The following is a 143,788-nucleotide window of genomic DNA, read 5'->3' on the forward strand; positions in this document are numbered from 1 at the left end:
ACTCTGTCATTGTTAGATTTAGATGCCCTTGACCTAAGATCAAGAAGCATTTTGTGTGTCTCTGTATTATGACTCTTACCTGCTCTCAAAGCTGGACTGAGATGTACGGTCACCATACGTCAGCACATAGCCTGCCCTTCCATCAGCTACTTGGGGTGGGTGATGGGGGAAAATGGGAAGGAGGTTGGACCTCTGCTGGCAGCCTGCAGCCTCAGCTCCAATCTCCAGCTCCATCATGTCAGCCCAAACTGACATGCTTCACCCAGTAAAATTCCCACCCTTCTTAGAGAGCAATCTAGTGTTTCTAAATCCATGTTTCCTGGGCTTGACCCTTGGAGGAAGTGCTAGAAGCTTCTTTCTTCAGAGGTGGTTTCCACTTCCCCAGTATTCATAAAATCTCCCCTAAAGAACTCAATGCCCACCTTTTCTTTCTGATTGGGGGACTGGATGGGGACGGATGCTAAAGCCAGTCAGATTTTTCTTTATTCTCTTTGCTACAAATGTTTGTCCACCTAGAACAAGTGCTTAGCTGGGTCGGTTCCTAAATCTGGTGGAACACTAGTCACCGCCTGGTTACCTGGGGAGAGGGCCCAGGGCTCTGTATCCCAGTTCCTAGCATACATTAGATATTCAATATTTTTGGAAGAAGAACTCCTATGAAAAAACAATGGTTAATGAAGAGGAAGCTCTCAAGAATGAAAACCTAAAATATCTGATTCTTGCTCAGGCCTAAGTCTTTCATTCAAGCGTTCTTATTCATCAAACCAGTCTTTCCTCTTTATATCTTCTCTCGCTTCCACCCAATAATGAAATGGTTTTGTTTTATAATCTGGCACCAGGGAATGACACGAACCACAGACCTCCCAAATGAACACCTGCTCCCTATATTTTGTTGGGGAAAGAACTGGCGGACTCTCTGGAGGGGCTGAGAATACACTCATTTAACAACCTCTGAGCGAAGAGAATAGTGGTTTTTATATATTTTCTTTTTACTACCAACAGGTTAACGAATAAAAAGGCTGTGCAGCTTGTGCTTTCCTCGCGGGACCCTTTCTCAGGCCCCGAGGGCCTCTAGCCATTTGTGTGTGTGGCGATTGGGTTCAGATTTAATTTGTCGACTCTTTTGATGTCTCACTTTTGTTCTTGGCAATCTCTGGAGTTCTTCCTGGAGCCACCTGGCTCACCAGGTGATGTGGCTTCAGTTATAAACTTTGGTTTATTGAGGTTTGGGGGTCTGCAGATTGTGGGGTAGGCCAGAAGTCCTAGCAGGTGCCTGGTTTGTCCCTCACAATATTTAAAAATTTAGAAATAAAAAGTTAGGAGATTTTACATTAAAAAAAATCTCAATTTTGGACGGCCTGGCAATATTGGGTCCACTGCCCCAATTTCCAGAGCCTGGCTGGTGGGAGGGTGGCTGCCACCACCTTCAGATGGCTGTGATTCCCCATCGCCCACAGACACGTTCCGCCCTCTCTGTTTAAAACCTTTCAGGCCTCTCATTGCTTTTAAGATACAGACCAACATTCTTTCCGTGGCCACAAGGCCTGCACAGCCTGCCTCTCCCATCTTGTCCCAGGAATAGTAACAGCAGACACACGACAGAGCTGAACCCGTGCCAGGCTCTTTCAGTGCTCAGGCCAGCTCTGGGAGAGAGGTACCATCGTTATTCTCTTTACAGGTGAGGAAAACGAGGCACAGAGAAGTCAAGCAACTGGTCCAATAACACACAGCTAGGAAGAGTTGGGGCTGGGATTCAAATCCCCTTGCTCTTAACCACTCCCTCTCTTTGCATTCCAGTCGCATGGGTCCCTCCCACTACAAGCCATCTAGTGTGTTTTCCTGCCCTTCCCCAACTGGGTTTCTCTCCACCGCGGACTGGGTTTTCCCTCATCCTTCAGTTCCAGCTCAAATGCCACTTCCTCGGGGAAACCTCTTAGTGTCTGGACCCCCCAGAGCTCATAGTTCTGGTTCCTTTTCTCTGAAGCAATCCTTCAATAGAAGATTCTGTGATGATGGAAATGGACTATGTTTGTGCTGAGCGGCAAGGTAGCCACAGGCCACATTGGTTGTTGGGCACTTGGATCATGTGATTGAAGAACTAAATGATCCATTTTGTTGAATTTTAATAAATTCAAAGTTGAATTAAAATAGCCTCGTGTATCCCTAGCCGGTTTGGCTCAGTGGATAGAGCGTTGGCCTGCGGACTGAAGGGTCCCAGGTTCAATTCCAGTCAAGGGCATGTACCTTGGTTGCGGGCACATCCCCAGTGGGGAGTGTGCAGGAGGCAGCTGACCGATGTTTCTCTCTCATCTGGCTCTCTATCCCTCCCCCTTCCTCTCTGTAAAAAATCAATAAAATATACACTGAGTGGCCAGATTATTATGATCTCTGAACGCATAATAATCTGGCCATTCAGTGTGTGTGTGTGTGTGTGTGTGTATTAGAGGCCCAGTGCATGAATTCGTGCATGGGTGGGGTCCAGCCAGCCTGGCCAAGGGGAGGGGACATGGGTGGTTGGCCAGCCTGCCTGCTGGTTGAACTCCTGGTCGAGGGGACAATTTGCATATTAGCCTTTTATTATATAGGATATACACTGAGTGGCCAGATTATTATGCGTTCAGAGATAATAATAATCTGGCCACTCAGTGTATATATAAAAAAAATAGCCTCGTGTGGCCAGTGGCTACCTTATTGAATGGCACAACTTGAGAGCATTTGTCTCACGTTGGAATTAGGCCCCCTCGCTCCTGCTGATTTGATCTCTGTGTCTCAGTCATAGACCATAAGCCCCAAGAGGGCAGACATGGTGTCTTCCCACTGTATCCCTGACCCTGAGTGAGTGCCTGCCACATCCCAGATACTGGCTGAATGGACAAACTTTATAACTTCTGTCTCCACCAAAAAAGAGACAGGAATGCGCTAGAGATGGGGAATCTGAAACCCCAGGGCAGGGGTGACACTGTAACCGTGTGGACATTGGGGGCAGAGCTGCATTTGAGCCCAGGCTCCAACTTACCAAGCTCTGTGAGCCTCAGAAAAGTGGAAATGGCAATAATTTCTATCTCAGAGGACTGTTGTGAGAAATAAAAGAATAATAGTAGATAATACTAATAAGGATTTATTGTGAGTTTACCATGTCTTCTAAGAGTTTTCCATCTATTATTTCATTCGATCCTCTCAGTGAGCTGAGGTATGGAGGGGCTCGGTGACATGGGGACATGCTGGGTGGCACAATGGTGTGGTCATATTTGAGCTCACCTGTTTCCCTTCTCATTGTGTGGAGAGTCCGGCTCATGGCACAAATCCTAGCGTGTTTGACTATTGCCCTCACTCCTAACTTTGCTCCCTCCTCCCCCCGCCAGCTCCCTCGGGGTCCAGATGCAACAATGAAACCCTGTTGTGTGAGCCCTTTTTGGAGGCAGCTCTGTGTAGCCAGGGCTTTTGTGGGGATTAATAGATATTACTTGACAAAAGTTTTTATGACCAAATAAGTGTAGAAAATGCTTAGTAAAGCAAGGGACACAGATTTCTTTCTGCAGGACTTCTCAGTGCCTTTAGTTGATTTCTAATCCAACTTCATCTCCAGTCATGTTTCTTAGGATTACCAATTCTGATTTTTTTTAAAACAATAGTTTATTGATTTTTAGAGAGAGAAGAGAGGAGAAGAGAAAAATAGCCATGTGAGAGTGTAACATCATTTGGCTGCCTCCTGCACGCTTCCCACCAGGGATTGAGCCTGCAACCTGGGCATGTGTCCTGACCAGGAATCGAACCAGCAATCTTTTGGTGCATGGAACGACACCCAACCAACTGAGCCACACCAGCCAGGGCCCAATGCTGACTTATTTAAAAAGGGAAAACTACTTTTCTAGTTGCTTTTGCATAACTATTTCCCCTTGGTGTCCCCCAAGTCTTAAAGTATCTTTAATCTTTTGTGGTACTTTGAATGTTAACTAACCAAGTATTCTGAGCCACATGATATATGTGTCACACAAGGTGTCCTGCAGGTTGAAACCAGCATTTAAGGATTGAATGCTTACTATATGCTGGTGACTCTACCCATATAATCCTATTTATTTCTCATAAAAGTCACATGTAATTTGATTGACTGGGAAACGGAGGCTCAGAGAGATCAAATATTGAAGCCTACCCAGGTAATGAGGGCTCTTTTTGGGCTTCACACCCATTTTCAGGCTGACTCCAAACTCCACACCTTGCAGTGGCAGGATGAGCATGAACTTTAAGGATGTCAGAAAAGGAAAAGTAGAGACATGAGCAGCAACGTGGGCAATAAAATGAAAATAAAGGAGCCCCATGTGAGTTAGCTGGGCCACAGGCTTACCTCTGGCTGGAGTGCCAGGGTTGGGGAGATAATTGAATAAGCGAAGAACAGAGTTAAGTTTCCTAAAAATTGACAAGCCAATAAAATGACAGTCTTCATCTAGATTAGAGGATGGAAAATGGGGGTAATTGGAAGAAATGGGCTATTTCTGCCTCCTTTGGCTGAGCCCTGGCAGACATTACATGTGTTCCATTTGGATCAATTGTGATTTTCCTGCCCTGGTTCTAGTCTTTGTCTTTTTTTTTTTTCTTTTCTTTTCTTCTAATTTCTGAAAAATGACTTTGAAGCCAGTTTCTGAGAAATGACTTTTTCTTTTATATGGGGCTGCTTATTGTCATTTGCAACAATTCCTTGAATATTAGAAATAAAATCTTTCGGGGACAAAAAAGCTTGCCTCTCTCCCATTTGGGACTAATGATTCTTTTGCATAAAAGAATGACATGGAACTTGGGAGCTCTAAGCGTAAAGAGGGAAGAATGGAAAGTGGGCTTGAAGTCAAAGCATTTGGGTTCCAGTTTTAGTAGAATTAGGAGCACAGGCAGCAAGCTGTGTGACCTTGGGCAAGTTTCTTAATTTCCTCATTTGTCAAATGAGGGGTTTGAACCAGGTCATCTCTCAGATGTCTTCCAACTAATATTCCATAACTGTGAGCTTACTGTCTGGGCACAGGGTAAATAAATATACAATAAAAATAGGACTGCTGGTGAGGTTTGGGGTGCTGGTCTTGGGGAGTATCGAGGGGGGTCTTTGGGCAGGCTAGATCTCCTTCATGACATCAACCTTGAGGATTAGAGGGGCTCCCCCAAACCCTGGATCCTATGCCATAGCTGGCAAAGTGGCTATATGAAGGTTTTCACCTCAGTCTGGCCACTTTACTAGCTCAGGGGCCTGGCCAAATGACATTACCATACTGTAACAAGTGTCCCAGAGTTTGTAATACACTGTTGGTTCTGGAAATCTCTGGTATCGATCAACTCACAGGTGTTTTCCACCTCTAAAATGGTTTCAAATCAGTTATTTTCTTGACCTGTAAAATTGAAATAATATAATGTACAGACTCACAACAAGGGTTCAGTGACATCATATGTGAATAGTGCCTGAACATAGAAAACGGTAAGTAGGTGCGCAATAAATGCCCGTCCGCTGACTCGGTGTGTGGTACTGTGGCTGCCCGCTCCTATCTAATCCTAGGTCCTTTCTGTACCCTCCACCCCCCAAAACATCCTTCTCCCTTGCAGATGTCCTTGTTGTCCACCCTGCTTTCTCCTTTGTCCCTTTCCCTGCCACCTGCCTGATGGGTTGGCCATTTGGCAGGGTTTGTTTTCCAGTTTTCCCTGCATGTTCCTGTTCCATGTCCTCCTTGCCGGAGGATGGAATTCTCAAAGTCAAGGTTCCTTTTAAATACAATAAAGTGTTTCCTTTTTAAAAAATTTTAAGTGATCCATACTTCTAACTACAAATCTGAAAAAGAGGGGAAGGAAAAAATTAAACTCATAGTAGTCTAAAACTAACAGCCAAATACAGTAGTGAATGCTCTTGTGTCATATTTTCTTTCTTTGTTTTTAAAAAATATATTTTTATTGATTTCAGAGAGGAAGGGAGAGGGAGAGAGAGATAGAAACATCAATGATGAGAATCATTGATCGGCTGCCTCCTGCACGCCCCCTATTGGGGATCAAGTCAGCAACTCAGGCATATGCCCTGACTGGGAATCGAACCGTGACCTGATTCATAGATAGATGCCCAACCACCGAGCCACACCGATAGGGCAGGTCACATTTTCTTGCATTCTTTTTGTTCAGATGTAATGTACTTGAACATAATTGCGATCCTATAATATACATAATTGTGCCCTTGGAATTTTCCTATAACATTATATATAGCAATCACTTAAGATATTATCACAAACTCTTCTTAAGTGTACTTAGTAAAGGGCATTTAATACCCCATCAAGTCAGGTAGCCCATCATTCCTTTAACTATTACCTTTTGTTCATCTGAAATATGTTTGTTGAGGGCCCAGGCTGGGTCAGGTGTTATGCGAACCATTGGACACTTAAGTAAGCTATGTCCATTTTCTAATAGTACACATAGTCCTAGGGCAAATAATTTTGTATATAACAAAATTTTTTTCCAAGTTTGAGATTATCTTCTTAGGCTAGACTCCTAGAAGTTGGAGGCAGTTGACTATGGTTAGTGGAAAAACCATAGGTCTCTGAGTTAGACAACCAGCTCCACCTTTCTGTAGTGGGATGATCCTGGACAAGTCACGCTCCCTCTCACCTTTTCTTTCCCATCTCTAAAATTTAGGTTCAGAAGCCTCCTCCCAGGGTTTTGGTAAGGCTTCCGTGGCAAGTGCTGGAATGAGGCCTGGCACATAGTTAGCCATGAACAGCAACCACCACAAAAATGTATATCAGGCGTCCTCAAACTACGGCCCGTGGGCCACATGCGGGTGTTTTTGCCGTTTTGTTTTTTTACTTCAAAATAAGATATGTGCAGTGTGCATAGGAATTTGTTCATAATTTTTTTAAAAACTATAGTCAGGCCCTCCAATGGTCTGAGGGACAGTGAACTGGCCCCCTGTTTAAAAAGTTTGAGGACCCCTGATGTATATTATTGAGTCTGAGTGTACGAACACTTTGGACAGTCTACAGACTTTTTCTCAATAATAGGTTGAGGCGTGTCTTGATTACCCTTCTTAGCTTCCATCTCATTTCAGCTCCCTGAGGGCCTCAGAAAGTCTCAACTAGCCTCTTCTCTCTCTTCATTTTCCCAGGAACCTCTCCAGGAGGCCACAGGGAAGAGAGTAGGCTATGAGGTATAAAGAGAACCAGCGATCCGCCCCCCTAAACTGCCTCCCGACTGGCCTTGGTCCCCAATATCTTCACCATGAGGGGGTCTTCTCTGGCCTGGACAGGAGCTCTGGACTTGTTATTGGAGGGTGCAGTTTGAAATCTGTCTCCGCCCTGCAAGACCCTGGCATGGAACCTCTCTGACTCCAGGCTTCTCTGCCTGGTGGAGCCAGTATGCCCTTCCCTGCAAAGTTGAGAGCATTTAAAGGGGCATGTGCCTGGTCGGTGTGGCTCAGAGGTTGAGCATCCACCTCTGAACCAGGAGTTCACAGTTCAATTACCAGTCAGGGCACATGCTCGGGTTGCAGGCTCAATCCCCAGTGACAGGAGAGCGTGCAGGAGGCAGCCGATCAATGATTCTCTCTCATCATTGATATTTCTCTCTCTCTCGTCCTCTCCATTCTTCTCTGAAATAAATACAAATGTATTAAAACAAACAAACAAATAAAAACCCATCTGAAGGCCCCAGCCCACATGGTGTCAGTTGAAACTGATGAAGTTTGGCAGCGGGGCCCCTTCACCTTACACTTTTTCTTCTGCTCAGGCACACAGCCCTCCGCGGAGGTCCCGCTCATTTTCTCCTATGGGACTCGTCCCCAGGATTGCCAGATCTTCTGATTTTTGAAAGATAAGCCACCACATCTGGATTTTAAAAAAAGACAAAGTAATCTCCCAAGTTTTATATGTTAGCAAACTCTCACTTTTCCTTCCAGACTTTTTCCTGCCATCACCTTTTCTGGGGAGTTGTCCCTGCCCCTCCCCCCCCCAATCTCCTCGGTGCCCCCCCCACACCTTCTGCTTTTCCCCATCATCGCACCTCATCACCTTGCATAACCTCTCATGGCTGCTTACCTGTTCATCTCCCCCACTTGTCCCTCAGTTACGTGAGGGTGGTCACCTGGCCCAAGTCATGTACCTCGCACAGGGCCAGGTACATAAGGGTGCTCAACAGACATCTGGAATGAATGGATAAATCAATGACTGATGAGCTAAAGCAGGAAGACGTTATGTGATGATGCAGAACTTGCAAACTCAAGGACCAGACTGTTGAAAAAGAGCATCCCTCAAGCTGGCCATATTTGAGATAACAGGTGCCAGACTGCTTGTAATGCGAACAGTCTAATTTCTGCCCTATGCTTGGCAAAACACCGCTGGGGCTGGTATGCGGCCATCCTTGGATATCCCTAATTGGGAACGGATTACACACGTACTCTGGAAAATAGCTATGCTCATGTGTGAACACAAGAAAAAGAAACAGGATGTCAATGACATCAATTGTTAGGGTAGCAGGATATGGGGAGGTTCTTTCCATTAAACATTTTATTATGGTTATAATGAATAATTTGCTCAGTTGGAAATAATTTGGTAGTGAAAAATGCAGAAAGGTACAAAGAATACCATAACAAACATCCCTGTACCCACCATTTTGAATATTTGTCCCTCAAATATCTCTATATGAATGGAAATTTAAAATTACAGATGAAGTTGAAATTCTCTTTTTTCATTCTTACTCAGTCCACTTCCCCCTACCACCTTCTTCTCTCCATGTTACCCACCTCACACGCTACAGGCACTGGTACCCTGTGTTGAGTGGGGTTCCTTCCCATCTTTCTTTTACACTTGGCAATGTTTTTTGAACATAAAAAATGAGAAAACAACAAAAAATTATCTTTCTATATACAATCCCTATTCTTTTAGATGTCAAAATGAGATGTCAAAACATCTCATGTTAAAACATCTCAGTTTTAGATGTCAAAACATCTCAGTTTGGACGACTAGAATATTCTAGAAGGCAACATTGGGAAGAGAGTACCTCTAAGACCCAGATGCTGCTTAACAGGGCATGTTATATGCTCAATGGGATCAGATGTGTCCAGTGCAACCACAGAAATGACAATATATCTAAAGTTTACTTGCCCTAGCCAGTTTGGCTCAGTGGATACAGCGTCGGCCTGAGGACTCAAGGGTCCCACGTTCGATTCCGGTCAAGGGCATGTACCTTGGTTGCAGGCACATCCCCAGTAGGGGGTGTGCAGGAGGCAGCTGATCAATGTTTCTCTCTCATCGATGTTTCTAACTCTCTGTAAAAAAATCAATAAAAATATATTTAAAAAAAATAAAGTTTACAGCATGGTGGGTACTTTAAATATATACCTCATTTAAGCTTTCCAGAAGTGTGTGAGGAAAGTATTTTGTCCCCATTTTGCAGATGAGGAAAATGAGTTCTAAAAAGGTGACAAGATATCCCAGGCTATTCAGAGAAGAGTCATGGCTGAATTTGAACTCATGTCTGTCTTCAATGCTCATGCAGATGAGAGACAGCTTAGTGACAGCGGCTGCAAATGGATTGAGGCCTAACGGCCAGGGTTCTTGTTCTCATTAATAGGGCTTCTACTCAATGTTCTGTTTTGTTGGTTTGTTTTTTTTCACTCACTCATAATTTTTCTGAAAATTTCTCTCCTTAGGGCAACATTTTTCCATCACCAAAGGTGATTTGTTTTGGAAAAGTTTGAGTAAAAACAGCTCTATATTTCTTGCTTTCCAGAGAATGGAAAAACACGTGCTATTCAGTTGTGTTTTTAATAGCTCCTTTAAGACGCAACACACAGGCACGCACATAAATTATTTCTTATTTGTTCATCATTTCAAATGCCATCCACTGTTTTAAAAAACAGTTGGGAACGTGAGTTAAGAAATTGAGTAACTTTTTTTATTTTTGTATTTTTTACATTATATACTTTTATTTATTTACTAGAGGCCCGGTGCACGATTGGGCTGGGCCGGCTAGGGGGAGGGGCCACGGGCAGTTGGCCCGACGGCCCTGCCCCCTGGTTGAACTCCTGGTGGAGAGGACAATTTGCATATTAGCCTTTTATTATATAGGATTTTTTTGGGGGGTGCTCATTCTCTTATTTCACTACAAACATGATAGAAAGAAGATAAGTTGAGAATTTGCTCTAAAATACAATGGGAGGTGTAGTATACACCAGCACTCCTCACTCCTCCGCTGCCATTCTTAGCAAGTACTCCTTGTCGATCTTGAAGAGTCTCCATCCCTCCTCGTTGGACAGATCAGAGGCACCTCATTTTTTTGTAGGAGTTGATAGATGGTTTATTCCATTCTGCCACCAGGAAGTGCATGCTGCTGCAGCGACATTTCATCGCAACCTGGCTTAGATTCTTCAGAATTTCTGATCCTACCCCAAAGCCTCTAAAATCACTCATTATGAAGAAGTCCTCAAGATACAAGAGTTTTCCAATCCATGGGTCATAGGTAAAATAGTACATGGCGAAACGGACAATGCTGTGTCCTTCCGGAGTGATGTGCTCCTTGGATACTTCTGCCATCAGGCAGTGGTAGAAGGGATGCGCTCCGAAACCATCCTCCAGCAGATCTTTTTCAGTTATTGTTACTTGTTCTTCCATATCTTCACATTTAGCCAGGTCCTTGATCAGGCGCAGGATGTCACTGCAGTTGGCGGCGGTGGCAGGGCTGACCACGAAGTTAGCCATTTTCGTCTTTTGCTTTTCTTCCCTTTGCGGACTAAGCCTCTGTACTTGAACAGGAGAAAGTGGTTCTTCATTCGTTTCCCGGGAGCGGCCTCTTCTCAGTCAGGCTGGCACCATGACCCGGGAAGCCTCGGTGAGCAGCTGCAAGACGTGACCAGAGCCGGTGGGGAACTGCCTATATAGGACTTTTTAATCTTTATTGTTGAAAGTATTACATAGGTTCTATTTCCCCCCCAGAAATTGAGTAACTTCTTAAAACGTATTTACTTTCCTTATAAAACCTGTATCCTCTGCTTTAGAGAAATGAATGTGCGTGTGGTCTCTCAACTTGGAGTGATTTAACATTTTCCAAGGACCAGCAGACTTCCAGGTGCTTTTTGGGCATTCAAGGAGACTCCGTCCTTTTCTATGGGATTTTCACGTGAAAAATCTCCTAAGATGAGCAAAGATATATAAATGCATAATGGCTAGTATTTGTACAGTGTTTTACAATTAAAAAGTGTTTTCACATAGAGAATTTCATCAATGACCCTGGAGGGTAGGGGAAGAGACATTGTTATTCCCATTTTACAGAATAGGCAAGTGGGGGCATTCAAGCAATTCAGTGACTGGACTAAGTCACGTGGCTGGTGAGTGGCAGAACTACCCCTCCTTCTCAGGCCTTCTGGCTCCTAGGTCCATGCTCATTCCTCAGGGAGGCAGATTGGTCTGAGTTTTGACTCTGGGGCTTACCAGATGTGTGCCCTTGATGAGACACTCAACCTCTCCAAACTTCATGTCTTCATCTGTCAAAGGAGGAACCGGGATACATATGACTGAGGGATAGGAGAGGAATCAGTGAGCTGAAGAGACACCTGAAAGAATGATGTCTTAGATCAGGCTCACCAAGTAGTTTCAGCAAAAAGGGGGATGCAATGGAAGGATCCTGGGGTTTCCTTTAATTTTTTTTGCATTGGTTCTTTTAATTTTATTTAAAAAAATTTTCAATTACAATTAATGTTATTTTGTATTAATTTCTGGTGTACAGCATAGTGGTTAGATAATTATATACTTTATAAAGTGATCTCCCTGATATTTCTAGTACCTAATTGACATCATACACAGTTATTACAATACCAGAGGCCCAGTGCACGAATTCATGCACAGGTGGGGTCCCTCGGCCTGGCCGGTCAGTGATTGGGGCCAATCAGGGCCATGTCCCCCAGTTTGGGGGGACGGTGCGGGGTGGGGGGGGGGGAGGGAGAAGGACCACAGGAGGTTGGCTGGCCGGCCGGGGTGAAGGTGTGAAGCTATGGCCTGCATGGCCTTGGGTTCAAAGACTTGGGGAAAGGGCTGATGCACAAATTAATACACAAGACAAGAAATATAAATTTGGAAATTATGGGGGAAGCCAGTTGTGATATGGGTACAAGGGACCAAGTTCCACTGAATCTCCGTTCCCATCTGCTTTTATTTATTAGAATACACAATTGCCTTTCAGGAATGCAAACAGACATATCAAAGGTGATTGTTTAGTAAACAGTAAGATTATCAGGTTGGGGACTTTGCTTTAGGCCATTGAGTCATCAGCAGTAGGTAATAAAATGCTGATATTCACCCTGTGAATATCAAAGAGCCCCATTCAGCCTTCTGACCCGGAGTTCTCAAATTTATATTAATTACTGTTGATCTTGGTTCTCAGCAGGGAGGGACTGTGGGAGGTTGGCTGGCCAGGGGAGGTTGACTGTGGGAGCGCACTAACCACCAGGAGGCAGCTCCTGCATTGAGCGTCTGCCCCCTGGTGGTCAGTGCACGTCATAGTGAGTGGTCATTCTGCCATTTGGACAATTTGCATATTAGCCTTTTATTATATAGGATTCCCTATGCTATACTTTACATGCCCATGACTTCTCACATCTCCTTCCCACTCTGCCTGTCTGTTTTCTTCTTTCCCTCCTCCCACAGCCTTCCATACTTCTCTGGATATAGGACATATAATGGCCACCTCAGCTCTAACCTATCAACTGTGTTCAAGCACCAACAGAGAAGAAACAGAATTTCTGAGTACTAATTACACATTTTATTTTTATTAAAAGAAATTATTTATTTACTTATTTATTTATTTTTGTTGTTAATCCTCACCCAAGGATATTTTCCCATTGATTTTTAGGGAGAGTGGAAGAGAGAAGGAAAGATACAGAGAAATGTCGATGTGAGAGAAACACATCAATTGGTTGTCTCCTGCATGTGCCCAGATCAGGGCCCGGGCTGGGGAGGAGCCTGCAACCAAGGTAAGTGCCCTTGACCGGAATCGAACCTGGGACCCTTTGATCAGCAGGCCAACACTCTATCCGCTGAGCCAAACCGACTAGAGCTAACTACACACTTTAGAAAGAGTTCAGGCGGACTGAAGTCCAAGTTCCTTCTGAGGGCTGTGGGGAGAATCTCCCGTGCCTGTCTTCTCACTTCTGGTGGCTTGCTGGCAATCTTTGGCATTCCTTGGCTTGTAGCAGTGTCACCCATTCTATGCCTTAATGGCATTCTCTGTGTGCATTTCCAGGCCAAATTTGTCCTTTGCATAAGGCCACCGATCACATTGGATTAGGGTCCCACCCTATTCCAGTATGACCTCATCTAAATATAACTAATTACATCTGCAACTATCATCCTATTTCCAAATAAGGTCACATTCTGAGGTATTGGGGGTTAGAACTTCCACCTATGAATTTGGGGGAAGACACAATTCAACCCCTAACAGCCTGATAGTGGATGCTGTGCTGTACCTCTCAGATTAGTTTTCAGGACCAAAGGATTTATGCCCACAGCCCTCAGCTAAAGGCCCTTGCTGAGAATTGCTCTCAGTGGAAGAGAGTTTTCTAGTCCAAGGTCACACCCCTTCCTGGGGGCAGCCAATATCCAATGACCAGTCTCTCTGGGTGTGTATAAGGCCTCGCCTCAACTTGGACAACTCTGAAAGGCCATGACAGATTCAGGGCTCCCTTAGGGATGGCTGAGGCATTGTCTGTGATCACATCACAGCCCAACTCCTCCCTGTGCTCAACCAGCAGGTACCCACCCTTTTCCAGAGGTGTGGACTCTGCATGCCAACCTCCATCTCAGAGTCTGCCTTCTGGGAGGCCCAAACTGCAATACATCCTAAAGAACCCAGAGCAGAGAGGAGTCCTGTGACCCCGATCCCAAGGAACTTCCCTATCAGCCCTGTACCCTTTACCCCCAGATTGTGATATGAGAAAGAAATAGACTGCCCTTCATTCAAGGTGTTACTATTTGCGTTCTCTGTCATTACAGCAGGACCTATATCCCAAGCCCTAGGGAGGTTCAGAGTGGTGGTTTGCACTGAGCAGGTGATTATACTCAATGAGCTCAGGTGGTCCTTCTGACCTGGAGTTCCTAGGACTCCCAGATACTGTGAACGCAGCATAGGGGTAGTGGCCTCCAAGCGTGTGCATCACTAGGGAAACTAACAAACACTTGTTTGGGGTTACATCCAAGACTTCTAACATCAATGTAGTGGTTGTGATGGTTTTGATGGTTGTGAGGCAGCTGGCTGGGCAGCATCTGCAGATGGTGTTTGCGATGCCCTGGTATGGGGGAGGGGAGGGTGAGGGCGGGACCTTGCTGAACTCTGCTTAGGGGGACTTAGTTCCAGTTCTTGAATGTCTCTCTTCCCACCACTGCTGTTTAACAGGACTAAGTTATTTGAACGTCCCTTGCTCCTCCTACTTCAGAAAGTTGCACAAGGCCAGACTGAGCCCAGATAAAGGGCTTTGAAAGGTCAGCGGCACTGTCTCAATACGCGAGGTGCAGTTATCATGATTGGTATTGACATTAAAAGGCTGTTTTGGTCACAGGTTGTGCGAAGCGATGCTTGACAGATGGTATTCCCATAATGCTCCCAGCGGCCTTGTTACTGGGGGATTTTCCAGTGAATGCAGTTCTCTTTCAAAGTTTTGTTTTGAAACCGGAGAGCCAGTGAGGAACCTTGGTTAATCCTGGATGCGGGCTGAGCAACTCGACCAGCTGAGCCTGGGGCAGGCCTTTTATCTAGACCTGGACCTTTGGTTGACCTGGGAAGAAAAGCTCTTTCAGTCCCAAAGTCAGCCGGCCACGGCGGACCAAACGTGAGCTCCGGGCCTATTGCAGTTCCCAGAAGCCTCCGGACGGAGTTGAGCCAAACTCTCTGCCTTTGTCTTGATATGCATTCTTTGGGGCGAGGGTATGTGTGTGTGAGGGAGTGGGAGAAGGGGAGGGGATCATAGCGTACTGGAGCTGGAGGGAAACTTAGAGCCATCTAATCCAATCTCTTCATATTGCCAGTGATCACATCACAGATGTGATGACACAAGGCTCAGAGAGGTTTAGTATCTTGCCTAACATCACACAGTAAATTAGGAGACAGCTGGGTGCAGAGCACAGGATTTTTTAAACTTCTAGGCCAGGGGCTGTTCTCCATACCCCCATCCCTCTTCTCCCCGCTATGGAGGCTGTGTAGACATAGCACAGCTGGGAAGTTGGGTGGAAGGATTGGACGCATTTGCTTGGACCCAATTTCACTTCGGAATAACTGGTTCCTCCCTCTGGTGTTGCTAGATCTTGTTAGACTAGCCACTGCTCCAAAGCAGCCAAGGGCACTGACCCCGCTAAACCCTGGTTGACCCTCCTTTGAAACGCAGTAGCGAGTTGATTGTGGTCTGATGCAAGGGCCACACCACACCCTCTGCTTCTCAACAGACTGCGCCAAGCACTGCTGGAATCCCTCCATTCAAGGCCTTCCTGGGGTTGCCTCTCTATGATCCCTCCATTTGAGATGTAAATACCCTGGGAGCGGCCACACTTTTCCATCTGACCTGCTATTGTTGCCTGAGCTTGGCTGGGTCTCAGGGCAGGTCCTGAGAGAGAACTGGACTGAGCCCATGTGGAGTGGGGTGGGTGGCAGGGAGAGTATGGAGTAAGGCCTGGGTCGTGGGAAACACTTTTTTCTCATGCACAACTGCAGTGAGGGCTGGTGGGCGCTGTGGGCCCAGCCCCTGCCTGGGTGAGGGGCATTTGACCTTCTTGCCTGATTATCTTGACCTGATCCTAACTTCATATAGGCCGTCTGGGAAGTCCAGGCTGTCCTTAGACATGGCTCCTCCCCCATGGGGGCAAGGGGGCGGTGAGTGCTTCACACCTGAGAGCAGAGGCTACAGCGGGGGTTGGGGGGTGGGGGGGTGGGGAGTAGGGGGCAAGGGCCCAGGCGTATGACTAGCTGACACTTTTGGCCATTTGTGGGGCATGGAAGGACCTTTCTGATGTGCAAGGCCTCAAGGTGGCCTTGGCGAGAGAGCTGAAGGCAGGCTCAGTGCTCAGTGATGGCCGAGGCGGGCTTGGGCAGGGGCCTATGCAAAGGCTGGGGAGGCTCCTCTCCTCCTGCTAGGATCTCAGGGGAAAGGAGAGGAACCTGCCGACCTCTAAGTATATCCTCTCCCACATCCCCATTGGCTCGGCCTTCTCACCAAGGGATCAGCATTTCTTTGGGGGGCGAGGAGAATGTTACAAAAACAAAGTCATAGAAAATAGAGAAACAGATAAAGAAAAGAACAAAATCACCTATAATCCTATTGCCCAGAGAAACTCAAGCACATATATGTGCATGCACATATGTATATCAGCATATGCACGTGTATATGTATGTGCACATGTTTATATGTGCACACATGTGCATGTGTGTATGCATATATGTGTATATATAAGTGTGCATGTGTGCATGTATATAAGCATGTGCATATGTATATATGTACACACTTGTATATATGCACACATGCATGTGTATGTGTGCATGTAGGTGTATATGTGTATGCATGTGCATAACGTGTGTGTGTGTGTGTGTGTGTGTGTGTGTGTGTGTGTGTGTGTGTGTAGGGTCCAACAAAAACAGCCCTGTTCCCATCTGATGTCTGAACCTCTTGAGAGAGTCTGAAGAGCCGGCAGGGAAGATCTAAAGGAAGAGAAGGGAGCATTACAGAGTGCGGGCAGGGTTAAGGAACAAACACGCAATGGTGTGGCACTAAGGCTAGCTAGCAACTGGAAGGACTTACCTCCCTAAGGATGCCAGGGAGGCGGAGGTTTTCAATTTGGAGAAGCTGTAACCATGGAGGGGGCCACAGGGCAGGATCCATGGCCGGGGAAGGAAGGGTCAGAAACTGCCAGCAGTAGGACACTTCTCACCTTCTGACCCTTGCTGCTGCCTACCATTGAAAGCCAAAGGTCAAGGGGGCCCTGGTGTGGCCCACAGGGGTCAGCCTCCCTGAGCCAGAGAAAGAAGAGAATGCATTGATGTTGGGGGGTAGGGGAAGGGCAAACAGACAACAGAAACTTCTTTCCCTGGGGAGGAGTGAGTGAGGAGCCAGAGAGAGGCTGATTTTGATGGTGGCCCTACTCCACCAAGGAAGCAAAATCAGGCAGGATGGAGAAAAAGCCCCTCTCCTGCCTTCCCCCATCTGGTAGCTTATCTATCTATTATCTATGTATCATCTATATCTATCTGTCTATCTATCTATCTATCTATCTATCTATCTATCTATCTATCTATCTACCTATCTATCATCAAGTATCCCTGTCTCTAAATTCTCCCAGGAGAAAATCGGAGGCAGTGTGTAGTAGCAGCGAAGTGTAGGCTCCGGAGCAGACTCTTGAGTTGGACTGCTGGCTGGACCACTTATTTCACCTCTGGGAGGAATCAGTTTCCTCATCTCTCAGTGGGCCCCGTGGTGGTTGGGAGGATTAGATGAGTGAATACCTATGTGTAAAGTGTTTCGAACAGTCCCTGGCACATAGTAGCTGCTCAGTTACTTTATAGCTAAGCCAACAGCTCATTGGTGTAGGAACTAGGGAGTAGTTGGGTAACACTCTCTGGTCACCAGGTCGCTTGCCCTCCCTCTTCTCTGATCTGTTCACCTCAGGTTAGAGTTAGTTTTCCCAGTCAGGGCCCCAGGGGTGACCCCCCAGAAGATCTTTCTGGCATTTTCCTTCTAGTTCATGCCTTTGAAAATGAAAATCCTCCTGGGGAGGGAGCCGTTCTCACTGAGGTGCTAAGAATTTATCAGATTTTGGCAGGAAGGGAGGAGACATTTAGTGGCTCAGACCTGAAAGGAGAGAAGAGAAAAGGGAAGGAAGAAAGAGGAGAAGCCAAGTGTTGCAAAAGGCACAAATGGAATGTGTGAGGCACAAAGACCAGCTCCTCCCCACCCCCACAGGTATGCACTCCTGGCTGTCTTCCCTCAGGTCTCCGCCTCCTGCAATGCCATGAGGCCGGTGAGGTCAGCCAGGCCAGCCTCAGATCCCTCTGGGCCCTTCCTAGGTGGCAAGTCAGGAGAGGAGCCTCAGTTTCCTCACCTGTAAAATGGGAATAAGAATCGCTCAATCCAGGGTATTAAATGCAATACAATAATGTACCTGTGGAGCTTGCTAGAGTGCCTGGCACAAAACATGAAAGCAGCATACGGTCAGGAAAACAAACCCAAGGGACCTGAATAGACATTCCTCCGAAGAAGACATATAAGTGGTCAATAAACACATGAGAAAATGATCAACATCACTGATCATTAGGAAAATGCAAATCGAAACCGCAATATCACCACACACCCATTAGGATGGCTATTATTAAACAAACAAACAAAAAACCCCCCAGAAAATAATAAGTGTTAGTGAGAAAGTGGAGAAAATGGATCCCTTGTGCATTGCTGATGGGAATGTAAAATGGTACAGCCACTGTGGAAAACAGAATGGCAGTTCTTAAAAAAAATTAAACATAAAATTAGCATATGATCTAGCAATTCAATTTCTGGGTACCTGCTGAAAAGAAATGAAAAGCAGAAACATGAAGAGAAATTTGCACACGCATGCTCACAGTGGCATTATTCACAGTAGCCAAAAGGTGGAAGCAGCCCAGTACCCGCCGATGGATGATGGATGAACACAATGTGGTACATACACATCATAGAACATTAGTAAGCCCTACAGAGGAGTGATACTCTGACAAAAGCTATAATAGGGATGAACCTTGAAGACATTATGCAAATGAAATAAGCCAGTCAAAATCATAAAAGTAGAATGGAGGCTGTCATGGGCTTTGGGGAGTGGGGGGTTAGTGTTTAATGGGTACAGAGTTTCAGTTGGAGAAGATGAAAGAATTCTGGAGTTGGGTTGCAGAACCATGTGAGTGCACTTTAACGCCCTTGAACTGAACACTTAAAAATGATTAAAATGGTAAATGTTATAGTCTGTATATTCAGTCACACAAAAGGAACAAAACAAAATGAAACCAAGGAAGCTATAATAGCGATATTATTATTTACCATAGGACTATTGTGTTTATTTTCTTAACACTCTTTTTTTTTTCTCAAGCCCAGGCTCTCAATACATGAAAGCGTCAAACAAAACAAACCAAAAATCACTAACTGGAGAGACAAAACCCATGCCGGTTATAAGATCTCCTCGTCTTTGTCTTCCTTTTCCTTTTCCTTCTTCCTCTGGAAGGCAGGTCCTGTGTCTTTTCACCCTTTTATTTCCAGGACCCAGCACAGTGCCAGCTTACTAGATTCCCCCCCCCCCCCCCCCCCAATGACTAAATGACAAAGGCTATTCCTAGGAAAAGCTTGTCTCTGTCCTCCTCCTCATGCTCCTAGAAATGCATCCTGAGGCTTCGACTTGGGTTATATTAACTCAGCAGAGCAATTAAGAAGCTAATCGAAAAGACAGCGCCTCTCTCCCAGGGGCACCGGAGCCATCTTCGTTTATTGAGATAGAGCCCATTAGGCGAAAATCGAAAATCACCAGCTCTGGGGTGGAGGAACCAGGACTTGGTGAGAGAGCAGCAAGGTTCTCATCCCTTTCTAGAAATGCTGAGTCCTTCTCCACTAACCAGAAAAACAGACCAGTGTCCTCTCCAAGATCCAAGTCACCTCCAAAGGGACTGATTTCATTTCCTTTGAGTTACATAAGAGGCTTTCCTGGCACTTTGTTTTGTTCATTGAACATTCCTTTGGAATGTTCTAATTCTGGGATGCACAATAGTCACTTCTCGGTAGAGCAAGATCTATGTCAGGGTTTGAGAGTTGGTATGTTAAAACCCTTGGGGACTGGAATGAAAGACCTGTTTGCCTGTTTGGCTTATTTTCAGAGTATTTGGAACCTCTGTGGTTCGTTCTCATTTTGCAGATCATGTGACTTGTCTTTGGAGTGAGAGCAAAGAGGAAGAGGTACAGCTTCCATCTTTGACCTAATTGACCAGGGCAGCAGGTGGGCTGGTTGTTGCCTCCTTCATCCTTAAGAGGGTCTGTGCATAGTCACTGCAACTCTCACTGACTCTCACTACGATCCTGTGCATACCAGATTGCCAATCGTATTAGTTAGCTTTCGCTGTGTGACAAAGGACTCCAGAAATCGGTGGATTAAAACAACAGCCATTTTTGTTGTTGTTGTTGATCCTCACCCGAAGATATTTTTCCATTGATTTTTAGAGAGAGTAGAGGGGAAGAGACAGAGAGAGAGAAACACCAATGTCACATTGATTGGTTGCCTCCTGCACAGGGATCAAGCCTGAAACCAAGTTACGTGCCCTTGACTGGAATCAAACCCGGGACCCTTCAGTCAGAGGGCTGACGCTTTATCCACTGAGTCAAACCAGATAGGGCAACAATAACCATTTATTTAGCTCTTAAGACTCTGTGTAACTGATTATTTCTCTTATCTGGGCTAGGTGAGATTTTTGCTGTTGGGTTCATACATTTGTAGTCAGCTGCTAGATGGATTGTGGACTGGCTGGTGTAGGCCTCAGCTAGGTTGGCTCACCTCTGGTCCGTGTGGTCTCCCATCCTCCAAAAGACTGGCCTAATTCAGGCTTTTTCCTGTAGTAGTGACTCAAGGCTGAGAGAGAGAGAGAGAGAGAGAGAGAGAGAGAGAGAGAGAGAGAGATGAACAATTTTAAAAAATATATTATTTTATTGATTTTTTTTAAAAGAGAGGAAGGGAGAGGGAGAGAGAGTTAGAAACATCGATGAGAGAGAAACATCAGTCAGCTGCCTCCTGCACACTCCCTACTGGGTATGTGCCCGCAACCAAGGTACATGCCCTTGATCCGAATCAAACCTGGGGCCCTTGAGTCCGCAGGCTGACGCTCTATCCACTGAGCCAAACCGGTTAGGGCTGAACAAGGTGTTTTGAGGTCCAGGCTTCGAACTGGTCAGACATCACATCCATTGCATTTTATTGGTCAAGCAAGTCATAAAGCCAGCCCAGATTCAAGGAGTGGGGTAGTTGATTCAAGGAGGAGAAAGACTCACATTGCTCATATGTAAATTGGACATAGTAATGCAATAGCATGACTCTTCTAGACATTATCAAACAGCTCTTGCATTTGCCAGTTCATTCATTCACTTATTAAGTCACCATTAGCAAGAGTCTTAGCTGTTCTGACTTGAGGGATAAAGGACTACCAAAACGCCTAAGGAGAAATTGCTGCCCCCAACAGTAAAAAATAACAAGATCCCCTTTTAATTGGGCCCTTGTATGTGTCAGACACAGGCTACCTTAATATAATCCTCACCAAATTATATTTGCTAGGTTTTGTTCCCATTTTGTAGATGCAGAAACTGAGGCCCAGAGAAATTGAGCAATTTGCACAAATGTTACATAGCTAGCAACGGAGGGAGTGGGATTTGACCCAGAACAGGCTTCAGAGCTTCCATTCTCAATACCCATGGCCTCACCTATATTGGACTTCCTCTGTGTTTTATTCCTTTTAGCGTTGGCTGGGCTTGTTCTGGGCAGATGCAGCTGATGCTAAGGAACCACACAGTCAAATGGAGATCTGAAACAGCAGGTAGGCCCATGACCCAAGCGATATGGTGAGAGCTCCTGGGAAATTTTAGGTAAAAGAATCGGGGTCCTAGACTCTGTGGATAATGGCTGTGTCTTGCTGTGGCCGAATCAGGCAGAGTGGGCTGACCATTGTCTCTGCCTCAGCAGCAGATCCTTGTCTCCCTTCAGGGACTGCCTGGGTGACTGTCCCGGTCCATTCTTTGTCAGTGTAGGGATCTTGTCCCTCCGGCCAGAACCCACTCATCACCTGTCGTCTGCCAGATGGTAACCCGAGAAGGCCAGAGGTGAGAAGCAGAGAGCAAGGCTGGAAGGGGACTGCTGGCTGGAAATACCCCAAGAACACATTAATTTCCCTAACTGTCCTTCTGGCATAATGAAGGCGCCCATAATCCAATCAGCTGCCCTTTGAAAGGACACTGAAGCGGCTGCTCTTTTTGAAAGAGCAGGAGGCCAAGCCGAAGCCAGGCTGGGGTTCTTTGTCCTGTCCTTTTTCTGGCTCTTTGTTTTGGCTCGAAGGACTCTTCTAATCTGGAGGCTGAAAACCCCAGGCATTCCATTATGAAAAGGGGACCCTATAACTAACAACGTCCAAAGATTTTACAAGTGGCTTTCACATACATACCCTTTTTATTATTATTATTTTAAAATATATTTTTATTGATTTCAGAGAGGAAGGGAGAGGGAGAGAGGGAGAGAGAAATATCAATGACGAGAAAGAATCATTGATCATCTGCCTCCTGCACACCCCCCCTCCTGGGGATGGAGCCTGCAAACCAGGCATATGCCTTGACCGGATCGGGAATCCAACCGTGACCTCCTGGTTCATGGGTTGATGCTCAACCACTGAGACACACTGGCCAGGCACATACATGCCCTTTTAAAAATTTATTTTGACAATATCCCTATGATGAAGGGTATTATTATCTTCATTTTATGCCTGGGAAAACCAAAGCCCAGAGAGACTGTATGATGGGGGTGGGGGAGTGTGCAGTATGAGGGATTGGGAGATCAGGACCCTAACATCAATTTCCCCCTCTATAATAGGGAAGGGTTGGGATCGGAGTGGGGCTGGGAGACTGGGTGAAAAAGATGAAGGGATTGAGAAGGACAGATTGGTAGTTACAAAATAGTTACAGGGATGTAAAACACAGCATAGGGGATGTAGTCAATGATATTGCGATAACGATGTATGGTGCCAGGTGGGCACTGGAAATATGTCTAACCACCATGCTGTACGCCGGAAACGAATATAAAATGAGATTGAATGTAAACTGTAATTAAAATTAAAAAAAATTTTTTTAAAGGGAAGGATTGGCCAGTGGTAACCCTGATAGTCAATACATTTCTGCCAAATTGCTTCTTGATAAACAGATTTGGCTGCTTGCCTTCTGCCTGTCCATACCTCCTAAATCTCCCCTAAATTTCTCCACCCCACCTCCACGTTGCCAAGTTCCTTTTCTTGGTATTTTGTGCCTTGGCTCGCCCTGAAGTGAGCTGGACTTCTTTGGACTCCCGTTTCCTGGCGTTGTTTAGCAGGCAGACACTCAGCCGCTTGGTGGTGCTGTTGGGAAGATGTTTGTTCTCATCAAGACACCTGGAAGTTCCTCCCGGAGAATTCAGGTTTACAGGCAGTGGCACCAGAACGGTGCTTGCGGGGGAACGCGGTGTGGTTCATGCCTGTGCGCGTGTTTCCAGCATTTGTCCACATCCTATTAATATGGCCAGTTGGGCCTCTGAGTTCCGCGGTTCCAGGAATCCCGAGTGAGGTGCTTGTATTGGAGGGGCCAGGGAAAGACAGATCTGGCCCAGCATCCCATTCATCCAAATTCCTGGAAGTTTCTGTCCCGCTGGGGAGAGTCCCCAGGTATAACTCGCAGATTTTTTTTTTTTTTTTTGGAGGCATTGGTACAGAGTCAAATGGCCTTTATCTTTCAGAGAGCTGACTTCCTGTGACTTTTAAAGGGCAGCTGTTTGTGAGATGTGGTGTCGCTTGGATATAAGCTGTGGTGTAGCTGAAAAACCCGAGTTTGAGTCCTGACCCCCCACTTGGGAGCTACAAGACCTCAGGTAAGGCACTCAGTCTCTTAGCACCTCAAGCGAAATGGGGGGAACACACCAGCATCTAATCTCAAGTAAGATATCACGGAGAATGAAAAGAGACTACTTGTGTGGAAGTGTTTTGTAAACTGTCGAGCATGATACCGACGGAAGGTGCTGGAAACTGCCACAGTCCTTGCATAATAGCTGCTTCTCATAGATGCTCAGGTGACACTGGTTGGATGAATGAATGAACAGGTGGACACAGAGGTCGTAAAGTGAAGGGCAGATTGAAAATGTGCCTGTTCAATGAAGGGGTTCAAAGGATAAGGCTGGAGAGGGAGCAGGAGAAGCAGGCCCTGGAGAGGAATGTGGGGCACGTGCCTCATCTGCCAGGAAGGCAGCTCACTGTCCCCCACCAGCTGGCTGCCTGGGCAGCCTGGCTCCATTTGTGCCCAGCTGCCAGGCCCTGGGCCACTCAAGGCCCATGTGACTGTTCCAGAGCAGGCGGGCCAAGAGCTTCTGCCGCCAGGGACAGGCTGGTGATGCGCCTGGAATGCTCACCCTCCTGTGCCTGCTTTCAGAGCCCAAGTCCCTGGTGACAGTAAACACGGGGGAGGAGGGGCCCGTATCCCATGGTTAGAGATACAAATAAAAGCAGGACAGGTAAATATAGGCAATTATGTAGGAAATTTAGATCTCAAGACTAGTTTTCCCTGACCTAGCTTTCTTGTTTGGGACAGAATAACTAGGGAAATTGTATTTGCTTTGTAAAGTTATTGATCTGATATTGTTTATGTGTTATAGACCTGATAGATTAAGTCAAATAGTATTATTATTTAAAAAGTAATGATAGCAGCTACCATTGTCAGTGCTTACCACATGCCTAAGGAGGTACTATGCTAAACACTTCATAGCCATTATCTTATTTAGTTCTAGAAGGTAAGCATTAACCCTGTAGGGTCATATCATGCAACTCTATAAGGTAAGTATGGTACCCATTTTATAGATGAAGAAACTGAGGCCTAATCCTTAATTACTTACTTACTGGGGTTTTAGAGTTAGTAGATAAAAGAGCTGGAACTCAAACTGTTTGTTCACCCATTTATTCATTCACAAGTAATTATTGAGAATCTATTATATACCAGGTACCGAGGATTCAGGAGTGAATGATATAGATAAAAACCTCTGCTTTGTCCAGACAAATACAACAAATTAGTAGATTATATAATATATTACATGCTGGTGGATGCTACAGTAAAGAATAAAGCAGGGAGCCCAGCCAGTGTGGCTCAGTGGTTGAGTGTTGACTCATGAACCAGGAGGTCATGGTTTGATTCAGGGCACGTGCCTGGGTTGCGGGCTCAATCCCCAGTATGGGGTGTGCAGGAGGCAGCTGATCAATGATTCTCTCATCGTTGATGTTTCTATCTCTCTCTCCCTCTCCCTTTCTCTCTCTGAAATCAATAAAAACATATTTAAAAAAAGAATAAAGCAGGGAAAGGGGGTTAGGAGCACCAGCAGTGAGAACAGGGAGGAGAAGGAGGGCTGCAACGTTACACCGGATGGTCAGGAAAGACCCCGCTGACAAGGTGACATCTGAACAGAGAGCTGATGGTGTTGGGTTGCTGAGCTGCCTGGGTTAGAGAGTAGAACTTTGCTGCATTTGAACTTTTCCCAGTGGGGCAAATTGGAGAATTAGGAGGATAAGGAGAATTTCTATGGATTCACCTTTCCCTTAAGTTTATTCTCTCTTTCCTGGACTATGCAAATCCTGAGTAAGAAATAAGAAAGTAAACTAAGGAGGAAGTCAAGGTAGAAAAATTCATGCTTTGAGCATTACATGCAGGGAAAGGGGAACGAACAATACTTAGTAAGAGAAAGTCACATTTGCTGGGTGCCTGTGTGCCAGCCCCTAATCCCAATGCTTTCCGTCCGTCCATCCATCCATCCATCCATCTATCCTCCATCATCCATCCATCCATTTAATGTTTATATGGCACCCATTACAAACCAGATCTATACTTCCTTTAGAGAAAAGAATAAGATCTAGACCTGTACTATTGGATACAGTAGTCACTATTGAGCACTTAAAATGTGACTGGGGCATTAAAATTTTATGCAATTAACTAAAATCTAAATTAAGAAACCTTGGAGCAATGCAAAATATTTTTCTGTTAACTACAACTTTACTGTTTTACTAGGGTTACATTTCAGTTTAACCAGGAAAACCTCAACTCTGAATTGAGATTTAAGGGTAAAATACACAACAGATTTTGAAAACTACAAGAAGAAGAATGTAAAATATACGTTCAATTGATTTTTATATTAATACTTATTGCATATTGAAATGGTAATATTTTGGATATACTAGGTTAAACAAAATACATTATTAAAATTAACTTATGTTTTATTCTTGTTCTAATGTGGCTGTAGGAAAGTTAAAGTGATATATGTAGCTCACATTATATTTTTATTAGACAGCTTTGTTCTAGGCATGACCATTCTGGAGCTCTCGGGCAGCTGGGCAGAGCTGGGCACATGGTGGAATAATTGTAATACCGTGAGGCAAGTGCTATAATAGACCCAGGAACTGGGTGCGCTGGGGACAGAGAACTGAGCCTTCAGCTGTGAGATTAGAGGAGAGGTGACATCTTAAGCTACGTCTCCACAATGAGTAGGAGTTTGTCATCTGGAGGACAGGAAATGGGCATGCCAGGCATAGGGCACAGTGCGTGAAACAGTGAGAAATGACCCTGGCACGCAGGGTCTTGGTGGGAGGAGGTGGTGTTGACATGAATCAGGACTCTCACCATGCAGGGAAAGGGCCACGGGCATTACTGAGCAAGAGCAAGTCACATTCGTTGGGCACCTGCGTGCCAGCCACTATGCTCGATACTTTCTCCTACATTAGCTCGTTCATTGGCTCCACACATACTTGTTGAGTGCCTACTATGTGCTAGGCATTGTTTTGGGTGCTGAATAGGCAGCGGAGAACAAGACCAAGTCCCTGCCCTCACGGAGCTGACAAGTAGGTCAGGACAAGTAGGAGAGAACAGACCCAGGTCTAAGAGGTCCAGTGACTTGGGCAAAGTCACCCAGCCGGTAAGGGTCAGGGCGGGACTCAAATCCGGGTCTTTCTAATGCTAAAGTCAATGCTCTCATTACTCTGTCAAGCTGTGGCAGGCTAAGGGGTTTGGACTTTGTCCTGAAGGCTATGGAAAATCAGCAGAATCTTGGGGGCAGGAGACACAGGGTGGGATGTGTGTTTTAGGAACCAACTACGGTGACGGCATGAAGGACGGCACTGAGGAGACTGACTAAAAGTGTTGTGGTTCTTGCTTTATAGTTCCTGTAGGTGTCTCTCCTTAGCATTGGTCACAGCCCCTCCTCCTGCCCCCAAATCTCATCCTTCTCTCCCCAAGTCTATATTCAGTACAGTGGCTAGAGGGAGACTTCAAGCTCAAGTCTGATTATGTCACTGCTCTAATCAGAATTGGCTAGTGGCTCCTGCCTGACTCAAAATAAAACCCAAAGTTCTTACACCATTACACACAGCCCTGCAGGATTTGGTCTTTTGTTAACTCTGGCTTCCACTCCTACTGCACTTTTATTTCATGCCACTCTTTTATTATGAGCTCCTCACTGTTTCAAGAACATGCCAAGGACATTCCTGCCTCAGGGCCTTTGCACTTACTGTGTCCTATGCCTGGTAGGCTCCTCCCCAGGTATCCATTCTGTCCCCCAGACATCCAGATTGTACACTCCCTTGCTTCCTTGGGGACCTCTGCTCAAGTGTCACCTTATCATCAGAAAGTCTTCTTACCACCATCATCATTCCCTACCTCTTTAATCCTGATTTGTTCTTCTTATCAGCCCTTACCATTATCTAACACTTAAAAAATATATTTTTATTGATTTCAGAGAGGAAGGGATGGGGAGAAAGAGATAGAAACATCAATGATGAGAGAAAAATCATTGATCGGCTGCCTCCTGCAGGCCCCACACTGAGGATTGAACCCGCAACCTGGGCATGTGCCCTGGTTCCTAGGTGGATGTTCAACCACTGAGCCATGCCAGCCTGACATTTAATACATTTATTTGTCCATCTGTAAATTGTCTACCTGCATACCTAATGAAGGCAGGGACTTCGTGTTTGTTCACTTGTGTCCCCAGTACCTAAGTCAGGCGTCCTCAAACTATGGCCCGTGGGCCACATGCGGGTGTTTTTTGCCATGTTGTCTTTTTACTTCAAAATAAGATATGTGCAGTGTACATAGGAATTTGTTCATAGTTTTTTTTTTAAACTATAGTCCGGCCCTCCAATGGTCTGAAGAACAGTGAACTGGCCACCTGTTTAAAAAGTTTGAGGACCCCTGACCTAGGTTCAGGATGGGCCCATGGTAAAGCTAAGTGCTTTATGGTTGAATGCATCTGCCCATTCGGGTAGCAAATGCAGAGCTGATGTCTTTGTATCTCCCCAGCCTGCCCAGAGCCCCTCATTTAACCTCAGTGGAACCTGAAGGCTCCCCCATGGTCGCCAATCAGAGGTTTCCCCCACCTGCTCTAGCACATTCCTGCATGTGACACATTGGCTTTCTGGCGGCTGCTCTTCCCAGGGTGGCATGGTGTTGTTTTCAGCTTCTGGAATGCTTTCCCTGTTGCCGGGGAATTTCTCACATTTCAGTTTCTGTTCTCTATAATAGAACCTTCCAATGAATCCCGCTGGTTTTTCCCCTCAGGAAGAAGCTATCTTATTTTTCAGTGTAAAGTTCATGACAGAGAAAACAAAGCAAATGGAACTGTTGCCAGTTGTCCTCTTGCCCCATCCTCTGCCCTCGGGCACAGAGGAGGGAGGGAGAAAAATAAGGAATGTGCGAGAAACGTAAAACCGAAATCTGCACAAGGGCCCCAATGGTCAGCAGTAGCTTACCTCACCTGCTGACATCATTCCACAGAGGGGCAGAGACACCTGCCCGAGGCGGCGCCGCGGTGTGCAGCAGGGGTAGAAGCCCTGGCCTTGTCCCCATACCATGGTGGCTACTCAAACTGGTGTTCTTCCCACACAGTAGCCTTCTGCCCTCTTCATCACCAAGTGGATGAGAAAAACGAAAAGGAAGCTCTCAGTCTGGACTGTTTCAGTTGAATCCTTGTAACATCCGCTGGTTCTATTAATAATTCTGTTTCCTGATGTCATCTGTCCACTCCCATGAAGAGGCCTTCTCTTGTATCCTTTTAAACACAAAATATAATACCCGTGGGAAGGTGGCAAATAATATTAATGGCAACATACACCTCAGGCTGTTTTTAGTCCTTTTTTTTTTTTTTTGCATTAACTCAATTGGTCCTCAACAAAAACCCTTTGAGCTAGGTATTATTAATGTCCCCATTTTAAAGATGAGGAAACTGAGAAACAAGAAGTTGTCCAAGATTGCTCAGCTTAAAGGTGGTCACGTCAGGGTTTGAATTCAGTGGTTTTGATTCTGGATTCTATGCTCTCAACCACCATTCTTACTGCTTCTTTAGTCACTTAGCAGAGGAAGAAGCATAGCTTTCTATTTTTTAAAAAAATGTATTTTTTTTTATTGATTTCAGAGGAAGTGAGAGGGAGAGAGAGGTGAAACAGGGAATGATGAGAGAGAATCATCGATCGACCGCCTCCTGCACACCCCACACTGGGGATCAAGCCTGCAACCTGGCATCTGCCCTGATGGGGAATTGAACCATGACCTCTTAGTTCATAGGTTGACACTCAACCACTGAGCCACACCAGCTGGGCAACATAGCTTTCTGTTTTGATTTGTGAGTAAATTTTAGTTTTTATTTTAGGTATCTATTTCACATTCAAATAGCCTCAGTGCTCCCAAGACGTTTGGCGGCCAGAGGTCAGATGACTGCTGTAAATTGTGCTGAATACCCACAGACTGGGAGCTTCACGAAGATGAGACCATTCCCGTGTTGACCCAGGACATCCTCAGCCCCAGATACCTGGCATGCGGTAAGAAAATAAGACATATAGTTGAATGAGTAAATTTATTGCTTACTGTCTTATGACCACTCTATACTCCTCTTTGGTTTCTGATACATGTAACTGAGGGGAAAAAAATTAAAGGAAAACCTGGCTCCATAGACTCTGCTTTCTCCTTATAGAAGTAGACAGGAAATAAAAAAGTGGCATTTTTGGTTTCACCTATTCAGTTGGTTGTTATAATCTTCAATTTTGCTTTTTATATGTAAATATGACTTAGTATAAGCTGTATGTATTAGTGAGGGCAATACTTGCTGCTATAACAAGAACACCCTCTAATGTCTGGGGCTTAACAGAATACAGGTTTATTTTCTACTCATGTACCAGTCCAATGCCCTGATCAGAGGATGGCTTCATTCCTCAAGGTGATGCAGGGACCCAGGCTCCTTTTCTCTAGTGAGTCCACCATCTACTGGAGCCTTGGCATCCTTTGCTTCCAGCAAGGCAAAGTGGGGAAGGCACACCCAGTTCTTAAACATCCTGGCCTGGAAGTAATGACCATTATTTTTGCTCATATTCCATTAGAGAGAACTAGTCACGTGACCATGCTTGGGTGCAAGGGAGGCTGGGAAATATAGCCCCAGCTGAGCAGCAGTTCATCAACTCCCCTATAAAAGGAGAAGCATGAATTTTTTTAAAAATATATTTTATTGATTTTTTACAGAGAGGAAGAGAGAGGTATAGAGAGTTAGAAACATCGATGAGAGAGAAACATCGATCAGCTGCCTCCTGCACACCCCCTACTGGGGATGTGCCCGCAACCAAGGTACATGCCCTTGACCGGAATCGAACCTGGGACCCTTGAGTCCGCAGGCCGATGCTCTATCCACTGAGCCAAACCGGTTTTGGCAGAAGCATGAATTTTTGGTGGGTAGCTAGCAATCTCTGCCCCAGTGAAGAATGAGCAGCTTCTTTAATTCAAGATGTCTACCAGGTAACATACTGAAGTTGGAAATGTCACAATCTTCGGTAACTTTCCAAAACCTCATCTAGAAAATCGGAAGACTAGTGTCAACCAAAGCACAGCTACTCACTGATGTGAGCTGGGATGTCAGGCAGCTTGGAATAGGGGCCTGGGCAAAATCTTAGTCAGAGACTTGGGTTCAAACCCTGATTCAGGTAGCTACCAGCTGTCCGATCACCAGCAATTTAACTTCTTTGAGACTCAATGTTCTCAACAGCCAAATGGGGATCATAACACCCAAATGGCAGCTTTATGGTGATTAGAAGTAATACATATAAAGGTCCTGGAAGATGGTAGATACATGATAATTGGTATTACCGTTTTCTGAACAAAGATGTCTCAAGAAAGCACACATACCTTCTTTCTTTTAAGTGGTTTGGAAAGGAAGTGTAATAAAAAACAAGCAATGAGCCTTATGAAATCTAAGTTATAGGACCGTGTGGATGTAATACTTCCAACTACAGATGTTACAACAACTATCCTGTATCCGGGATGATCCCAGAAATCAGTCTATACAAGCAGTAGGATTAAACTGCTTGGAATTGTCTGCATTCTAGTAGGAGCCACGGAAGATGAAAAGGAAGTCTATTAATAGCCATGATTTATTGAATGTATATATTATATCCCTTAATCCCCACACCAATCCCATGGGACATATTATTGTTACCACCGCCAATATCACCTATGTTATTACCATCACCATTTTGCAGAGGAGAGAACCGAGGCATAGAGAGGGCAAAGAGTTGCCCAAGATTGTCAATTGCGGGTGGTGGAACAGGGATTTGAACCCAGGCAGTCTGACTCCAGAATGCAAGCTCTATCTAAATCCAGGAGTCGGGGGTCTTGTTGGAGGAAAAGCTTTATCTATGGAAAACACGGGATACAATGCGTGATAACATTGTGCTGAAGTGTGGTTCCAATTATAAATGCTATAGGAATTCAGTCTGGAGAGGAACTCCCAGTGCTTGGGTAGGACTGTGTGCCAGGCATTGTACTGGGTGTTTCCATCCTGCCCATTTAAGGAGAGGCAGCACGGCATCTGTGGAAGAGGAGGAGTACAAGGTTGGGGACTGGACAGGTAGGGTTGAAATCCAGGTGCTGCTATTTACGACCTGTGTAATCTCAGGCAAATGACTTACGTTTTCTGATACGGTTTCCTCAATGAAAAATACGGATTTACAACAACCACCCTAAAGGGCTTACTGTCATGAAATGGTACCAGCCTGTGGTAGGAGCTAGTCACTCCACAAATACGGATGACGTCCCAGGCACTTGGGAGCAAACGATCAGCTAGAATAAGCTGGGTTATGCTGCTGTAACACCCCCCTAGCCCCTGAAATCTCGCTCACATTACTTTTCCAACTCAGGTTCCCTGGGACTGCTTTGCCATCTTTACAGAGACCCAGGCTGGCTGGGGGAGGCTCTATCTAGAGGTACTTCCATGGTTGTCAAGATAGGATTGCCAAGACTATACTTTCAGAATTGTCACAAGACATGAGGATTTGCCCACTGGATCTGTGAAGTTTCTACATGAAAACAGTGCTCTCATCCCATTGCCCTAAAAGCAAGGCATATGGCCCACATCTCATTTCAAGAGGTTGGGGTAGTGGGTTCCTACCACATCCCCAGGAAGGGAAAGAACCAGAAGAGAGCTGGTGAACAGTTTTAATTACCACTGCAGACATAATCTGTTTACCTGTAAAACGGGTGGGTAATCCATATTTTAAGAAGAGGAAACTGCAGCCTTGAGAGGTTAAGTCATTTGACCAAGGTCACACGTCCTATTCCCTGGGGAGCCTGGCTCAACCCTTCCCGTTACTCATTCTGACACTTTATTCTACATGCACGCTGTCTGCAGACTTGGTCTGAAAGCAGAATACAGTCTCAGGATGGGGACGGGGAGGCACTGCAAGCGTGGAGGACAGAATAGGGATGAAGTCAACATGGCCTTGTGTTTGTCTTATGCAATCACTAGTGAGCTCCTGGGGAAGGCAGGACGGGGCAGAGGGGTCATGTGGAGCCGCACTAGAGGAGAAGTGTGGACAGATAATACCTAGCACTGGACGTGGCAGAGGGGCAGGCCTGGAGGATGGGATGACTGCCTTGATTTAGGCCATGACTCTGGCAGAAGGGAGGGGGCTCGCGAAGAGGACATGCTATTGCAGGAGTCCAGGCTAAGGCGATAGGGGGTAGACGGCTGTGAAGACAGCAGGAACGCAGGAGGGATGAACCTGAGAGCTGCCGAGGAGGGTCGAGCCCGGCTCACTGGTGACAAAAAGTCCAGAACCACCCTGCGATCTGCAGATCGCACCAGACATTCTTCATGCCTCACCCTTCCTATCGCCGTCTGGTGTGCTGCACCATTTTTAAACATTTCCCTGAGGCCCCTTTCCCTCTTGCCGGCTTCCTTATTTTTCTTTGCCTCTTTAAGAAGGGGCTGGGGGAGGTTGCGGCTTTGCTGCGGTCGGAGGCCTTCCCTGCCTGACTCCCAGCTTGGGGTGTAAGGTCGCTGTTACCACCTCCAGGATCTGGTCCTTCCTTCCAGTTGAAGGATAAATTCCGAGGCCGAAGGGGCCAAGAGGCCTGCAAGTGGCCTCCCGCTCTGCAGGCCGCGGGCCCTGCTCCATCCGAGGTCCCTGGCTCGCCCACCTCCGAAGGCGGCCTCGGCGGGAAGGGTGGGCGCCCAGCTCTGCCCTGTCGCCTCGAGCGCCCCGTCTCTTCCACGTCCCCAGCTCTCCTCCTCTCCCGGGCCTGGACGGGGACGGAAGACCCGCGGGCCGGCGGCGGGCCCCAGGTTCCGCCTCCGAGTCTCCCTTCCTCCGTTCTTCGGGGAGGGCCCGGGTCAAAGCGCTCCTTTTGGGGTTCTCAGGGTCGCGCACAGTCCCCGGCGGGCAGCCGTCCCTCGGGCCCGCGGGGCGGGAGGGGTGCGCATGCGGCGGGAGGGGGCCGTGACTCACCGCCTGAAACCCAACACCCGCCGGCTCCCCTCCCCCAGCCTCTCCCCCAGCTCCGGCGGGCGGGGCGGCCGCGGCGACACCTAAAAGAATGAAGGGGCGCCCGGGCCCGGGGCGCCCCCGGCCGGATCGCGAGCGGGCCCCGGCGGCCCCCGGCACGGAGCGCTCTCGGTGGCTCGGGCCCTGGGCTCGGCGAGCAGCGGCCGCCGCCCGGGCGCGAGCCAGAAGGGAGGCCCGGAGGCCGGAGCTGGAGGCGGCGGCGGCGGCGGAGGGCCCGGGCCCGCGGTAGCTGCGGCGAGCGAGTCCGGGGAGGGGGCGCCCGGCCAGGCGAGGACAAAGCCCCCGGCCACTGCTGCGGCCTGCGCCGCGCCGCACAAAGGGCGAGTCGCGACACGCTCCCCTCCCCCTCCGGCCCGGGGTGGCCGGGGCCGGGGGCGGCGGGGAGGTGGGGAAGCCCCGGCCGCCCCGCCTCTCGCCCCCCTCCCCCGGGACCCGCCGACGCGCCGCCCCGCCCCGCCCCCGCCCGTCTGCCCGTCCTCCCGGGGAGGGGTCGGGGGGCGCGGCGCCCACATAACACTCCCCTCCCGCGCTCGGAGCCACCCCCTCTCCCCTCCCTCCTGCAAACACCACCGCCTCCCCGGCCACCGCCGCCACCTCGCCCGCCGCTCCTCAGTGCGCGCGGCCGGTGGGCGGTGCGCGGACCGTGCGCGCCGGGGGCGCCAGATGTGCAGTCCCCGCCGCCGCCAGTGACCCCGCCGCAGCCCCCGTTGGATCCGGCCGCCTCCTCCATGCCGCGGGGGCGACGTTGAGCGCACCCCGACGTCCCTCGGCGGGGGACCCAGACACCCCGAGTGCTGTGCCGGGTCCTGCCCTGTCCATCCACTCGTCCCGGAGTTTGGACATGGAGGGGGCCGCTGCGCCCGCGGCCCGGGACGGCCCCGACTTGGGGCCGGGGGCGCCGGGTTCTCCCCCGGAGGCGGTGGCGGGGGCGACCGCAGCCCCCGCAGCGGCGGCCCCGGAGCCCAGGAAGCCGCACGGGGTGAAGCGGCATCACCACAAGCACAACTTGAAGCACCGCTACGAGCTGCAGGAGACGCTGGGCAAAGGCACCTACGGCAAAGTCAAGAGGGCCACCGAGCGGTTCTCGGGCCGAGTGGTGAGTGCGGGAACCCCCCGGGGGCGGGGGGGGGGGGGGGGGCTCTGGGGACCGAGGGCGCCAGGGGCGGGGGCTTTGGGTGCTGAGCCTCTCTGGTCTGAGAGGGGGCTTTCCGGGAACCCCCAGACAGCTCCACTCTCCCCCCCAGCTCCCCGTGACTCGGGCGTGTTTCTCTCCTGAAACACTTGTTACATCCTGTCTGCGCATATTTTGGGGGTTTTTATCCCAACAGCCAAGTAGTGTTTATGATTTGCAAACACTTTGCAAGGTTGGGACCGTCGGGGTCTCCCCTCAAGGGCGCGCGTTCAGACCATGCCCTGGAATGCCTTATTGCTCCATCTCCAAACCGGTTCCAAGCTCTCAGCTCAGAGCTGGTCCCGCAAATCCCGTGTCCTGCAGATGAATGCGACCCCCCCCTCCTCCCACCTTCCCACTCATCCTCCCTATCACCTTGATGCTGCTGTCCCTGCAAGGGAGGGCGCAGTCCTGCCTGTTTGTCAGAGACAAGGTTAGGGAGCAAAAGGGAAAGGCTGCTGCAGGCATGAGGGCTGTGACAGCTTGGCCCGGCCTCTGGGAGGACTGAGATGCCCGGGGCATGAGTAGCCACACAGATGCTGAGTTGCAGCCAAAGCAATTACACTTCAGGTCCCGGCTGCAGGGGTCCGGCCCAGCCGCCCCACTCTTTGTGACAGCTGCAACCCTGCCGGCGTCCCCGCATCCTCTGCACAGCCCCAAAGAGCGCCTTGAGTGCCTTGGGGTCCCTAGATTGTCGCCAACGTGGTTTGTTGTCATTTTCCTTTCTGCAGAACAGGCCCCAGTAATCCACACGGCTTGTGGCTGGAGGATTGGGTTCAGAGTGACTGACGGCTGCAGAAAGATTTTGTGTGGTGTGCGGCAGAAAATTAACAGGGTTCTTTGATTTGAAGCATATCTGATGCATTTTAATCGATTTAGCGCCAGACTAATTTTGGGACTCCTTGTGTGCACATTTTGGGGTGTTTCGTGGCCCAGGGTGGGTTACAAACTTAACAAATGAGGGGGGGCTGGGGGGGGGAAGGGAGGAAGCAAAATGGATCGTTGAATGAATTGGTAGGTTGATGTTGGTATTTTTCTTTTGCATCTGTGCAGAGATTGTTCTGTGAAAACAAAAAAAGGGGGGCACCAATCAGAAAGTTCAGCCCCCCCCCCCTTCTCAAATATTTGGATTCCTGGATAACTCCCTCATTCTAAGCATCACTGTTTGGGTTGATAGAACTTTATCCTATAGCTTAAAAAAAAAGTCTGTTGTAGGTTAATTGGAAATTTGAGACTTTGTACATTATGTATTTTAAGCTGTCTCCAATTTAAAAATTCTATAGCAAGCAAAAGTAGTGGAGAATTCACTCTGGGCAGGTGCCATTTTTGAAGGCTGAAAAATTTAAATAGGACGTGTTTGTAACGATGCCCTTTGAGGAACACCTTTCCAGGTTTGTGGAAGAAGAGGCTGAGAAACGTGCACTTCATTCATGCTTTTCTTCTGAGGTGATATTCCCCAGGCTGGATGTTGAATAAGCAAAAACTAAGCTTAGCTCCTTGCTCGTGTTGTCTTAATAGCTGTTGAAGAATCGCGCTGGGAAGTTGGAAAGTGGGATAATGAAAAACAGACGCGGTTGGAGCTGCAGGTTGAGGATGTGAGCTTGTGAGGGGCTGAGCGGTAAGGGTGTGTCTGGGGGGATCTGTGAGGTGGCACAGAAGCCTGAATGCTGGGGAGCTGCCGCAAACTGAAAGAATGAAACCTTGTGTTATGGCAGGTACCTCTCTGAGTTTCACTGGAGCTTCCTGTCAGGCATTCGTCTGGCTGTCGGATCCACAGAGTAAGTCAGAGTGGAAGGGATTGCATCAGTAGAGGGGAGCCTGCCCTTCTCCTTCCGTGGGTGTCTCCCTTTATTTGCAGAAACTCTGAGCATTCCGTCGGGATTTAATTGAATGCCCACTAGGGGGAGCCCTGAGAACGGAAGAGGCTCATTTCTCAGCGGCAGGACTTCAGTCCCGATGTTATTGTCCAGCCCTAGTTCAGTTTCCCATTGTGCTGTTTATTTTAGCTCAATCTCTTGTTTTACTCAAAAATTAATGTAGAGATTTTGAATCTGGTAGCAGACCCAGACCCAGAAACTGGCAATCTCCAAACTGCTTTCAACTGGATAGATGCGCTTACAGTGTGAGCAAAATCATCTGGTGAAAACCTCGCATTAAATAGGTGGGAAAACTAGGGGGTGAGGTGGGATGAATGGGAGGCCTCCTTGGCCTTGAGTCCTACCCCCCGCTGAGCACCCTGCTCACAGACGGTGTAAGAACTTAAGTCAGAAGCAGGAATTGTCAGGTGGAAAATTCCCAGTGCCTGGCTGAACAGAAAATAAAACAAACACAAAAACAATTTGGTCAACGAGTTGTTCTTGCCATACAGCGCTTGGTGACTCAGAATCTGTCAAGAGCAGCAAGACATTTTCATTTAAACTGACAGTTTTCTTCTGGTTCCTAGGATGCACTAAACAGCTACAATTTACTTGTAAGGTACCATTGAGGAGACTTGACAAGCACTGTCTCAATTCTGCCTTTTCAATCTTCAGGGAGAATTCTGCAGTGATTTGTTTTCATTTGTAGCCTTGCCTTTTTAAATTTTTTAAAAAAAAGTATATTTTATTGATTTTTTTACAGAGAGGAAGGGGGAGGGATAGAGAGTTAGAAACGTGGATGAGAGAGAAACATCAGCTGCCTCCCTTCTGGGGATGTGGCCGCAACCAAGGTACATGCCCCTGACTGGAATCGAACCTGGGACCCTTCGGTCCGCAGGCCGACGCTCCATCCACTGAGCCAAGCTGGTGAGGGCTGTAGCCTTGCCTTTTAGAGCACTTCTCATGAGGTGTGGTGGTTTTAAGCGACTTTGCCAATGCGAGTGGCTGGAGTCGGGTGTTGGGTGTCAGGCTGCATGAGATGCTGTGCAATCAGTACTCCTGAGACAGAGAAGTGTTTAAAAACAAGAATGTTGTGGCTTTTAATTGCATGTCTGGAGGGCCTTCTGAATCAAACAAAACACCACACAGCATCATCTTCTGTGAAAGGCAGTTCCAAAAAGTGTTGCAGAATCAGGAAATTGGATCAGCTAGTCCAGCCCTCCGCATGGTCCAGGCATCTTCCCTTCTTCAATCCCAAATGTGGTCTTGAGGCCACTGCCCGAGCCTGTCCGTCAGACAGGGACTCAAAGTGGCTTCTTCCAGAAGTTGACAAGCCCAACAATGAGGTGCTCTTAGAGAAGGGCTAAGAGCCCTGGCTTGCATTCAAATCCTTGCTAGCCTTGTGACCTTGTGCAAGCGATATAGCAGTTTGAAACCTCAGTTTTCTCATTTGTAAAACGGGCAAATAATGGTACTAAGTTCATGGGCTTATTGTGAGAATTGAGTAAAATTATCTATAGAAAGCCTCAAATGGGGACATAAGCCAGTTTCAGTTGCCTCTTTTAGCAAGTTCTCCCTCTTCCCCCTTATTTTACTTACACTTCCATTTAGATTTTAAGACCATCAGAAAGGCATGATGCTCTGGACAGCCTTGTATCATTCAGAGAGAGAGAGAGAAGAAATAATCAACTTTTTAGGTTAAAGAATGCTGGGGAAGTGTGCCCATAGCAAGCCAAGGCAGCCATATTCCAGTAGGCTCTGGAAGCATTTCTAAAGCCTTGAATTTAGGCTTTGTTTATTGCAGAATTCTTGTTTTGCTACAATTTTGGCCACGCTGCCGAGTGAGCCCCCGTGTCGAAACACGGCATGCATTTTCTTTGAGCCAAACTCCCTAGACCTTCAGGCAGCACAAAATATTGACAAAAAATACCAAAACCAAAAACAACATTTTGGGGAGAGGTGTCATGTGATCACCTCACTGCCAAGAGCCAAATTCAACTTTCCCTGGGCACCAGGTTATCTCTTGTACGTGGTGTTGTGTAAGCAGGAGGAAAGGTTTGTGGGAGGGGTCTGGTGGGGGGGTGGGGGGTGGGTAGGACTGGTGGGCAGAGTGTGCCCCCAGGTCCTAGAGCACCAGGACCATCCTCACTTGGCAAAGCTATTGATTTGACCCAAAAATGGGTGTTGTAAGCATTGGCCCTGTTATTGATAGCCTGGTGCTGGAATATTTGCAGATCAAGGGAGTAAATTAGCAGGCTGGCCTGCTGAGCCAGGGCAGGGCGTGTGTGGCTGTCATATGCACGTGTCATGTTGCAGCTAAGACCCGGCTCCAGTTTCAGGGATTGAGGGACCTCGGCAAACATGTGGTCCAAACTTCTTATCCTGGAGGTGGGAAAAGTAAGGCACAGAGCGCTAGGTGACTTTTCTGAGGTTGCACAGCTCATAAGTGACTGGGCTGGGTCTAAGAAACCTGATTCTTGATTTGGTATTTTTCCATCACTCATTTAATAAATCTTTCCTAGAGCAAGACATGATCCTCACTCTTAAAGAGCTTATAATCTGGTAGCAGAGATGAAATGTACTTACAAATATTGAACTAATTCAGCTCAGTTCAACAGATTTATTACCGTCTGCCATATGCTTCCCGCCATGTTAAATGCTGGGACGTAGACAAAGAACTTACCGTCTGGCGGGAGAGATAGGATTAAGCAGTGGCTAGGCCATGGGTTCCTCTTCTATGCAGGACTTGATGATTTCAGGTGATTTTCAAGTCGGAATATAGTTCATTGAAGCTTAGTTCACGACATTGAGTTTGATCCTGGAGAGGAACACCCCTTCCTAGGATTAGCCCTGCTGCTGTTATTACTACCAGCTGATATCTTGGAGAGCCTGGGGTGTGTCGACTTTACAGACATTTTCTCTGATCCTCTCGTCAGTGCTGAGAGGTATGTACTCTAGTTAGACCCATTTAATAGATAGGGACAGTGAGGCTTTAGGGAGGTTTAGTAACTTGCCCAGGGTTTATTACAGTTAGACAGTGTCAAATGCATCTATCTGATTTGAAACCTGTTGCTTTTAGAGAAATGGAGAACCTTCCTTATGTTGTCCAGCTGGTCACTTCTGGATTTGGGCGTGGTTGCTCCGCTCATGGTGCCAGAAGACCAGCCATGGGGTGATTATTTTCCTGGGGGGCGTTTCTCGCTGATGTTTAGCAGGGGATCTAGAGAAGAGGCCATGGAATACTGTACGATTAGGGACAACAAGTGCTGTTGAAGATGACCTTTGTTTTGAGTTTCAGAAGGCTGAAATATGGGGGGTTTCAGCTAGGGGGCAGATTCTAGGGTGAGCTGGGACCCAGAGGGAGGCAAGATGGGTAAAATGGGGTGGGGGTAATAATAATAATATATCATAAGAACAACAACTAATACTTCTTGAGTGAGTATAACATGCCAGGCACATGTAAACTGATTCAGTCCTCCTAATAATTCTGCAATGATCTCATTTTCCAGATGAAGAAACTGAGTCACAGAGAGGTTCACTCGCCTGCTAAGGTCACAGGTCGTGTGAATGCAGAGACCTTGGCCATCTCCCCTCCTCTAGGGGGCTGGGCTAGGTTCTGACCGCAGGGGGGCCCTGAACCCATCTGACGGGTGGGCTGGCTCGGAGCAGGGAGGCCAGCCCGGAGGTTTTCGCAAGAGTTAAGGTATGAGAAGATAAGAATCGGACTGCGCTGGGAGAGAAAGATCTGTCTGCTGGCGAACTATCTGCCCTTGAGCCACAAGTATGTCTTAATGAATCAGGTCAAAGAGCTCTTTACCTGGACACACACTGAGTTTTTTGTTGCCTAAGAATCCTCAGATTCTAGAAGCCCTTAGGGGGCCTCGGGAGGTCAGCCCGTTCACTTCTTTGCTTGGAGACAGAAATGCACACACACCACGCGCCAGGTCCTCATGGCGTCATTTCCTCCTGGGAAGCATCAGGAGATAAGGGTTGAGTCAGGTATCTTGTCTGTTTTGTTGGTAAGCCCTGTCTAACTGTCTTGAACTCACTGTCCATGCCTCGCATCATGCCAAGCACGTAGTAGGTCCTCAACAGAGGCTTATAGAATGGGACTGAGAGGAACACATTGAGCCGGGGGAATATTTTAGGAGGTGTAGAGGTTGGAGGTCATCACCTCTGACCTCGCGCAGTGTTTTGACGTGCTGGGAAGAAAAGACAATGGCTGGAAATGAATGGCCGATACGTAGCATAGTTTGCAAAGCCAGGCAGACCCTCCCCTGCACAAATGCCCTTTCTGTTACATGTGTTCGTGCACTCGTTAGAGAGAGAGAGAGAGAGAGAGAGAGAGAGAGAGAGAGAGGTCTATCCAGGGCTTGTCAGCTTCCTGGCCACGGCTTCCTGTCCTCAGTGGCTCCGGAGTCAGACAGCATAAGTCTCATTTGTCTTTCCCACATGAAAGTCCTGGAGCATCTGTAAGTTATGATTTGTGAAGTATCTGCTTTAAAGCAGAATGCATTTATCATCACGCTGGCCCAGACGACACTGTGCAGTGCAGGAATGAGAAGATCCCAGGCCCCAGCACAGGAGGGGCCGGGCCAGATGACCCACCCATGAGCGGTGTCTGGCTGTATTGATAAAATTCTCTGGAAACGGCCCAGAAGCAGCCAGATGTTGACTTCACGGCGAAGCTCTTCAGTAAGCTTTCCACCGCATGTGAAACCCGGGCTGGGCAGTTCCACTCCTAGGTCTGCCCGGGAGAAGTGCAAACACATGTCCACACAGAAACTTGCGCATGAATGTTCCCAGCAGCATTATTCATAAGGGCCCCAAATATTCATAGAAGCAACCCAAGTATCCACCGGCTGATGGATGGGTCAAATAGCGTATGTTCATTTTAGTTATGAATATTATTTATGATCAGTTCCATTCTTTTATTTATGGAATACCTCTGGAATAGCATTCAGGAATAAAAGGAAGTATTGATACGTAGAGGAACTTGAAAACATTATGCTAAGCGAAAGAAGCCAGTCACAAAAGATCACGTGTAATGTATGATTCTGTTTCTTTGAAACATCTGAACTAGGCGAATCCATGGAGACAGAAAATGGATTAGTGGTTGCCTAGGGCTGGAAGTGGCTGCTAATGGGCATGGGGTTTCTTTGGGGGAATTCAAGTGTTGGAAAGTTGGTCGTGATGAGGATTGCACCACTCTGAATCCTATATAATAAAAGGCTAATATGCAAATCGACCGAACGGTGGAACAACTGGTCGCTATGATTCGCACTGATCAACAGGGGGCAGACACGCAATGCAGGAGGTGCCCCCTGATGGTCAGTGTACTCCTACAGGGAGAGCGCCGCTCAGCCAAAAGCCAGGCTCACGGCTGGCAAGCGCAGCGCAGTTGCAGGAGCTTCTCCCGCCTCCACAGCAGCACTAAGGCTATCTGACTGCCGGCTTAGGCCCGCTCCCCATCAGTCAGACATCCCCCGAGGGCTCCTGGACTGTGAGAGGGCACAGGCCAGGCTGAGGGACACCCCCCCCCCAGTGCACGAATTTCGTGCACCAGGCCTCTAATATACTATAAAAGCTGTGACTTACACATTTTCAATGGGTACTTATACATTTTCAATGGGTGAATTGATGGTATGTGAATTAGATCTCAATGCATCTGTTATAAAGAACAACTGTAGTTCGGGGAGGTGGTTGGGGAGTGGGATTGGGGGGTAGAGGCCCATATCTCTCAGGCCTGCAAGACTCCAACCTGCGGGTCCAGGGAGCGCGCCTGTGCCTTTTGTGTTAAGTGGAAAGCGTCGTCCTGTGTGCCATGGTCAAGGGAGAGTGCCCTGGGTCCACATCCCATCCTAGCCCTTGACAGTCATGTGACCTTGGGCTCGTCCCCAGTCCCCTTGAAACCTGTTTTCCAGCTGTTCCTAATAGGTCTTACCTTATGGAGTGTTGAGAGGGTTCAGGTGCTGTGGCTCACTAAGCTTTTAGCCCTGTGCTAAGTAGTAGGTGGGCAATCAGATCATCATATATAATGTATGACAGTGTCAAAGGCACATCTGTACGAAGTAGAAAAAGGCCTTTCTCTCTGGGTGGATGCGTGAAAAAGCTCCTTTCCTGACCTGAAGCCGCCCCAGACGGGTGGCTGCGTGAGAACAGTGTGGGCCGGGTGCCTGTCACTCGCCCCTCCAAGTGGCTTTCACCATGGTTCCGATCAGCTACTCTGCATCGCTACTCTGTGGCTGACGATTCCCCGTGATGAAGACACAACATACTTTGGGGGTTGACACACCTTTTCCTGTTACTCTAGCAATAAACTCGATGCGTTTAACGAGCACTTACTGAAGGGCCCAGGACCGTGGGGTATGTCAGGGACTATGACGAGCCTTGCCGACAGGATACCGAGAAGTTAGTTGGGATGTGAAATAAACACATCTGGAATCATCTGGGAACAATGCAAGGTAGTATATCAACGAGGGGCGGAGGAGGAAGTCACGGCTGTGGAATCAGGCAGACTCGAGTTCAGATTCCTCCCCGCTACTGGGCAGCTAGATGATCTGGGCAAGCTGCCCAGTCCCTCCGAGCTTCTGCATTCTCGTCTAGAAAAATGCGGCTACCAAGTGGGATTCACGAGAAGCGGGGTTTGGAGCCTGGTGCGCAGTAGGCTCTTGAGAACTAGAGCCAGCCTTGTTATTTTGGTGAGAAGTACTAGCACCGAGCGCCTGGTGACCCTCTCACCTTAGATCGTGGCTCCCCTTCTTAAAACCCTCTCATGATTGCAAGGGGACTAAACTCTGAATTTTCCATGCCCTTTGAGGTTCCTTCCTGGGTATCTGAACGCTCACGTCCTTATTCCTCGGTCTTGGACCCGTATCCACCCCCTTCAGAGCACGTAAACCGTGTGGTTTTGGTGATTTGTGTGTATACAAATTTTGATTCTTGTTGCCCATGAGAAGGTAAACTGCATCCTGGTCTGTAGCCTGGTGCCAGGCGTATATAATAGGTGCTCAGTAAATATGAATGAATGAATGAATGAATGAACAAGTGAACAAGTGCATGAAGAGTACACCAGCTATCCTGAGACAGGGGAGTTCTGTGAATGTGGCAGGCAGTAGGGAAGGCTCGACGGGACCTTCCTCCTCGTTTCCTGGGTCACCCCTCTCCTCATCACTGTGAGGACATCCGTGGACAGCCCAGCATTGCCGGGTGCCTCTTGACTGCACCGTGGGCCCGGAGGGGCAGAGCGAACCTGTGCCTCGCCCTTGCAGGCTGCTCCCCAAAGCACTGCATTCTTGGGTTGCTTTCAGACTCCAGCCTCCCATCCGAGACACCCTGGCGGATCAGCTCTGCAGCGTAGGCAGGCTTTGGATGCAAAGTGCATTTGCAAGGCTTTCAAAACATTGCGTCCCGGTTGTAAATCAAGTACTTAAAGAATTGTAAACTGGCTGGAGTGCAGAGGTAATGTCTGTCTGCGAGAAAACACCGTTGTGATTTGCCCTTTAAACTGGAGAGAAGAATTCCACTTGTTTACTTTCATTAGAGATACTCAGAGGCAGCCGGAGGTTTCCAGCGGGAAGGTGCTAAGAGGCCTCTGCGGTAGGTTCCCCTCCTCCCCTGGAAGGGGAGGGGCTGGTGGTGTTCAAGTGGTTTGGGGTGTGCAGCCTGAATCTCCTTCGCCCCAGGGCTGTTTCACAGTAAAAAAGGGGGCTGCTTCTCTGAGTATTTTCCAGTGGCCATTCCCTCCCCATCTCTCCCAGCTGACTCAAAAGCCACAAAGGCATCAATCAGATCTCGGGCAGATTAGAAGCTTATTTCACCTGTGATTCACCCCACGTGCCCAAGGACACTCAGATATCCCAGTCTGGTACAGCTGTGGTGGAAGGGAAGTGGACCATTCAATCTAGGATTCTAAAAGGGTGCATGGCCGTGACCTGGAGCCAGGCTGCCTGGGTTTGAGAGTCTCTCTCAAACCTCCCGGGTAACCTTGAGATGGTCAGCTTGACTCAGTTTCCTCATCTGTGGAATGGGAATGCTGTGAGGATAAATGAGTTGTATGTCCAGTTCTCAGAAAAGTGTGTGGTCACAGTGACTGCTCTCTGTGTGTTCTTCTTGGAAGGCAGGACGGGGTCTCAGCCGTCTGTACCTCGAAAGCCTGGGTGGGCACAGTGCATCGCACATGGTAGGTGCCCTGGTGTTGAACCCCCTGTCTTCACCTGTAAATTGAGGGGCTGGGACAAACTGTTCTCCAAAGCCCCTGCCAGGTCCTAGGAAGAGAATCCTGGGAGTCACTGAAAGGAATTGGGGAGATGTAGACTGCATTTCCTGTGGCCTGTTTTTTGGCACAAGGACTCCATGTACGGGGAGGGGGCGTACGTCCAGCTCCCAAACCTGTTTGAGATGGTTTGGTGCAGGCTCTGCCAGGTGTGAGGGAAGTCTCCCACCGGGAGTGTTAGCCTGTGTTGGGGAGGACTCCTCGCCTTCCCTGCTCTCTGGTCCTTTAGGGTCCCGTTCATCTCTAGGCAGGCACTACTTTTAAAAAAATATGTTTTTATTGATTTCAGAAATGAAGGGAGAGGGAGAGAGAGATAGAAACATCAATGATGGGAGAGAATCATTGACTTGCTGCCTCCTGCACGCCCCGTACTGGGGATTGAGCCTGCAACCCAGGCATGTGCCCTGCCTGGGAATCAAACCGTGACCTCCTGGTTCATGGGTTGATCTCATCCACTGAGCCACGCTGGCCGGGCAGGCACTACTTTTTAATAAGCATGTCGGTGAGGTGGGTTCTGAACTAGGCTCTTTGTGAATTAGAAGACTCCCGCTTTCAAAGAACCTATCCATTTTCTCATCTGCACAGTGGGGTGATAATAGTGGAGCCGCCTCCTATGTTGTCCTAAGGATCCAGGGAGGGTGCCGAGAACAGTGCCCGACGTGTAGCAGGTTGACTGTTATTATTTGGGGTTGAGCGGGGCAAGCTCACATTCTGCTGGGTTGCTTGGAAGGCTCTTTGCTCATTCCTTAGAAACTTAGAATTTCGGGGGCTTTGCTTTTGGTCCCAGTGAAGCCAGAGCCCTGGCTGCCTCTGCTCTCAGTTGTGCCTTGGGGTCTCCCTGGAGACACCACGTTTCTCCCGTGGCTTTAGCAGTGAGGGGGGCATTCAGCATCCATTCAGCCTGGGCCCTTCATCCTGGTGACAGGTGGGCTGGAGGCAAGACCCAGAGGCTGAGGAAAAGACTAAGGAGGGACCCCGTTCCCAAGGCAAGAGATGTTTTCGGCAGCCTCAGTTAAAAGGAAGAATTGACTCCCTAACACGTTTATGTCTATTGCAACCTTAAAGATGAAATCAGTTGATCAGTCAGTCAACCAAGCTCACCTTTAGGGAGCACTTTATACTTGCCAGGCCAGGGCGGGCAAGCACTTTGCCTGGCTCATCTCACTGACTTTCTCGTTGGCCTTGGACCCAGCCTCTGAGAGATGTGCTATTGCCATTCCCACTTGACCATAGAGGGTCTGATGATGGCAGGGTTGAAGCCCTCGTCTGCCTGAGTTCTCAGCTGTGACCCTAAGCAGCTTCCTAAGAAGGAACAGAAATATCTTTGTCATTTTTTTTTCTTGTGGCAGGTGTTCCTTCTGTTTCTCCCAGGCAGCACATTTAAACATATGTATGTATTTAGGTGTTTGTTGAGCTCCTCCTCAGTGCCAGGGACTGTGTAGGCACCGGGGAAGGGGGGGAGGTTGGGGGCGGGGGGACAATGAGGGACAAGATATGACCTCCATCCCAAAGGAGCTGCATCACCTCTTGGTTGTAGAAGGTGTACCTACCGGTCATTTCCAGATCCCCATCTTTGTGGTCCACACTTACCCTTCCTTGCTGGTCCGTTTAAAGAAACAGATTCCCTGTTGAGTTAGTTTTTTTTTTTTTAAATCTCTCAGAATTCATTCCTTTGCTTCCCTAACATGTTGCAACCTTAAAGATGAAATCAGTTGATGACCAGATGAAAATAATCGAGGAATTCTGCCCAACTTGCTAATCCCTCAGCTAGGGAGATAACAACCCTTCCCAGTCTCAGCTGCATCTTGCCTTTAAGATGCTACATCCATTATATAGCCTTGATTTTCACAGAATCAACTAAAAAAGATGCCAGCAAACTTTGAGAAGCTCTTAGCAGTCCATAACATAATGACGGTGAGTGGTTCTGGGTAGATTGGAAAGTGAACTCTTCTCTAAGCCGCAGGAGCAGTGGGAGGGAAGAAGCTGACAGTCCATCCATCTGCTGAGCGCCGAGCCCAGCACGGAGTGTGGATGGAAAGGCAGGGCAGAGCAGTGATGCGCTCACTTCAGGGAGAAGTCCCCTTTGCATCTTCCTCAAGGTTAATTGATAACTTTTCTCCGGCAAAATCAAATGGAATGCTTTGGGAGGGACCCCAGCGTGTGGGCATGCAAGCAGCTGGTAGCAGGAATGCTGGACAGGAGGAATTAAGTGGAAATCTCCACTGATCGTATCCACCTTCTTGAATGTGTAGGAAGGTCAAGAGTGGGTGTGTGTGTGTGTGTGTGTGTGTGTTCCTTTCCCTAACAGTCCTAATAGCAGGAAAGATTTAGTGAGTGATGAGTGTGTGCCAGGCACTGTTCTAAGTACTTTAAATGCCTTCTATCCTCTGAGCCTGTATTATTAGTGCATTCATTTTGCAGACGAGGAAGGAGAGACTTAGAGAGATCAAGTGACTCGCCCGAAGTCACAGAGCGGGATTTAGGGCTGGGCTGTCTAACATCAGGGTCATGGTTGTAACCCCTGGGCCCCAGGGCCTCTCATGGGTATGGAGCCCTCTGAGCCCCTGAAGCTCCTTGCTTTGGTTCGTTGAACCCAGATGTAAAGCTCCCAGAAAGTTGTCTCCGGGCTGCGAGATAGCAATTTGAGGAACTTGGTTCCATAATCTTGATTTTTCTGTGTCTTACTCATTTTTCTCCTCCTAGTGTTAGTTCAGTGCCCGGCACACGAGAAGAATGCAATAAACATTTGTTGAATGGCCGTGGAGTGTTCTGTGTCTGGGGATGTTGTCAGGAGACTTGGGAGACGGTCCCAGCATTGCCACAACGTCAGCTGCGTGACCTTGGGCAAGCTGTGTCCCTTCTGTGACTTCAGCCAGCTTATCTGTGAGATGAGAGCTCAGGGCCTGATTTTTGTTTTGGGATCCATTATTCAGTCAACAAATATTTGTTGAATGCCTGCTATGTGTCCAACACGATCCTGCTCTGGGCGACAGGGAGAGAGCGATGATGACAGTGGGACAGATTCCTGCTCTCTCACTCAGAGCTTGCATTCCGGCCTCTTTCAGATTCTGCATTTGGTGAACCCTCATGTCTCATCCCCAAACTGCTTCAAAGCGGCAGGCGCCGAATCCTTTCTTGTTTGCTTTTCTTCGCTGGGAGGCGTGTCCTACCAGGGCAGGATGTCCATCGGTTCTACTGATGGATACATCCCAAGTGCCTAGAACAGTGCCTGGCCAGTAAATATTGGTGATACGTGGCAGGCGTGCCTGAATGAATGCCTGCAGTGCCTCTCTTGCTAACAAAATCTCAGATATAAAAATTCTGCGCTTAAAGCGCAAGAAGAACATTACAGCTCCAAAGTGCCATTTTCCAGGAAAAACACTTTTTTAAAATTTTTATTTTAAAGGCAAGATGCAGCTGAGATTGGGAAGGGTTGTTGTCTCCCTAGCTGAGGGATTAGCAAGTTGGGCAGAATTCCTCGATTATTTTCATCTGGTGATGCCTTTTGCAAACCAGAGAAAAAAAACACAAAAACTCTTCCGTTCCCCCCACCCCCTTTGCTTCAAGCCAGAAAAAGCACTTGCTTCTTAAAATACAGCTCTTGAAGGGAAAAATTATAACAAATATTTTGCATTTCTCTGGTGGCGGCACAGTCTGAATTCCTTTCAGCCCCACAACGAGTTCTAATTTTATGAAATGTTTGGATTAGCCCCCAATTTTCCGGTGGAATTTGGGAGGCTTGTATTTGTACTTAAGCTGGAAGTGAAGAAATCTCATAAAATCCGTGCAGTGTCTCAGGCCCAGTGGGACGTTCTAGCCAAGGACAAAATGACCATCAGCGGAATGACGGGGCAGAGAGAGAGAGCTCTCTGGCAGCTGTGGGCAGGCCTTTCGGACGGTGGGCTGTTCTTGAACCACAGTCTCTGGGGCTTGGCTGGGCTGCATACCACTTCCAACTGATCACGGGCTATAAAAATTCCAGCCCAAGCACAGTACCTTGTACCTGACCTTGTTTCTTCAGATCCCGGAGCCTGAGAACATTAGGGCATCTGGTAATTGGGTGAGAGGCATTTGATAACACATGGTGCTCTGTTCCCGCTCTCCCCGCGTGCCGCCCCTGGCACGTGTTGCCGTGTGTTATAATTTCCAGTTTACTGATCTGTTTCTGCCTCTAGCCCTGCACTGTCTTAGATGGACACACATGGCTGTTAAAATGAACATTAAGTACAATTGAATAAAATGAAAATTTCACTGCCTTGGTCATCCTAGCCACTTTTTAAGTGCTTAATAACCCTTTGTGGCTAGTGGTTACCATTGGACAGTGCAGAGAAGGTACTTACTGTCATCGTAGAAAGTTATGAAGGACAGAACTGCTCTGGATGCTGAGTTTAATCATTGCTGTGACACACTCCACCCCTTGTTTTGCTTGATTAGCTCCATATGTAGCCCTTGTCACCATCTGTAAATTATCTCTAAGCAACCTCATTTGTCCTCTTCTCTGTACCTCAGTGTCTAGGACAGTGCCTGGTATGTAGTGAGCGCCCAGGAAAGACATTTAGAATGAATGAATGAAGCTGTCTGATTCAGCATTGCTTGGCATGTGCCTGGCACACAGTGGGCCTTCAGAAAATTGAATGAATTCTTCTAGAGTTGTAACCATTGAATGGATTCATCTGATAGTCCTTGAGCACATATTATGTGTCAGACACAAACAGACACGATTCTCTAGTAAAGGAGCTTATCCAATCCAATTGTTCTTAAATTTGCGGCGACGTGTGAATCTCCTGGGTGTGCCTGTTAAAATATACCCTCCTCAGCACCCACCCCAGAGAATCTGACCCAGCAGGTCTGGGCTGGGACTCAGGGTGACCTGAGACTCTGAAATGCTTTAACCAGGCAACCCAAGTGAGTGTGAGGAGTTGGTCCATAGTCTGTACTTGGAGAAACACAGCAGCGGGAAGCTAGTTGTTGTGTTCATCTGGGGATACACCACCCCATTTTCTTTAGCCCACCCCTTCTCTTGTGATAGCCAGAAGACCCTGGGTCCTTACATTGGACCTGAAGCTTGAGGTCTCTTTGCTATTATCCTTCCGTGGAGTAATAATAATAATAACAAAAATAACAAACAGTTGCATGCAGTAATGGTGCCAGTTGAGAATCTAAGCACGTTAAATCATTGATCTAAATTCTTCCTCAAGGTGGTCTTAAAAGGTACGTACCATTATTATCCCCATTTTACAGTGGATAAACTGAGGCCCAGAAATTTAAGTCACTTGCCCATGAACTTGCTCACGGTCACTGGGCTTTGAGCAGCTGCCTTCCAAATGCCAAATGGGCCTTTATCTCCTTTTCTGCCCGTTGCTCAGAATCAAAGTGCAAGTATATTTCTGAAATGCCTGTTTAGGGCATTAACGCATTTGGTCAGTAGGAGCTCGGTTGATCTACAAATGCTCATCACTGACCTCAAGAAGCATAATTCATTCATTCAGCAAACATTCCCTTAGTCCTACTATGCACCAGGCCTGTGCGGTTCTTAGATCTGGCCTAAAGGGGGGACAGAGACATAGGCAGGGACTTCCTGAGAAAGTGTCACACCCAAGATAGGTCTGTCATCTAGACAGGAAAAGCAAAGCAAACCTTAAAAACTAGGAGTTCCTTCATGTTGCTGCTTGTGACTCAGTTTTTACAGTTATCCCATAGAATATGCCTGTTTTACCGAGTAGGGGTTCATTGTGTGTGTATTTTGTGTATGTGGAGAGTGGTCCAACGCAAGGAAGGATGTGTCTGCCTTCCACCCTGTTTTAACCACTTAGCAAGGCAGGAAACCCCGTAGAGTGGGGCGTGACCCCCTTGGAAGAACCTGGACAGAGGAGAGTGAAAGGGAGAGGAGCGAACGTCTGTGGAACACAGTGTGTCTTCTGCAAGACACTGAATGAGGCAGTACGCATGCGTCCTCTCGTTTCACCGCAACTCGGTGACATGTAGTGACTGTTATCCCCGCTTTGCAGTGAAAGAAGTCGGTGTGCATATAAGCATAACCAATGGATGCAAAACTCTGGGGGGTGGGGGCATATATGGGAGTGGGGTGTGGGGAGGGCAATGGTAAGATATGTACACATATAATACCTTAATAAAAAATTGAAAAAAAAAAAAAAAAAAAAGAGAAAAAAAAAAAAAAAAAAAAAAAGAAAGAAGTCGGTGCTCAGAAAGCGTAACCGCTCTGCTCCCGTAATCACAGTAGGTCAAAACTCAGGTCCTTCTGGGCTCTTCCCGCGGCCCCACTGGTTGGTTCTCAGTCCCAGCTGAGCTTTAAAAAGGCTCTCTGGGGGTGGGGGCGCAAGCATCAGCAGTTTCAAACCGTCCCCTCGGTTGCTGTAATGCACTGTCGGAGCTGAGAGCCACTGGCTGAAGCATGCTGACCGTGGAGGTCCCAGGATCTGCACTCCTGAAGGCGTCCCCATCCACGTCTGGTCACGCTGGGGCCTGGTTCATAGGAAGGTGCATCCCCTCCCGGACTCCTGCCCCCCAGTATGTGTTCTTCAGTGGGGGCTGGTGTGTCGGAAGCCATCCCACTGGGCCTGGGCCGGGACCTTCGGCTCCGTTGCATCAGAGGCTGCCCGGCAGCCGGCTTGTTTTCTTTGTAGGCTCCAGTTGTCGCGACCTTTGCGTGTCTGTTTATTTCAGGGAAATCATTCCATCCTGCAAACTTGGTTCCCTAGGGGCTACAGAAGTCCATTCGGAGGGACTTCTTTTCGTGGGGTGACCTGAAGTGTCCTCTTAAAAGAGGCTACAGCTGTCCCCTTCCTCCCAACCCCCGCCCCACTTTGCCCTCTGACATCGCCCTCTCAGGCTCATCGTTCGAGGCTCTCACTTGTACTGTTCTTACGTACTGACACACATCTCTGCATACGGTTTATTTGTTAATGATAGTTATTCAGAAAGCCGTTTTGGAGAATCTGCTGTATGTTGGGCACACCACTGGGCATTTTCTATATGCTATCTCATTGCATTTTGCCTTTTCTTGGCAGTGATGAGAGTAAGCACAAGTCGGAGCTCTGGGGATTATCCTTAGAATGGAGGAAGTTACAGTCGTGCCACAGTTTGCTGGCCTTGTTGGAGAATGAGATGCCCCGTGGGCTGTAGAGGCCGCCATATTGGAGCCGTTGGTTTGGCTGGGATGGCGGTGGGAGGTTGGCTGATTGAACCGAAGGGTCTGGGAAAGGCAGAGAGAGGAGCCCAGGAACCAGTACTGTTCAACCGGCATGAACCTCGGTCAAGGAAATGGAGAATACTGGTTAATAGGACTCCCGGTTAAGTGGCGAGATCACGTTATAATACAGAGCTCTACATACATTTTTCCAGGTAACTGAAGCTCACTAATTTAAGAGCCATTTTTTTTTTTTAAAAAGATTGTATCCATTTATTAGGAAAATCTTTCTAAGAACATGCACACGTTCTTGCTCCTTAAAACAATATACCTTGAAGGGAGGTTATCCTTGTCTTGATGACTTTGGGGAACTTCTAAATCGTCCTCAGTACTGTGTTTTGGAATGCTCATGTCTGCTATTTATAGTTTGCCTATCTTCTCCCTCATCAACTTTCATTCCTTTTTGTGACCTTTTTAAAACAGTGAAATTCTTCTTTTTCCCTACAGCGAAAAGAATGCATGGCTAATACTGAAAACTCATAGGACGAGATTAAAGGTGAAGTTAGTTGTGCTGTCTTGATTCTGTCAGCGAGGCTGTCTCCAGCAACTTTCTAGTTCCTATTTCCCCACTTTGCCACAGATTGGCCGTGACGAAGCTTGTCAGAACTGTTAGTAGGAAAACTACGGGTGATCATCTGTGGGGACTCAGTGCATGAATTTGATGACGTTTCTCGGCTTTTCTAAGGTTTGGTTGCTCTGATGTGTATAGTCTTCACAGCTGAACTTGCCCTGGCAGTGAGTCTAGTGAAGTTTTTTCTTCTCATGTAATAGGCTGAGCCACTGTGGGGGAGTCGGGCTGGCCAGGGTCACCCAGTTAGTAGGTGGCCACGCTGGATCCCTTGACTGGAGTTCCAGTGCATTTCCCATTTCACCACCTCTTCTTTTTTAATTGCATTTTTTTGGGTTACATTGTTGAATAAAATTATATAAGTTTCAAGTGTACAATTCTATAGTCCATCATCTGATATTGTATTGTGTATTCACCATCCAAAGTCTAATATCCTTTCCTCACCATTTGTCCATCATTTACCCTCTTCTGCCTCCCTTCACTCCTCTTTCCCTCTGGTAACCACCATACTGTTGTCTGTATCTATGAGATTTTTTGAAAAAAATCCCTTCACCGTTCTCACCAAGCCCCCATGCCTCCCTCCCCTCTAACAGCTGTCAGTCTGTATCTGTGAATCTGTTTCTATTTTGTTTGTTTATTTTGTTCATTAGATTCCACATATAAGTGAAATCATATGGGTATTTGTTTTTCTCTGACTGGCTTATTTCACTTCGCATAAGACCTCTAGGTCCATACTTGCTGTTGCGAAAGGTAAGATTTTCTTTTTTTACAGCTGAGCGCTATCCCATTGTGTAAATGTACCACAGCTTTTTTATCCACTCGTCTACTGATGGGCACTTCCAGATCTTTTGCCACCTCTTACCTGTGTTCTCGATTGTGGGTAAAGAGATAAGGGGCTTTGGGATAAAGGAACTGTTGCTGTATTTGGATAACTAAATTCAGGAAAAACCTACCTTTACCTCCATCGTCTACATTGCTCAAGTGACAGATTTTTTAACTCCTTTTCCGAGGGAGTAGAGAGAGAATGTCGCCTCCTCTTCAGCATGTCAGACCCCACTCTCTGTTTGAACATCAGTCTTAGATTAACAAGGAAATGGATTCAGAAACACACTTGAAAGCAACATGCGTTGCTCTCCGTACATAGCTTACATTTTATGACCTGCTTAAAAGATGCAGGCAGCATAAATCTCGGGGAGGTTTGTCTTATTTACTTGTTTGTCTTTTCTGCAGATGGGATGCTTGCATCAGAGCCGGGCTGGCTTCAGATGTCTGCTCCAGGATATTTTAGCTGAACTGTATGAGTCCATTAAACAAATGTAAGAGTTTTTGGGAAAGAAGGGCTGTGTCTCAAACCAAATGTTTTACATGGAGAACATCTGGGGAATATTGGTATCTGTGTGTACAGTACATCAGAAAGCAGCTTGGCGGGGTTCAGCTGGGATGTTTCTGGCCTGTGGTTGCTGGATTTGACAGTTTTGTTGTAAGAGAATGGTTCTTATGAAGTGTTGCCATAAAGACAATGCTTGATCCAGGAAGGGGTGTCCTCGTTTCGCCGCACTCCCAAACTGTTCTGATTATAGCTCCCTGGCCAGGTCGCCCACAACATTTGAACAGTCCGAAATCTGAGTTACTTTTCCCCAAGGCTTAAGCTCCAGAAAAAAGGAAGCATCGCCACGCCAGGACTCAGAGTTATTTCTTCTGTACCCCATGTTTCCGTCGATTTGACGAAATGTGGAAACAGCTGTGGTTCAGCGGAAGCAGCATTGGCGACAGAATCCAAGTACCTGGGTTGAAACTTGGGTGTTGACTTTATGACCTGTGGGGACTTGGGGAGTTCTTTGCCTCAGTTACTGTTTCCCTCTCCTGCCTGTCTCATGGGATGGGGGAGTAAAATTAAGTGGGTGGCCATGTGTACATAGGAGTCGGTCATTGACACCATGGTATGGCACCCAGGGGTTTGTGGTCTTACCCACAAGTACAGGAGCAGCGTGGACCAGAGTGGAATCCGGGAAATCATCTGGGTAGGTTGTCTGACGTCCGCAACTTGTAGACACTGGGCCAGGTTGGTACTCGTGGGTGGATGGGTGAGAAAGGAATCGTCCTTATGAAAATTAAGACTTTTGCTATTTATCATGTTTGATTCAACTCAACTCAATAAACATTTATTGGATGTCTGCTCTGGTGCCAGACACTTTCCTAGATATTGGGGACACAGGGGTGCACAAAGCAGTTAAGGCTGCTGTTCTGCATTCTCTGCTTGCTATGCCTGGTATTGACCATGGATGGCCCTCCCTTTTGTTAGTTTACATGTTGACTGGGTTTTAGGTAGAATGGATAATGACTAGTATATTAGTCTGCTTGGGCTGTCCTAGCAGAATAACACAGACTGAGTGGCTTAAACAACAGAAAGTTATTTTTTTACAGTTCTGGAGACTGGAGGTACACTATCAAGGTGCCGGAAGGATTGGTTTCTTGTGAGGCCTCTCTTCATGGCTTGTAGACAGCCGCCTTCTTGCTGTTTCTTCACAGGTCCTTTGCTTGGTATGCATATGCTCCTGGTAACTTTTCCTGCTCTTATAGGGACACTAACCCTATTGGATCAGGACCCCACTCTATGACCTCATTTAACCTTAATTACCTCCTTAAAGGTCCTATCTCCAAATACAGTCACGCCAGGGATTAGGGCTTCAATAAATGGATGTGTGTGTGTGTGTGTGTGTGTGTGTGTGTGTGTGTATGTGTGTGTGGACACACAATTCAGTCAGTAATAACTGGTAAATATTTTATTGGTGTGAACATTATTTGGGAGAAAATATGGCTAGACTTCCTACATCTTTCTGCAAGATGGTTCGAAGTGATCCTTACTGAACTTCCAGTCAACATATCCTACAGGGCCAAATTGGGAAAAGAAAGACAAGAACTAAGGAAGCCCCATGGGACTAGGTAGGAGAAAGTACTAGCAGATGATCTCTTCTAAGATTGTTGGGATGAATGCCCAGCTGCTTGCAGAACATTGGAAATTCAATTCTGGGGAAAGAGCATCTCCTTAGTCAAACTCTAGGAGCATGGATCCACCCATTGGCATGACTTATCTTGACTGACAGTTTCTTTAAAACTCCATCCAATGGTGTAGGGCTGGCCCCCTGAGTAAAGCCAGGGAGTTTCTACTAGTAGAAGGCTGAATGGTTACTGGACAGGGAGGAGCCCCCGTGTTCACTGCCCTTTCCAGCTGGATTGTAAGCAACGTAAAGCGTGGGTCTGGGTCATATTTTACAGCACCTGGGTGAATGCCTTATTCAGAGTAGATTTCCCAAAATTGCTTGCTTGGAGAATTGACTCATTATTGCATCATTTTAGGAACCCGCCTCCCAGACCCTGCTGTCTGATTCTGCCAACTGCATTGGCTGGCCTTGCAGAGAGCAGCAAGGAACACCAGTGGTTGTGCTTTTGAAGATGGAAGTGGTTTAAATTTTAGCTTAAAAAAAAAAAAAAAAAAGACTTGGGGTGGGGATAAGGCCATGTGGCTTTGGTGGGGTCTTCATCTCCAGAGACGCTGATGGAGCTCATTTTCATCACGCACCAGCCATGTGCCAGGACAGTGCGCCGTGCTTTGTCAGTGGTTCAGAGGTTAAGAATATGGTCTTTGTTTTTTTTTTTTTTGTTTTTTTTTTGTGTGTGTGTGTTTTGTTTGTTTGTTTGTTTGTTTTTGTAGCAGGACCCAGCTCTCCTACTTATTAGTTGTGGGCCCCGGGGCATGTTACTTAACCTCCCCCAGACTCAGTTTACATTCATCAAGGGGGGAGGTAAGAGATCAACCAAAGGACTTGTATGCATGCATATAAGCATAACCAATGGACGCAAGACACTGGGGAGTGAGGGCATGAATGGGAGTGGGGTGGGTGGGCAATGGGGAGATATGGACACATGTAATACCTTAATCAATAAAAAAAATTGAAAGAACAAAAAGGAAAGCAGAAACAATACTGTTTCTATAAGAATTTAATGAATGAGAGGTTGAGGCATTCAACAGGATGGAGCCCAGTGCCTGGCCTATACGAAGGGCTTGACAGGTAGTTGTTATGATTGATTTTAGCTATTGTTGTGAATTATCTCCCAGCCCGGCTCCATTTTAAAGACCAGCAAGTTCAGGCTAAGTGATTTCAGGACAAGGACGGATTGGATTCAACACTTGAGCAATTAGTAAGTAAAAGACTCAGTGACAGGTGCGGGTGGAATAAGATGTTCTGCTATGGTTTTATGGCTTTTTAAGGGTCCTTTCCCCCAGCTTTATTGACATATGACATATGTGAGCTTAAGGCGTACAAGGTGATGATTTGATATGCATACATGTGGCAAAGTGATGATCACAATAAGGTTAGTTAATACCTCCATCCCCTCACCTAGCGTATCATTTTTCTAATTTGTGTGTGTGTTGTGTGATAACATTTAAGATCTGCTCTCTTAAAACTGTCCAGTATATAATACAGTGTTGTTAACTATACTCACCATGCTGTATATTAGATCCCCAGAACTTATTCATCTTATAGCTGAAAGTTTGTACCCTTTGACCAACATCCCCCTATTATGCTCCGCCCCCCACCCCCACAAGCTCCTGGCAACCACTCATCTACTCTCTTATGTCTGTGAGTTTGGCTCTTTTATATTCCACATGTAAGTGAAATCAGACAGTATCTGTCTTTTTCTGTCTGACTTCACTTAGCATAATGTTAAGGGTCCTTTTTAAATAGTTGAGGTCCGTTTCAGCAACCGCTTTTTGGCATTTACTATATATACACCAGGCACCTGCTAGGCACTGGAGTTGTATGGTCTCTGTGCCACTGAAACCTACCAGTAAGGGTGAGCGAGGGTATGCAAAGCGACCCAAGCGAACTTTATGGGATTCATTGCAGGGGATGGATGTGGAAGAGACGGTCGGCTGAAGAAGTTAGTTCCAGAGGACAGGGATCCTGGCAGAGATCCTGAAATGCCTTCCTGGAACTGAGCATGCTCCTTGGGGGTCGGGCTGTCATCGCCTGGGGGGGGGGCTGTGCTTTTGTAGCCGGAGGTGCTGCCATGACAAGCATCCTGGGCAGGTTTGCAGAGGTAATTAGCGGGCTGATAAGCATCCAGATGGATTTGGCAGTGGGGCTGTGGAGCAGGAACCAGCCTGCTAACGCTCTGGGTGGATGGACAATGAGAGCTTCCCGTGGAAGGCCAAAAGCTGCTTCTTGTGAGGGGATGATGAATGAGGGCCCCAGGGGGACAGGCTGCAGCCGGGCTATTGTTCCTTACTTGTCTGATATGTCTCTGCTCACTCTAATGGCCATAAATCAGTTTTTCGACTAAGCGGGAGTCTGTCGGGATAAAAATAACTTCTAAAGAATCTTCTCTTTCACTTAGCTATAAAATTATCCATGGTTAAAGTGTAAAATAAAATTTAAAGCCATGCCCCCCCCTTTTTTTGCATGTCTTATGTATTTTATCATCATAAGAAATTAAAAACGTCTTTGTTCTGCTCACCTGGATGAGCTAAATTCAATGGACTAATTTCTGTTCCCTTTGGAAAACTAGTTTTGTTTCTTTAGGTCTTTTGTGTTCCTTGTTCATTGCTCCCAAGGTCAGTGATTCTGTAGCAGCCCGAGGTTAATATTTAAAAGCAGTGTTTTCAGTGAATTAAGGAATAATGGGATGAAAACCTCCCAAGTATGCCTATTCATGTGTGATACCAAATCAGCCTTAAGAAACTGGAACAGTGATGGGACTGAATTGGACTGAAAACGGTGCCCCCGGAGTGTCTGAATTAGATGGAGCTGAAATAATGCATCGTGCTGCAAAACGGGTCATCATTTGCCAGCATCCTTAAGAGTGTTTGTCACTCCTTATCTCGGTGCATTAATAATGCAGCTCTTCTGGGGACTTCGCCGTGCAAGAGCCCGCCTCCCAGGTCCGGGCTGAACCTTTCTGTGGCAGTTTCTGCACTGCTGCTGGCTGTGGCTGGGAACTTAGGACCCCTTGCCCAGAGTAATAATCCAGGACTGGAGACTCAGGACTCTTGCTGCAGTCCCAGTGCTGCTGTTAGCGTGGGGGCCCGTGCTTTAGCCTCGCTGGGGCTCAGTTTCCTCATCTGTAAAGTGAGGGGAGGGGAGGCGGCATAGAGCATTCCGAGGTCCTTGCAACTCTGACATCTGCCGACGATATTGGGGCTCATTGTGCCTCTACTATAGTGACTCCTGGCCTCCGCCCTCCATCATATGCACAAGCCGATTTGATTCCTGCATATACCAATTTGTGGGTACCCTTGTCATCCTCATTGCAGATGAGGAAGCTGAGCCTGTGACATGCTCTCCTGAGGACCCCTCTGGGCAGGGGGGCCAAGTGGCTTTGCTTGATGACAAGGCAGAGGCGCTGATGCCTGGTTTCTTAGCATTTCTGGCTGGAGCTGTGCTGGGCTTGGAGGCTGATATATAAAAGTTGCACGACTCTAAGCTTATCCAAGCCGTGTTATAAACAGAGTCAGAGTGATCGGACGCTACCAGCTGAGGCTGTCCAACTTGTGAACAGCCTCAGTCCTCCAGCCCGGCCTGGCCTCTGCCTCCCCAGGGCAGTTGCAACCTGAAAGAAGAGCAGTGGCCCGTGAGAATTCGAGTTGCTGTTGCATTTGGCTTCTGCTGACACGGAAGTCCATAAACAGCTGCTTGGTCACTTGTTCCTGCCCTTACAGTGGCCACAGGCCTGCCTCAGGTGAGGACGAGAGGAAGCAGCCTTCCGTGTGCCAGGGGTAAATTAATTGGGGTCACCGAGTCCCCTCGGGGAAGCAGCTTGTTTGTAATTCCCCTCTCTATCGATGGGCAGCTCATCAATTTTCACTGATCACCTAATGTATTTAAGGTACAGAATAATAAGGGCCATCCTGGCCACATTAACTCTGGTTGAAGATGGCATTTCTTAAATTGCAGAATGCAGCAGAATCAGCAGGGAAGCGCATAAAAAATGCTGACAGGAGCTGGCCCCCGCCCTGAAAGTTCAGTAGATCCGGATGGGCCATGGAATCTGCATTTTGACCATTTCCCCTTTGCCCCCCAATCAGGGGATCTGGTGCAGGGGGTGTGCTCACCACCCTTTTGCAAACTGCTTCCTCTGAGAATCTAACTGCACTCCGAGCTGGTTTGTTGCTTGCTTTTGGCATTGCTACGGGTGTTAACTTTCCCTTGGCCTTCTTTTCGCTGCTCGGTCAGCCATGGCCACTATCTCGTGTTTACAAACCCCAGCGCCCGCCATGCAGGGAGTGTAAATCCGCCCGAGATTGCTTCGTCATTAATTCGACTTCCCTGGTGGCATCACCACGTGCAATGATGACAGTCTGAGCTCAGTCTTTGAAGGGAGGGCGATGGAGATCAAGGACTGACGGTACATGTAGAAAAAACGTCCCAGGCCTTTCTGAAGTCCGCCCAAGGAGGCCCTGGCACCGTCAAATAAAAATCTGATTTGCTGCTTCAATTCTGGAAATGGAACACATTTTTCATAGCAGGAGAAAAATCAGTCTCATCCAAGGAAACAGCATCACTGATGGGGAGTTTTGGGAAATAGAGGATTGAGAACTGAGATACAGAGGGTTATATTTTTAGAGCCTCCTACAAGATTAAAGGGCTGGTGGTGGCGAATGGCGGGATGCCATTCTTTGAAGAAGAAGAAGCTCTTTTTCACACACGCCGTGCTCCCTGGCATCAGGGTGCCTCTCCTCAGAGCCTGTTGCTACAACTCTTGGCTTCCAATCTGCTTCTGTCTGAGAAAACATCCATGTACCGACATGAATCAACAGGCCCGAGAGGAAGAGGCCTGTGGGTCCCACGGCGGAGCTGGCTTGGGTCCCTGTGGGGCCAGTTGCATCATTGCAACTTGCGGGAGTGTTTTCCTGAGTTGGCCAGGCTGCTCACGAAGAGCTGGGGGTCATTTAATTAATTAGGGGCTTTGGCTGCAAGATGGCCTCCTGGGTGGCTTCCCTGGGGTGATGGCTGGGCCCCAGGCTTTCTGAGTGAAAGCCAGTGGATGATCCTGTGGAGCTTGGAACCCGTGTGGCCTGGTGGAGCTCTACCTTGCCCAAACTCTGACCATCAACCAGACAGGAACGGGAGCATGCACTGGCCTCCAACGTGGCTGCCTGGAGGCCACTTGCATTGGGCCCCTGTTAAGAAAAGGTCCTTGAGCCGCCTCTGACTCAATGCCCTGCAGCTCCCCAGGGAAGGTGGAAGGTGGAACGAGGCTGGTGGCACGTGGCTGAGTGTGAGATCACACCTTGTGAATGGCGGGGAAGCTGCCAGCTAACTGCAGCCTTGTTTTCACTAAGTGATGCTAATGCCGTGTTCATGGCGTGTGTCTTTCCTGCTCCTCACTCCCCAGTCCCACCTCTTAGCACCTGACATGGGACCCTGTAAAACTTCATCTGCTTGGAGGGGGCCCATCACACCGAGCTTGGGAGACTATTATGAGAGATTCTATCAGCTACCACATTTGCTGTCCATCATCCCGACTTTATCCACAGCCTCAAGGATCAGCAGCCTCTGGGCTCAGTCTGCCTGGGTTGGGGTCTTAGCCCCACTGTTCGCAAGCTGGGTGACTTCGGGTAATACTTATGTCCTCCAAGCCTTAGTTTCTTCCCCTCTAAAATGGGTGTAGTAAGGATTAAATGAGCTAAGGTCCACTGGCACATGGTCACAGGTAATGTCAGTCGCTGTTACTATTAAGAATGTTGTCACTGATTTGAAAATATTGGTCAGTCAGGGCCAAAGGCAGAGCACTGAGATCTTGCTGCGCAAAGTGGGTCCTTGCACCTGCATCACTTGGCATCACCTAGGAGCTTGCTAGCAATGCAGACTCCCAGGCCCCTCCTTAGACCTTTGGATTCAGAATCTGCATTTTAATCAGCGGTGTGCCCATGATCCCCTGTAGGAGAGGCACTGTTCTAGAGCACTCCCTGCAGGCTGACGTATGGCAGTGATTCTCTTGGCTAGAGCCTCAAATACACACAACCTGCCCAGAACGTCCCCACTCAAAGCAGGCTAGGAAGACATCTGGTGCCTGCTGTGTGCAGGCATGCAGGCTGGATATGAATTTTCACCTGCTCTTCCTGCAGTATAAATGTGGGGAGAAGATGTGTGGGGGAAACGGGGAGGGGAGAGGTCTGTGGGCTCATCACCCCTAAAACATGGTGCAGGACGCTGTATCTGATAGGCTTCATTTCTAGTCACCACGATTCAGTGAGTACCTACGGTGTCCCAGGCACTTACATTATTTTTACTCCTTACAACAGCCTCAGGAGGTACAACTTGCTAATACCTCCATTTTACAGATAGGAAAACTGAGGCCTGCGAGGTTCGGGCTTGCCTGAGGTCAGCCAGCCAGTACAAGCCTAAGCTTTCACCATCCTTCTCTGCTTCCCCACAGCCTTGCCGAAATCACCGGGCTCTCTACATGTACAGCGGCCACGGTGGCAGGCTGCAGAGCAGGTGGTTTTGGGTGGTTATTCACAAAAAGGCAAACCAGCCTCTGCCGAAGAGGAGGCTCAGCCCGTTACATTTAACAAGGGATGGGAATTGGCTGGGCCGAGTGTGCCTCTTAAACAGGCAGGCACCACAGGGCAGCACTGGCAGGTCCCTGGCCAGACCTGCGGCTGCATACGTTTTAAACATTAAACTAGGGGGTGGCCTTCTTTAAAGGCAGACCGTTTTATAAGGCACACGGTGCCGTCTAGACGAGGGGACATTTATGAAAGTCGCTGTGCTGCGTGTTGGGCTCAGACACCTGACTTCCTGGCTCTAGTCATTTCGAAGGCGGAGTGAAATCTGACTCGTGCAAGAACAAATTGGATTTTTTTTCTTTTTTCCTTTTTGGAGGGTGTATGGTTTCAGACATTTGGTAATCTCTTCCTGCTGGCCCCTTCACTTATCTTTGTAGATGTGGTGAGGATGGAGGAAAACTGGAGAAGGGCTTTTTTTCTATAACGCTGGCCTCTCTGTGCATGTCTTCGGTAGCTTTTGGCCGTGAGGGAAATTATGTAATTATCTGTGCAATTTTTCCGTCTTGTCCCTGTCCCCCCCTCTCCTCCACCTTGTGGGTCAGAGCAGAGTCGCGTTGGCTGCCTCTCGTGTTTTCTCAGCACTGTGCTTGGTACCTGGTAGGCGCTCAGAGGAATAAGTGGATAAACAAACCCAGGAAAGCTGAGCTGGAGAGTGTGAGTCAGGTTTTTTATTCTAAGGAGGAAGAGTTTATTGCCTTGTTCCCCTGGCTGGACAACCACAAGAAGGAGATGGGGAAGACGGCCCTAGGTTCAAGTTGTTCATTTCCTGTTTGGTCTCAGACTCAGGTGCCATGATGCTCTTGAGGGCCCCAGGCCCCTCTGAGCTTCCTGACATTTCAGATGAGGGTACAGTTTTTAAAAAAAATATATTTTAATGATTTTTTTACAGAGAGGAAGGGAGAGAGAGAGTTAGAAACATCGATGAGAGAGAAACATCGATCAGCTGCCTCCTGCACGCCCCCTACTGGGGATGTGCCTGCAACCAAGGTACGTGCCCTTGACCGGAATCGAACCTGGGACATTTCAGTCCGCAGGCTGACGCTCTATCCACTGAGCCAAACCGGTTTCGGCAAGGGTACAATTTAAAGACCCAGGAGAGAGAGGTTCCAGCCCTTGGTGTCCTTTGGGAATAAGTGTGGTTTCCATTCCCAAGGCCTTCACTCATGGCCCCATGAGGAATCGGGTGGAATTTAAGTTTGCTCGGTGGATGGAAGGAAGAAAGGCCCTATTTCTGGGACACTCTCTCTGGGTTAAACATGGTTGACATTATTGAACACCCGGGCCAGGCACATTCTAAGCACCTGACGTGTAATCCTCACAGGGAGGGACCCATGAAGCTGGTACTGTTATTTCTGTACTTTACAGATGAGGAAACCAAAGCACAGAGAGGTTATGTAACCTGCCCAAGGTCACACAGCCAGCGAGGGATTTTAGCTAGGACCCAAAGCCTTGTCGCTAGCCATGATGCTATTCTGCTTCACTGTGCACCTGGCTCGGTTTCTCCTTCAACTTCATGAAGCAGGCACTATATTCCATGACAGAAGCTACACTCACTAGTATAGGTCTCCTCCGCCTCCTTTTTAAACAACTATTTGAAAATGTGACAGTCATTCTTAGCTCTCAGCTGTCGGAGGTCCTACAGAAACAGGCCTCAAACAGGCCTCGAGCTGAATTGGGCCCACAGGCTGAATGAATATGCAGCAAACAACGAAGCAGGATAATTTCAGATAGTGCGGAATGCCCCCCAAGAGATAAAATGGGGAAAGGTGTAGAGGAGGCGGCCAGGTGGCCTTATCAACCAGTGGGGTCAGAGGGGTCCTCCCTCAGGGGGTGGCATGGAGCTGAAGGTTGAGTGGTGAGAAGCATGTGACCATCTGAGGGGTATAAAGCGCTTGGCACAGTGTCTGTGCCGCATATGAATGCCTACTGTTATGGCTATCATTGTTCTTGTGATTTGCCATTAACTGTGACCTTGGGTGGTCATCTCACTGCTCTTGGGAGCTGAACTGAAAGCCTTCCCTCTGGCCCTGGCAGTTGCCCAGTTCTGAGTGACTTCTAGCATCTGTCTCCTCCTGGCTTCCACCACCCCTTTGAAATGGGGGATAGAATGACCCCTCTTTTACATTTCAACAGAAGATTCATTGTTGGAAGAGGAAAGCCACCATGCTTATTGACATGGTGGAGCCCTTTTCGCGTCCTCAGTGGGTTTGATGAGCATGTGGGCACTCCCCTTCCACACTGGGCTGGAAGCATCCCCCTGGCAAATGCGCCGTGGGCCCCCCGGCTCCTGTTGGGGGGTTTGACAAGTGGGCTTATTTTCTTACCCCCCAGAATGTCACTACCCTCCCCTGACCCTGGTTGGTGAAAGAATGTATTCCTATTGTCTTTGGACAATGGGGCCTCCTCAAGGGCAAGTTCAGCCTGCTGCCTAATCCAGGGGGTGGTTTCTCCCCTCTTCCCATCTGAGTTCATGGAGGAATGTGGCAGTTGGTCCAACAGCCACCCACATCCTCCAGGCCTGTGTGTGCTCACTGTCTGCTTCCTCTAAGAACCAGCTCTCAGGATCGCCAGCCCTGCTCAGATGAAATAAAGCCTTCCAGTCATATCCTTACATTTGACGTCAGCACACGGAAGCTTTTCTTGCTGGGTGCTGAATGGGGCTGTGGTGAAGACCCGGGGTAGCTCTGGGCCTGGCACCCCGATGAAAAGGGGCCTTGTAGCTGGGAGCGTAATCTTGCCTGTGCAGCCGCCTTTTATCCGGCAGGATGCCTCGTGTTTTCTATCTGCTTCCTTCATTCCTCCATGGACCCTGTAGGTAGGACGTCCGAGAAACCTGAAGTCATCTTCCTGCCATGTCTTGGCGGTGTTGTTTGGCAGTGTTACAGAATTTTCCAGGCGACCGAAAAATACACAGGAGTACTTGGAGATACAGGAAAACCCCATTTATTTTCAGATCTTTCGCAGGTACTAGTACAGTGACTCAGGGGGACTGTTTCTCTCCAAATCCTGAGCAAACCAATAGGGAAGAAGCTCTCCCTTTATACCCTTTGGTTTCTTTGTCCCCCAAATATGGACGGGACTTCCGGACCTTTCGAGGGCTTTGCAAAAAGCCCCGTGTGTTGGGATGGGGGCTGTGAGACCACACCTAAAGGCCTGGCCTGGCGCCAGCCCTGATAACTCCCTCCGGGGGTTGTGTATTGTCCATGGTTTATGGCCTCTGTAAAATGGGAGTGCTTAGGTAAACAGGTCTTGCAAGACCAGAGTGCGGAGAAAGGGGCAGTGACTTAATTATAGGCTATCAAGAATGTACATTAGGTTACTGGCACAGATTCAGATTGCTAGCCCCCCTCTTCCCCGCCACCCCCCCCCCCCCCGCAACCAATGTCTTCTTTTCCCCATCAGCAGGAGACTCCCTTCTTTTTCGCTCCAATTCCACTATCGCTTCTCTCGTCTGAGCACTCATCACCTAATAGCATCATCCCTTACCTCCCCTTCTCCTCCCTCCCTCCCTCCCTCCCTCCCTCCCTCCTTCTCTCCTCTCCTTCCCATTCTGTCTACCTGCCTGCATGCCTGCCCACACTAAGTGTTTTCTCAGGCCAGCCACGTGGCAGGCATGGTGTTAAGCACCGAGATAAAGCAGTGAGTAAGATCTCCACTAGTGGAGAGTCAATTAATGATACAAGTACTGATTTAACTACAACTGGGGAAGGTTCTGCAAAAGAGAAGTACAGAGAGCTGCTAGTCCATTTAACCGGTTTTGGGGAGATCAATAAATAGCAAAAAAAACATTAACAAAAATAGCTTCCGAGTTCTTGTTGAGTTACTAGGGAACTGTGGGACAGGTACGTGAAGGCACAGATGTTAAGGCACAGACGCACCAGGATGGAGGTGACTCAGCAGGCTTTCAGAACCCGCAGCAAATTGGTTGGCAGGCTTCTTCGTTACCATGGATACCTCCCCCACCTAAGTAGCTTTTGTCCCCCTGAGAGCCAAGGAAAACTAAATTACCAACCAACTTGTTCATGAGCAAAGATGAATCCATTGGCAAACGTATTTTTCCTTATTAGATTCCCTTGACATTTAATGCCTTTTTATTGATGAATTTATTTTGAGTCATGGCTCTGCATCTTGGCCCTGGCACTTCTCAACAGTTTGGATTTGCAGGCGACATTGGTACAGAACTTGGGGAATCAACTGGGGCTGGGCAGGGAGTCTAGCTGCCACTCCCCTGGTTTTATGCTGATTTCCCCCCAGGCCGCATCTTTTGGTCACATGATGTGTATTTATGAGGGTGCCTTGGGCAAGAGGAAGGCTGGAGGAAGGATCTGGCTTCTCAGCAAGTGCATAAACAAAGCATAACCTGGAGTCTTAAAACCCGAGGTTGGAGCACAAGTGGCCTCCAGATAGGACATGCAGTCAAGCTTTTTGTAGCCAGCGCCGTGGCAGCTACCGGAGGAGCTGAGTGATACTAATTTCACGGATCCACGTTTAATCATCGATACCCTGTAAACCGAGCTCTCCGTTTTTCTCTTTTCAAAGGATCAGGATTCCTAGAGTAAATGAATCCGGACACGTGAAGCTGCCTCTGCTTTATGGAAAAAAAAAAAAAAAAAAAAAGACCATCCCAAACCCCAGGCTGTTAAAACCTGATGTTTTCTGTTGTCCAGAGAAGGGTGTTTCTGCTATAAATGAAAGACATGACAGGGGGTATTCGAAGCTTTGTTTTGTTATTGTCAATTCTGCCAACAAGTAACATCTGTATTTATTTTCCAAACTCCCCCAAATGGCTGATTTGCATCTGTTTAGTTCTCTGAGTAACATTTCATTTCCTGACTTTACAGGTTGCTATAAAATCCATTCGTAAGGACAAAATTAAGGATGAACAAGACATGGTTCACATCAGACGAGAGATTGAGATTATGTCATCCCTCAACCATCCTCATATCATCAGTATTTATGAAGGTCAGTGATTTTTTTTTTTTTTTCATCCTCGTATCAGTTACCATTCCTCATACCATGGGGCCTGCCAAGATTTTTAGGTAATTGCCCTTCTGGGCAGGAGCCAAGTATTTTTCCTCACGATGCAAAAATAGCCGGGTGCTATCTCTTATTTAGTTACCTTGAATGCAACCGGACACATGTAGCGCAGCTCATTTTGGTCATAAAATACCTCTGGCGGGTGCCTTCTTCAGCTTCCCAGTGCCTTGGTGGTTGCTAAGCAATCTACCCTATTGAACACCAGGATGTGAAACAGCCTTGGTTTCTGAAAAATGGCAGTTTGTTGGGTGACCAAGTAAAGGCGGATAAATTGTAAACGTCATTCCCCAAAACTGATGCTCAGGGGGTGGTGTCGTGAGTTACCCAAAGTTAGGCTCTTTGAGTTAGGAAGCACCTTTGAGCAGATCCAATTAATTTTGAGAAAGAAGAGGGATCTGATGATGCAAATGGAGTCAAGGTTGTAGCTGGTGTTCATAGAAAGGCAGGGTGGGGCAAAGCTTATAAAATGGCTCATGCTTCAACCTCCTTGCTCCCTCATGGGAAGAAACAGAGTATAAATTACCCAAATCTTCATTTTTAAAATATCCTGGAAAAATATTACACAAGCAATATGTGTTTATTGCAGAAATGATCAAAATATTAAGGTTAAAATTAAATACTTTCTGTTCTAACTCCCAGTTTGATAAAAAAAGCTCTCTATCCATGTTATATTTTTATCTACTTCTCTATATCTGTATGTGTCTTCACCCAAAGTTAGATCATGCAGCTTAGTTTGATTGTTTTTCAGTTTTTATGTTATGCATCTCTTCCTATGTCAATAAATACTCCCCTGCAAAGACATTTTAAAACGCTTTATAGTATTCCATTTATGGAAATGCCATCGTTTATTGAATCGTTGGCTTGTAGATGACCATCTTCTCCCTGTGTTGTCACATCATCTTCCCTCTGTGTGTCTGTGTCTAAATTCCCCATTTTTATAAGGACACCAGTCACATTGGATTAACATCCACCCTAATGACCTCATTTAACCTCAGTTGTTTCTTTAAAGACCCCGTATCCATATAGGGTGACATTCTGAGGCCCTGGGAGTTAGGACTGCACTATGTACATTTCGGAGGGCCTGATTCAGCTCATAACACTGGTGTCATGGTGAGGTGGTGGTCCTAGCAGAGCAGCCTTCTGACCCCATTTGGTTTTTCCCCTCTGCCAGACCTCAGCCCTGTGTTTTTGACCTTATGTCTTGTTTTGCTGGCTCTGCGGCTGAACTCTCTGCCTCAGGCATCCCCCTCAACCTGGCCTTTGCCATCCTTTTCAACGCTGGGACGTGGTAGGAACAGTGGGTGGCAGCAACGGTGGTAGGACCCGAGTCTGTGAGTTGATGGGCTGGTCTCTCAGCCCTTCACAGAGAGAAAGGAAACCTCTCTGGAAGCTGATTGGTTGACAGGGCAGTCAAGAGTCTTAGCTGAGTGCAGGGATGCATTAATTTGCATAATGAAAAACCAATGCCAAGGCATCTAAGTGGCTGTTGGGACAACAGCCAAATGAATAGAAGCTGTTAAGGAACTTTGTAATTTCTTTTTCAACAAGGACCTTTATGATTAAACACACACACACACACACACACACACACACACGCGCACACACACGCACACACGTACACACGCACAGCATTGGCAGCAATAACAATAGCAACATGACAAAGCAATGGTGTACCTCCCTGTATGTTTAGGAACTTGGGGATTTCATGAGGGGAAGGCACCATCTTGGCTGTATTATCTGGTGATATTGAAATACTAGTTCCAGAGAAAAAGTAATTCATTCATAAAAAATCTCAAGTAAGTGCTTAATATGTACCAGGCCCTGTTCTAGTGAACAAGATAAGCTCTGGCCCCATAGAGCTGACATTCAGTGAGTAGGCAAGTGAATAGATAAGTGGCTTTTGAACTGAGACCTGAATGAGCAGGGAGTAAGTCCTTGGAAGAGCTTGGCATTCCAGGCAAAGGGAGCAGCATGTGTGGATGCTCAGAGGAGGGCAGGAGCTTGTGTTGGTAGAAGTGATAGAGGGCCTTTGAGGCTGTGAGGCTGAGGTGGTGAGTGAGTAGGATGGTGGCAGGAGAGAGGAGGTTGGAGAGGGCCAGATCTTGGTCACATTGGCAAAAGGAGGGAGTGTGGATTTTACACCAGGAATGAGGGCAAGCCATTGATTTTGATGAGGGAAATAGCATTTTTCAATTTGTACTTTAAAATAATATTAATAAAACTAGGAGTTGTTAAGTGTTTACCCTGCCCTAGAACGTGTCATGTATTATCGAGTTTAATCCTTCCACCTATGACATACGAACTGTTAACATCTCTAACTTCATGGTAAGGAAAATGTAGTGTTTCCCAAGCTTACATCAACTAATAGATGGCGGGTCTGAAAGTCCAACCCGGTCTCAGGGACATTCCGAAGCTGGTGCTCATAAAACTAACCAGTCATTTGGTGGTCTGCAGCGACCCCCATTGGGGGTCTTGTCCTAGACCCTGTGATGAGGGGAATTTCTGGCCCTCACCGAGATGGCTGTCTTAAATACAAGAGAGCATTAAATCCCAGCTTTGCGAGTATTTTAGAAGATATTTCTGCACCGCAGTCCATGGAAATGTAAGTTATTTATATATTATTCATAATACCTGCAGGCTTATAAAATCTGCAACCTCGCTGAATCAGCGCTGCTGTTCACCAAATCTCAAAAAAATAATCCCTTCAAATGTTTCTTTCTCAAACCAGCCCCTGGGGTTGCTCCCCTGTTGACCCACGGGGGAAGGTGATTAACCCACAAATCTGTCAACTGCCAACAGGACCCATGACTGGCTTCTAAAGCCCAGTCCAATAAAAGGATGGAAATACACCTGCCAGTGTGGGATAGGAAGGGTAACCTAATCGAGAGAGAAAAGGAAGAAATCTCTGGCACCATTGCTAGCTGGACCCCTGTTTCCAGTCAAAGGAATTCCATTCTCTCAGTAGGGAGGTGATTGACAAAATGGAAAGAGCAGCTGAAAAGGAAGTGCCCGCCAGAGCTTTCAACGTGGTTGCCTAGGATGGGAGAGATAAAAACAGTTTTTGCCTGAGGTTCTGATTTCAGGATCCGAGTTCAAACATCAAAGGCCCGAGGTCCCCCCACCCCTCCACCCTCCCCCTCCCCCGTTTCCCCTTTGAAAGCCTAGGAGACCCAGTCTGCACAACCAAGAGAATGAACATCTTGTACTTTAGGGAACCTTAGCGGCCCATCTGGTATCAGTCCCGCGGGGAAAGAGGAAAAGGCGAGGGAGTGGGGGAGATTGGGCCTTGCCTTCCCTTTTATGCCCCGGGTTTTTGTTCCTGGAAATCTCTCTTCCTGACCCTGCACGATTGGACTCTTTTTTGGCCCCTGGCATTGTGATCTGCTTTCAGCACGGCTCCTGTCTTAGGAAGGGTGATCCTGGCTTTCTGGGACAAAGCAGGAGGCCCATGTGGCATTGGTCAGCTGTAATCAGTCGCCTTCGGAAGAGTTTCTCAACCGTAAAATAACGAAACAAAAGAGACAAACAAGCATGCCTTCTTTGATAAGCACACGAGTCTCACGCCCTTGCCCTCTGAACCTCACACCTGCTGTCTGCAAGAAGATGGCAAAAGAGTCTGGGTTGTAGAAAATTCTCCACATTCTCACCACGAAGACACTTTGGATGACTTTACTATCAGTTAAACATGCCTCGCATCTTCTTCCTAGAAGTACACATTACACGATCCTTTTTCGAGTTACCTGTGCCTCCTGAGGTTCTGCTAGGTCTTTCTGGAAGGGCATATTGCCTTTGCCCTCTGGTGAAAATCACTGCTCAAAACGTCCAGCCAGAGATGAAGAGGAGAAAACAAAAGATAGGATCTGAGGACAAGCCCACAGCTTTTGGCCCGTCTGTTTACTGCAGGCCTGTAGAAGGGCATTCCGCCTCCCGCTTTCTCCTCCCCTTGCTCTTGAGGCCGGGGCAGTGGGGCTGATGTTTCCACAGGACCTAACCTGGAGTCAGAAACTGCTCTTCTCAGAGGGTGGTCCAGGACCAGCTGCGTCAGCATCACCTGGTCCCACCCAACTATACTGAATCCAAAACCCTACGGGTGGGGCCCAGTGTTCCCACGCACTCCCAAGGGTGAGAAGCACTCGCTGTATTGGAGAAACCCCTGCTCAGGAGGTCAGAAACCAACGCAGGGCTGTATTGCTAGCATCAATTATTTGGAAATACCTACAGAGCAAGCCGTTTACATTTTTCCTCTTAGGCGCAAGTATTCATTCTAATTTAGGTTTCTCAGGCAGCAAGCAAACCCTGATTTAGGCCCTTTAAAAGGCAGGGATCAGCTGAACTACTCTAACAAGGTCTGTTCTCATTCACTCATTCACCTATTTAGTCATTTATTCCTCCAGTCATTCATTTCTTTTTACAAAAATGTATTGAACACTTATGTTCCAGGTACTGCTCTACTAGGGTGAGTATATATATTTATTGTCCAAATAGGCTTAGATTTGAATGAGCCAGTTGCTCTACCAATTTTTACTGTGTGATCTTAGACCAGTGACTTAACCTCTCTGAGGCTCAGTAATCTTTTCTGTAAGATGCGGCCAATAGCTAGATTCTGTATAGATAAGGTTGTGAAGAATAACTCTGATAATATGTAAAATAGGTAAGCACAGTGCTGGGTACATGCTCAATAAATGATATTGATTCTTCCCAATGTGATTGATCTTTAGGGCTGTGAGAGGTCCTTTCTGGCTAGCGTAGAAACTTCTCTTGAGAGGTGCTGGAAGAGAAGGTTGAGACCAGATAGCCTAGATCAGTGATTCTGGATGCTGGATACCCATTAGAATCTCATGGGGTATTTTTAAAAAATGCTGATGCCTCTGCATTTAGATTTAGATTTAGATTTAATTGACCAGGCTGAGAAATATGGACTTAGTCCTGCAACTAAGGGGAAATGAGAGCCCTGCTCTAGGAACTTGTCTTGGTCGGATCATTTGTCATCAGTGAATTCCAGAGAAGAACGTGTGTCTGGCAGCCGTGTGTCTAGTGAGCAGTGAGCGATACCTTTGGGCTTGGGTTTACTTACTTAGCCATTTGGTTGCTGCCCTCATCAGGGACTCAGAGCCCCATGAAACAGTTTGTTGAACTTGGCAACATGGTGTATTATGCTTGTGTTTACTCTTTTGAACCCATGGCGAAATTGCTGAGCCTTTTAACACACTGCCTTGGCTGCCAGATCCACAAGTTCCACACCAAGTCTCTGCAGACTGGATGCAAAGGAAGGACTCGCCCCTGTTCATAACACAGCACCAGAGAGCTGTCTTCACTGTTAATCCTGTGAACCAGCGCTTCAGCGGCGAGTCTGTCCAGCCACGTTTCTAATGAGTTTCCTATTAAGTTAGCTATTTGACCTTCAAGTGTATTATTTTCATTGTTTTCTTTTGATTACACCCAAGCCATTTTTTTTCTGAAGGCTGGAGATTAGAAATAAAACAACTGCAAATGAACGCTACTCCCTGGTTGTCCTGCCTCACCCTCTTGGGTTTCCTGGAATTCAGTATTTTCTAGTGCCTCAAATAATGCCACTTGTACTTGAAGCTAATTTTTAAGGAGAAAACTGGAACCGTGTTGTCATTTAACATGGGGTCTTTGGGAATTAACTGGGATGGCTCTGTTCATTTGCCCCAGGTGGTCATAGGCTGCATTTAGGGAGCCTCCTAGGGTATAGAGGAGGTCCCACTGGCCACCGTGATTTCCGACAGGAGGTTCCTCGGGTCGGTATGACTTGAGATTGAGATCCACGCTTTGGCACCCCACTGGGGACTGAGGAATGGACCCTAGTTAAGAGATCGGGCTTGCTTTCACCCCAGGCTCTGTTGTCTTAGTATTAGTTTTCTATCTCCTCCATTCTGCCTCCTGCCTTCCCCATCCTTCACCTCCACATGTATAATGCCAGGTGCGGCTTCTGCCAATACACATCCTTAATACTTTGGGATTTAATCCAGGCATATCCTCATTTGTTCTTTCTTAAACTTATACTTGCCACTTCATAATACCAGGCTAACACTTATGCTTATTGTGAGCGATGATAATAATTACAATAAGGATAGTCTTCATTTCAACAGGTGAAGAAATTGAGGCACAGAGAGGTCAAGTAACTTGCTAGAGTCACTCAGCTGGTAAATGGCAGAGCCTAGTTTTGAACCCAGGTAGCCTTGGCTCTGGGAGTCAGGGTCTTAACTACTGCTCTATCTTGCCTAATGAGGGAGGCTGGAACTTAGAGTTGACAAGATGAGCCGTACATGGTGGGTCAAGCAGTGCTAGAAGCCGAGGTGTGATAACCGGAGGCCTGGCTTCATTGCCCAAATTAGGGGAGCATGCTTTTTTTCAGAAGTTCATTGTATCACATAAAAGAGCCTTGGCTTCAGTCTGGGAGGATTCCGAGATGTTCCGATCAATTGTCACCGCTCTCAGGATCAGGATTGTGTGAGTGGGTGTGTGCATGTGAATGAATGTGTGTGTGTGTGTGTGTGTGTGTGTGTGTGTGTGTGTGTCAAAAAGGCTGAGACAGAGCAATAGAGAAAATGATCAGGGAGGCGTGGGCGTGGCCGATGAGTGTGTGATGATGGCTGACAGAGCCCATCCCCTCCTGGAAACACCCCCGGGGATGGTTGTGGAAGGAGGGGAGTCCAATGGCTGGTCCCGTGTGGTGCATTTGATCTCCTCTTCCATGCACCTCCTCTCTCTTTCCTGGCCATGTCTGTCCTCTGTCCTCCTAGGATTTGATATTGGGCCCTCAAATAGCACTGTTAATCTTGGCAGGAGTGAATGGTTCTTGGTAAGCCTTCTGCATCTCTGTCTTCTGCAGGTCACTTGGATACTTTCTTACCATTTCTTTTGCCTTCTATGGAGTCCACTGCTGGCCGTGGGTGGCCTGGTTGGCCATGGTTCTCCTTGGACATGCCAGCCAACATCTAGAAAAAGTTTGGGTTTAAGTGAACTAAAGAGCTTTTCATTGTCCCAACCAGGAAACACATTGACTCAACTCTGACCAATTCATTGACAATGGGGAGCTGCCAGTCCCGTTTAATTTTCTCGCTCTCACTGCCTTGGGCTTTGGACTTAAGGGACCAGAAGACCATTTTGTGAAGCCATGAGCCCATGAGGTGTTTGAAATTTAGTTCTGGAGAGGAAACTCTTGAAGAGTGAATCTTGTATTGACTAACTGATGTAATTAGGTTGCAGACAATTCTTGCAAAGGAAAGATGTCTCCATTTCTGAAATGGAAAAGAAGCAATTTTCTGTGAGGATTCTACTGACCTTTAAGAAAAGAGCATCCCTGAGAAATGAAATGGTACTTCTGTCTGAGGTTTTAAGAAAGTAATAAAAATGCTGCCTTGTGGGGAGGCAGCCCCATGGAAGGAATGGCAGTTTCCTAGAACGAATTTGGGATATGAAGTTGACAGAAGGCAAAGGCAGGAAAAGAATTCAGACTGGTTCACTCTAGGCCCTTGGCCTTTTTTGCTTAAAACCAACAAACTAATCTTCCTTTCTTGAGGTTACATGTCAAGCAGAAAGATATCCTCCAATTTTTAGAACCTGCTCTTCACGGAGTATCCTGTAAGTCGATTCCCACCCTCTCCCTTCCCAAGCCCTTCATCTTCCTAAATGGCCTCCCGAATTTGGCTCTAAAATGGCTGGTGGATGGTTAAAGTCCCAAGATCTCCTCACGCATCAGCATTTCTCCCAGGCCAGGGCATTGTTTTGATAATACGCATATTCTCAAGTTATACAGTTGTGTTATTAACCCCGAGGGCAACAGGAGGGAATGGTTAGGAGTTGGGTAATTAGCGTGGTTGTGAAAGCCAGACAAATCAGGAGGCAGAACTGGGCTGTCAAACTGAACATCTGATGAAATTCAGAATTAATTTGGAGAAGTCGCTGTTGCCATAGCGACCAATCCCCACTCTCCTTTGAAATGGAAAATAAACAGAAAACAAGAAAAACAATTCAAGTTGGTGTCTGGGAAGAAGGCCCTTCTGTGGAGCAGTAGAAGAAAACGGAGAGATATTTTAGAACACACTGGAACAATGTTAACACGCTCTCCTGCAAACAAAGCCCAAGTCCTTTGTCATGGGTCAGTTCCACGCCTGCTTTCTCTAGGAATCTTTTCAGGCCCATTCAAGTGACCTCACCCATCTTTCTGATCATCTGGATACTTAAAGCCTATATGGTATAGGTGAGACCTTGATTTATTGGTGAAGTACTAGTTTTATTCAACCGGATAGCAACTCTGGAGGACAAAGACTGTGTCTTGTACTAGGTTTGCGTTCTTTTAAACACATGACAAAATGCTCAGAAATATGTTTCAGGTAGGCTGATAAAAAAGAGCATTTTTAGAAGAGACAGTGATGTTGGTTCTTTTTTATGAAGGAGAATCTTTACTGAGTATTATGGAAGGAGAGTCCAGTAATTGGCTCTTGGTGTATAAAAATGCAACTGATATCTGAATATTAATATTCTATCCTGCTACATTACTGAGTATTACATAACGTGGTGGGGAGTCATGGCAAGAACATAAGCTTTTGAGTCACAGAGATTTGGGATCAGATCCAGCAAGGATCTGCCCAACAGAAATGCATACAGATGAGCATCAAAAATCATGCATAAGAATGTTCGCAGCAGCACTGCTCATATTGGCCCCCACCTGGAAACAATGCAAATGTCTATATCAACTGTAGAATGGATAACTAAACCATGATGCATTCACAACATGGAGAACTCTACAAGCAATGGGTGTGGACAGTCTTTGACTATGTGGAACAGCATGGATTATTCTTACAAATATAAAGTTGAGAAATGAAGCCAGACACAAAAGAATATGTACCGCATGATTTCATTTTTAGAAAACTTGAAATGCCAAACTAATCTGTGCTATTGGCTTATATTTATGATATTCATGATATTGATGCAGATATGTGCACACGCACTTGGGGAGAACGGTAGTGACAGAAAGAGGCCCTGGGGGGTGTTTGCAGGGTGCTGGCCACGTTGTTTCTTGATCTGAATGTTGATTCCCTATTTATGAAGTAGGAATAATATTAATACCTATCTCATAGGAGTGTTAGTATTAACTGTGAAAATCCAGGGCATGAGGTAATGGTTCAATAAACGTTAGCTATTGTTATTCTGAATAAGCCTTCCAGGGAAGGAGCGATCGCTGTCTGGGGAGGCTCTTCGGAAGAAGAGAGCCCTGGACTATTTCATAGGTCCAGGATCCTGGATGCTACCCTGTCCTTTGTTCCATGTATTTATCGTTCTTGGCGATGTCTGGTCACTTGTGTCTGACTCCTCCTCCACAGAGCTCCCTGGGGCCTTCAAGGCCTCTGTGTTACATTCAAGGCCTGCTTCTTTCTCTTCTCTCTCTTTTTAAAAAAATTACCTTTATTGATTTCAGAGAGGAAGGGAGAGGGAGAGGGAGAGGGAGAGGGAGATAGAGAGAAACATCAATGATAAGAGAGCATCATTGATCCGCTGCCTCCTGCAGGCCCACTCCCCCGCCCCCCCCGTCCCCCTGCCCCCCACCCCGCTTCGCACCCCATCGAGCCTGCAATCCAGACACATATCCTGACCCCTGACCCGGAATCCAACGGTGATCTGGTGATCTCCTGGTTCACAGGTCGCTGCTCAACCACAGAGCCACGCCTCTTAATCCCTGGCACCCTGGTTGTTCTGCTCCCATTTCTGCCCTCGTTCACTTTCCCTTCTCCAGGACCAGCCTTTCCTCCCCTTCTTAACCTCGTAAAGACTTCCTTTAGTACCCCCAATGTCGTCCACATAGGGGGTGCTTCATAAAAATTTGTTGTTGTGCTAAAACCCAGATCTTCAGCACATGGACGTGGGCCCAGCGCTGTGGGCTGACTCCGGCCCAGCTAGGTTTCTATTCAGGGCTTTGATTTTCCTGGTGGGCCTGGCATGTCAGGGGCCATAGTTTTCCTTACCACTCTGGAGCCACTGGGCTTCTGGGTAAAACTGTCTGGCCAAGAGACACAGGCTTTCATTTTTCAGAAAGGAAACCCTTCCCAACTGGTGGAAAATAAGCTTTTGCTTAGTGACTAATAACATAAACACAGACAAGATTTCTGGGCTTATAAATAACCAGCTGTAAAAGTGCCCAAGGGAAGCAGCCCTTTTTGCCATAAGAATGGCCAAGAGCGGTCCTGTCACCTCACTGATAGTGGCCTGACTATGGCAAGGAGCCTTGGGCCGCGGGTGCGGAAGCCGGTCATTCTTTAGAACAGATTCCCAAGGCCTCGCTCTCATACATTATAAATCCTGGAAAAATAATAGTTGATCTCTAAGGTTCTTTTTGCTTGAAAATCCTCTGGTTCCGCGGCAGCCACAGCATGTTTTAAAGAGCTATGTTGGCGGGGAGAGGCAAGTCTTAGGGTTTTGTTTTGCCAGAAGCTGCCTAAGAGGCAGATGAAGTAATTAGGAGAATAGCTCCTATTTACTGAGCACTGGCCGAGGCACTGCACTGAGGATGCTGGACCCGGCAGCTCACTGAATCCCACGTCACTGTGTGAGGAAATCGTTAACCTTGCTTGACCGATGAGGAGATCGAGGGTCAGGGGGTTTAGTGCATGTGAGTAACAGTACAGTGAATAATAGTGCAGAGCATGGAGTGTGTAGTCAGACCACGGGCTCAGGCCTGCCTTGGCCTCGTACGAGCTCTGTGGCCATGGCAGTTACTAACCTCTCTACATCCAGGCTTTATCATCTGTTGAATGAAGGATACTCATAGGACCAAAGCCATAGGGCATAATTCATGCAGAATGCTATTAGTCCAGTGCCTGCACATGGTAAACCTTCACTGATTGCTGCTTTTGTTAGGAAGGGCTCAAGAAGTTTCACGTATGGACACCGCATTGCCTTCTTGATGAAGCATTGATGCTACGAGTCTAGAATGGTTGTTTGCCTTTAGCTAATCTAGAGTTACAGTGAGGGCCATGACCATGAGACTCCAGCTGTTTCCTGTGGGAGGGCTGAGGGTAGGGTTCCAGAGCCAGGCCTGGCCACTTGGACATTTCTCTCACCTGGCTGCTCCCCATGCCCCACCTGCAACAGTGAGGGGCTGATTTTATCAGTTGGGTATCATCTCATTCATCCAGTGTTTTCCACACTGGCTCCTGGTTAGTTCCTCTGGATTATAATAAGAATATTGAAATGACCAACCTGCAAAACTCTTGAGTTAAAGAAACCAGACTCTCCAAGGGCCATCAAGTATGAACATTTTCCAAATATGTTACCTCAGTTTGACCATGGAGCCCTATTTTCCTCAGAATAGCTTGCAGGGCTAGTGCTCCATGGAACATGCATTTAGAACTGTTCCCCACACCCCTCCAAATGCAGCCAGCAGCCGGGCAAGAGTGAACGATGGGAAATGAGAGAGGGTGGGGATTTGGAGCAAGGGGTGGCGGGCGACGTGGGACAGGTGGGCAGGATTGGGATATACTTTAGAGGTAGGATCAGCGGGACTTACTGCTGCAATCTGCTTAGTAAAACACTTGGCGTATTGAAGTGTGTTGAACTGAACTGCGTTGATGTCTCCTCGATGCCATGTCAGCCCGTTGGGAAGAAGCCAGTGGCCGAAGCCACGCTTTGGTTTGCATGGGGCACTGACCCACACCTTATGATAGACGCTGAAGGGACCGCTGGCTTTGACCTTTAGTCTTTGGCATCAGACTTTTTTGGGGTGTGAGGCTCCCTGTTTCTTTCCCTGTTGAAGTACTTTCCTTCTCCCTTCCTCCTCCCACCCCTTGTAAAATGAGGAAACGCTCTGCCCGCTTTTGGGAATATCACTCTCTCATTGTTGGAGCCTGAGCCATGCATCCTGAGGCAGCTTTTCCCGTTTCCAAAGTTTACTGTTAATGAAAAGTGCACACCAGGCTGAAATCCCTGGCAGGAGCTGGAGCCGCAGGGTACACCGAGGCCAGCAGACGCAGGAGCAGCCAATTTTATCTGGCTGTTCTCGTTCTCCTCCTCCTCTCTGCCCTCCTCCTTCCCCCTTAGTTTTATCAGAGAGGTTTGGCTGGACTTGAAGGAGCCAAAAAGGAACTGGAGGGGGTCTGAGTTTCTAGCAGCAGTGATAAGGTGTGGGAGGACAGGGGACCCAGGCCTGGGCACATTCCAGTTTAACTCAGTCCTCAGTGTGCGCGCGCGTGTGTGTGCGTGCGTGTGCGTGTGTGTGTGTGTGCGTGCGTGTGTGCGTGTGTGTGTGTGTGTGTGTGTGTGTGTGTGTATGTGTGTAGTAGGCCCTTGGGGTCCAATAATATTGATACCAATTGTAATAGCTAACATTGAGTGCATGCCGTAAGGATAGGCCTTGTTCTAAGCATTTAGCATACCTCATATCAATAAACTCTCCCAGCAGTTCTAAGAAGTACATCCATATTATGCACGTTTTATAGTTGATGAAACTGAGGCTCAGAGAGGGCAAGCAACTTCCCCAGAGTCACACAGCAAGTAAGAGGCAGATCCAGGAATCCTACTTGCCAGTGTCTGGTTTCAAAACTATACTTTTTGTCTCAAAGCTCAGGCAGGCAGAGGAACTGGATATATAAACTAGCAAATAAATTCATGTAGTTTGAAAGTCCTATGATGCAAGTACAGTAAAAAGCAGAAGGAAGGCAAAGTGGGAGCCATATTTGAGTTCATTCTCAACTGATGAGTTAGAAGAGCATGGAGGTGGGAAACAGGTGTGTGTGTGTGTGTGTGTGTGTGTGTGTGTGTGTGTGTGTGAGATAGAGAAAGAGAGAGAGAGAGGAACAGCAAGGAGTCCTGCATTGATGGGCATTGGGCATACAGTGCCTTACTGGGATTGGTAGAAGCTGGTGAGATGGAGGAAGGCAGTCAGAGGTCCTTCAGGGAGGGTCTTGGGTAGCCTCCAAAGGTGTGCTTTTATTTTATTTTTAATTTTTATAACATATCTCTTGGGAGTGAAGGATTTCAAAAACAATTATTATTTTGTCTTTGCTCAAAGCGCATTTTATGTGAAAGCCCAAAATATGAAACAGCAGTGGAGTCCCTTTGGTTGAGGCAGTGCTGAGGACCAGAGCCTATCCTTCGAGGCCTCCCCGAGCCCGGCACCCGGGCGTCTGCCTGGAACTCCAGGAACTCAGACGAACAGAGTTTTGAACATATCACTGTTTGAGAATATCAGGGTTGGGAGAGAGAAGCACTTAGTGATATGTAATTATTTACTTATATGTAATTGTCCAGAATGCACTGATGAAGGTTTGAATTCACTCATTTAATAAATATTAATTGAGCCCCTAGGCCAACTAGCACACCAGGTGCTGGGGATACATTAGTGAATGAACTGGAACCACCCTCATTTACAGTCTGATGGAGGAGACAAAATAAACAAATACACAGAATTGTTGTGTGATAAGGCTAAGGGTCCACAGGATCACATAGGACCTGGTGAGCCACATTTGAAACTTTGGGCTTTATTTTGAGTGAGATGGGAAGTCTGGAAGGTTTTAAGCAAAGAGATGACAAGATCAGTCACCAACTTTGGGTCAGAGGAGCTTATGAGGTCCTGGTAACTATAGTGATGATATCGTTCACTTGGCTGGAAAACTGGCCCAACTCCTCGTGATGTTGAATGGCCCAACGTGTGTCCTTCCCGGTAGCTGTTTGCCCCGCCCCTCGCTCAGTGACATCTCTGTTGTCCCAGTCTAAGTGAGATTGTTGGATTAACAGGGTGTTTGTATATTGCTGCTCCCCCCACAGTGTTTGAGAACAAAGATAAGATTGTGATCATCATGGAATACGCCAGCAAAGGGGAGCTGTATGATTTCATCAGCGAGCGGAGACGCCTCAGCGAGAGGGAGACCAGACACTTCTTCCGGCAGATCGTCTCGGCCGTTCACTATTGTCACAAGGTACCGGCCGGCCAGAGCTTTGGCCACAGATGGTGTCGATGGCATCACGTGTTGTTGTTTTTTTGGTGTGTGTGTGTTTTCACATTATAAGGGTAATGTCTGTTCATTATAGTACTTATGGAGAATTTACAAAATGAAAAGAAGAAAATTACCACCATCCATAATTCCAGAATCCAGCAATAACTCATTGTTGACATTTTTGTTTCTTTCTAATCTCCTTCCTCCTACTTTTAACATTTGCTTTTTATTTGATTTTTTTATTTAGAATAATTTTAGATTTACAGCAGAGTTTCCCAGTAGTACAGAGAGTTCCCATATACCCCTGACTCAGCTGACCCTATGGTAACATCTTACCACAGTGGTCGGCAAATTCATTAGTCAACAGAGCCAAATATCAACAGTACAACGATTGAAATTTCTTTTGAGAGCCAAATTTTTAAAACTTAAACTTCTTCTAATGCCACTTCTTCAAAATAGACTCGCCCAGGCCGTGGTATTTTGGGGAAGAGCCACACTCAAGGGGCCAAAGAGCCGCATGTGGCTCGCGAGCCACGGTTTGCCGACCACTGTCTTACCATAATACTTTACTGTAATATGAATGTACCAACGTTCATACGTTGCCATTAACAAAACTTCAGATTTTATTGGGATTTCACCAGTTTTTTCCCCAGTGGCCTTTCTCTGTTCCAGGAGTAAGGCATTGCATAATTTTTACAAAGTTTGTGTCTTGCTTTTTCACCCAGTATTTTAATCTAAATATTTTCCTGTGTTACTAAAAATTCTCTGTAATTATTGTGATTATTGGACATGTAGGCTGATTCCAGTTTCTGGTTGTTACAAATAGTGATCAACATTTTTAGACATTAACCTTTCCTCTCATTTGAATAATTGGCTTCAGAGAAATTATAGAAGTGGAATTACTGCACCATAGGTTCTGAACCTTTCTCAGCTCTTGGTCCCTTTTGTTGCATCGATTGCTTCCACAGGGGTGACATATAGATGCTCATGTACATCCTGTTGCGTTGCAATACACCTAATGGGATGCGGTCATCATACAGCTCTGGGTTAGCCACTGTTGGCCTCTGGAGAAGGAAATGAAGTCCCCAGATAATTCCAAGCCACAGTCCAGCCATTATTGTTATTAATCATCTTATTTATACTTTCCCCCAGAACTATCATACCTTGAACACTCATTCACTTTGAGGACAGCCGTGACTTGAATCCAACATGGCATGCCAAATAGTCAGTTTCTTCACACAAATGATTGTAGTACAGGGTCCCCTGGTTTGCCAAGTATTCTGGTTCATCAGTAGTGGCTCGGGGAGTGATTAGAAAATGATTATTCAGATCTAAAACCCGTAACCCAAGGTCCTGACGATTCAGATCATACAACAGTGTGCATTTTATCACCAGGCATCATCAAAAAGCATTGCAAATGGTACATTTATTATTTGAAGTTTCTGCATACTAAGGGACTTTATTAGACTCAATCCATCTTACTGTGAAAATCAGGAATGCAGCAGAGTAAACCAAACTACTCCCAATATTGAAAGCAAAGCAGAATTAGGTACCTTGTATTTCGTATCTTTCCTTGAGGAGCCTGGGTTTGTGCATTTTTTGAATTCAAAACATACGCTTGAAGGTTTGGATTAGAAAAAGAGTCTCAGAAATACATGTTCTTTTCTTCTCTCTGGTCAGTACTTTTGGAGATGTTAGGAACTGGCAAAAGGAAAGGAGAATAATAAAGAACCAATTGGAAAAAGGGAGATTCTGAACTAAGAAAATCTTGACTGAAAGACAGAATTTCTAGGCAGTTCGTTCATTTGCTTAAAAGAGCAGCTTAGCTCGTAAATGTCCTTTATGCTGAATAATGTTAAAACTTCTCTCCCTGCTAATTATCTGCCCAGCCCGGAATAGTTGGTTCTTTCAGTTCCACTCCTCTTCCCATGCCCACCATTGAAAGATCATTGGGTTTTAAAAGAGAAGTGAGCACACCAGTTTTACTGCTATACATAGACCAACAGCCTATTGGCTGATGACTCTCTTCACCTGTCGGTGGGCGGGCTGCTTGTCACTGCAGCTCAGCTTCCAGCCTCCCAGAGTTTACCTGAATGGGTAGGTCATCCAGTGTGGCAGTGACCTGCCGACCTGCTATGGTCAACCCAGTGGTTACGGTCTCACCAGCCTCCCCCACCTTCACCCTTCGCCTGCATTGAGTCCCGCCGAGCCGAAGGGGACTTTGAAAATCTTCCCTCCCAGCTGCTTAGGAAACACCCATGGTAGCAACTTTGTTATCCTCAGAACAGATTGAATCAGGCTTCTTTCCAGCATCAAGGAGGCAGGCAGGCAGGCAGGCAGACAGACAGACAGACAGACACGCAAGGTCTGGGAGCCCTGCATTCTGAGTCCCCAGCAGAGAAATCTACTTCTTCCCTGGGAATCACATCACAGACAGACATGGTTTGCCGCCGCCTGGGACTGTGTTGCTTTCACACAGTGGAATGACATTCCGACAAAGGATCCCCCTGCTGTTTTACAGGCTCTGGGGGAGAACAGATTCCAGTCATTTTTCCCTTAACCACACAGCAAGTGACTAATGCTCTGCTGTCCCGGTCTCTGGCGGGAGCTGCATGACAGTGAGAGCAGCCCTGAAGGATGGAGGCGAAGACCACCGGGCTGGTGCATCTTTCATCTGTCAGATGCTTCCCTTTGCTCTGCCTCCGCCTCTCTCTCTCTCTCTCTCTCTCTCTCTCTCTCTCTCTCTCTCTCATCCACTCCCATTCAATTTCCCGCCTGTCTTCTCATTTCAGAACGGTGTGGTCCACCGGGACTTGAAGCTGGAAAATATACTGCTCGATGACAACTGCAATATTAAGGTAAACCTCTTGCCTCGATGATTGATATGCAGGGCCTGGGGGTGGCATCCGGTGGGGGTTTAAGCTGCTCCAAACTACAGCTTAGAAATAAGGTGGCCACTTCCTTCCCCGGCAGGCGGGTGGGAAGCGTCACTGGGCTTGAGTCCTCAGTTCAAACTCCGTAAGCCATTTACCCATGCTCAACTACATGCCAGACATTCGTCTTCATGCTGGGATAGTTAGGTGACTAAAATACAGTCTCTGTCTTCAGCAAGTTCATGGTCTACAATCATTACAATCATTGCCATAAAAATACTTAGTACAGTAACACTTATGTTACGTATTTCAAGTCATCTTTGTCTGATATCATTTAAATTCGATCTTTACAAGAACCCTAGGAGATAGGTCCTCTTGTTCACATCATTTCCTAGCTAGGGACACTGCGACACAGAGAAGTTAAGTCACTTACCCGAGGTCACACAGTAGTAGGTAGTGGAGTTGGGATTTGAACCCATGTCTTTCTGACTCGTGAGCCCTGGTTCGAACCACTGTGCTCGGTTTGCCAGCAGGGCCCCGAGTTATCTTAGAGCTGGGACCCTTTCCCTGCCACTTTCTGTCACTCCCCTCCCTCCCACCCCTGAGACCTGCCTGGGACTGGGCAGCTGATTGAAAGGGAGGTGGTGTTCACTGTTGGGAAGGAGCATCCCGTCAAGTGATGGAGTTTGCTTTTACGGAGAGTATTATTGCTGGCTGCTGCTGGAGCTGGAGAAAGTGCTCCTGGCCAGTAGGGTTCAAGTGCCTCCTGCAGAGCACTCGGGACGTCCCTTTGATCACATCGGCAAAATAAGCAAATACAGTTTCAAAATAAACGGAGCTCGCTGCGTGGGTTTCATTATGAAATGGCCTTCGTCCTCCTGGCACCAGGGGATCCCTCTAATTAGCCGCTAGTGACGTTAGTGCCTCCTCCCTGGTCCCAGGACCAAGCCTGGGAATGACCTTGCATCGCCCTCTTTTGTTGTTGAAGTTGCTCTAAGTTGAGGAGGTGCATCATGGGAGACTCTTTCCTTGCTTGGAAGGATGGAGTTGCTTTGGCATCTGACCATCGTTAGTCACCATCATCCTTCGAGAGGCTCCTGGAAGCCACGTCCGGTGACATCTTGTTTTTGCGAGTGGTTGACTGTGGTCACATAGTTCTGTGTAGCCCTTAGAATGAGGAGGAACGCGTTGGTCAGAGCAGCTTTCTCTAGGAACAGGAAGTGAAATCTGCGATTCTGGCCGAGTGGCTGGAGAATTCCAGCAGGAGGCTGGATGCAGAGTTAGAACACTCCATCCCGTGTGGCTTACTAGTTCCTTGACACTGGGCAATGCACTTCACCCCGTTAACTAGAAAATGGGGTAACAGCAGTGCCCACAGGCTTGTTTTGAGGAGTAAATGAGATAGTTTGTGTTGAGCTTTATACACTGCTGAGCACTGTGGAGTGAGGCAAGGTAAGAGCGGTGGCTTTGGAGTTGGCTCGCCTGGCTTTTGAATGGCAGCCCTGCCTGTTACTGATGGCAGTATTTTGGGTAAGTGACTAAATCTCAGTTTCCTTATTTGTCCAGTAGGGTTGCCAGTCCACCTCTGATGATGGTTGCGGGTTTGTTCATTTTTTCACTGAGTGTTTTCGGGGCAGTTACTGTGGGCCATGCCCTGTTCCCAGTCCTGGGGAGGCAATGACAAACAGGATTTTAGACAGTATACAGTCAAAGCACTTAGCACTTCACGCTTCATGTCCAAGGTGCCTACTTAAACGGGTGGCCACTGGGAGGAAACCGGACAGGACACCGGTTGCTTTGAAGGTACCTGGTGGTCAGGCCATGGCTAGAGAATTGGGTTCTGGCTTGAGGGACACATTCTAAGGGTTTGTGTCATCCACCCTGTTAACTTCCTCTGCAGATTCTTCCTCCCACCTGCCCCCAGAGCTCTCCAGACTAAATGTAGTCTTACAAGGCCTGGAATGTGAGCCTCTCACTTGGGGGTTGGGCTCTGTAGTACAGTGTGACCTCCTGCTCCCATGATGTAGTCCCAGAAGTGATAAGGCACATAGCTTCCTAGGGAGTCATAGACTTGCCCAGAGGAAAAGAATGGTTAGAATTCTGAATGCAACTGAGCTGGGAACAATAGGCAGGAGCCCAGGAGAATGGCTCATTGGCATAAGCAATAGTGCCATGGTGTTTGGCCTCCCAGTTCCCAGGACCAAGTCCTTCAGTCTAGGATCCCTATCCATTAGGTGGGGAAATAGCAGATAGAGCACATTATAGAAATTAAGGTTTGGGCCATATCTTTTGCTTTAGGATTCTTTTTTTTTTTAAAAAAAATATATTTTTATTGATTTCAGAGAGGAAGGGGGAGAGAGATAGAGACATCAATGATGAGAGAGAATCATTGGCTGGCTGCTTCCTGCACACCTCCCCCTATTAGGGATCGAGCTGGCAACCCAGGCATGTACCCTGACCAGGAATCCAACCATGACCGCCTGGTTCATAGGTTGATGCTCAACCACTGAGCCACATCAGCTGGGCTAGGATTCTTAATCCTTAAGATTTTTTGTTTCTGGCATTTACTAAGGAAAAAAACAACACACACCTCCCGAACAGAAACTAAACCTTCCCATTCTCTGATATGAATCCTTCCTTCTGCTTATTCAAGGAATGCTGCTAGGATCTGAGACTCCTAAAGCTTGAAAGGAACTTGAGAGTCATTTCCAAACCCTTTGTTTTAATGGTTATGGTCCAAAAAGTCTGAGCGACGTGCCCAGGATCAGACACAGTGAATCAGTGTAGATGAAATGATTGTGTCTTTGTTTCCCCGGCGTGTGGCACAGTGCTTGTCACACAGTAGGTGCTCTTAAGCTGTTTGATTGGAGTGAAGGGATGACAGCCAGGATTAGAATTCAAATGTTTGACTTCCAGACAAATTCTCTTTTCATCATCTCACACCCACTTCCAAGGTTTTTAAAAATGTGTTTCAGCTGGTGTTGATTTGTCTCCGGCTGGATATGCTCAGCTCTTCCCAAGTCAGCATTTTGCTGAAAACATATTTATAAAAGGGCACTTGTGATAAAGGCAGCAGGCACAGACACATGGCTGCAAGCTGGGCTCCAAGTTCAAGAGAGCCCATGTCATCGGTATCTGGACAAGGGGACCATTGACACTGATGGGCTCTTACCAACCAATGGGACATGAGCAGCGAGATGCCTCTTGGAGCCCCCTCATGTGTCTCTCTAAATGTGGGTGCATCTTCCCAATTCCAAGGGCAGAGGGCTGTTGCCCAGGAAGCCTATAAAAATGCTACTGGTTTAAACTTGTCACATGTCGCTGCAGTTTCGGTGGGAGCCATGCAGCTGTTCCTCGTCCCTTCCCTGCCTGATGTTGATTTGCAAAGAGCACATCTGGCATTGGGAATTACTTATCTGGCCAGTGCGAGAGGGTGTGGCTTCTAAAAATACTCACACAGTCGGTCAGCAGAAAGAATGAGAGCAATGTGCTTCTTTGGGTTGCATTCCGTACTCCGAGGAGAAGCATGTCTACCAAAATAGACACCCAGGATAGCATTAATTTGCAATTAATAAAAACGGGCCAGATTTCACATCCCATTCTCTGGGAGAATAGAATGCCGACAATTCCCATGGGAGGCTCCTGTAAAAAAACACACACAAAAAAACGCCTTACAATGAGAAGAGGTCCAGGCACCAGGGTCAGCTGACCTCCTCAAAGAGGGCTGAGAATTTGGTGAGCTCCCAGGACTCAGAGTAGAGGGGCGGAGGGGAAATGGCCTGTTGCCCCTGATGACAATGGAAACTCAGCTGCAGGGGATAAGAAAAGAAGCTTTGAATGGCTGGGGCTCAGGCGAGCTAGAAGCCCTCGGAGGCTTAAGAAGACCAAGGAGAGGCGGCTCAGGACCTGCGCCTCTGGGCTTTGAGTACATGAATGTGAGAATGTGCATTCATGCGTTCACTAATCCGTTCATTTGTTCGCCTACCCATTTGTGTGGGTGTATACATATGTATTCATGTGTGCTTGCGTTCACTCATCCATTCCTGCACTTACTCATTCAGCAAATACAATCTCTTCAATGGACAATATTGACTCAAGCACAAATGTTGGCTATGTTTCTGCTGGGTACCTGGCCCTGTGCTGGCTGCTGGGAATTTACCAGTGACCCCGATGGTTGGGTTCCTGCGTTCTTGGAGCTCAGAATCTAGCACGTAAACCATCGGTCAAGATGAGTCATGAGAGGGATAGAGAGGTGAACGAGGACAATAGGTACCTGCCCTAATGGACTTAGAATTTTAATTCGGGACACAAGCAGTAAACAGGAATATATAATGTAATTGTGTGGCAGTGAAGAAAATGCATTCAGGGTTACCTTAGACCAGGCGTCCTCAAACTACGGCCCGCGGGCCACATGCGGGTGTTTTTGCCGTCTTGTTTTTATACTTCAAAATAAGATATGTGCAGTGTGCATAGGAATTTGTTCATAGTTTTTTTTAAACTATAGTCCGGCCCTCCAACGGTCTGAGGGACAGTGAACTGGCCCCCTGTTTAAAAAGTTTGAGGACCCCTGCCTTAGAGCATGGCAGGTACTATTTTAGCGAGGGTGGTCAGAGAAGGCCCTCGCCTAGGACTCAAACTCCTTAGGGCTGCCAAGCTGTCTCTGATTCCTGTCCTTTGCACACGTGGTTCCCTCCGCCTAGGATGCTCATCCCACGGCTCTTTGCCTGTCTGTCTGTTGAGTCTCAGCTTGAACGCCTCTCCTTCCAGGAAGCCTTTTCGGATCCTTGTCCCTTGGCAGGACCAGGTGGCCCTGCTATCGGCCTCAGGGTGCCTTGTGTGATACGCTGTGCGAGTGCTGAGCAGGAAGTGGTCTGTTAGCTGGAGGGACCAGGAAGCCTTTGATTCAACTGGGTTTTGAAGGATAGGTAGGAGTTCAACAGAAAGGAATGTGATGGTCTTTTAAGGTGAAGGAGCAGCAAGCACAGGAACAGGGCATGGAGGATAGAAAAGAAAAAAAAAAAAAAGCAACCTTTATCGAGTCCTTGCTAGAAGCCAGAGCCCAGAGCCAGACCTTCCACGTGCCTTCTTTCATTTGGATATTAGAATATCTCCACTGGGGTGGGTCTGATTACTCCCGTTTTACAGATGAGGAGGTTCCCCCAGCTAATAAGCGATGGGACCGGCTACAGCTAAGGGTCTTTAACCTTAAAGACCAGCCTCTTGATAAATTCTAACACCGCTCCCACCCAGATTGGCCCTAAATCCAAGAAAGATCCTGAAGACACTTTTTGGCCCTTGCTTCAGGTCGCCTCTCCTTGTCTGTAGCAGCTTGTGTCCAGCTGTCCCGGGGAGAGACTCTCCAGGCACGGGGATGCCTGCGTTGATGGAGCAATGAGCTGGGGCGGGTTGCTCAGTAGCATCCCCAGAGGCTGCTTCTCGGAGGCGCCCTGGGTGAAGAGCTTCCCCAGATCTCGTGGAATCAGTCATTTCCAGTCTCTCTTGAGAGGCGGTGTGAGTGTAGATCTTTTGAAGATGAAAGCCGACCCGGTTCTCGTCTGCTCACTTCCACTCCTTGCCTCCACTTCCTGACAACTCGGGAGCGAGGCTGTCATGGGGAAAGCCGCAGCCATGAACTCCCCGGCCGGAAAGGAGCTATGGAGTGTGTCTTCCCTGATGGGCTTGCTGTCTTCCTGAAGAGTTCCACACAAAGCTATTTCCTTCTCAGCCACCTGAGAGCAATAACTCTTCTTTATGTGGAGCTTTAAGCCAAAGCCGCTCTTCCTCCACATCTCAGGCCAGCCATGTCTCTGACCTGGGCCTCAGTTTCCTCATCTACAAAATGGGGTAGCGATGACACCCTCGTCATAATTGTTATGATGACTTAATACATTGATATATGTAGTGCTCACGGAAAGGTGATTGGCCTGGAGTGGTGCTGCTATTATTATTGTTTATTGTTGTTGTTATTATCTCATTTAACCTGATTTTGGTTTTCATAGCATCATGTGGTTGGTGCTGTTGCATTCCATTTGCCAGCCCAGGAAACAGACTCAGAGAGGTTGAAGTAGTAATTGCTAACATTTACTGCAGGCCATGTGAGGCATGGTTTCCATCTATCATTGATTTGATATTACATCAGTCCTGCAAAATAGGTTACATTATCATCATCCCCTATCGTATAGATGAAGAAACCCAGGTTCAGAGTGGGTAATGTTAGGGGAGTCCCCTGGAGATCTTGCTAAGAGATGCAACCTGACTCAGTAGGCCTGGGGTGGGTGGGGCCTGCAAATCTGTAACGGACCTGCTCCCAGCCAGTGGCCATGCTACTGGTCCTCAGACCTCTGTGGAGGAGGGAGGGGTTGACCTACGTGCCTAAGGTTCCAGCTGGGAAGAGTTGAGGCCGGGATTTGAACTCAAACACTCAACCTCTCCATCCCTTACTCTTCCCCTCACGCAGCGCAGTCTCTCATGCTTATTTCCGAAATGAAGGATGACAGTTTCGTTGGCTGTTTGGTGGACAGCGGCATAATGCTTTCAGTCCTGTGTCTTGCCCGGCAAACAGTGTTAAGTAAACTGAATCGTCAGCATTATCGCAGTAGCTGTAATGAATAGAGACTCTGGAACCAGGATTATTTCAGGGCTTTACATGTGGGTTCTCTGATCCTCACAACACCTTTATGCGGTGGGCTCTGTTATCATTCCCATTTTGCAGATGAGGAAATGGAGGACCTTGGCAGGTCCCACTGAGCACCTAGTAGTGCTAAGCCCAGGGTTAGCCCCAGGTTCTCCTGGCTTTCACCTCTGATCTGCTCAGTCCACTGCATTTCCTCTTAGACACTGCAAATGACCGTCAGACCATAGCTTACACTGTCATTGTCATCAGCATCCTTTCCCTGCAGTTAATCACCAGCAAGCTGATACTTCCTTTTTCATCGGGTGAGCTCACAGCGATTATTCATGTGATCTGAGGTTAATCCTTTTTTTTTTAAAAAAAAATTTCAATCTGCTTTTTTCCCCCTTTTAATCTTTATTATTGAAAGTATTACCTATGCCCCTCTTTCCCCCATTGACCTCTTCTAGCCCGCCCCCTCCCCCCACCCCAGGCCTTCACCACCCTATTGTCTACATCCAATGGGTTACACATATATGCATACAAGTTCTTTGGTTGATCTCTTCCCATCCACCCACCTAATCCTTTTTTTAAAAAATGGTAAAATATATGTAACATAAAGTTTACCATTTTTAGGTGTACGGTTCAGTGGCATTAAGTACGTTCACATGGTCACATGGTCGTGCAACCATCACCACCACCCGTCTCCAGAGCTTTTCTGTCTTCCCCAACTGAAACTCTGTATCCAGTGAAAAAACAATTCCCCAATCCTTTCTCCTCCCAGCCCCTGGAAACCATCATTTTACTTTTTGCCTCTACCAAGTTGACTACTCTGAGCCACATATAAGTGGAATCACATACTATTTATCCTTCGGCGTCTGGCTTGTTTCACTGAGCACGGCGTCCTCAAGGTTCGTCCATGCTGTAGTGAGGTGAATTCTTCTGAAATGTGAACAGTCCTTTCCTAGTTGATCTTTCTGACTCTGACTTCCATCCGGCAGGGCACACGTCTAGAAAGACTCTATAACAACAAAAACTCCAAACCTTAAAGACACAAGTGTTGACTTCCCCGTTTTCTTTTCAGAGTCCAGGCTGAACGGAACCCGGGGTGGGGACAGAGGGTGGTTTTGAACCAGCACGGGCCAGGGGAACAGTCCGCCACCAGGAGAGAAGTGCAGAGTAGTTAGTTACCTTTCTCCAAAGGTGACCAGTGTGTCAGCAAAAGACGACTTTAACAGCGAGGCCCAGATGCCTCCTTGGCGGAGTCACCCTCGATACACAACTGATGCTCTGAAACAGAGGATGCACACAGACTGGGAAGAACCTGACGCTTGTGGGGTTGTCTCTCGTGGCCTTCAGCCAAGCTTTGAAGTCCTCTGACCTCCACTTGCTTCACTTACAGAACCAGGGGTAGGATTTGCTCATTTCTTAAGGCTCTTTCAGGTTGAAACCATTTCGGAGATTTGGTTATTTTTGTTTTATTATGTTCAAAATCATTATTCCCCATGTTTTTAGCTTTTCCCAAATTTCTTAAAAAATACTTTTTATTGATTTTTAGAGAGAGAGGAAGGGAGAGAAATAGAGAGATAGAAACATCTATGAGAGAGAAACATCATTGATTGGCTGCCTCCTGCATGCCCCCTAGTGGGGATTGAGCCCGCAACCAGGGCATGTGCCCTGACCGGTGACCTCTTGGTTCCTGGGTCGATGCTCAACCGCTGAGCTGCACCAGCTGGGCTCAAATTTCTTTTCTTTCACTCTCTTCATGGATTTTGACTTTTCCTAGTATCTCCTGAGCTATTTTACTTAATATATTTAGTTCAACTCACTTTTAAAAATTACACTTATTTGAAATAGAAGCCTTACGTAATTCTCTTAAATGGAAATACAATATGCTTTTGAGGATCATGAAGTTACTAAAGTTACCAGCACGGATTTAAAGGTGGGAAACCACTATTTATGGAACTTCAATTCTGCACGAATTTCTGTTCTAAGTATTTTACGTACATTATGTTATTTAATTTTCGCCATGACCCTGTGGGGGTAGACACTGCCCCTACCTCCATTTTACAGATGAGAAAACTGAGGCTTTGAGAAGTTTCCTAACCAGTGGCCACTTCATGTAGGCTCCACAGGGTATGAGGTCTAGAGCCACAGCCCAAGTTTAAGTGGCTCAAGATTTGAGAACGACGTGTGTGTGTGTGTGTGTGTGTGTGTTGATTAGTATTGCTTTTCCGTTAAAGTGCCAAGAACATGGACTAATCTAGATCTCTATTAATCTCCTGTCAGCAGCCCTGACAGCTTTACGGGGAGAGGCTGATAAGCATCAGTCTGTGAGGACGGGAGTGGGTACAACATAAACACACTCTCGGAGGGCTGCAAAGAAAGCAAGGATGCCCGGACTTGGAGAACTCCACGTGTGAGTGTGTGCACGTGCGGTTTTACACGCGGAGCTGGTGGGTGCCTCTCACACGTGTGTGTATTTGGAAGCTCATACGTGCCCCGGGTGCCGCTGCCATTGCGGGGTGGGAAGGAATGGATTTTCCGCAGGATGCGCACTTGCTGGGACAGTTCTGCCTTAGTGGTCGGAGAGGACGCAGACTGTGACTTCTTGGCATGTCCCAGGGCTGCAGCCATGTCATTCCTCTTCTGATTGACAGGGCACATTTCATAGAGCTTCCAGCCAACTTCCTGTAAGCAAGCCAGGCAGGGGCCTTGATGAGAAAGTGGAATTCAGGGCAATGAAGTGCGATCTGAACCCCGAGAATGCGTTTTCTAAGCGTGGTTTCCCCCCAGCTACTTGCAATGACATTCCGTTCATTCGGGGCTGACTTCTATAAAATAGGCTAATGTGGGGTGCTGCATTCAAAACAGAGCCCCAGCGAGTTTGTGGGCAGGCTGGGCACGTGAGGCACTCAGGCTGTGTTTAAGCCTCCAGTGGAAATCAGCCTGGGGAATGGAAGCCCGCGGGGGCTCAGGCCGCAAGGCTGGCGTGAAAGGCTGAGGGTGGAGTGAAATCTGCTGTTACCCGGGGCAGGAAGGCTCCTGGTTGGAAACTTTACAGACACAGATTTACATTCGTGCTTACTAGGTGGTTCACCTGAAATGAACAGCCTCGTCTCCCTAAACCTCATCTTTCTCATCTGTTAAATGGGTTTGTTTTTTTTTTAAATGTGGTAAAATATCCATAAAACAAAATTCACCATCTTAACTATTTTTAGATGTACAGTTCAGTGCCATGACGTACATTCACATTTTTGTGTAAATGGGGTTTTGGGTAGGATTAGATTAGAGAGCGTAAAGTGCTCAGAACAGTGCCTGATACTTGGAGGTTGTTCAGTAAAGTGGTAACTAAGTTTATTATTATTCCTTTGTATTATCTACTAATTATCTTGTGCTTTTCAAACTATACTGCTTATTCTAGTGGGAAGTGTTTCTTGGGTGAAAGCAGGTGCTAAGCAGTGGGTGATACAAAGATGAGGGGAAGATGTGGAACCTCCCACCTGCCTCAGGGGGACTTAAGTCTAACAGGCAAGGTGAATTCTTTTATGTATATGCATATATATGTGTATATGTATATATGTACATTATATGTATTGGTGTATATGTGATATATGTGGGAAAATATATATGGAAGAATGCTGCCATAAATAACAATAAATAAAACACTACAGAAACTCAAGGAACAGAGAATGACTTCCAGGGGTGTGCAATACAAGAGCAGCAAGGTTAGGTAAAGCATTTGCTTAGGACTCTAAAGCACTTTTGCATTCATGGTCTCATCTGGATGGATTTTTTAAAATCATTCTCACAATAATCTTGTGAGCTAGAACAGGATAGGGATCATGGACTCCCATTTTCTGGTGAGTAAACTGAGGCTTAGAGTAGCTGATGGACCTGCTCCATGAAACACAGATGGCTGAAATATGATTAAGAACTCATTTAACAAAACCCAGTGCCCTGAGTCCATTTCCTCTAGGGTCACGGGTAGGCAAACTGCAGTTCTGATCAGTTGGGGGCACGACCAGGCCGGCAGGGGAGGGCAGTTGGGGGCGACCGGATAAAGAGGTGGTGGTGTCAGGTGCACAGGTAAGGGTTTTCCCAAGTGTGATGTGCACACCACCGTGGTGCAGTGTGATTTTAGGTAGGCCACAGGTGAACACTTCTCAAACTAATAGTTATGCGCTTCAGTGTTCATCAGAAACATCAAGCCTGTGGTTTTGTGGATTTCTCAGGCATATCAAAATGTAAGTGAAGATAGAGCGTCCTGCCCTAGCCAGTTTGGCTCAGTGGATAGAGCGTTGGCCTGTGGACTGGAAAGTCCCAGGTTCAATTCCGGTCAAGGGCATATGCCTGGGTTGCGGGCTCGATCCCCAGTAGGGGCATGCAGGAGGCAGCTGATCAATGATTCTCATCATTGATGTTTCTATCTCTCTCTCCCTCTCTGAAATCAATAAAAATATATTTAAAAAAAAGGTAGAGTGTCCATGTAAGGAGTAATTTTAAGTAACAGAGCAGGTAGTGTGCAGATGTAGCAGATCGTGTGCTGGATGCTAAGGACCGCCGCCAGAAGTCATGGGCCCAGTCGTGTTGATTGGTCCTTTTATGAAGACCCCGGGCTACAGAGAAAAGGGTGACTCAGCCGGCAGACCCCCCAGGTGCCCTCAGCTGCTCTAGTGCTGGGTGGTGCGAGTTGATCCAATGCAGACACTGACTGCGACACTAACAAGCCTCCTGGATCTTGCTTGTCTTTGTAGATTGCTGACTTTGGGCTTTCCAACCTGTACCAGAAGGACAAGTTCTTGCAAACGTTTTGTGGGAGCCCACTCTATGCGTCTCCTGAAATTGTCAATGGGAGGCCTTACCGAGGGCCAGAGGTGAGCAGGCTGCCTGTTGTGTATGGCGGGGTGGGTGGTGGGTATTGGGAAGAGAAAAGGCCAGAGGGCAAAGAGTTTAATCCAAAAAATACTTTAAAAAGTATCCCAACAAAATAAGCAAAGCAAACTTTTCCTTATCTATACTAATAAAAGGGTAATATGCTAATTAGACTGGGTCAACCAGCCATCTTCCGGATGTCCGACTTCCTTCTGGATAAGCCATGGTGGTGGGGGCCGAGGCAGAGGCAGTTAGGGGCGAGATCAGGCTGGCAGGGGGTTAGGGGTGAGATCAGGCTAGCAGGGGAGGGCAATTGGGGGTGAGATCAGGCTGGCAGGGGAGGGAGCAGGCTGGCAGGAGAGGGCAGTTGGGGGCATTAGGCAGTCAGGCAGGTGAATGGTTAGGAGCCAGTGGGTCCTGGATTGCGAGAGGGATGTCCCAGATTGGAGAGGGTGCAGGCCGGGCTGAGGGCCACCCCCCCCCCCATGCACGAATTTCGTGCATCAGGTCTCTAGTATGATTATAAAAGCCATAATATATACACCTTGGGAGAAAAATAGAAAAATCCAGAAAAGCCTAAAAGAGAAAATAAAGTTACCTGCAATCTACCCATAAAAGATAACCAGTTAATATTTTTGTGGCTTTTTAAAGGACCTTTTTCCAGTGTAAATCTCTGCATTTCAAAAATAATTGAGTCCTGGCTTGTGTGCCTCAGTTGATTGGGCATCGTTCTGAGCACCTAAAAGTTTCCAGTCAGGGCATGTGCCCGGGTTTTCAGTTCAATCCCTGGTAGGGAGCATGCAGGAGGCAACTGATTGATGCTCCACTCTCACACACATATTTCTCTCTGTCTCCCTCACCCTTCCCTCTCTAAAAATCAATAAAAAAGTCTTAAAAAATAATTGAGGTCCTTGTATATGTATAAATGTATATGTGTGTGTGTGCATATATATATATATATATATATATATATATATATATATATGTGTGTGTGTGTGTGTGTATATGTACATATATATATATATATATAGTACATATATTGCCTTTTATTAACATTATATTATGACATATTCTGAATTTGTTATTAAAAACAGTTTTTAATGACAACACAAAGTTTCAATGTAGGAATAAACAGCATAATTTACTCACTCCCCAAGATTTAGACAGTCAGATTACTTTCAGTTTTTCTTCATTATAACAAAACGAAAAAACAAACAAACATCAAACCAAAAACCCCTTAGCTCTGGGAATGACTACCTTTTCACCAATACTTTTGACAGCCTGTATTTTTTTTATTAAGGAAATACATTTTAATTGTATCTTTGAACTCATGAGCAGTGCATGGCTCTACATGCCTAAGGCTTTTTGGGGCCATGTGTTAGGTGGAAATGTTATTTTAAAAGCGGGTGGCTATTTTTTGTGAGTGGCTATTTTCTTTAAAAAAAAAAAAAGATGGTTCTCTTTACAGAGAGATTTCATCCACTCAGTATTCTTTAAATAGCAGCTGTTCACTGGGTTGAAATGTTTCCTTCCAAATATTTATCTGTTTGAGAGTGTTTGGGGCAGGGCTGGAGGCGGAAGAGAAGGATGCCAGCGGCCTCTGCCAATGACAGTGCCGAGAAGGTCTTTCTGAAGTAAGAATGTAAGGGAGGAGCACAGGATTCCATTTACAAAACTGCAGAAACTCGACACTGTAAATTTATCATAGATAACGAACGCCTCTTTGATCTTGGAGGATCTGTTTCCGAGGTTACAAGCTGGCAGCCTGTGAACTGGCCGGCAAGCGTGCTTTATTTGGCCACATTTGTTTTCCTAAAAAAGAAAAAATATATATTGAACAAACATTTAATAGCTGGGAGATTTCACATAGAAGTCTGGTTTCTGACTTCTCTTGAAAAACCAAAGGATCGAGTGCGGGGTCTGTGTCGCTTTGAGGCGGCAATTAGCCACGCGGAGGGGGCTGCCTGCTTGAGATGGGTGAATGGACTCGACGGTTTGTCTCTGTCCCCAACGCTCCTCGTTGGTCCCCCAGTTCTCTCTTGCTTCGTTCATGTTTGTTGTCTGCCTGGCTCCTGTAAGTGTTTGGGTTTGCCGCCCGATCCATTGGAAGGAAGGTACAGGAAGGAATGGATTCCTGGGTGAGAAGCCAAGAGCCCTGGGTCCCAGGCTTAACCTTTGTCACTGGGTCCAGGCCTCTCGAGAAACCATGTAGGTCTTTGTGCCTCAGTATTCTCATCTGTCAACTGGGGGGTGGGGGGGTGAAAGTCATCCAGACCCTACCTATCGCACAAAGTTATAATGAGGATCAAAGAAGACAGTCTGTTTGAGAACGTTCTTATGGGGGTTGGGACTGCGGGGTCCTGGTTTGAAGTGGAAATGCCCAGCTGCACTGCATATCAGTTGTCAGGCTGCCATGGGAACCTGTCTGCCAGGTGCTCAACTCAGCTCCGGGGTCGCTGGGGGTGGCTGCTCCCACGCTGGGATGCTAATGGTCTGGAAGGCATCCGGAATCGGCTTCCCAGCTCCTCTATGTCCTGTCTCTCTGCTCCAGGTGGACAGCTGGGCCCTGGGCGTGTTGCTTTACACTCTGGTTTATGGAACAATGCCCTTCGATGGTTTCGATCACAAAAACCTCATTCGGCAGATCAGCAGCGGAGAGTACCGGGAGCCCACGCAGCCCTCAGGTGCGTGCTCGGGAGGGTCAGGGGTGGAGTGGGAGCTGCCCTCGCGCACGCTTCCTGCTTCTGTTTTAGCGTCTGGAAGGAGTCTCCTGCTTTTCCTCTCTATTCCCTCCAGGTCTTTGCTTTCTGGCAAAGCTGGCTCGTGAGGCCGCGTTCCCCACACTTTCCCAAATGAGAATTTCAGAACGAGCCTTCTCCACGGCAGGAAGGCTGGGAGGAGTCCCGTTCACTTGCTGTGTGAACTTGGGCAAACCCCTGACCCTGTTGCGATTCAGTTTCTCCACTGAAAATTTAAAAATTGGGAAAAGGTACTTTTGGTGTCTTCTGGTCCATGTAGACATACAGACCACCCTGACTAGACTGTAAGTGTCAGGAGCGTGGCCGCGGCCCCTTTGCACCACTGTGCCCCATGGACACTGATTCATGATCTGTGGCTGCATCGGGGCTCTGTCCCATCCCCCACACAACCACGTGACCATGTGGAGCACCTGGGTTGGGTAAAGCTCTGCTGGCCTCGCTGGAAGGGGTTTCTCCTGCCCCTGTAACCGATGGCGGCTGGGGCTGATGTGGGGACACTCCTTGTGGGCTCTCTGCCCATGAGGCGCCTCCCCAGGCCTCTCCGTCTGGGAGGGAGCCCGCACTTCTTACGTGGCCGCTCCGGGCTCTGAGAAGGAGGAAGAAGAAGCCGCCAAGCTTTCTTAATGTCTGTGTTGGAAGCCAGATAAAGTCCCTTCTGCCATGTCCCATTGGTCAAAGCCACCGAGGCCGTAGGCTCTGCCTCTTGATGGGAGAGTGCCCTGCGTGTGAGGCAAGGGTGTGCACAGGGGGCCCTTTTTATACAATGAACACAGGCCCTTCATATAGATACATGTATGTTCACACACGGACACACGTAGGCGGTTCTCATTATTCATGGAGGGACGTTCTGTAACGTTGCTGTGAGCACTGGTTAGTGAGTCCTGAGGCGTTGCTCCTCAGCGAGATACAGGGCTCCATTCCTCTGAGCCTCTAAAGTGCCCGTGCTTTTGTCACTGAACAGTAGGTAACCTTGTTTTAAACAAACCCTGTATGTTTCTCTTTAAAGATACCTCACTTAAAATAGACTGTTGATTGCTTATCATCAAAGTCAGGGCCAACAGCCCGTGACTCATGCCTGAACAAGCTTACCTGACACACATCACAGCCTTCTTGCCCTCAGGATCACTAGATAGCTCTTCAGCACTACACCTGGGGCCGTTTAAACAGCCAAATCCACAGAAAGTGCAAAAATGTGAACAACGTGGGCTAATAGACTGAAAAGGATACTGGGTGAGTCATGAGCGCAGACACAGCAAGCAGAGTGCGTCGCCTTGGTGGGCCTCAGCTGGACACACACACACGTGTTGGGCAGCTCGGGGTTTTGCCTCTCTCTGCCGACTCAAGTGGCCAGGAGAGCACCCTGAGTACTGATGTTCAGGTTACACATACATTTTAGTGAGTAGGTGAAATTTACAAGTACAGAATCTGTGAATAACGAGGATTGGCTATTGCACATGTGTAGATAGATAGAGTCATATCTCTTTTTTTTAATAAGCCAACCTGGTTGGGAATTTTTTTTTTTTTTTTGAGAAATTTCAGGGTGACCTCTGTGGCGGTCTTATTTGCCTCAACCGGCTAACTGGGGTTCCAGGCACGTTACAGGAGTTCAGGGAATATTTGTGGAATGACTGAATGAACATCGTCCTGTCACTTTTCAGGGTGGGGCTCACCCTTGGCCCCCTTGCCAGGTCCTTGCCAGCTACTCGTTAGCCCACATAAGTGGCTGGGGGAGGTGGCGCCTCCCAGGACGTAATTCAGCCCCCACCGGGGAAGCACAGTCGATCTTTGAAGTCGGTGTGTAAGCTGTGAGGCAGCTGGTTCCTGTGCCTCCTCGACTTCCCTTTGGGGCTTCCCCCTACCTCTCTGGCAGCAGAAATTTGCAAATGGAGTTTGTCAGACAGGCAGTGAGCTGACAGCAGACAGATCAGCTCGCTGATCCGACAGCTCCGCACGCTATGGCTTATGTCAGAGAGGGAAAGGGGCTGAGCTCGTGGGGTGTGGGCCTCAGAACCTGGCCAAGGCCAGCCGTGGGCATGGCCCCTTCACTGCCCAGGTGTGCCAGGTCTGAGCTCCTCTCCATCCTTCCCCGTATTTCCCTCTCTGACGAGGAGCCTTCTTCTTGCCATCTCGGCCCCAAATTTCCTTGTCATCGCGACACACTTTCCCGATGACCCTGAGCACTGCATGCTTATGCAAGCCTATGTCCGGAGGACTAAAGAGAGCCATAGTAATCCACAGCTGTGTTCCCTTTCGGTGAAATGACATTCACCAGAGGGGTAGTGGGGCCCTGCTGGGGTTGGGTCTGGATTCTTTCCGGGGTACCCTTTCGTAAAGACTGGAGTTGATAGAAAGCTCAGTAGTTCATGACATCCCTTCCCTCACATGCAAACACATGCCAGGCTGTGATGGCGAACTGGCCTGTGGTTCTAAGTTTTGATGAGGTTTTTGAGGTACAGTTTGGAAGACTTTGGCTAGACCGGGGCCCCGACTGGACTTTTCGGAAAGTGAGCGTGTCTCCTTAGCCATTCCTGGAGTGTCATCCCTGTCGCAAAGCCAGGGGCTCCCATTAAGGCCTCTTCCTTCTTGCCCCGTAGATGCTCGAGGCCTCATCCGGTGGATGCTGATGGTGAACCCCGATCGCCGGGCCACCATCGAGGACATCGCGAACCACTGGTGGGTGAACTGGGGCTACAAGAGCAGCGTCTGTGACTGCGATGCCCTGCCCAACTCCGAGTCCCCGCTCCTGGCTCGGATTATCGACTGGCACCACCGGTCCACGGGGCTGCAGGCCGAGGCGGAAGCCAAAATGAAGAACCTGACGAAACCGGGGGCCCCGGAGGTCATGCTGGAGCGGCAGCGGTCGCTGAAGAAGTCCAAGAAAGAGAACGACTTTGCCCAGTCCGGCCAGGACTCGGTGCCCGAGAGTCCATCCAAACTGAGCTCCAAGAGACCCAAAGGGATCCTGAAGAAGCGAAGCAACAGCGAGCATCGCTCTCACAGCACCGGCTTCATCGAGGGCGTTGTCAGTCCGGCCTTACCCTCTGCTTTCAAGATGGAGCAGGACCTGTGCCGGACTGGCGTGCCCCTCCCGAGCTCCCCCGAGGCAGAGGTGCCAGGTAAACTGAGCCCCAAACAGTCGGCCACCATGCCCAAGAAAGGCATCTTGAAAAAGACGCAGCAGAGAGAATCGGGTTACTACTCCTCCCCGGAGCGCAGCGAGTCCTCGGAGCTGTTGGACAGCAACGATGGGATGGGCAGCAGCATCCCGTCCCCCAGCCCCCCGGACACGGCCAGGGTGACCGTCCACAGCCTGTCCTGCCGCAGGAAGGGCATCTTGAAACACAGCAGCAAGTACTCCGCAGGCACCATGGACCCGGCCCTCGCCAGCCCCGAAATGCCCACACTGGAATCCTTGCTGGAGCCCAGCATCTCCTCCGAGGGCCTCTCCCGGAGCTACAGCCGGCCTTCCAGCATCATCAGCGATGACAGTGTCCTGTCCAACGACTCCTTTGACTTGCTGGATTTGCAGGAGAATCGCCCCGCCCGCCAGCGCATCCGCAGCTGTGTCTCGGCGGAAAACTTCCTCCAGATCCAGGACTTTGAGGGGCTCCAGAACCGGCCCCGGCCTCAGTACCCGAAGCGGTACCGGAACCGGCTGGGAGACAGCAGCTTCTCCCTCCTCACGGACATGGATGACGTGACTCAGGTCTACAAGAAAGCGCTGGAGATCTGCAACAAACTCAACTAGCTCCCCCCGGGGGGCAGGGGCGGGTTGGGGGTGGGTACGAGGGAGGAAGGGAAGCAATGACTTATGCTAATGAGCTGGTTACCTCTTTTGCTGGCCACGATGATAGACTGAAAAAGGATTGGTGCCATCTCACTTGGCCAAGGTTGCAACCTTGAGCCAGCACCTAAAAGGGAGGAGTGGGCTCTCTGCCAGTCCTGTCAACTGCCAGTCAGAATTTGGGTCCTAATTGGAATCGGCTTTGTGGTACCTCCTAGAGGCCCAGCTATCCAGGGGTGGTGGCATTGGCCAGCACTTAGAGGGTGGGAGGAAGCATATGGAAGAGGGAGCATTTCCCTAGAAGTCACCTGAGTACTCCTGGAGGAGGCATGAGAGAGACTGGAGACGTCTGCTTTGGGTGAGCTCAGAGCTTGCTCCTTCTCTCACGTTAGCAAGCTTGGTGTGGTCTGATTGCATGGGTTGGCAAGTAGATTTCAGCAACCTGAGTTTGAATCGGTGGTTGATGGATAGTGGCTGCTGGCTGTGCTGGTGTGAGTAGCCCGGGCACATGGGAAGGAGTGCTGTGATCAACTAGTCATGGCTGCCATGGGTATGGGAAGAGGAGCCGTAGCACTCATGCCATGTAGTTGCCATCCTTGACCTGGTTAAGCCCTGGGAATTAGGTTAAGGTATCCTGTGGGATCTATGTTATCTCTTGATGCTACTGGAGTGGCACTTGTTCATTTGCTACTCTATCTTGAATGGAAGATAGGGCCTTGGTCAGAGAGAGGATGCTCTGAACTCGGCTAAGGACTTAGAGCCCATGGTGATTTTTTGGCTTCTTCTCTGATGTCTGTCTTGCTCTTCAGCACAACTTCCCAAGGGTGGATGGGAAAAAGATGGTGGTGTCAGAGGTTAAAACTGGTGTATAACAGAACTTGGGACCCTCTGTGCTTTTTGCACAGGTGAACGGAAACTGACCCACACCAACAAGGGGGCAAATTGTCAATTTCTTTAACATCTCAATATTAACTGGAATGCTGCCTCCTGTGTTCATTCTCACTTGCATGAATGCTCTGAATTGGATGTGATACTGTCCGTAGTCTCCAAAGGAGTAACTGGCTCACCTATTGACCCTGTCTAGTAATAGCAGACCGTTTCCCCATCCACCACGTGTGGAATCCTCAGAAGTAGGTGAGTTTGCTTGTAGGGAGTTAGTGTGTAGGTGGGATATTTGGATGAGGAAAGGAAAGTCAGGCAGAAGGTGTTTCTCCCCCCAAATCTAGGTATTCTGTGTCATGGGTTTGAACTCCTAGGTTTTGGGGGAAAAGAACGTTTCATCCATTCAAATGAATAAGGTGTTGAAAGAGCAGAGTGGGTTGGGAGGAAGCATGTGGAAGAGGAGACAGTTTCCCGGGAAGCCCAGATGGTTCTGGAGGAGGCAGAGAAGAGGTGTGATAAGACTCTTACCTTGAAAAGACATCCAGATTGCAGGTGACAAGACGTCACTCCCACAATGGGACATCTTCAGGTTCTGGGTTTGAAATTAATGGTCTTATTTTTGCATTTGGGATGACTTCAAATTCTACTGGCCTAGGGAAATTGAAACCCTTGTTTCAAGTTGGCCAACTTCAGGTAGCCACCTAGAACTAGTTTTGGGAGTATTTTTGGGAAAAGGAGGACTAGTTTTGGGAGTATTTTTGGGAAAACCAACAGGCAATAGCTCATAGGGAGATGAGAAAGAATTCACCTTAAGGCACGAAGAACATTTCATTAGAACAAAGCCACCCTTTCCCTAAGGAGATGGCGGCATTTCTCCCCTTTGCCACCAGCTCTGGGGTTTTGTCTTGTGTGTTCCTTCAGGTCCAGCTGAGTCATGTATTGTGGGAAGCTTCTCAGTTTCCTTGCATTCAATTCCACCTCCTTCCTGAGCTCCAATAAAGGTTCAAAGGGAAAAAAAAAAACACACCCTGTAGGTGGCAAAGAGTGTGTGGAGGGTGTGTGGGCGCATGGAGGGCATTCTGCAGCCCCTGAGCTCCCTACTCCTTATCTCGTTTTCCACAACCTTCTGGGAGCTCCCTTGTCTGCCACACTGCTGGTCCCCATGCATGGCAGCTGGCCTTGTTGGTAGCTGTCAGTATGACTTGGGTATGACACCTACCTACTGGTTGATGTGTGTTTTTTCCTTTTGCCAAGAGATTACCTCGGTTCAGTATTTTCCAGCCTTCTAATCTTTAAATAAAAATGACACTCTTCAGAAAAACTATTCTCCTCCCCCACCCCCTCAAAGAGACACACACGTGTATGTTCTCTGTTGTCGGTAAACCCAGACTGGATTGTGGCAAAGACAGTCCACCCCGAGGCCGAGATTCTAGGTTGCGTCCTGGTGTGCTGCTAACTAGCTGGTGGCCTTGGGCACCTGCAGAGTTTTGGGGACTAAGTTTTCTCTTCGGTGAGAGCTGGAGGGGTGGGTTAGCTGGTCTCTCAGGCCCTGCCTAGTTCTGACATTCTGCTAAATCCTCTGATTCTAGATGTGATGTTGACTGCTTTTCAAGGAGAACCCTGGAAGAGAGGGAAAAGCTCAGAAAAGCCACTTCCCTGGCTTCCTGAGTAAGTCCTACCACCCCTACCTGCCAATCCCTAGCCAAGCAGGTCGTGCTTGATTCGTTTCCACGGAATCCCAAGTGAGAGACACTTTTATGACCCGGTGGACCAGGCAGGAGGTTCGATGTCAGCTCTCCTGGTCCTTCCCTTGCCTCTTGGGCCTTTCAAGTGTCTTAGTTTACACATCTGCCAAAGGAGTAGAATGATCCTTCTTTTTACAGGTAAATTTCAAAGGCATGATCAGTTTTCAGGAAGTGCTTCAAGACCCCAGGCGAAATGAAAAGGCTAAGAACTCGCTGAATTTCCATCCCTGTTATCAGGTGCTGCTGCTTCAGATGACAGGGAGCACTTTTCAGGGTGGGATTCAGGTGAGGCTTGCCCAGGCCTGCTGTCTTGAGTACAAATGTGAATGATCGACTGACTGCTTATTGCCAAACTGGAAATGTTCTGTAGGGATTAACTGGCATGGTATCATTCCTAGAAGAAAAATGAGAGAGAGAGAGAAACTTGACTGCACATTAAAAAAAAAAAAAAAATCCAAGTTGTGACTTTTATTTAATTTCTATTTTTTTTTTTTTTTTGGTAATAAAAAGTTGACTTTTTTATTTGAATTTGTCTTTTCTTATTTATTGGTCTGAAAGGCATTTCAAAGGTATTATAATAATATATTGGTGTAATTTAATTGGTGCAACATGCTCTATGGCTCCAGTCAAAATTGGTTTTCACTCATTTGATTGGTTTGAGCCCAGAATAGCCTACAGGGGGAAAGAAAAAGAAAAAAAGCAAAAAAAAAAAAAGCTGGATAACCACCCAAAGTGTTTGTATTTTCATTGGAAACTGATTTCTGTTTTGTTTTTTGTTTCTGTTTTTATTTTTAAATTAAATAAATTGCAATGAACTGAACTGGGACTTCGCTTCTTTATTTGCTTGTTTTTCGTTTAGTTAAACTAAGTGATAGAATGGGTATAACCAACAGAAACCCACTCAAGCTTAAGCACAAATGGGGGATTTATTCGAAGTTCTCAGAAGGCGGAGAGCAGTTGGCAGTGCAGCTGGGAGCAGGAACTGGAGACGTGGGGTCTTTGAGGACAGGTTCTCTTTTCTGCTCCTCTTTGCACATCAGCTTTATTCTTCCCTTTTTGTAGCCTGACTTTCCCCTCCCTGATTTTATGACCCATCCTGGCTTATCAGATAACGTTCACATTGACATGTTCTCAGTTCTGATTTCCAAAGGAGACTTCTGACCCAATTCCTTCAACCTGGACTAGAGACAGCATCAGAGGTTAACAGCCACGCTCTGGGCCCAGCCTCAGCTTCCTCTGCCTGCCCCCCTCCTTGGCACCTCCTTTTATTCTAAAGGCAGACACATCCATCCCTACTCTGGTTGTTCAGAGTCCAGATCCATGGGCCATGTTTCCCAGGGGTGCAGGCCACTGCTCTGCCTGTAAAAAGTGGCACCTGAGTCCCTTTGTGCCATTCATTGTTCCTTCTGCTCGCAGACCCTTCAGGAAGCTCTTGGGAAGAGGGATGAAGAATGCGGGAGATTGAGGAGTTCCTGGAACCCAGTCACAAGACCAAATGACATCATGCCCTGCCCTGGAATCAAACCTTGAGAGTCATGCTCTGTACTGAAGAGCAGTGTTAGGGGATCCATGCAAGGAAAGTCTGACTTTCCAAAGAAATGGCAACTTTCACTTTATATTCAAGTTTCCTTGAATGTAAAACTCAACATGGATGGGAAACCACAGTCCTTTCTTTACAGGGGCAATATTCACTGACGTTGGACATTTTAAAGGCAATCTGCCTGGCGCGGAAGCTCTTAATTCTTGTGGTCCCTGCCCTTGTTAGCAAATGGGCCTGTCAGTCATTTCCAGGGTAAGGGACTAAGAGGAAGTCTGCTTAAAAATGAGTCCCTTTGGAAAGACATAGTTCTGCAGCCAGATAGAGAGACTAGCATGTGCATGGCCTTGGGGCTGGACCCAATGTGACATATAAGGGGTAGTGAGGAATATAGGGGTGGCTGGAGTAGCACAGATGACATGCTGTCAACGGATAGGTTGGTGAGGTTACTGGGGAGTGGTCACTTTAAGGGGGAAAAGTGAGAATTAATATTCATTGAGCTTCTACATGGTGCTCACATCAGTCAAGGGAGGAGGCGGAAACTCAACTCAGACCATGTTAAGTAATAAGAAAAATTTACTGCTTCATGTCATGCCTCAGGCACAGCTGGATCCAGGGGTTCTAGTGATATCATTGGCCTCTTTTTCACTCACTCGCACTAAATGTGGATTTTGTTCTTAGGCAGGCTTTCCTACATGGCAGCAAGATACTCCTGGAAGTAACAGGGTTATAGGTCCTGTTAGTGTGTGATCCTGGAGTCAGAGAGAGAATCTTAATATCCCGGTATTTATGTGCCAAGGAAGATTGTGATTGGCTTTGCTGGGACCATGTATTTCCCTCTGGCCCAGCCACAGAGTCCAGGTGGAGAGATGCCCTGATTGGCCAGCCTGAATCCTGTGCCCGCCCCTGTGGTATATTTGAATGACAGCTCCTTCAGAATTGCACAGTGAGGGAGGGCAGCTCTCAGTAGAAGGGATGCAGAGCCAACAACAAAAAAAGTTACACCTTTTGGGCCGCATCTACAAAATAGCATTAAATCATCCCTAACTTTCAGAGTTATTGTGGAAATTAAATGTAATAAAGTACCTAATACAGGGCCTGACACATAGAAGATTTTAAATTTATACAGCTAGCATCAGGAAGACACAATATAATACTATAGAGAGGAAATATATTTGTAAAATCAGCTATAATATGAGAAAACCCAGCTGAAACTTGTTTAAACACTATAAGGGCTTTATTAGCTCATATATTTGGAATTCTAGAGAGAGGGTGGATTTCATGATTACTTGGGTCTGGTAGAAGAAACAGATAATAAACAAGTTAATAGTCCCCTTACCCCCCAAATTACAGATTGTAATAAGTGCTATGAAGGAAATGGATACGGTGCATAGATAAGAATTAAGCGGGGAGTGTTACCTCTTATAGAAAGAGTATTCCGGGAAGGCATCTCTGGAGAGGTGACTTTTGGGCAGAGGTCTGAAGATAAAGAACCAGCTATATGAAGAGTGAGCATTTCAGGCAGCAGGAACAGTATGTCTAAAGGCCCTTGGGTCTTCAAAACAGATTTACAGGGTTAATTTCTGGTCCATTGGCATAGGACTACCATGGTCCAGGGAGTGTGGTTGTTTTGCTAACCAGATGTGGCCGTGTTCTCATGTGGACTGGCTGCAATCATTTAATACTTGGTGTACCCTTAATTACCAATGGCTGCTTCCTTTGACAGGTGGTCCCCAGACCAGAGACATGCCATGGCGTGCATATTAAATGAAATATGTTTCCACTGCCGAAGTCCACTGCCAAGTTACTGAAATTTATGGCGAGGATGTTTTTAAGCCACAGAATCATGCAGAGTTTGGGACATGGACGTGGAGCCGTGGTGACACTCTATAAAGATCAGAAAGTGCAGACTAAGGCTTCCAAGTCACAAAACCTGCCCCATGCTATCACAACTGTCTGGTTCTGGTAGGGAGTTGTGTGGAAAATTAGCAATCAATTTTTTTAAAATATATATCTTATTGATTTTTTACAGAGAGGAAGGGAGAAGGATAGAGAGTTAGAAACATTGATGAGAAAGAAACACCAACCAGCTGCCTCCTGCACACCTCCTACTGGGGATGTGCCCGCAACCAAGGTACATGCCCTTGACCGGAATTGAACCTGGGACCTTTCAGTCCGCAGGCCGATGCTCTATCCACTGAGCCAAACCGGTTAGGGCATCAATTTTGTTTTTAAATTGTGACAGTCTTTTTATACTGATGAAGAATTGACACTGCCCATTTCTACCCGACTGGGAATAGCCACTGTTTTTTGATCACTGGTTCCTCACCTGCTCCCTGCACTAGTTTTCATTTGTGACTTTGCCTAGATAGACCACATTATGCCAAAGTAACAAATAAGCCCTGAAATGGCTTGATATGATAAACGGTATTTCTTACTCTCACCAAGTTCAATGTAGTTTGGGCAGCTCTCTGCATCGTGTGGTCTCCATGCAGACACTTGGTGATCTGAGCTTCTTCCATCCAGTGGTTCTGCCATCAGAGGGTCCTTCACTTCCAGCTGTGCAGCTGGAGAGAGAAAGCACAAGTCACGAGCTTTGAAGAATCAGGCCTGGATGTGATGTACATCACTTGTGCCCACGTCCCATCAGCCAGAACTCAGTCACCTGACCCCAAGCTAACTTCGTGGATAGTCTTCAAGTCTATAGTACTTAAAAAGTGAAAAATAAAATAGAATCAGATGGACACATAACAGTGTCTCTGGCACAACTGATGTGTGCTTCCCATGGGAAGGTCCCAGCATACATAAATACAATTATTGCTAATTTCAACTGAGTTCTTATTGAACTGCAGGCAGTGTGTCTACCCTTTACATACATCATCTCTTTTAATGCTCCTCATGTGCCCTTTTCTACAGATGAGGAAACTGAGGGTTGGGAATGTACAGTAACCTGCCCAAGTTGCCCAACTGTTAAATGTAGAGTTGGATTCAAATACAGGCCTGGCTGACTGGCTTTTGAGCCTAAGTTCTTAATTGCTCCGTTGTGCTCCTGAGATGGTCCTTCTTCAAGTTGGGCTCTTGATCATAAGCCCCATCCTGTTACCATCCCTGTTCATGGAAATGGCATTTTCCTGCAGGAGCTAAACAGACACCATCAGGAATGAAGACACTGGCCCAAGTCAATGCTCTCTCCCAACAAATATGGAAAGAGCAACTGTCCCCCAGAACCTCAGTGGTTTTATGTTCTAAGATCCAGGCTCCGCAGATGGAATTAATGGAGCTGATTCAGGGTTCATAGTTCCTCTAGAGCAGTGGTCGGCAAACTGCGGCTCGCGAGCCGCGGTTTGCCGCTCTGTTGACTAATGAGTTTGCCGACCACTGGGATAGGGGCTTAATCACAAGGAACAACAACAGCCTGTAATTATTGGAATCGAGAGTCTAGGTCAGTGGTCGGCAAACTCATTAGTCAACAGAGCGGCAAACCGCAGCTCGCGAGCCGCATGTGGTTTGCGAGCCGCAGTTTGCCGACCACTGCTCTAGAGTGGACTGGGATGGAGGAGTGAGTCTTCATTCTGAGCACCTGCTATGGTTCAGAACTCAGTAGAGGGACAGTAGACCTTGAGTGGCTGGGTTCCTTCTGTCCAAAGCTGTGTATTCACACTCATCCCCCAACAGGGCTCCACATGCTATTTCCTGTGCTGTTGGGCCTCAGGGGACCCTGCTTCTAGAGGGCTAATTGCTAATTGCCATTGCTTGGAGCCATATGGAAATACAGGATGCCAGGCCCGGCTGCATGACCTGCCTGGGGTCAGGCATTGCAACAGCAACTTGGATCACACAAAAAGGAGAGTATTGCCACGTCTTCAAAGCCCAGAGCAGGGTGATGGCACGGGCATGGTCCCAAACTAAACTTCCAGAGGAACATCTCACAGTCAAGAAAGACTGAGGATGGGGAACAGTTCATTCTGGAGGCAGCTGGAGAAAAGCGGCTCCAAAAATATAGCTCTTCTGAGAAAGTTCTGTAAATTGGAATTTGTGAATCACTGAAGCTGAAAAACATCAGATTCAGCAGTGCCTAGGGCATTCCAGAAGCTTCAGGCATCAGGCTTTGGAGCCCAGACAAAAGGAAGTGTGCAAAGCAGAAAGCCAGATGCAGACCTCAGAACCAGGCCCGCTGGTCAGCTCCAACGAGGCCATGGTTGTGGGTTTAGTCCCTAGGAAGTACAGATGGTCCCTGGCAGTAGTTGATGCTTAGACTGGCTTCTCATGAACACATATATCTGGCCATCATGATGAGGTAAAGAGACATGGGGGGGGGGGCTTTGGAAAAATTCTTTCCCCTTTTAGAGAAACAACTCCTAATCGTGTGCTCAGGTCCACTGGGGATCCAGAATAGTAGGATAACATTGCCCTTGTTGAGAAAGGGATTCCAAAGTGGAGGAACAGATTAAAAGAGACCAGTCATCCTCTAAGGTTCCAGTGCAGTTGCACATTGGTGCTTTGACTGGTGTTATACCTGAAGTCTTTCCTGCCCTCGCATCTTCCATTCTGGCCAATCTACTCATGATTCTGCCACTATAGCCAATGTCAACCACATTGCTCCTGGCCAATGTTCTGACCCTCAGTGCTTTGTTCTTTCCTCCACCTGCTGAACTATGTTTGCCTTCTCCTGCCCTTAGAATCTTGCTTACCTTTGTTTTTATCCTCACACTCATTCCTTAAGTGTGAGCACTGCTGTGACATCCTAGCATGGACCGCTGGATCAGCCTTCACCCTTTACCTGCAGTAGGTGACCTTGCTGTCTGACCCAGTGCCTAATAAATAATTGGGAATCATCCTTTTAGGCCAAAGAAAGTCAGGGGTCTTAGTCTAACATAGATGCCTATACCAAGTTTGGAGACCTTAGTCTTGGTGTTTGTGATCTTGACCCAGTTGTATTCTCATTTTGGACTTCATTTTTCTCATCTGCAAAGGGAGGCATTTTCATATTGTGTTCTTAGAATCATCTTAAAGTGTACTCATTTGGTTCAAGGAGAGTGTATGGGACATTCATCTGTTCACTCATTCATTTAATCCTATCATTTATTCATCCACTCAAGATTACTTATGGAGCCCCTAGCATGTTCCAGCCTTTTCTTCATGTCAGGGAGTGAGAAGTAACTAACTCCCAACAGGTTTTCTTTTGTTTTCTTCATCCTCTCCTTGCTCATTCTCCAAAACCTTCATGGTCATGATCATGTGGAAAAGGCCTAGAGAGTGACATCTTCAGGATGTCTCCTTGCACCCTAGTGGAGCTTCTGAGTGGTTAGGAGAGAGGTTAGGATCCCCTTCCTTATTAAAACAAATGCCAATACTCCTGGGAGCAATCACACATTAAGCCATTATCAGGTCAATCTTAGTCGGCCATTAATGTTTCAAAAGAGATTTATTTTTAAAAAATACAGTTTTATTGATTTCAGAGAGAGAGAGAGAAAGGGAGAGGGAGAGAGATAGAAACATCAATGATGAGAGAGAATCATTGATCGGCTGCCTTCTGCATGCCCCCTACTAGGGATAGAGCCCAGTACCCAGGCATGTGTCCTTGATCAGGATCAAACCTAGGACCCTTCAGTCCACAGGCCAATGCTCTATCCTCTGAGCCAAACCGGCTAGGGCCAGAAGAGATTTATTAAGTGTTAGCTGAGAGTAAGAAAGGAGAACAACATAGGCCTTGGAAAATGGGACAGGATGAGAAAGCAGGGTCATTCTCACAGGAAAGGTGGAAAGGACACACTCTGAACTTTGGCCTCAAGCTAAGCCACTTAAGTGTGTCTCTCTCCTTCTTTGGTGAAGTGTCATCATAATAACAAAGTTGAGTGAGGCTCTGTAGGTTATAGTCCCTCTTCCTCCAACTCACTTTTCCTTGAAGCTGCCGCTCACTCGGCCCTGGAGGTAAACAGTAATACTGCTGAGGAAATGGACGCTTGGAGAGGGGAAGTCACAGGCTCCCGTCATCCAGCTGAGAAGTGCGTGGCCTGAATCTGAACTCAGGCCACCTGACTCCAGGGCTTCCGATTCTAATTCTGCTCTGTCATCTGAGCATGGGAGGTGGATGGCTGTGACCGAATAATCTCTGTCTTCATTCCTCATGCCGTCCATTAAGCATTCGCACGTGCAGCCCCTCCACTGAGCACCAAGTTTTTGTGCCAAAGGTCACCTGGGTCCTTGCATGTCACCCAGATGTTTGTTGCCAATCCTGGAGACGAGTTCTTCTTCGTGGAGGGTTGATTGGAATGAAAGCGAAAAGCAAGTCTGGCCAACTACTGCCTGGAAGAGCAAGAAATGACAAATGAACACACAGATGTTCTCACCTGAGCATTCTGCACTACATCTGGGCGACTACATTAGAAAGAAATGCCTCTTTAGGAGACGCAGGAGTTCAAGTGATATCCTATTGTTAAGTCTGCTCTGGGAAGCAAAATGCAACGGATTTGCAGGGTGAGGTAGCAGGGCTGTCCCTGAGAGAGGCACCAGCCGGCCTTGCGTGAAGGCTAGAATGGGTTAATGAAATAAACCCATTTCCTGCTTCTCCATGATTTATATTTCTAAGGCTGCACTACATAGTAATTCAATAAAGCTGAAATGGCAGGAATGTCTGGCAGATTTTTGGGGAATATGATACTTGGCTCACTGTGGTGGTTCAATGTTAGTATCTGGGTAAGTGAGATACAAAGGGGCATCAGAAACAATCTCCCCCCCCCCCCCCATGGTTTAGTCTGTTCTGCCTCAGTACATCCCACTCCTCCTTAACTTTATTCACGTCTCTATAATAGGTTATTTAATGAAGGCTGCCTAAAGCTGCAGTCTATTCGAGAACGATGAGGTGTTTATTGTCCGTCAATTATGGTTCTCACAGTTAGGAAGTTTATGCTTCAGTTCACGGTTTTGCTTTTTTCACTCATTGTAATAAGAGACCTTAGCTCCGTCCCCCTAGTAATCTTGCGATAGATCCTCATGGCCATTTTCCTCTGTTAGGGCCTTAGGGACTGTTTGAAACCTTTTTCTTGTATGTGTATGTGAGACAGAGAGAAAGAAGATGGAGGAAGGGAAAGAGGGAGGGAGACACATAAATGTATTAATCTTTGTAGGAGAACTACTTATTCTTTAGTTTTCATTTTAGTAGCTTTTTAAAAAAGCTGATATATATATATATATATATATATATATATATATATATATATATGATTTCAGAGAGTAAGAGAGAGAATCATTGATTATTGATTGGCTGACTCCTGCATACCCCACCCTGAGGATCAAGCCCACAACCCAGGCATGACCCCCTATCAGGAATCAAACCATGACCTCCTGGTTCAGAGGTCAATGCTCAACTACTGAGCCACACTTGACAAGCCTAGTAGCTTTTTTAAAATATATACTCTGTGCCACCTAGAATTCTGAGTGGAAATCTATTCTTTTTGCCCGCTTGCATCACTTGATTTGGGGAACTGCCCCTCCCCGTGCAATGGGACTCCAGTGGGCATCACCTCGCCCTCACTGTAATTACCTTCCGCACTGCAGGGGCGAGATCTCCACCCACTCTAACTAGTTGCATTTCTCTTTCTCCTGGACCCAAAGATTGGCCCCGGGGTCCCTCCAAAACCCAAACAGGGCCCATCAGTCCCATGTGGGTGGCCACTGTTGATGTTGGGGGCAAGGGGTTTGTGTCCTTCCTCTTTCTCTTCTTTGTGGAATTACCAGGAGAAGGATGCAAACCTAGAGATACTGATGGTGGCCTGTTTCAGCACCAAGTGATAAGAAAGATGGCTTGAGAAGGAAGCCATGAGAGGAAAGCCAGAACTAGGGAAGGAAATGAAATGGGTGCTGTGGCATCATTTGAACCTTGGGGTCCAGCTGTCCCTAAAGTAAACGCTAACCGGAGACGTCGCCATTTATGAGTTAGTACCTTCTGTGGGGGTTTAATTAGGTGGATTTGGGTTTCTGTCACTTGCAACGGAAGGATTCTTGACTGACACAGTTTCTGAGAATAACAAGGGATCAAATGCCAACTGAAACTCAGTGGTTACAGTGGAGATCAAGACACATGGCTCATGGTCCAAGGCGCTGCCATTTCAATGGCTACATCAGTTCAGAGTTCTTAGCTTCCAACACTAAAAACAAGTTCTGGCTCTTCTATGCAGAAATAGAAATGATTGAAGGCTATTTGGTGAGCACCGAACCTTCAGGAGGGTCAGACGGTGAGATTACAGGCGCAGAAACAGAATTATGCTGTAGAACTTACCAGGCAGAGACATAATCAGGCCAGCCCTAGTGGTCACAGATGCATTTTTTGGGTCAGAATGGCCTCTCATAATTGGAGGTATCTGCCACCACACTCCCCCTTATGCTAGGGGTCTTTGGCTGCACCTTCTTGCCTCTGAGAAGTGCGCCAGGCTGGAGGATGGGGACCCATAGCGATTGAGTTTCTATTTTATAGTGCCAGGCAATTGACTCACAACAGACTCATTGAGAATGGTTGACTTACTCTATTCTACGTGTGAATAATCTGAGGCTCAGAGAGATTACGTAACTTGCTTGAGGCCACACAGCTGGTTAAGGTACTAAAGCGGGTCTGTCGGACTCCAGGGCCATGATTTCTTCCACTGGATCCTGGAGCTCAGGCGTGAGGAAGGCGAGATTGGAGGGGGTGTGGGGTGTGAGAGAAATGAGGAAGAGGCTGCTGGGTGGGCTATTTGGCGTTGGCAGGCAGGAACGGAGGAGAATTCAGGTGCAGGGACCCTCTGGGAAGCATAAGGCCCGTGGGCAGGGATCCCAGAGTGCCATCTGGAGTTCCATAAAGTCCCAAAGCAGCTTTATCGCTGCGAAATCAGGAGAGCAGGCCTGTGCTGGGCGGCAGCCTCTCCGGGAAGCATGGAAGCCTGGAGCTTTGGAAGCAAGGCCCACACGTCTGACTGTGCGGCAGATGGGAAGGTGAAATCACATGTGGCAGTGGGCGCAGCCAGCACACTCTGTCCCCTAACAGAGCTGTCAGGATGTCTACGAAGCTTCTCACTCGCCTGCCTGCACTTCCCACTCCCTCTGGACTCCTCCTCCCTCTCCCTCCTTTGCTTTCATTGCTTCTTGCTTCGGCTTTAGCTTTCTCTAGTTCCCTCTGCCTCCTCCCAGGGCGTGGGGATGCATTTTCACTCTGATGATCTTTAGGCCTCTCGAATGCCATGCCTTCAAATCAAAATCACTTTCTTCTGACCCAGCAAACCCCGTTTCCCATGTTGCTTAAGGGCACTAGATGGGCAGGATGGAAACCCAGGGAGAGCGGCCTTGCTTTCTGCCTCGCCTCCCCCTCGCCCTCCTTCTGCCCCCAGCTGGTTTCTCAACCACTCTCAGTGTCAGGCCTGCTTTCATGGCCACGGCCCCGGTTTTCACCCTCGTCATCTCTCACAAGCTGATCTCCCTGTTTCTTCACTCCCTCCTCTCACTGACACCCGAGTCTTTCTCAAACGCAGATCAAACCTCCCTTCAAAACATTTTCTAGGTGATAGCAACAATCTTAGCACGGAGATAAATTTGAGGCTTTGCAGGGTGGCTTTGGGAAGGAGGGTGGGCACACTTATGGCCCAACAAGATTCCAGACCTATTGGCAAAAAGGACTTTGCAGGTGTCATTTAGGTTAGAATCCGTTCACCTCAAGGGAGGGAAATTACCCTGGTAAATTACCAGGGAGGCTCCGTATAATCACAGGAACCCTTAAAGCAGCAGCAGAAGGCAGAAAGGCAAGTCAGAGACTTCCTAGCACCTGGAGGATTCAACGGCCATTGCTGGCTTAGAGGCTGAGGGGCCACAAGTGAAGGAAATGGGAACCTCAGTCCTACAGCTGCAAGGAACTGAATTCTGCCAACACTCTGAATGAGCTCGGAGGCGAGTTCTTCCCCAGAGCTTCCAGAAAGGAAGGAAGCTCTGTTGGCACCTTGGTTTCGGCCTCGTGAGCCCCTGAAGCAGAGTTCAACCAGGTCAAGCCAGACGTCTGAACTACAGAGCTGTGAGATAACAAGTGGGTGTTGTTTCTTAAGCTTCTAAATTTGTGGTTGCACATTGTCATCATTCGTCCCTGCAAAGACTCTCGTTTTATTCCCCTCCCCCCTGTTTCCTAACACCTGTGACCATTCTCTCTCCCTACAATAGGTAGGTCCTCATCCTAACGTGAGATAGATGTCCTTCAGTATAGGTGTGTCTTTGTAAATATTGCTGATGTGTGTTTTTAATTTTCACAAATGGTATTGTGCCATAAATCTTATTCTTTCCTCATTTTCTCACTCAATACTATGTTTTATTTTGTTGTTTTAAACACACACACACACACACACACACACACACACACACACACACACACAAATATTACTAACAGTAAAGCTACTGAGTGAAGTTTGAGATTTCTCTGCAAAATTCTGGTGTTCTTGTTGTGGTTCTCAGACTATATCCCACTAAAGATAAACAGTTAGGATATTGTGTTCAAAAGTTTGTTTTCAATTTTGAGGTTTGTCTTTTCTGCCCTCTTTTTGGTTTAATTTATTTTTTGAGTATGTAACACACATCGTTCAAAAGATGAAACTAAATTAAAAACTCCACTCAGAGATATTGCCCTTCCATCCCTATTCCTCCATCCCGTTTCTGGCCCCCTTGTTCCTAAGAGTGACCATTATTATTTATTTCTGGTTGGTCTTTGTGCTGATTGTTTCTGGGAGGGACAAAAATAAACATATACATATATATGTACATATATTCTTCTTTCTCTTTCTTATTATGCAAAATGTAGTACATGTATAAACAAGCATTCTACACCTTGTTTTCCTTTCATTTAATAATAATATCGTGGAGTTACTTCCAATCAGTATACAGAGCTCTTCTTCATTGTCCCTCAGTTGCACAGTATTCCATTGTGACAGTGCACAATCATATCCTCAACCACCTTCCTACTGCTGGAAATTTAGGGTGCTTCCGTTCTTTTTTTATTACAGACAATGCCACAGTGAACCACCCTACGCATGTGTTGTATTTACGGGGGTTCACTTCCAGTGTGGATAAACGAGTCTGGTAGTTTTGTTCTGCTTTCTCCACATCTCCCTGCTGGTCACACGCTCATTTTAAGACGCTCTCTGTGAATGTTTTCCCTGTCTAGAAAGGTTGGCCAACTAGTCTGCCACAGTAAGAAAGTCTTTAGCAAGTTCCACCCACACACAGTTAGAAAAAACTGTTTGTGCGGGCACATCTTCCTCTGATGGCGTCCTCAGGACTGTGACTTTAGGAAAGTTGAGTGTTTTCTTTTAGAGTCTTGTCCAGGTTGGCTTTCATTATCCCACTTTCATCAAAAGCAACTAGGTTGTGCTGGAGCAGGCCTCAGACATTTTAATGCCTAGGGCCATTTTTCTTATTTCTCTTCTTCCCATGTTTTGAAAGATATTGTCTTCTCAACAGACTATTTCTTAAATAATAACTGATATTCTTTTCCTGCTACTTGTGATTCAGACATATATTGCTGCTTATGTAATAAAATTGCCTTTAGGAATTCTATGGACGGCCAATCACGGATTCTAATCCGCATCCAGGAAGCAGTGTTGGTGGACTTGATCTCCAGAATGGGACCCACAGGCCTCAGTAATATCTTAGACCTTTTCTGGTTCCATATTTCTGATTCTGTCTATCATCTATCTATTATCTATCTATCTATCTATCTATCTATCTATCTATCTATCTATCATCTATCTACCTACCTACCTACCTATCTATCTGTCATCTATCACCTGTCTGTCTATTTCAGGAATTCCTTTGATATCACCTACGATTTATTATCAAATAAATTCAGCACTCAGTTGATGGAATCTCATACAAAGTCAATATGTCATCATGGCTAAAAGTCTGGGCTGTGAAGTCAAGCTACCTATGTTTTTTTTTTTTTTTTCTTTCCAATTTTTTTTTATTAAGGTATTATATGTGTACATATCTTGCCATTGCCCCCCCCACCCCACTCCCATATATGCCCTCACCCCCCAGAGTTTTGCGTCCATTGGTTATGCTTATATGCATGCATACAAGTCCTTTGATTGATCTCTTATCTCCCCCCCTCTCCCTAACCTTCCCCCTGTAATTTGACAGTCTGTTTGATGCTTTACTGTCTCTGTATCTATCTTTTTGTTCACTTTTATAATGTTCTTTATTATCCATAAATGAGTGAGATCATGTGGTATTTTTCTTTCATTGACTGACTTATTTCACTTAACATAATGTTCTCCAATTCCATCCAGGTTGCTGCAAATGATGAGAATTCCTTCTTTTTTATGGCAGCATAGTATTCCATTGTGTAGATGTACCACAGTTTTCTGATCCAGTCATCTGCTGACGGGCACCTAGGCTGTTTCCAAATCTTAGCTATGGTGAATTGTGCTGCTATGAACATAGGGGTGCATATGTCCTTTCTGATTGGTGTTTCTAGTTTCTTCGGATATATTCCCAGGAGTGGGATTACTGGGTCAAATGGGAGTTCCATTTTCAGTTTTTTGAGGAAACTCCATACTGTTCTCCACAGTGGCTGCACCAATCTGCATTCCCACCAGCAGTGCACGAGGGTTCCTTTTTCTCCGCATCCTCGCCAACACTTGTCGTTTGTTGATTTGTTGATGATAGCCATTCTGACAGGTGTAAGATGGTACCGCATTGTTGTTTTGATTTGCATCTCTCGGATAATTAGTGACGTTGAGCATGTTTTCATGTGTCTCTTGGCCTTCCTTCTGTCTTCTTTTGAAAAGATTCTATTTAGGTCTGTTGCCCATTTTTTTATTGGATCATTTATCTTCCTTTTATTAAGTTGCATAAGCTGCCTGTAGATGTTGGAGATTAAACCTTTATCAGTGATGCCATTTGCAAATATGTTCTCCCATGTAGTGGGCCTTCTTGTTGTTTTGTTGATCGTTTCTTTTGCTGTGAAAAAGCTTTTTATTTTTATGTGGTCCCATTTGTTAATTTTCTCTTTAGCTTCCACTGCCCTAGGAGCAGTGTCAGTGAAGAATTTCTTTTGGCATATGTCTGAGATTTTGCTGCCTGTGGATTGCTCTAGTATTTTTATGGTTTCCCGTCTTATGTTTAAGTCCTGTATCCATTTTGAGTTTATTTTTGTGTATGGCGTAAGTTGGTGATCAAGCTTCATTTTTTTGCATGTATCTGTCCAATTTTCCCAACACCATTTATTGAAGAGACTGTCTTTATTCCATTGTATGTTCATGCCTCCTTTGTCAAATATTAATTGAGCATAGTGGTTTGGGTCGATATCTGGATTCTCTATTCTGTTCCATTGATCTATATGTCTGTTCTTGTGCCAGTACCAGGCTGTTTTGAGAACAGTGGCTTTGTAATACAGCTTGAAATCTGGTATTGAGATCCCTCCTACTTTATTCTTCTTTCTCAGGATTGCTGTGGCTATTCGGGGTCTTTTTTTATTCCAGATGAATTTTTGGAGAGTTCTTTCAAGGTCTGTGAAATATGCCGTTGGTATTTTAATGGGGAGTGCATTGAATCTAAAGATTGCTTTGGGTAGTATGGACATTTTAATGATGTTGATTCTACCAATCCATGAACATGGTATGTTCTTCCATCTGTTTACATCTTCCTCTATCTCTTTTTTCAGTGTCCTGTAGTTTTCCGTGTATAGGTCTTTTACCTCCTTAGTTAAGTTTATTCCTAGGTATCTTAATTTTTTTGGCACGATGGTAAATGGGATTGCCTTTTTAGTCTCTCTGTCTGTAAGTTCACTATTGGTGTATAGAAAGGCCATAGATTTCTTGGCGTTAATTTTGTATCCTGCTACATTGCCGAATTCATTTATTAAGTCTATTAGTTTTTTGACGGAGTCTTTCGGATTTTTTATGTACAATATCATGTCGTCTGCAAATAAAGACAGCTTTACTTGTTCTTTTCCAATTTGGATGCCTTTTATTTCTTCTTCTTGTCTAATTGCAATGGCTAATACTTCCAGTACTATGTCAAACAGGAGTGGTGAGAGTGGGCATCCCTGTCTTGTTCCTGTTCTTAGGGGAAATGTTTTTAGTTTTTGTCCATTGAGTATGATGTTTGCTGTGGGTTTATCATATATAGCTTTTATTATGTTGAGGTATGAGCCATCTATTCCCACCTTGTTGAGAGTTTTTATCAAGAAAGGGTGTTGGATTTTGTCAAATGCTTTTTCTGCATCAATTGATATGACTATGTGATTTTTATCTTTCAATTTGTTTATGTGATGTATCACGTTTATTGATTTGCGGATATTGTACCATCCTTGCATTCCTGGGATAAATCCTACTTGGTCATGGTGTATGATCCTTCTGATGTACTGCTGGAGCCGATTTGCTAGAATTTTGTTGAGGATTTTGGCATCTATGTTCATGAGGGATATTGGTCTGTAATTCTCTTTCATTGTGTTGTCTTTATCTGGTTTTGGTATTAGGGTGATGCTGGCTTCATAGAAGGAGCTTGGAAGTGTTCCTTCCACTTGAATTTTTTGGAATAGTCTGAGGAGGATAGGTTTTAGTTCTTCCTTGAATGTTTGGTAAAACTCTCCTGTGAAGCCATCAGGCCCCGGGCTTTTGTTTGCTGGAAGCTTTTTGATGACTGCTTCAATTTCGTCCATAGTTATTGGCCTATTGAGCTGTTTAGATTCTTCTTGATTGATTTTTGGAAGGTTATATTTTTCTAGGAATATGTCCATTTCCTCCAGGTTGTCCAGTTTGTTGGAATAGAGTTGTTCGTAGTATTTTGTAACAATCCTTTGTATCTCAGCAGGGTCTGTTGTTATTTCACCTCTTTCATTTCTGATTTTGTTTATTTGGGTCCTCTCTCTTTGCTTCTTGGTGAGCCTGGCTAGAGGTCCATCAATCTTGTTTATCCTTTCAAAGAACCAGCTCTTGGTTTTGTTGATCTTATGTATTGTTTCTTTGGTCTCTATGTCATTTATCTCTGCTCTGATCTTTGTTATTTCCTTCCTTCTGGTTACACTGGGCTTTTCTTGCTGCGCTTTTTCTAGCTCTTTGAGTTGTAGGGTTAAGTAATTTATTACCATTGTTTCTTGTTTTTTGCAATAGGCTTGTAGAGCTATGAACTTCCCTCTCAAGACTGCTTTCGCTGTGTCCCATAGATTTTGGATTGTTGTGTTTTCATTGTCATTTGTTGCCATGATGTTTTTTATTTCTTCCTTGATCTCTCTGGTGACCCAGTCCTTGTTTAATAGCATGCTGTTTAGTCTCCATGTGTTTGATTTCTTTGGATTGTATTTATTGTAGTTGATTTCCAGTTTTATGCCACTGTGATCTGAGAAGATGCTTGATATAATTTCTATCTTCTTGAATTTGAAGAGATTTTGCCTGTGACCCAGCATATGGTCTATCTTTGAAAATGACCCATGTGCACTTGAGAAGAATGTATATTCTGTGGCTTTGGGGTGAAATGTTCTGAAGATGTCAATTAATTCCATCTGGTCTAGTGAGTCATTTAGGATTGCTGTTTCGTTGCTGATTTTTTGTTTAGAGGATTTGTCCAGTGGTGATAGTGGGGTATTAAAGTCTCCTACTATGATTGTATTGCTATTAATCTCTCCCTTGATGTCCTGCAGGAGTTTTTTTATGTATTTGGGTGCTCCTATATTGGGAGCATATATGTTTACCAGAATTATTTCTTCTTGTTGGATTTCTCCCTTTAGTATTATGAAGTGGCCTTCCATATCTCTTGTTATGGCATTTACTTTGAGGTCTATTTTGTCAGATATAAGTATTGCTACCCCTGCTTTTTTTTCATTTCCATTTGCCTGAAAGATATTTTTCCATCCCTTCACTTTCAATCTGTGTGAGTCTCTTGTTCTGAGGTGGGTCTCTTGTAGACAGCATATACATGGGTCGTGTTTTTTTATCCATTCAGCTACTCGATGTCTTTTGATTGGAGCATTTAGTCCGTTTACATTTAAAGTTATTACTGAAAGGTATTTGTTTGCAGTCATATCTATTTTTGTGTCTGTATTCCTTCTTACCTGTTTATTTCTTCTTTTTACAGTATTCCCTTTAGCAATTCTTGCATTGCTGGTTTGGTGGTGATAAACTCCCTGAGGCTTTTTTTGTCTGCAAAGCTCCTGATTTCCCCTTCAATTTTGATTGATAGTCTTGCTGGATATAGTATTCTTGGATTCAGTCCTTTGCTTTGCAACACTTTGTATACCTCCTTCCATTCACTTCTAGCTTGTTGTGTTTCTGATGAGTAATCATTTGACAATCTGATGGGTGTTCCTTTGTAGGTAACTCTCTGTCTCTCTCTTGCCGCCTTTAGGATTCTCTCTTTATCATTTATATTTGCCATTGAAATTATGACATGTCTTGGTGTGGGTCTTTTGGGGTTGATCCTGCTTGGGACTCTCTTTACTTGCGTAACTTTTATCTTTCCCATATCCGGGAAGTTTTCTGTCATTATTTCTTCAAATAGATTTTCTAAACCCTGCTGCTCTTCTTGTCCTTCTGGCAGCCCTATTATACGCATGTTACTTCGTTTCATGTTGTCCCGAAGCTCCCTTAGGCTTTCCTCCTGCTTTTTAATTTTTTTCTCCAATTGCTGTTCAGCTTGAGCTTGTTTCTGTACCTGATCTTCTAACTCACTAATTCGGTCCTCTGCTTCTTGTAGTCTACTGTTGAAACTTTCCATGGTGTTTTTGATTGTAGCTATATCACTCTTCATTTCTTCCTGATTCTTGCATAAGTTGTTGATTTTCTCATCCATCCGTTGTATAAATTCCACGACCATTACTCTGAACTCCTTTTCGGTCATGTTGCAAGCTTCAGTTTCACTAATTTCCTTTCTTGGCGACTCCACATTTTCTTTCCTCTGTGAGATATTTCGTTTCCCCATTCTGGCTATTACCAGAAAGCTCAAGTTTCCGTTTGCGTGGACCTGGGCCGTGTGCTGTGGGGACTTCGCTCCACCCGAGTTTCACTGGAGTGCTCTGACACTAGGACGTGTGGCTGCCTTTGGTTGGTGGGAACCAGACTTGCCCAGGGTCAGTGTCCCCAGTGTTCTGTGTGGTCTCGTGTGCACACTTGGAATCAGGGGCCCTGTCTGCACCACACTGTTGGTATGCGCCGAAAATGAGATCCTTAGGATGTGCCAGGAGTCAGAGTTTCCCTGTGTCTGCACCAAGACTCGAGTGTCAAAGTCTCTGTTGCCTTGTGAGGTTTCTCGTTGAGAATCAGGGTCCCTGTGTGTGCATGCACCAACAATTGGGGTCGCTGGCTCTTAGTGTGAATGCGCTGTGAGTCAGGGATCCCCGGCAGCTGTGTCCGGCGTGCCAAATTCCCTGAAGTGGAGCTGCGTCCTGTGTGTGCTCTCTCTACTGAGCCAAACCGGCTAGAGCGCACATTCTTAAAATCCTGAAGGTGAGCTGATTCTGTGGTGCACTCTCCCAAAGTCCCGGAAGGGGGGCGGAGTCCGTCCTGCGCGCCAACTTCCCTGAAGGGAAGCCCTTCTGTGCACGCCCTAAGATTCCCAGAAGGGGGAGCTGTGACCCGCAAGCCAAATTCCCCGAAGGGGAGCCCTCTGTGCGCACTGACAGATTTCCCCGACCGGGAGCTGCTTCTGTCCCGTGCCGCGCCAAATTCCCTAGAGGGGAGCGCGTCCCTGCGCAAAGCTCGGCAGCTTGGGCGAGGGGCGGGTCTATCAGTTACTGCGCTCTCGGCGTGCCTGTGGGCGCTCAGCAGCTTGGGGGAGGGGCGGGTCTATCAGTTACTATGGCGCTCGCGCGCCTGCTGGGAGTGGGGTAGGCTCTTTGACTCACGGAATTCTGCTGAGAAGTCTGGATTCTTGTTTGTTGGTCTGAAGCTGTGATAGCAGTTCTCTGTGGCCAGTGGCTGCAGGGTCCTGGTTTGTGTCAGAAGCCAGAATCCGCGTCTCAGGCAGCTCTGTTTCCCAAGATGGCGTGGTCTCCGCGTCCGCACCAGCCGCTGAGAAGTGTCCGCTTTGTGCGCGGGGCTGCGCCGTCTAGGACTGCCCAGTTAGGGAGCCCCTTGGAAGACGTGCAGAATCTAACTGACCCTAGCTCACACACACACACACACCACACACGTCTACACTCTCCTCTATGGGTTCCTCACTCGCACTCTCTCCCTACCTTCCAGCCGGTCGCCATCTTTTTCTGAAATATTTCTTAATTTTAAAAATTAAAATATAGAAACATTTTTTTTAAAGAGCTGAAAAACAATTCAAGTATTTTCCCTCTGATCTTCTTCAATGCAGTAAACACTGTGCAACTCTCATGGGCCAGGTATGGGAGAGCTCGTTGTCAGAGATGTTGTCCCAAATTCAAGGCCTACGTTTCCTGGCTGGAAAGGAGGACTGGAAGTGTCAACAAAAGCTTGCTGCCACTGATCTAATATCGACAGGAACCCCCCATCTGGGGTGCAGCAGAGAAAGGAGAGGCTTGATTCTGGTGAACAGTTTGAAAAACGGAACAGCAGCCACCAGGTAAACTGAAGCGAACTCCGGGGACAACGACAACCGAGAAGCGGGATTTTTTCAAGCTACCTATGTTTGAATCCCAGACATTCTCCTTGCCCCTTGCTGGCTATGACCTTGGGCAGGTTACTTCCTTAGACCTCTGTTTATCCACCTGTGATTTATCCCTAATACAGGTTCCTCTTCTGGGGCCGTTGTGAGACTTAAGAGAGATAATAAGTGAAAAGTGCCTGGAAGCACACAATATACATGCTACCTTGTGATGGTGATGATGAAAATGCCTCTAGAAGCTGTTTTATTTTTTACCTTTGTTGCTGCTCTCGCCACAATCATGTAATTTGCATTTCCAAGCTGTCCATTCGATTCTCCAAACTTCATACTGCTTGTGTCCTTGAAAATTTTGGGGTCTTTGGGTTTCACATTTTACCACTGCGATTATTCAATGGTTTGGACATTCATGGCTTTGGTCTAGATCAGTGGTTTACAATTGGGATGATCCTCTCCTCCACACCCAGGGGACATTTGTCAAGGTCTAGAGACATTTTGGGAACCACTAGTCTATTCCCTGCATATTACCGGGGGAACAGGTCCAACAAAGGAGAGATGGATGCACACACAGTAAAGTCGGGTGACGGAGGGAAGGTGCCTTTCAGTCTCACCTGGAACTTGGATCATTAGCCAGAGTGGGTGGAGCCACCGCAAGCCCACGGAATCTTAGAAAATTAAAATCCCCAGACAAAGGAATTCTCTCTCTGGTTCCTCTCTTGTTCCTTCTGCTTCGCTCCTGCTTCCTTGCATTTGCTGTGTTCCCTCCATACCCATGTGGCCCTAGAAGTCGTATGACCCATGGCCCTGCAGACCTCACACGCAATGACTGATGGACTGCAGCTGAACACAAGCTAAGATAGCCTGATGCTGGGCTGCACTGTGCAAACATGGAACGGAAACTCTGGGCAATGGCTTTAATCCTGGCTCTGCTAAGGACACAGCTACACTTCTCCCATGCGGGACTGGAGAGAGGGGACCTTGGGAACTCAGGGATTTAAAGCCACACAAATAAATGCCACTTATTCCTCCGTGTGGGTCTCACAAAATTCCTTTTCTCTTGATATCGCAAGAAGCCTACTTCCCCCAGCAACAGGTGGGAACACAAGAGAGCTCCCCACCAATAACTATCTGGGCCCTCATGTTTCTCACCCTGCCTCCTGTCCCGTTCCTGTGGTTTATTGTACATGAGCAAACATGCCAATCTTCTTCAGGCTCCTCAGACATGCCAAGCTCATTCCCAGCTCAGAGTCTTTGCGTGTGCTGTTCCCTCTGGGTGGAGAACTCTGGCTTCTTCTGATCACTAAATTCTCACTTCCAAGGGTGCTACCTTTCATCGCCTTACCTTTTTCTCCCTCATCCAAACTCCTCTTTACCACATCACTCTGTGTTATAATATTTATCATTACCTGGAATTTTCTGAAAAAATTTCATTGCCTCTTTTCTAAGAGGATGAAAATTCCATGAGGGCAGAAATGTCTTCTATCTAAGTTACTCACGTTGTAGCCGCGGTAGCACTGAGCTACCTGTAGTTGGTGCTCAAGAAAATCTCCTGAAAGAGAGAATGACCACGGTGACGATGGTAATGACAGTGTTGGTGATGGGGACTCGTTAATCTACTCCTTCTGGGCTTCTTTTCGGACCTGCCTCAGCTTCAGAGCCCCTCCCTGTGTCTTGCTGTGTCTTGAGGACAGTGGGCTGTGCAGGGCTTGAGGATGGAGGCAGTGCAGGAAGGCAGGGCCCTTGGGAGAGAATGACATGAAGCAGCACAGTTTTCTTGGCCTGAGGCCTGAGGTGCTGGAGTGAGTTTATGGAAAGCTATCCAGGTATGACTGCTTGCTATTGCACATTTACGTATCTCTCAACATTGGACAGGATCTGTTGCAATGCCTCTTATCGAATTTGCAAAGAACGTTTCAAATTGTTTTTTATTAGCTATTATGGACCTGGCAGGGGTGCACCTGCATGAAAAATGGAACAGTTACGTTCTGTGGAACTGGAATGCTTTCATTCTCAGATGTCTGGGTTTATCTCCTCTGCTGGTTGTATAAATGTCAAAGAACAAAATTTCCAGGGCAGTGTTCCACTCTTCCCTGGACTGGGGGCACTGGAGGTTAGATGTGAGGGTGAAATCTCAGAATCCACCCAGCAGGCTCTGAAGGAGCTCTCGAGAGAATTCTGCCCACAGCTTCTGTGGCTCGGTTGGCCTTCCTCAGGGTCTCTGTGTTCCTGCGTGTCATTGTGTTAGCTCTAGGTATTGTCATGGCAGCTGCCATCTGTCTTCAGCATTGGACTCTGAGCTTTCTGAGGTCAGAGACTACCTCTGAATCATCTTTTTGTCCTTAACACAGGAACTGCTGTGTGTAAGTGCTTAATCAATGTTTCTTGAGTGCAAATAGAATGAGCGTAAGTGAATACACGAGACCTTCCTAGTGTAGACTCACATCATAATCCAGATCACCTATTGACAGGGGTTGAGTCTTCCCTCTGTTCATGGGCTGTGATCTATATGGGTCCTACTCCTTTTTATCCACACCTCCTTCCCCATGCCAGTCTGGCCATGAACAGGAAGAAGAGCTCAACCTACCAATGGCAAACTTGTGGGTCTCTTCCTGACACCAAAACCCCCAGCCCAGGTCACAGGGATAAAGATGTTCTGTTGTTAACTGGCTGTCAGTCAACTCCTTGTATGTTACCGTGCTGCAATATAATTTTAGGAATGTCAAAAAACACATTTCTGAAATAATAGAAGCATCTGTAAAGATGTGTTATGTGTGTAACACATATTTCTTATAGAATAGTTAATAAATATGAACAAAAGGAAGTAAATGGAAATCACCTGTAATTCCACCAACCAGAATTAGTCACCATTACTTATCTAGGATTTGAAAATATTTATAGATATAGAAATAAGTTACATATAAGCCTATAACTTATTTTTACAAACATGGAATCAAACTACACTACTACTACTACTCTTACTCTCCTTCTTCTTCTTCTTCTTCTTCTTCTTCTTCTTCTTCTTCTTCTTCTTCTTCTTCTTCTTCTTCTTCTTCTTCTTCTTCTTCTTTCCCTTCTCCTCCTCCTCCTCTTCCTCCTCCTCCTCCTTCTCCTCCTCCTCCTCCTCCTCCTCCTCCTCCTCCTCCTCCTCCACCTCCTCTTCCTCCACCTCCTCCTTCTTCTCCTTTTTAAAATATGTTTTTATTGTTTTCAGAGAGAGGAAGGGAGAGGGAGAGAGAAACATCAATGATGAGAGAGAATCAACGATTAGCTGCCTCCAGGATGCCCACTACTGGGGATCAAGCTAGCAACCAGGGCATGTGCCCTGACGGGAAATTGAACTGTGACCTCCTGATTCATAGGTAGATGCTCAACCACTGAGCCACTGTGCCGAGTGGGGTTGGTTTCTTCTGAGGGCTGTGAACAAAGGATCTTCCCCAGACCTCTCTCCTTGGCTTGTAGATGGCCATCTTCTCTGTCGCTTCACATTATCTTCTCTCCTTATGTATTTGTCTCTGCATCCAAACTTCCCTGTTTTATAAAGTCACTAGTCATGCTGAATTAGGGCCTACCCTGACAACCTCATTTTAACGTGAGTACCTACCTCTATAAAGACTGTCTCCAAATAACATCACACTACAGGAGGGTCCCTCAGCCTGGCTTGCATGCTCTCACAGTCGGGGACCCCTCAGGAGGTGTCTGACTAACGGCTTAGGCCCGCTCCCCGAGCCATTAGTTGAACATCCTTAGCACTGCTGCAGAGGCCCGAGAGGCTCCAGGCACCACCGCTGCACTGGCCAGCCATGAGCCAGCTTCTGGCCGAGCGAGCTCCCTGGTGGAAGTACACTGACCACCAGGGGGCAGCTCCTGCATTGAGCATCTGCCCCCTGTTGGTCAGTGTGCATCATAGCGACCGGTCATTCCAGGTTGGTTGGTTTGCCATTAGGGTCAATTTGCATATTGCCCTTTTATTATATAGGATTCTGAGGTACTAGATGTTTGGCCTCCAACATAATTTTTTGGGGTTGGGGTGGGGTGGCACAATTCATTCCATAATAATTCCTAATTACCACCATAAAGACAGTAGTTCATGTAATTTCTTTTTTATTTGTCCTGATGGAAGTGCTGATGTTTTGCAATTGTAACCTGCTGTGCAAAAAAATTATGCAATATATTAAAGGCTTAGAAAATTAGCGAATATAGCCAAAAGTCATATGAATTTCTAGGTCAAAGAATTAGAATATTTCTAAGGCCTTTGATGTTCATTACCAAATTTCCTCCTGAAGGACTGACCCCTGACCCAGAATGCTCTCAAGGGCTGCAATTCTGTTTTATTACTTTTGTTTACTGGGCCATGCCTGGCATCTATTAATGCACACTACACATTTCAATGTATAACACAGTTACTTCATTGTGCTTCATTTTTTTAAAGCAGGAGTATGTCTCAAATATTGCATGAGACACACGTATACTGAAAAATGACTCAATGTTTGTCTGAAATTCAAATTTAACCAAGCATCCCATGTTCTTATTTGCTAAATTGGACAACCCTATCCATTTTCCCTGTGGGAATAAACAATCCTCTGTCCTGATCATAAAATGATTACCATGACCACACATGACAGGCGTCACTAGTCCAGCGTCTGGCATGGAGTAGGCTCTCTCCAAGAGTTAATTAAAATTGCAATGGCCCAGCTGGTGTGGCTTGGTGGTTGAACGTTAACCTATGAACCAGGAAGTCACGGTTCAATTCCTGGTCAGGGCACATGCCCAGGTTGTGGGTTTGATCCCCAGTGTGGGACATGTAGGAGGCAGCTGATCAATGATTCTCTCTCATCACTGATGTTTCTATCTCTCTCTCCCTTTCCCTTCCTCTCTGAAATCAATAAAAATGTAAAAAAGTAAAATGAAATAGCAGTGGATTTCTCTCTATGCTTACCATTGCAGGCCACTACCATTTTTATTTGAGCATCTGTGCAATCTCAGACATCTTAGCGATGTTATTTCTAATCTTCACCACAACCAAGCCCGGGGACCCCCAGAACGCACTGGGGAATCTGATGGTGGTTGGAGCTTCCTGACAGTGTGGAGATGGAGCCAGAGAAATCCTGTTCATTACCGGCACTGGGTAGAGGGGAAAATTGTGGCTAAAATGACAAATCCTCTTCTTTAAGGGAGGTGGGATAGGGCTCACTGGACTAAGGCAAAGAGAGCTGATTTCACTCAGTTCTCCACAGTGGGGGAAAGGCCGGCCCCACAGGACATTCTTGTGGGCCAGTTGTCAGGGATGATCGTAATTGGAGAGGGACTTCGGATCTTATCATTCTTCTGGCTGCGTCAGTCCAGGAGCGTTTGGGGTGGGGAGGTCTTGAGTATGTGTTGTGGTGTGGGGAGAAGTCTTTATCCAGTCCTGACCTTCAGCTCCTTCATGAATCTCAATGCAAAAGCTCCGCCATGCCACGTGTGCGAGAGGCAGTGTAGAGAGGTGGTTAAGGGCATAGACTCTGAAGTCGGACTGCCCAGGGCCTGGCACCTACTAGCTTTGGGAACTTGGACAACTTACATAACTTCTCTGTGCCTTAGTTTTCTTACCTGGAAAATGGGAATAATACTTGAGTTGTTGTGGGAGTAAATGGGTTGATTTAATCCACTTAATTTAGTGGAAATCACTAGAACAGTTCTTAGCATATAATAATTCCTCAAAAGCAATTAGTTAATATTTGTAGGCGTTTAGACTTCACTGAACATTTGGGGCTCACAGAGAGAAATCAGCTTGTGTGCCCTGCTGTAAACACTTCAATGATCCGATGAGCTATTCCTGGTCTTAAACATCTGTTCAGCTTCTGCCACTGAAGGCTCTAATGAGGCCCCTATTGTATGTGGTACCTGTTCCCAGCTCTCTCTTCTCTTCTCCTTGGCTGGGGTTGCCACAATGAGGGATCCTAGCTGGCTGTTGCAGGGTGGGGGTTTTATAACACAAGTTCCTGATTGCTCTTTAGGAGTTCCCCCCTCCCCCACCCCCAGCCCCCAGTTCAGATTTATTACTCTGTGTGTTTATACCAGTGACATTTCAGGCTAAAATAGCTGTCCTTATCTATTTCAGAGGAAGTGGGAGACGGTGCTTCCAGACACTGTCTGTGAGCAATAGGCTGTGACTGTGAGTCAATAATTCCTGGTCCCATTTCTGCAGGGTCTGGGCCCGGGGAGCAGTACTAGAGCTGGTCTAAGGTTTATTCTGGGGGGTTGCCTAAAGCTGAGTTGTAAGCACCACCCCTCTGAGAGAGAAAAGCGAACGACCTGGAGTGGGAGGCAAGCGTGGGAAGGACCAGCGTAGATCTTAGAGTGAAAAGATTCAGGTTTTCCCCCAGCTCTGCTACTTACTTGCTCTGTGACCTTGGGCAAGTTACTTCACCTCTCTGGGCCTCAATTTCTTTACAAGCAAAACACAATATTAGCTACTTTATGAGGCTGCTACTGCAGTTCAGCATGAGAGTGTATTTAAAAGGCAATAGTGCATTTGAAAAGCCTGGTATAATATAGGTGCTCAATAAACAGTAGTTATAAGTTAATATTATTTAGTGCTCATCACATTGGTGCTCATAACTATGTAGGGGTTGTTACCCCATTTTGACTGAGCAAATGGCCACAGGTCACGAAGTTAATATACATTGGAACCAAGACGACAGCCTATCTGATTCCAAATGTTACGACTTCCTTTGCCGCATATATCATACAAATGAAATGCACAAATGCATTATTTTTCTTAAAAAACCCAACAATGCAGAAGCTTATACGATGAAAAGTGAAATTCATCTCTTGACCTCATTGGCCTCCTCAGAGATAACCACCATTAACAGTTCATCATGGATGAGTGTAGTCCATTTTTTACGAAGCTTTATCACAATTTTCACACACACACTTTTTAAGCAGGAATGGTAGCTATCCATCTAGCCGGTTCTATGACTCATTTTTGACACTTAACTCTATGTCTGGGAAATTTTTTCACACCCGTGTGTATATAACTTTGCATCATTTTATGTAACTACTGCTTAAGTTTCCATAAAATGGCTGTATAATAAATTATGTTACCAAATTTATAAATGATTTCTCTATGGAACATGGTTTGAGTTGTTTGGAGTGTTTTGTCTTTGAACTTCCCTTGGTATTGGTGTTAATTAGACAGGGCTTGGAATTCTGATGTTCACATCAATCAGCTTTTATTTTATTTATTTATTTATTTTGCAGCTTCTGAGTTTTGTGTCTTGCGTAGAAAGGCCTTGGCTCCATCTCAAGGTTGTAAAAATACTGTCCTATGCTCCCTTCTGGTATAACCTCAGCATAATGCTAGAAGTGGGGCCCCAAATATTGTCACTTATCATTAGAGTATGTCCTATATATATGGGTCTAGCTCTGAAACCTATTCCATTAATACGTTTGTAGATGGAATTATCCATCTATTTTGCTCTATCGCTCTGTCCTTGAACCAATACTACACTGGCAAAGAGTAAGTGTTCAAATAATACAATAAATATTTTTGAATGAGTTCATGTAAATGCATTACAATCATAGGTGTCTTACTTCATGATTTTTGTTATTTCTTTTATTATAGTGCTAAGTCAGGTCTGTGAATATTATTTGGGATTTATTCTCAATCTTAGCTTTTTATCTGCATGCTCTGCTTCTCCTGCTTTGGCACAAGTGAACTTTCTCCACTGGCTCCCACCTCCTTCCTCTCTGCTGCATCTCCACATATGCTCGTGACAGATTTTATTCCGGCTGTTGCAACAGAACAGCCCCCGGAGCATCAGTGAGAGGCTGTAAGTAAAGTAAGATTCAGATCTCGATTCTGGATGAAATCACTGGTATAGGGAGGTGTGGGGACTGAATTTGCAGGTTGGGTGACTTGGCTCAGTGGAGGAAGACAGGCATCACAGGATTGTGAACTTGCCTAAGGAGGGTGCTGGGAACTAAACTCCACACAGGTGAATGTGTGTGTGTCTCTCTCTGTTATGGATCGGCCTGGGTCTTTGCATATGCTAAGCAAAATAAGCCAGTCAGAGAACAAGTATCACATGATCTCACTCATATGTGGCATCTAATGAACAAAATAAACTGATGAACAAAATGGATCCAGAGACATAGAGGCATGGAACAGTTGGCAGAATCTGTTCCATGCTTCTGCGAGGGAAGGCGGGGGAGGGTGGGTGGGTGGGAAGAGATCAACCAAAGAACTTGTCAATAGGATGGTGAAGGCCTGGGGTGGGGGTAGGGGCAGGGGCAGGCTAGAAGGGATCATTGGGGGAAAAAGGTACATATGTAATACTTTCAACAATAAAGATATAATTAAAAAAAACACACACATACCTATACTCTTAACCATAATGCTTTCAGCCTCAGGCTGCCTGCGCCTGTGAGGGTCTAAACCACAATTCTCTTTGAAGATTCAGGTTCCTTGGAAGAATTTGCATTTTAAGTTCTGTCTGATTCACAAAGCACGTCATTTTTAAATGCACCGTTTCTTATGAATCGCAGAGACAACTGAAACCTGGGTAATCAAAAAGTCCTGGGGTTTTGGTTTGGGGAATAGTCTGATGTGCCCTCAGACCTTCGCCCCTGGATGTACTCTGCTCACCATGCCTGTTAGGCTGTGCTCTTAGTGGCAGCCCAGTTCCAAAGTTAGGTTGCACCAGGGTTTCTAGTTTGATGGAATGACATCGGGAAGCAAAATGTGGAAAACCCAGAAGGTCAGGATCTTAGTTCCTTGTTAGAGGTGGGCTTACCATGAAGCTAACGAAGCTTTGGGGCCTCTCACTGGCCTGGGGGCATCCCCAGCTTCGTGTTCACCGGGCCACATGGTTTTGTACCATGTTTAACTGCAGTGGCTAAGCTGCTGTCTCTTTCCACTTCACTTCCTCTCCCTCACACTTCTCCTTGGGTTGGGTGGTATTCGGGTGACCACTCTTTCGTGCAAGGTGGTATTGGGTGACCGAGCATATTTTAAATGCACAGTTGTGTCTTATTTTCTCAAAAAGGGGCCCAAATTGTATAATCATCAGGACCCCCAAAACTGATCTGCCTCTCCTTCCTTATCGTTACTGGTTCTATAACTCAGGATCCACTTCGTAAGTAGCTGAGCGCCTGTGAGTGGCCAGCAGGACGGAGATCATTGCCTCTGCCTTCATGTCACCCTTGGGATCCCTTTCAGCTCTAAGAGCGGAGTCAACAGGCCCCCAGCGAACGCCAGACCTACCTAGGTGCCTCTCAGGAATGAGCCCATTATTCATTAACAAGCCTGGTCATTTTATGGGCCAATTAACTGGGGAGGCTGTGGAAGGGAAATTCCAGCATTGTACAAGGCTCTATCTCCCCCCTCCTCGTCTCTCTTTTCTCTCCACTGTAGTCTGGGTCTTTGCCACTGTTTAAATTTAAGCCGATTTGCTATCCCAGCATCTGCAGTTTGATTATTTGACTATTGCCTGGCTCTTGATCAAACCACTGGGGAGCCCACTAGTCAGTGATTAAATCTGGGCCATGATTATAATGGTTTTATTTTAGTTGGGCCTCTGTTTATGGGCCCACCGGTATTAGAGTGCAGTGTTATTGTAATGAGGTATTAGCCTCATAGAAATAATCACGGGAAGCAAGTGGGTTGAGAAATGCCAGACAAATGGAGTTGAGTATTTGGCCAATACATCTTTACTTGGTCTTTCATTCTGTTGTGAAATAGAGTGTGTGGAAAGACAGAAGAGGAGGCCAGCCGTTACAGAGCACCTACTGTGTGCCAGCCAATGCCCTGGGCATTTTTTCATGTTATCCATTTTACTTTTCGATGATCCAGCAAGTTAGCTTTGTAAGCATCCCTATACTTACAGAGGAGGCCCAGAGAAGTTAAGAAAGTTGCCTTCAGTCACACAGCTAGCCAATGGAGGAGGCACATGCTAAGCTGAGTCTGTTTGACTTTAAGAGCTCCGTTTCTTTCCCTTTAAGCTGACTGATGTCAGGTGCTGCTTGGGAGGAAGCTGTGAAAAGTAAAAATTCAGGTGAGGTAAAAATTCAGGTGAGGTCATTTGTAAGAAGAATCTCCAAGATAGTTTGGAGGCAACTGTGGGTTTTCGATTTTGTTTCTTGATTTCTCAGTGAGTGCCATGCAGCCTAATGGGAAGGGCTAATCCCAGGAGTAGGGTCTAATTCCAGCCATGCCCCTAACTCACTCCTGTGTGTTCTTAGGCAAGTCATACCTGTCCCCCACCCCCACACCCCCGCCCCGGTCTCTGCCTACCCCTCCAGTGTTATCACTTAGCATTCTCCATCTTGAGTATGCTGTTTTAACTTCACAGAATGCAAGCTGTTTATTTGGTAAGGGATTCCAGGAAATGATGATAAGGGAGAGGGCACATGAGACAAGGATGGGAAGGAAGGCAATAAAGGGTGAGTGATTATGTATGATCTCTTTTGGACACCTGGAGCTTAATCCTGCTGGGGGACTGTGGGAGCCAGTGTAGAACACACACATCAGTTATCACAGCCACGGGCAGTGTGACCTTCTGTGACTTTGGAGAAAACCCTCCAAGAGGTGCCAGTTCATACAGTTGGGAGACTCACTGTGGTACACAGTGTCCAGAGCCAAGTGTCATGGACAAGATTCTGATACAATGAGAAAAATAAAGCAAGGTTGCTTTAAGCCACCGGAGTAGGGTTTTCTGTTATTTGCAATTGAAGGGATTCCCAAAGTAAGCCATTCTTTAAGGGCACCGTGCCTTCTTTCAGTCCGGGGAACACATCACACTTTTTCCTGCCTTAGAGAGACCCCCTCATATACTGCCTCTGCCTGGCCTGCTTGCCTCTCCCATGGCCTCTCTTCGTTCTTTCAATGCAGTGCAGTTCCTGAGACCAGGCTGTGTTTAACCAACCCATTCAAAGTGGTTTCGCCATCCGCTATTTGAGCCCAAGTCTGCCCAAATCCAGATACAAGTCCGTTTTCAAAAAATGATTAGATTCAATGAGCAAAAAAAATCACCCCATCAAAAGCTTCTCAACACTTATCCTCACTATCTTCACTGACTAGTAACGGTTTGCTCTCCAGCCCTAGGCCAGGGCCACACTTTGAGTAGCATGGCTCCATATAGTTCTGGCCATTGTGCCCATTAAATGGGGCTCCTGTAAGCTATTGCTGCATAAAACCTCCTAGCTTAAAGCAACAATTACTTTATTATCTCTCATCATTTCTTTGGGTCAGGAATTTGGGAAGGGCTTGGTGGGTCAATTCTGATTTGGGGTCTCTCGTGTTGTTGCAGCCAGATGGTGGCGATAGATGGAATAGTCAGGGCTGGGGTAGCTGGGGGCTGGTCAGACATATCTCTTTAGCTGATTGCTTCAGGGCCATTCCACGTGCTCTCTCTGCGTGGGCTAGCTTGGGCTTCCTCCCAACATGGCAGGCTCAGATAGTTGACTGTTGACCAGGAGGCATAGATGGAGACTAAGAGTGTGAAGAGTATCATAGTGGGAAAAGTGATACATGAATCACCTTTTAGGAACTAGCCTTAGAAGTCATGTAGCATCATTTGTAGAGCATGTAGATACTCTATGGATTGAAATAGTCACCAAAATGCACTCATATTCAAGAAAAGGGGAATTAGACCCCATCTGTTGGTAGAATAGTGGTGAGATTCCAGAAGAACATATGAGATGGGAGATAGTATTGTAACCACCTTTGGAATATGCAATCTGCCTTCTATGGGGTGGCAGACATGGGGTGGGGGCAAAGGATGAAGGCAGAAAGCCTTGTTAGTAAGCTGGCCTGGCGAGGGTGTCATCTGGGCAGTAGGAAAGGAGAGGAGGGCTGATTTGTGTTTTGGTAGGAGGTAGAAATTACTAGGAAATGGTGAGTGAAGGAGAAAGGGCAGCAAGACTGTGCCCCAGATTCCAGGCTCTGCTGTTTGGGTGGCTGGGGGGTCATTGTCGAGCTTGAGGACGCAGGAGGAAAAGCAGGACCCAGGAGTGGGGCTGTCGCTGGGCGGGACTCTGGCAGATGGTAGACCTGAGTAAGAAGGTTGGTAAAGGCAGCACAGTGCATTGTGTGCCAAACTGGACTGATTGTCGGAATTCCCTGGGGAGCTTGTTAAAAATAAAAATTCCCAGGCCCCACCCCAAACTTACTAGATCAGAATCTTTAAGGGAGGGGCCTGGGCGTCCCCATTTTTAATAAACGCCCCAGGTGACTCTGATGATTAGGCGAATTTGGCCAACGCTGGGGCTGTGATCGCAGGGCTGCGCATTGCACAGCGGCAGGAGCAGGCAGGAGTGACTTCACGAATGCAATGGAAATGGTACCCCTGGACTGTGCCAAGCTGTCACCCCGGATTCAGAGCTCAGGCTCTGAAGATCAACAAGTTTGAGCGTCAGGTGGGGCTCTCTGGCTGCCTACCATAGCTGTCGTCATGATTATCTGAGTGCATTCCCACACCAGTTCTCTGCCGACAATGGAATGTCCTACAATTCATGTCAGTTCTGATACCACCTGGAGTTAGCATCAGGTCACACAAGTTAAGAGGCAAGTCCCCAACAAGACTGCCCTCACTGCTCATGCCAGATGCCAGTGATGGTCCCGGGCCATCCACACTCTGTCTGACTTGGCTATATATTCAGGGTTTCCCAAGACCCCTATCCCCCATGTGTCATAATTTACCTAGAATGATCTAACAGAAGCAGGAAAGCACTGTACTGACGTTACCATCCTATATAAGAAAAGGCTAATATGCAAATAGACCGAACGGCGGAACAACTGGAACAACCAAACAACCAGTTGCTATGACGTGCGCTGACCACCAGGGCATGTGTGCAGAACATGGCGGGCATTGGCCATGGCAGGATAGTGGAGCAGGTGAGCGGGGGTGCCAGACCAAAGTGGGGCACAGGCTGCTGTCATCAGGATGACCCTCTGGTGGTTACTGAAAATTTTTTGCTCCCGAGTGCTGTGGTCCTGCCCGGTGCTTGCACCTGTTGCCGGCGCTGGAGCTGCTGCTCGCACCCGCTGCTGGTGCTGGAGCTGGTCCTGATCACTCGGTGCCAGGGCTTCTCCACCTTCCCCTCTCCTGAGGGACAATCAGGGCAGCAGCTGCCACTTGCACCCGCTGACAGCACCTGCCCCACTTGCACCCGTTGCTGGCGTTCGCACCCGCTGCTGGTGCCAACCCCAATTGCTCCATGCCAGCAGTGGGTGCGAGCAGGGCCAGCGCTGTCAGTGCATGGGAGCAGCAGTGGCAGGAACAGGGCTGCCAGCAGACAGGGGTCCGTGGGCCACAGCGGGAAGGACTGGGGGGGGGGCGTGGAGGATGGGCCAAGACCCACCCCTGTGCCTACTGCAGCCTCATGGCCCACAGTTCCTTTCAAGGTGCATGAATTCGTGCACTGGGCCCCGAGTTTTCTTATAAAAGATACAAATGAACAGCCAGAAAAAATGGTACACAGGGCAAAATCTGCAAGGGTTTCAAGTTCAGAAGCTTCTGTGCCCAGTTGACAGGGACGCCTGTTTAAGTTAGAGCCACTACCCTGGGATCTGTGTGAAATCAGGTTGTCTGAGCTGTGAGAGGAGAGGGCTAGAGACACCAGGCCAGGGTGTGGCAGATAGCATTGGTCTCTGACCCAGCACACATCCTTTCCCCTTTGTACTTGTTACCAGGACAATTCGGTGCTGGGTCTGGGTGACTGTGCTGTTCTGGAAAGCCCGGGGATGAATCACGATTGGTGAAAGCCGAGGGAGTCACTCTCCTTCCACTTGCCTCCAGGTTTGGGTGTGGTCAGGTGCTGCAATGCTGGCAGGGAGGCAGGAGGCAAAGATGGCGGGGGTTTGGGAGCCTCCACACTGTTTTCCATAGCGGTTCCTCCATTTGACAACCCCACCAGCAGGGCTATTTGTTTTGCTTTAAGGAGGTATGGGTGCTTAGTTGTAAGAGTGAAAAGATTTTTTTTCTCTCTCTTTCCTCCCCACCCAACTCCCTCTGATCTAATATTAGTTATCATATTACATCTGATCATCCTTCGGATGTAAGGTTTTCCTTGATCTGGGCAGAGTAAGTTGGCTCCCCTTCTACATGCCCCCCTCTCCCCTGCCTCCCAGCACCCTGAACCTCTCTTTTTGTAATACTCTCCAAGCTTTGGTCAGAAGCCCCACTTGTCTGCCCCAGAGCAAGCTCTGTGAGGGCAGATCAGGCTTGCCCCCTTCCCTGCTGGGCCCCTGGCCTGGTAGGCAGCACATGGTAGGTGCTCACTAAATGAATGCTGCCTGACCGAATGAACTGCAGCCTTCCCTGTAGCCCTTGCCACCCCTCCCTCCACTCTCTGCTTCTGTTTTTAAGTGGCCTATTGGAGAAAAGGGCATGGATGATGAAAGTGTGGATGGAAAAAGGGGTTGAGGAATTTGCGCAAATGAACCACATTCAGCAACAGCATATTCCCCGCATTCTTGAGAAGCCTGTGAAAATCTGGCAGACAAAAAAGGGTCTTGTGAGTGGGTGTCAAAGGATGAGTGCAACCATGGACAATTTTTAGGAGCGGGGGCCGGGGTGAGGAGTTGCTATATCCTTTTGGACAAGAGAGAAAGATGTCTTCTAATTTTAAAATGTTTCTCTTTTTATTTAAAGGGCCCAATGGGTGGCTTAGGAGTATTTTCTCTCTCGGGAAAGCAAATCTACCGGGTTAACCTCGAGAAGAAGACCTCTCTGGAATGAAGCTGTGTCTCTAGGTGAGATGGTAAGTCGTTGTGCTCTACACCTCATTTACTCAGAGGTGATCATTGAAAGTGAAGAGGTTGATTCTTCCCGTTTCTTTTTTGAAAACATTTTTATTTGAAGTCATTCCAGATCCATAGAGAAGTGGCAAAAATAGTCCAAAGAATTCCTGAGTATTCTTCATCTAGATTTCCCCAAAGTTAACATTCTACCACATTTATTTGATCATTTTCTCTCTGTAGACATAGTATCATGATTTTTTTTTTAACTCCTTGAGAGGAAGTTGCAGACACAATGTCCCTTTGCCTCTAAACACTTCAATGTGTATTTCCCCAAGAAATAAGGACATTCTTCTACCATGATCAAAAGCAGGCAATTTACATTGATGTAATTGTATGTCTAACCCACAGATCTTATTCATATTTTGCCAGTTGACCCAATAATGTCTTTTATAGCAAAAGGAAAAACATTTTTCTGGGTCTGGATTCAATCCAGGATCATGTGTTGAATTTAATTAAGTCTCTTTAGTTTCCCTCGATATGAAACAGTCTTTAGGCTTTATCTTTCATGACCATGACATTCTTCAAGGGTATGGGCCAGTGATTATTTTTTTTTATTTTTAGAATGACCATCAATTTGTGTTTATCTGATATTTCCTTTCTAGTAAGGTGGAGGTTTGCCCTTTTGGCAGGAATAGCACAAGAGTGATACATTGTTTTTAAGACTGATTGAAAAAAGGCAATGGTGTCAAAGGGCTTGGCATTCAAGAACAATTGGAAGCATCAGAGGGCTTATGATCCCAGGCCTTAGTCTCACTCGCTAGAGACACACTTCAGGAGTGTGACCTTGAGACAGTCACTTCATCTCTGAGTTTCAGTTTCCTAAACTGTACAATGGAAAGCATGGTAGCAGCTTGCATTGATTGCTTGCTAACTATGGACAGAGGTTGTTGCAAATGTCTTACGTGTTGTGGCTCATTTAATCCTCATGACAACCTTATCACAGACATATTTGTAAACATTCTTCTTCTTCTTTTATAGATGAAGAAACCAAGGCTCAGAGAAGTTAAATAACTTGTCCAAAGCCACACAGATGAGACATAGTAGAAATGGGACTCCAACCAGGTTATCCTGGCTGGGCTGCTTGTTTATTCCCTCCACCAAAGAGACTCTTGAAATGATATTTTAGAAGGTTGTTTATGAGGCCAATAGAAGGACATGTAGGGCAAGCACCTGACCTAGTGCCTGGCACTTAGTAAGCACTACATGACAATTGTTAGTATCTTCCTTTATTCCATGTGTGTCTTATTTTATAAAGGATTGGATCACGGAGACGTTCCTGAGTCCAGCTAACATTTATGAGGCCCGTGGGTCTCATGCAGCAATGAAGTCAGCTGTGGGCTGTGTTAGGGGCGAGGGAGAGGAGGGCAACTCAGCATCTGCACTTGGCCGTGGCTCTGGGGCATTCACAGATGGTCAATGCCCAGTGGTGGCTGGGCCAGGGGAAGGAGGCCTGGAGAGGAGAGAGACCACCAATGCCATTTGCACTGGGCTTTGGAAGGCTTTCAAGGTGCCTTATCTTAATGGCATTTTTCTCAGGCTGTCCGAGTGTGTTTGCATACCCCGAGTGCTGGCAGCTAGAGGAATGCTGAGCGAGGCAGCCAGATCACATCCTGCTGGGCAGGGGCTCCGATGCTCTGGGATTAGAATGTGTGATGTTGAGAGGGGTAGAAGTGATAGTTTGAAGCGAGCTGAGTTCAGCAAATCCCCATGGCCATTTGTTTCCTTGACTCAATCAGAGAGAGATCAAACTAATGGTATGTTACCTGTGTGTCAGACAGGGGTATTGACCGGGTCCCATGGGAAGGTTTCAGGGCTCTATAAACTCCTTGAATTGTATACACAGAGTTGTGAGTGAACCTGTGTTTGTTTACGTATATTTTCCTGGAGAGAGATTCTCAGTTTTTATCAAATCCTCAATGTATTTTGTTACTTGAAACAGAAAAAGGATCATTGGTGGTTAGGGAAAGAACATGGGAGAGAGAGAGAGAGAGAGAGAGAGAGAGAGAGAGAGAGAGAGAGAGAGAGAGAGAGAGAGAGAGAGAGAGAAGGAGAGGGAGAAAATTATTTCACAATAAATATACACAAAATTACTAGGAAACCATTCATCGACTTTATGAAGTATAAACATTTTCTTCTTAACCCAAAATAAACAGACCTCATATCAGCATTCCAATCATGAGAACACAGCTGCTTGTGTGTTGGGAATGAGGGGTGGGATGTCATGTGTGTGTGTGTGTGTGTGTGTAGGATGGGGTAGGGATTGGGAGAAGGGGAGGAAGGGGGACGGGTGGGGTAGGGCTCTCTGGGGAATGCAGAGAATGGGAATGTGGGCTTCTTCCTGTCCTTAGAAGGAGCACAGAGCTTCCTGCAGCCTGCCCTCAGCTGATGCCCCAAGATTATGATCCTGGATGGCAATGATGGTGGCCACAAGATGACACAACCTGTCCTTATTTCTCCAATGGATGCTTGGGGGTGTCTGCTTCTCTTCTGATTTACAAATCTCACAAATGATTCATGTTCCCTGAAAAGAACCCCGAAAGTGAAGTGAGCTGTGTAGCTAGTTAACCTCTGCTTCTCCAGGGGAGCCCTTTGCACTTCCGGGGTCTCATTCTGGGTGTGGCTTTGGCCTGTGGTTTCTTGGCTACTGATTTTTTAAGGCTTAACTCAAATATCACTTCCTTTCAAGAAGCCTTTTGTGATCTTTTCAGTCAACATTTAACCATTATTTTTTTTCCAACGAATATTTATTAGGTGCCTCCTATGTGTCAAGTACTGTGTTGGGAGCTGGGGAATAAAGTGGAGACCAGAGAGACTTGGTCCCCACTCGTGGTCTAGTGCTGGGAATAGAAATGGATAGCATCACATTATATGCTAAATTGGGGTGGGGTAGAGTGGAAATTCTTCCCCATTTCTTTTCTTGTGGGAGAACTCTGGCCTTTTGAATTTTGACTGGTGAATTTGGGATAAGGGATTGGGAATGGGTGTCTCCATCCTTTCTTTCCTCTTTCTCTGGTATGTAAGCCACTTTGCGGGATGCACACATTCTCTTTGGCTTCTTTGAAAGTGAGTTTGACATGGCCAGTTCCCATTTGGGTCTCGGAGGGTCGTGTGCAGTCAATATCCAATTCAGCCTGCAACTGACCAGGTGGCCAATTGGTCTGATCCTGGGGTTTGGTATGAAGAAGCCGACTTGCCCATCGACCTAAAGTCACATTCTCTAATAGAAGCTTCTTTCTAAATTCTCTCCCATTTGGTTCAGAGGCAGGAAAAAGGTCACATTTGTTGGGCTCTCTCAAACCTCAACAATAGTATTAAAAGTAAAATTCTGAACGGAACTAGTTTATTCCCTTATAGGGCCTTTCACAAATCTCTTTGATAACAGGATGTCTCCCCCCAAAATGTCTATACACACTTTTAATCATTATAAAGGCAGTGCTTATGAAAATACATTTCATTTTCCAAATTGAGCTAGCTACCAGCACAATCTTTGGCACAGAAAGGCATGACTTTTAGGAATTATTCTCAGCATTGATACTATCATCACATTCACTCACAAACCCCCATTGTCCCCCGGTGTGGGTGTGCGTGCATGTCTGTGTCCAATGTGTTTGTCTGGCTAGACGTTTCACTTGTCATTCATGATCCACGCTGATCAGAGAGATTCATTCAACCATTCATCCATTGAATAAACAACCCACTATGTGCCAGGCACTCCCTGGGCACCGTGGAAACAGTGGGGAGCAGTCGACCCTAAAAGTCAAGGTTTGTGCCCTCGCAGAGTTTATTTTCTAGTGGAGGAGCCAGAAGGCACATATAACATGTACTATAATGTCAGGCAGTGATAGCATTTTGTGTTATGAAGAGAGAGGATTGAGCATCTTCTCTCTTGCTGTGACACAAAGACAATTTTATTTCTGGACATATTCTGTGCCCCCCCCCCCCCCCCCCAAGCTTTCTAGAGCAGTACAAGACAGACCTCTTCATTCGTCACCACTTTCCTTTCACATCTTAATCTCTGAATCAACAGGACACTCCTCTGAAGATTCCAGTCACAGCATGGGCATCTCTGGGAAATGAGAAGCTAGGAGAGAAAAGGCAGAACTTGTGGGAGTAGCT

General features: G+C 46.9%; 2 protein-coding genes across 2 annotated transcripts; one reads left to right on the forward strand and one right to left on the reverse strand.

Moving 5' to 3' along the window:
• Nucleotides 1-10,097: 10,097 nt before the first annotated feature.
• On the reverse strand, nucleotides 10,098-10,833 carry LOC307102270 (diamine acetyltransferase 1-like). The gene has a single exon (XM_079775773.1). The coding sequence runs from the start codon at nucleotides 10,707-10,709 to the stop codon at nucleotides 10,269-10,271; it is 441 nt and encodes a 146-aa protein (XP_079631899.1). The 5' UTR covers nucleotides 10,710-10,833; the 3' UTR covers nucleotides 10,098-10,268.
• A 22,783-nt stretch (nucleotides 10,834-33,616) lies between these two features.
• NUAK1 (NUAK family kinase 1) lies at nucleotides 33,617-105,594 on the forward strand. The gene is made up of 7 exons (XM_079774948.1): nucleotides 33,617-34,705; nucleotides 67,102-67,222; nucleotides 81,083-81,234; nucleotides 84,045-84,110; nucleotides 95,493-95,612; nucleotides 98,162-98,294; nucleotides 100,964-105,594. Exons 1-7 carry the CDS (start codon nucleotides 34,451-34,453, stop codon nucleotides 102,115-102,117), a joined length of 2,001 nt encoding a protein of 666 aa, XP_079631074.1. The 5' UTR covers nucleotides 33,617-34,450; the 3' UTR covers nucleotides 102,118-105,594.
• Nucleotides 105,595-143,788: the final 38,194 nt, after the last annotated feature.

Source organism: Cnephaeus nilssonii, assembly GCF_951640355.1.
Source record: "Cnephaeus nilssonii genome assembly, chromosome: 6".
Lineage (NCBI taxonomy): Eukaryota > Metazoa > Chordata > Mammalia > Chiroptera > Vespertilionidae > Cnephaeus > Cnephaeus nilssonii.

Excerpts from the sequence above, each read along its gene's own strand:
- LOC307102270 (XM_079775773.1), bottom strand. The coding sequence starts at position 10,709 with ATGGCTAACTTCGTGGTCAGCCCTGCCACCGCCGCCAACTGCAGTGAC.
- NUAK1 (XM_079774948.1), top strand. The coding sequence starts at position 34,451 with ATGGAGGGGGCCGCTGCGCCCGCGGCCCGGGACGGCCCCGACTTGGGG. Across the intron at positions 67,223-81,082 it reads TATCATCAGTATTTATGAAG|TGTTTGAGAACAAAGATAAG; the intron begins GTCAGTGATTTT and ends CTCCCCCCACAG. Across the intron at positions 95,613-98,161 it reads GGCCTTACCGAGGGCCAGAG|GTGGACAGCTGGGCCCTGGG; the intron begins GTGAGCAGGCTG and ends TCTCTGCTCCAG.